General features: G+C 38.7%; 16 protein-coding genes across 18 annotated transcripts; 8 read left to right on the plus strand and 8 right to left on the minus strand.

The window, feature by feature from the left end:
- Window positions 1-187: 187 nt before the first annotated feature.
- On the plus strand, window positions 188-2,300 carry slc25a4 (solute carrier family 25 member 4). The gene is made up of 4 exons (XM_079219106.1): window positions 188-368; window positions 1,036-1,522; window positions 1,608-1,748; window positions 1,875-2,300. The coding sequence occupies exons 1-4, from the start codon at window positions 258-260 to the stop codon at window positions 2,030-2,032; spliced, it is 897 nt and encodes a 298-aa protein (XP_079075232.1). The 5' UTR covers window positions 188-257; the 3' UTR covers window positions 2,033-2,300.
- A 543-nt stretch (window positions 2,301-2,843) lies between these two features.
- On the minus strand, window positions 2,844-8,621 carry cfap97 (cilia and flagella associated protein 97; the record flags this gene model as incomplete). The annotated part of the gene is given in 5 exon segments (XM_079220042.1): window positions 2,844-3,520; window positions 3,523-3,546; window positions 4,456-4,618; window positions 6,935-7,215; window positions 7,673-8,621. Coding segments are annotated over 5 exon segments (1,506 nt in total). The 3' UTR covers window positions 2,844-3,431.
- Window positions 8,622-12,728: 4,107 nt separating this feature from the next.
- On the minus strand, window positions 12,729-17,656 carry ufsp2 (ufm1-specific peptidase 2). Its single transcript, XM_079219323.1, has 12 exons — window positions 17,593-17,656; window positions 17,350-17,440; window positions 16,294-16,477; window positions 16,132-16,198; window positions 15,174-15,328; window positions 14,844-15,036; window positions 14,489-14,635; window positions 14,206-14,370; window positions 13,994-14,118; window positions 13,820-13,896; window positions 13,374-13,498; window positions 12,729-13,270 (listed from the first exon to the last, which is right to left on the minus strand). Exons 1-12 carry the CDS (start codon window positions 17,593-17,595, stop codon window positions 13,184-13,186), a joined length of 1,419 nt encoding a protein of 472 aa, XP_079075449.1. The 5' UTR covers window positions 17,596-17,656; the 3' UTR covers window positions 12,729-13,183.
- A 4,133-nt stretch (window positions 17,657-21,789) lies between these two features.
- On the plus strand, window positions 21,790-28,951 carry gucy1a1 (guanylate cyclase 1 soluble subunit alpha 1; the record flags this gene model as incomplete). Its single annotated transcript, XM_079219992.1, has 8 exons — window positions 21,790-22,029; window positions 22,288-22,355; window positions 22,868-22,956; window positions 23,067-23,782; window positions 25,164-25,649; window positions 27,108-27,251; window positions 28,380-28,534; window positions 28,807-28,951. The coding sequence occupies 8 exons, from the start codon at window positions 21,790-21,792 to the stop codon at window positions 28,949-28,951; spliced, it is 2,043 nt and encodes a 680-aa protein (XP_079076118.1).
- A 4,280-nt stretch (window positions 28,952-33,231) lies between these two features.
- Window positions 33,232-42,984, plus strand: gucy1b1 (guanylate cyclase 1 soluble subunit beta 1; the record flags this gene model as incomplete). The annotated part of the gene is made up of 10 exons (XM_079219617.1): window positions 33,232-33,339; window positions 33,713-33,910; window positions 35,000-35,230; window positions 35,426-35,542; window positions 36,314-36,447; window positions 37,915-38,112; window positions 39,945-40,182; window positions 40,895-41,035; window positions 42,393-42,547; window positions 42,840-42,984. The coding sequence occupies exons 1-10, from the start codon at window positions 33,247-33,249 to the stop codon at window positions 42,982-42,984; spliced, it is 1,650 nt and encodes a 549-aa protein (XP_079075743.1). The 5' UTR covers window positions 33,232-33,246.
- A 3,946-nt stretch (window positions 42,985-46,930) lies between these two features.
- Window positions 46,931-48,376, plus strand: fabp2 (fatty acid binding protein 2, intestinal; the record flags this gene model as incomplete). Its single annotated transcript, XM_079219538.1, has 4 exons — window positions 46,931-46,997; window positions 47,427-47,599; window positions 47,922-48,029; window positions 48,296-48,376. 4 exons carry the CDS (start codon window positions 46,931-46,933, stop codon window positions 48,344-48,346), a joined length of 399 nt encoding a protein of 132 aa, XP_079075664.1. The 3' UTR covers window positions 48,347-48,376.
- A 3,910-nt stretch (window positions 48,377-52,286) lies between these two features.
- usp53b (ubiquitin specific peptidase 53b) lies at window positions 52,287-65,680 on the minus strand (the record flags this gene model as incomplete). Its single annotated transcript, XM_079219110.1, has 15 exons — window positions 65,522-65,680; window positions 65,085-65,177; window positions 64,737-64,871; window positions 64,263-64,376; window positions 64,007-64,089; window positions 63,117-63,222; window positions 61,354-61,500; window positions 60,875-61,024; window positions 60,620-60,788; window positions 57,878-58,000; window positions 57,032-57,758; window positions 55,518-55,579; window positions 53,762-53,840; window positions 52,842-53,647; window positions 52,287-52,363 (listed from the first exon to the last, which is right to left on the minus strand). The coding sequence occupies exons 1-15, from the start codon at window positions 65,663-65,665 to the stop codon at window positions 52,287-52,289; spliced, it is 3,015 nt and encodes a 1,004-aa protein (XP_079075236.1). The 5' UTR covers window positions 65,666-65,680.
- Window positions 65,681-70,329: 4,649 nt separating this feature from the next.
- myoz2b (myozenin 2b) lies at window positions 70,330-74,782 on the minus strand. Of its 2 annotated transcripts, none has more exons than XM_079219389.1 (5): window positions 74,696-74,782; window positions 72,633-72,799; window positions 72,166-72,259; window positions 71,298-71,460; window positions 70,330-71,209 (listed from the first exon to the last, which is right to left on the minus strand). In XM_079219389.1, the coding sequence occupies exons 2-5, from the start codon at window positions 72,789-72,791 to the stop codon at window positions 70,987-70,989; spliced, it is 639 nt and encodes a 212-aa protein (XP_079075515.1). In that variant the 5' UTR covers window positions 72,792-72,799; window positions 74,696-74,782; the 3' UTR covers window positions 70,330-70,986. The 2 variants fall into 2 exon arrangements, with proteins under 2 accessions (XP_079075515.1, XP_079075514.1); XM_079219388.1 differs by lacking the exon at window positions 74,696-74,782 and adding an exon at window positions 73,790-73,838.
- A 1,927-nt stretch (window positions 74,783-76,709) lies between these two features.
- synpo2b (synaptopodin 2b) lies at window positions 76,710-83,873 on the minus strand (the record flags this gene model as incomplete). The annotated part of the gene is made up of 3 exons (XM_079219993.1): window positions 76,710-77,255; window positions 80,379-82,438; window positions 83,213-83,873. The coding sequence occupies 3 exons, from the start codon at window positions 83,871-83,873 to the stop codon at window positions 76,710-76,712; spliced, it is 3,267 nt and encodes a 1,088-aa protein (XP_079076119.1).
- A 6,128-nt stretch (window positions 83,874-90,001) lies between these two features.
- b3galt9 (beta-1,3-galactosyltransferase 9) lies at window positions 90,002-91,674 on the minus strand (the record flags this gene model as incomplete). The annotated part of the gene is made up of 2 exons (XM_079219994.1): window positions 90,002-91,568; window positions 91,669-91,674. 2 exons carry the CDS (start codon window positions 91,672-91,674, stop codon window positions 90,480-90,482), a joined length of 1,095 nt encoding a protein of 364 aa, XP_079076120.1. The 3' UTR covers window positions 90,002-90,479.
- Window positions 91,675-92,307: 633 nt separating this feature from the next.
- On the plus strand, window positions 92,308-96,637 carry psmd5 (proteasome 26S subunit, non-ATPase 5; the record flags this gene model as incomplete). Its single annotated transcript, XM_079219830.1, has 10 exons — window positions 92,308-92,480; window positions 93,474-93,618; window positions 93,685-93,798; window positions 93,879-94,007; window positions 94,270-94,379; window positions 94,505-94,647; window positions 94,728-94,919; window positions 95,073-95,182; window positions 95,279-95,419; window positions 95,561-96,637. 10 exons carry the CDS (start codon window positions 92,308-92,310, stop codon window positions 95,816-95,818), a joined length of 1,515 nt encoding a protein of 504 aa, XP_079075956.1. The 3' UTR covers window positions 95,819-96,637.
- A 2,424-nt stretch (window positions 96,638-99,061) lies between these two features.
- LOC306738167 (solute carrier family 22 member 7-like) lies at window positions 99,062-102,871 on the plus strand (the record flags this gene model as incomplete). Its single annotated transcript, XM_079219995.1, has 9 exons — window positions 99,062-99,442; window positions 99,924-100,027; window positions 100,508-100,662; window positions 100,799-100,967; window positions 101,055-101,178; window positions 101,275-101,384; window positions 102,083-102,297; window positions 102,384-102,492; window positions 102,607-102,871. 9 exons carry the CDS (start codon window positions 99,062-99,064, stop codon window positions 102,869-102,871), a joined length of 1,632 nt encoding a protein of 543 aa, XP_079076121.1.
- A 1,819-nt stretch (window positions 102,872-104,690) lies between these two features.
- On the plus strand, window positions 104,691-108,262 carry LOC306737892 (solute carrier family 22 member 7-like; the record flags this gene model as incomplete). The annotated part of the gene is made up of 9 exons (XM_079219697.1): window positions 104,691-105,071; window positions 105,204-105,307; window positions 105,412-105,566; window positions 105,685-105,853; window positions 106,398-106,521; window positions 106,701-106,810; window positions 106,973-107,187; window positions 107,675-107,783; window positions 108,061-108,262. The coding sequence occupies 9 exons, from the start codon at window positions 104,691-104,693 to the stop codon at window positions 108,260-108,262; spliced, it is 1,569 nt and encodes a 522-aa protein (XP_079075823.1).
- A 1,274-nt stretch (window positions 108,263-109,536) lies between these two features.
- On the minus strand, window positions 109,537-118,165 carry LOC306738402 (ATP-dependent RNA helicase DHX15; the record flags this gene model as incomplete). Of its 2 annotated transcripts, none has more annotated exons than XM_079220249.1 (14): window positions 109,537-109,983; window positions 110,715-110,884; window positions 111,039-111,229; window positions 113,018-113,140; window positions 114,120-114,311; window positions 114,406-114,514; window positions 114,672-114,821; window positions 115,000-115,086; window positions 115,253-115,420; window positions 115,514-115,732; window positions 116,273-116,432; window positions 116,532-116,725; window positions 116,858-117,188; window positions 118,070-118,165. In XM_079220249.1, the coding sequence occupies 14 exons, from the start codon at window positions 118,132-118,134 to the stop codon at window positions 109,866-109,868; spliced, it is 2,277 nt and encodes a 758-aa protein (XP_079076375.1). In that variant the 3' UTR covers window positions 109,537-109,865. The 2 variants fall into 2 exon arrangements, with proteins under 2 accessions (XP_079076375.1, XP_079076376.1); XM_079220250.1 differs by having other exon boundaries at window positions 116,858-117,185; window positions 118,070-118,134.
- A 1,624-nt stretch (window positions 118,166-119,789) lies between these two features.
- On the plus strand, window positions 119,790-121,928 carry LOC306737593 (extracellular superoxide dismutase [Cu-Zn]-like). The gene is made up of 2 exons (XM_079219336.1): window positions 119,790-119,978; window positions 120,991-121,928. The coding sequence occupies exons 1-2, from the start codon at window positions 119,956-119,958 to the stop codon at window positions 121,619-121,621; spliced, it is 654 nt and encodes a 217-aa protein (XP_079075462.1). The 5' UTR covers window positions 119,790-119,955; the 3' UTR covers window positions 121,622-121,928.
- A 275-nt stretch (window positions 121,929-122,203) lies between these two features.
- On the minus strand, window positions 122,204-128,191 carry LOC306737726 (coiled-coil domain-containing protein 149-like). The gene is made up of 11 exons (XM_079219499.1): window positions 128,117-128,191; window positions 127,946-127,984; window positions 127,281-127,388; window positions 126,662-126,778; window positions 125,862-126,034; window positions 125,627-125,699; window positions 125,390-125,474; window positions 125,085-125,232; window positions 124,892-124,968; window positions 124,503-124,568; window positions 122,204-124,407 (listed from the first exon to the last, which is right to left on the minus strand). The coding sequence occupies exons 1-11, from the start codon at window positions 128,174-128,176 to the stop codon at window positions 123,854-123,856; spliced, it is 1,500 nt and encodes a 499-aa protein (XP_079075625.1). The 5' UTR covers window positions 128,177-128,191; the 3' UTR covers window positions 122,204-123,853.
- Between the last annotated feature and the right edge of the window lie 955 nt (window positions 128,192-129,146).

A 129,146-nucleotide genomic window follows, 5' to 3' on the forward strand; every position in this document is an offset into this window, starting at 1 on the left:
GTAATTTAAACCGGCATGGCCTGGTCCTGACTCCAGGAACATGGCGCACGTCTTGAACTCCAACCTCGGATATTTATTCAGCCTCGTTTATCTGTTGGACAAAACGCAAACCATCACTGAAATGTCTCGCGATACATGGCGCCGATATATTAGGACAAACGGGAGGTCTCGCCCACTCTGATGGGCGTTGGATTTCCTTGAGGACCTCGTTGAAGTTTGGATCAGGAGTCTCAAATCTGCACAAGAAAGATCCAACCATGTCGGACGCGGTGGTTAGTTTCATGAAGGACTTTTTGGCCGGTGGCATTGCCGCTGCCATCTCCAAAACAGCTGTCGCTCCCATTGAGAGAGTAAAGCTGTTGCTGCAGGTAACATAATGGAACCACCTGATGCCAAAAGCATGGCCATTATTTTGTGCGTAAAGTGTGCGTAAATGTTGGGTTACTGACAAACCAAACGTTAAAATGTAAATCTGGAATAGATTTTGGTAGAACAAATGCCTCGCTGTGCACTGTGTAAGTTCTTATATATGTGTAAAGTCAAGGAGAACGTGGGAGGTCCCGGCCCCATGTGGAGATGGTTTTACGCACTGGACTTTGCAATTTTGCTGCTATGATGGCGGCGGCGACAAGGCCTCCTAATATGTGACAATAAAATGTCCATAATGCTAGTTTGTGAGCTAATTGTACGTTTATTAAGCTAATTATTACTCCAATATAGCAGACGACCACAGTCATATTCAGCGAAATTGAATTGCTAAATTTAACCTAAACTATGTAATCTAATACATAGCTGATTCTCAAGTGACAGGAGTGTGCATGTAACTAAGGCCTACAACTACGCACAGTTATGCCTGGCCGACAAAGATAATGTAGATACAAAAAGTTAATCAAATGTAAACACAAAATAATATATTCTGTTTTAATATAAAATGATGGATGACAAAGTTGTGCAGCATTTTACAAGATACTTAACCACAGTTTGAGGAACTTTTACGTGTCTTTTTTAATGTGCTTTTATTGTCTTTACTTGTAGGTCCAGCATGCCAGCAAACAGATCACCACAGATATGCAGTACAAGGGAATCATGGACTGTGTGAGAAGGATCCCAAAGGAACAGGGCTTTATTTCCTTTTGGAGAGGCAACCTGGCCAACGTGATCCGTTACTTCCCCACCCAAGCCCTCAACTTCGCCTTCAAAGATAAGTACAAGATGGTCTTCCTCGGTGGTGTGGATCAAAAAACACAATTCTGGCGATACTTCGCTGGTAATCTCGCATCCGGCGGTGCTGCTGGGGCGACTTCGCTCTGCTTCGTCTACCCTCTCGACTTCGCCAGAACAAGACTCGCTGCCGACATCGGCAAGGGTGCAGCTGGGAGAGAGTTCAGCGGTCTTGGAAACTGCCTCACCACGATCTACAAAGCCGATGGCCTCAAGGGTCTTTATACCGGATTCAACGTGTCAGTGCAGGGTATTATCATCTACAGAGCGGCCTACTTCGGATGCTTCGACACGGCTAAAGGTGCGCACAACTGGCCGATCTTAACATGTTTTTAAAGTATGTTTATTTTGTGTCAAACGGGTGACTTAACTCCTCCCTCATGCAGGTATGCTGCCAGATCCCAAGAACACGCACATCGTCATCACCTGGATGATCGCCCAGACTGTCACCGCTGCAGCTGGTATTATCTCATACCCCTTCGACACCGTCAGACGTCGTATGATGATGCAGTCTGGACGCAAACAAGGTGAGCGTCACTCATGCTTGTGACATATAGTGATGCAATTGATGTTTTTTTTTTTTGCCCAATTACCCATTTTACACATGCATCCATGGGCGTAATGGTTCACTATCCATGTATTTGTGTCCACAGCTGACATCATGTACACGGGCACAATTGACTGCTGGAAGAAGATCATTAAGGACGAGGGTGGGAAAGCCTTCTTCAAGGGTGCCTGGTCCAACGTGATCAGAGGCATGGGTGGTGCCTTTGTGTTGGTGCTGTACGATGAGATCAAGAAGTACACATAAACTTTCTAATGTCCCAGTCCCCAAGGAAACCCATTCACCCCCTTTGTTTAAGTCTTAATTCTTGTGATGAAGTGATAACAGCTTGTGGTGAATTACAATGTGGGCATGTACTGTACAGGTCGCTACACTTGACCTACTACTCGTCATATGTCAGTCGGTTGGTAAAGCAGTTTCTGAGGGCCATGTATTGTTATGTTGTGACCACTCTGAGCCATGTATCCCACCTCACACATTATTTTATTAGGAATAAAGATGTATTGTTGCAATAGTCCAGTGTTTTTGATGAATCTGCAGTTAAATATGTCTTTTTCACTGCAGACCTAAGTCTTAACCTAAGTGTTTCAAAGTGAGCATGCACAATACCAGGACCATGAAACTGAAGCAGCTAAATGTAATACAGCCATCAATGATTTTATTATTTACATCTGCGCTGTGACATGTCAATAGACTAGAAAGCTATATTAACACAATGCAGTTAAAACACATTAATTAGGATTCTATCAAAATGATCCAGAATCCTTACATTGGAAAGTGGCATTCAGTCACAGCACCTTCATTTTCACTTGTGGTAAAATATTTTTCATACATGTGAATTAATACATTTTGCATCAACAGCTGTTCTGCTGACGAATATCAACTATAAAGCAGCTGAGAGGTTTGTGCAACAGCATTTTTGGTTTTGTATATTGTATGTCACAAGTACCACAACATCAGTATATACATGCACTCCCCTAACCAACAAACTATTGTTATAACCAACTGTGGCATATGTGCTCCATTGGTAGGAGGGAAGAGATTAGAAAAAGACGTTTTGTCCACCATTATGCTATTAAGCTTTTTCTAAAATAGCACACCTATCTGCTGGAACATGCAGTTTTATTTTATAAAGGAACAGAATATACGCAACACCAACATAATATTTTAAATATATATTTTTAATGGTTAAATACATAATTCTCTGGATCAACAAAAACAGTATAAATATGAGAAAAGGAGGCAAACATTTTAGATGCAATGGAAACATCAATCTCTGAAACAGTTAATTGTCATTTCAACACAGCTGTAAAAGTTTAAGAAAAATAAAGCTAGCATACTATCTTGAAGAGTCAGTAGCCTGAAGACACAGCTGAACTATTCAAATGAGTTACAATATCTCTGAGCTCAGATCACCATTTGCTTTATTTTAGCATAAAAGAATGGGGGAAGGTCCATCTTCTTTATGACAACATGACAATACAAATCACTGAATAGTTGGTTAAGTCAACTAAAAGTTGAATGAAACCATGCATGTAAAAAAAGATGCTTTAAGCTCAGTACCTTGGCAACGTTACCTTTTGTGATGAATGTAGACCAGTGATGTGTTTTATTGTAGATGAATTATCTGAAAATGGCAATGTTCTCAGCACCAGGCTGCACTGGGCTGTTCTTTTGACCTGGGTACAGGTGTTTTGCTGAAGTTAGTAGTGGAAACCGCTCTTGAGCTGTGGGGGTGGAACTGGCTGGCCTGGGACCTGCTGGTGTGAATGGCAGAGGGATATGTTCTGGTTACAGATTAACCGTTTTATCATAAAATCAGAAACCTAATGTACCTCTTGAGAAGAGAATGAGAAGAGAATTTATCACTTACATTTAATATTTGACCATGTCAACCATAACAAACAGGTACAGTACAGTTAATCACACTATTTATCAGAGCAAAAAGCAACTATCCACTGTTAGCTAATTATTTAAAGTTTGACTCTTTTAATCCAGCAATGACATATAGTTTAAACATTTTGACAAAATATAACTAGAACATATTCAGATCTTTAACCATGGCATGGGGAACATCTGTAAATCATTACATCATAACTGATGTAATGGGGGATTCTTACCAGTATCAGTCATCCAAAGCTGCCTTTTAATGTCTGAAATTCTTTTCTGTTCATTGAATCTCTGCAGCCATCTGAAGGCAGCAGCTCAGACATGTGGGCTAAATCTGCAGCCTTCAATTTGAGAGGAGCAGCGCAGCGGAGTGGGACATGCTGATCTTCTTTGTTTACTTTAAATTAAGTCAACACATGCAAACAACAGCAGGCTTCTACAAAATAACTACATACAGCTGGTAGCTGCTCTTGTGGGATCTAAACACTCAGGAGCACAGGTGCTTTTATTGTGTGCAGCTACCTCACTAGTTGATTTGTCTTAAAGTGATAACCCAAATCCCCTGGCCCCTGAGGTATAGTCGGACCTTTGAAATACGTAAGTGGTCGGAGAGGTGGTCTTATATGAACAAGAAGGCACATCCTTGTTATTTAAACAGTCTTCTCATCTGTTTGGCTTGTATGAGCAGGTACTCAATCACCATGTTGTTATACTCTCTAGGTTACACAACACATTTTGCACACAGCAAAAGCTGGAAGATCCAGACCCACGGTACCTACCTGAGGGCGTCTTGCTACTAGACCTCTCTGATTTTGTGGGGGACATACAGACGGGGTATGAAGGAGCTCCTACGAATCCGATGTGTCGCTGGTAGTCCTTCAGTTGTTCTGAACGGTTTAGGCCAGGTGTTGGTTTGACCGACTCCAGCCTCTTCAAGAAAGCCTGAAAGTAACACAATAACATGTTTTACCTAGTGCCGGTAAGTAATGATTCAAAATATTCTATGGTCTATAAATGCTAATTGTCTTGGCAAAAAATTATAATAAATTAATAAAATAAAATCAGGTTGAACATGAATGTTCAGGATATCTGTCAGGTTCAACTTGGAAAGATGTGGGCATGTGTGGCTACCTTTATGAGACATAAAACCTCAAAATGCAGAAGGAGTTTTATGTGAATTAAAAAGCTTTTTTTTTAACATTTCAGTCATTGAGCCATTTACTGCATGCTGATCACATTTGTTCTGGCTTTTAAGCCACAACATACCAAACAACATAATACATTTATAAAGAGTGCATATCTTTCATAAAAATAAAAAAAACTGAACACTGAACAAATGAGTCAGATCCCAATCAAATTATGTAAATAGAAAAATATCTGGTACTTCACAACAAACACAACCAAACCGCATGAGGCAAAACAGTGAAGGCAAGTTGCTGAATGTCATACATGCAGTCACACTCCCACATGCATGCTGTGCAGAAATCCCTCAGTGAGTAAAAACTCCTCATGAAGCTATGCAGCAAAGAGACTTTCCCCAAGTCCACCAGAGGTCATACAAAGGCTCTGAGTGCAATCAGACTGGTCACCTACTGCATTTCCAATGTATACGTCATTTTAGAATATATGATTTTAGAGATAATTTAAAGAAATTATGTGTAATTGACCAATCTTGAAAGACATCAAACTAGTTCTACTTGTGCAGGACCAACCGGGTGGCTTACATGTGTGATGTGTGGGGTGAATACACTGATCACATGGCAGATTCAGTTACTTCCCACTAAGAATAGAGAAGGTGAAAAGTACTCCTAACAACGTAGAGAGATGGATGAAAGAGGAGAGAACAGTATGTCCTAAAAATGAGTGGAAACCATTCCCTGAAAAAAATCAGTGTTAATGTAGTAGCTCTAATCAGCAATAGTGACGTGTAAAAATATCAGTGAAGACCATAATACAAGTTTTTCCTATTTCCTTTTCAGAGGAGAGAATAATGATCTGCCTGGCTGCCAATTAGTACAAGTATAAATGTACTGAAACATTTGTAAACACTGCTTTTTGTTTGCTTCTATCACAAAGTGGTCAAGCAGAGTAAATATAAGGGGTGGGAGGCCAAAGCTGCAGAGGCTGAACTGTCTTATAATATTACTCAATGGCGCTGCTAGCCTGCCACCTGCTGCCATCTGTCCAAGTCCATCAGTGTCTGCTTTCAGGGGAACCCAAACCAACTTACTAGTATCCTTAAATAAATGTAAAGTATAGTAAAGTATAAAGTGATATAGCTGCAGAAACCCCCAATGTTAAAAGTTGCAAAAAAAGTGTATCTTTATTTAAACTACTTAACTTGCATATTTTCCTAGAAAAATGTTTTTTGTCTGCTTCTACAATTGCTGATTAAAACAAAGTACAAGGACACAGTAATAATAACTCAATTGGAATCAAGTCGGCTAAAACCATCGTTTCCAGTCTTTCCTGAAAAAGTTGATAAATATATATATTAATAAAAGTTGATATATACAGTGGGTACGGAAAGTATTCAGACCCCTTTAAACGTTTCACTCTTTTTGCAAATTTATTAAAAAAGAAAAACTGAAATATCACATGGTCATACGTATTCAGACCCTTCCACTTTCTACATGTCTGTTTTTTTCTGTCAAGATGGGGTGCTGAGTGTACATTAATGAGAAATAAAATGAACTTTTTTGGATGCTTTAATTTAATTTTTCAAAATGGCAAAGAGTATATTCTCAGTGACAGAAGATTACCAATAGATGAGCAAATAACGGTATAAGCTTTGCATTTCAGTAGCAGTATTGATTGACGTAGTTACACTAATTAGAAATCGGAATGTCTTTCTAGAGTCACAGAAGCACCAGTACAACTGAGGCTTAATTCATTACTTTAGATGTTTGTTTTTTTAAATGGTGCCAATTTAAAATCTACCAAAACAGATTTGTTTTAAGGTTAATTGGCAATGTGCCTTTGCTAATAGGTCAATGTAGAGACAGACGCAGGAATAAATGCCATGTGACAAAGGTATTAGCTGAAGGATTGACTTGGACAGATGGTACTGTACTGTTTGGGAACAACAGTCACTTAGACACTCCGTTTGTGTGCGTGAGATAAATATAAATAATACAAAGCTAAAGCGAAAGAATCACAAACTGAACAATGCGTCTTGAAAAGCCATAAGAAAAGAAAAACTGAAATTTTGTTTTTATATTAAATTGAGTATCAATCCACAGAGGAGGAAAAGCTCACAAGGTTGTCCTTCTCGATGCGTCGCTGTTCCCGCTGCCTGTTGAGTGCGCTGTGAGAGAGGCGAATATGAGGCAACTTGCTGGACATATGGGTTTTCTTCCTCGTTGTACTTCCTGGTCTGGGCCCTGGAGATTGGCGCGAAAGCTCACGAAGAAGACGCTGGTTCTCACGATCTATGCGTCGGACCTCATCATTGGTGAACGAGTAGTTTTTCCTGTTTCTTTCTCCAGTACAGCAGGAAACCAGTTTACCTCCAAGCCGACTCTCTGAACTGAGGGAGCCTGATTGGTGAAAAGGACATTTATTACAACTTCTTTATCTGCCAGGGGAGTTATTGTGTTTTATGCCATGTTGAAATGCTTTTGTTTGTTTCGAAATGATTGGTTTATGGTGTATTACTAAAACATGTCAAAAACTAATGTACAAACATTTTTAAAAAAGTCATATTTCTATCTATAACTTGTAATGCCCTCACATTGTATCCCAACTACAGTATATAGCCTTATATGAATTCAACTAACAGAATTCAGGTAAAATAGCATTTACTTAAAAACAGGCAGGTTTAACGTCTCTTGAAGAGAAAAGGCTTTGTTGTGCAATTTAGGTGAGATAAAAGATAAAGTCCATGTCATGTTTTATTGCTCATTGTATGATGATGTTTTAGGAGTTTTTCTGGACGGGTGATTTCAAAGAGCATAGAAAGCCGAAGTGACAGACAAGGAAGGCAGTTTTACTCACACTCATCTACATCCTGATCCGAGTCTTCATCCTGATGCATGTCACTAAGGCCACTGGAGGGCACACTCTCCTGCTGCTGCTGCTGGTCTTTACGGCCTCCCTCTTTAGCCTCTGTGTGGTTCAGGTCCAATGACCGGAGAGGGCTGATATCAGGAGAGGAGAGGGGGCTCACATCTATCACTGTATCCTCTGACTCCTCTGTATGGCCGATGTGCACGTCCCGAGATCCTGCTGAGCCTGCGCGGGTCCTTCTCATTCCAGGGGATAAAGGAGGCTTGTTGGACCTGGGAAGGGTGGGGGAATCTATACCATTTCTCCCATTTCTGCTGCTAAAGGAACTCTCTGAGTCTGCGTCTACGCTGCTCTCAGTTGAAGTGGAGGATGGACTGCTGGTACGCCAATTTCTTATCTGTTTTTTAGAAGATTGTTTATTTCCCCCTTTCAAGTCTGAGTGCTTTGATGGCAATGCTTCTTCTTCACACTCATTTGGTCTCTGGCTGTACACATCCTTACAATTTACCTCCCTGCCTTCATCCAATACCACAATAAACGTTTCATTGTGGCTTTTAGACTGTGAATTAGAGTCTGCATCACCATCACTGCTAATATGGATGGCTTTATCTGATGTACAGGCAACAGATGATATGCTGGACGTCCTACTCTCTTCTTCCTTTACTTGAGAGGTGTTCTCTTTCCTTTCTGCTCTGCTACTACTGTTGTCGTCAACTAGCTTCAGGTATTGTTTTTTTGTCTCATCAGTCCTGGGAGACGAACCACCTTTAGTTTTTTCTGTCTGTTTTGCATGTAGCCTCTCAGGGGCTGGTGGGTTTTCCTTTTCAGCCTTCAAGCCTTTCTCTATCTTTTCCCCTCCATCTCTGCTGCTATCATCACAGTCACTGTCGAAAAAGGAATGATCCACTTCCCCTTCTAGTTCACTGGGGTTGAACATGGCAGACAAGACACTGCACCTATAAAGTAGTTTAAGATTGAGATGTTAGAGTCGAGTTAAAGTAAAAGAACCGTGACTCTGGTTTTTCATGTTTCAACCAATTAAATACAATTTACGATGTTTAAAACCAAGCTGCTGTGTTTTAGAGATTGGGTGATGTTATGTACCACTACACTGAATCCATTGAGTTCCACACAACATGAACATCTATTTTTATTTGTTTACCATATTTCTATTGTAAATTATATTTTCATTAATTATGTCTCGCGTTATCGCACCGTGGTTTTTGTTATGCACCTTTCACCAAGTCAAATTCCTTAAAAACATTTCTGATTCTGAAACCAGAAACTTATAAAACGTGCTTAAATTGTGTAATGTTAATCCATTCAGAGTGGAAATCAAGTCTGTCCTAATTTTTGTGACGATTGTCGTTGTGAGGCATCAGTTTAGACTTTTCAAGCTGCACTCACTGACCTGCATCGACACACAACAACATTAGGCTCGTTCGAGATGAGCCAGTTCTGCGCAGAATCGATCGGCGGCGATCGGCGCGCAATGCTTGCCGGTTAGATTTGTGTCCGACTTGCTCCCGACTTGCTCTGACGTCATGCACACGTGGTCAACGATACTCTCACGAGACTAAGTCGCCGTCGATTTCAGAGTCAGCCGCCGCAGTTGCTTTCCAACGACTGCGTGGCCCAGTGCATGATGGGAAACGCCTGGCTGTCGCCACATCAGAAAGCTGATTGGCTCTTAGATCTGACAGCAAACACCACGTGTTGTAGAAAATTCTTATTTTATGTGTAGTTGTAATACTTAACGCTGGATTATTGACTATTAGTCTCATGTTTGATCTAAAAACATTTATTGTGTTGTTGTTAATACAAAATCGTATTTATACAACACACATCAAAACTACTAATAATGTATTTCACAGGCAGACATCAAAATACCAAAGGATGCAGCTACACACTATTTTTTACATAAATATATATTTATAAACACATATAATAAATCCAAACGTGATCTGTAAACTACAAGTAAACAAAAGTTCGGAACTAACAGGAAGTACTTTTTTCTGTGACTTCCTGCGTATACACAGCTGACAGCTGACAACTGTCCGACTTGACTGCAGTTTTTTGTCAACGCTGCGGCCGCCTGCTCTCGTCTGAATTCCAGGCGAGGCGCAGCTCTAACGAACGAGCCTAATATAAGACTGGCAGAAATTAATCCAACTTTGATGCAGATGTTCTCTGTAATAGACTAGCCGGTTTCAAGAATTCAGAAGATATCCAATACAAACCAAATGTACATATATCTAAAAATGTAACGTCTGTTGATGATTAGTGTGACAATCCCATTTAGATTGAGATATGGACAAACAATCTATGGTAAAGGTACTGTTAGTAAAGACACGTTTCACCGTGTAAGACTGGTAGACTGGCGTTACAGATCACTGTATGCCAAAACCACCAGACACAGGAACAGCTTCTTTCCACTGGCAGTCAATCTGATGAACGATTAATCAGACACCTCCATCTGCACTACTGGCACTACTCTGTTGTCTTTAATTGTCTTTTTGTCTCCGTTGTCTTTTCATATTTATCTTGTTTATTGTATATCATATGTACGATGAGAGCTACGTGAAACCGGAGTCAAATTCCATGTATGTGTACATGACCAATAACGCTGATTCTGATTAAGGCTGAGCATGTTTTAAACATTGAACACATACTTTCAACGTGACAACGTTCGGTTTACTAGAGTATGCTAGTGTGTTAGCCTAAGCTAGCCAACTGTACCTGAAAGGCAACGAAATCTTACCTGGCGAAGGGTCGTCCGTCAAAACATGGCCCACGTTACAGTTACATTTACGTCGAGAAGACGCGTAATTGAACCGCAAAGCTGCACTTACCAACAATCCTCCTCAGCGGGAAGCAGGCGAGAGTCCAACGTGGTGACGGTGCCTGGTAACTACGCAACGTCACTTCCTGGCAACGGTTACCCTCGCGCAGAGCTCTCAAGCAGAGCCGTTTAAAGAGAGAGTCGCGTGAACGGAAGTTCTAAAGGGTTGTTCGTCACGTGAGTCAATGAAGGCTTCAGGTAGTTCCAGGAACTACTAAATTAATTCTTCACCTTTAATGTTCATATAGAGCAGTGGTTCTCAAATGTGGGTACTAGTACCCGAGGGGGTACTTGAGATTTTAAAAAAAGCATATATAAAAAAAATTGCTTAAATTCAAAAATCCTTTAAAAATAATTATTTAATAAATATTCAATAATGTAAGTGTACGTTCTTTAAACTGAATTGTATATATGCTATATTAAATCAGACACTGATGGCACAGCGCTGTGTATTACATTGTTTTTTCAACCAGAAATGCTTTGCGCAGGGGGTACATCACTGAAAAAAGGTTGAGAACAACTGATATAGAGCATACAGTATTTAGTTACATAAATTGTGGTGTGGTTTTTCTTTTTAAAGTAAAATTTGCTAATATTTCAGGATTAGTAATTGTGACAGTGACCTGCCTTGTTGACATATTTTAGGCTAAAGTAGCCGTGTTTGAAAGGAACAGTGTGAGATTTAATGGTGAGGTTAAATTCCCTTTCCAAGCATGTACAATTCCTATACTGTAGTAGCAGTAGTCTTGTGGATTAACTGTCTTATATATTGTACGTATTAATATTAGATTTTTTAAATATATATTATAAATGTCTATTTTATAATTATGTTTCTTTACTTTGGCAGCACTTGCCTTTTCTATTTCCATGCTCTTTTTGTTATGCACCAAAAAAAAAGAGACAAAATCCTTGTATGTGAAAAGTCTACTTTGCAATACACCTTATTCTCAATACAATTCAGAAAATGGTTAGTTTTCTGAACTATATAGTAGACTACAACTAAGTGAATTTAGTTAATGTGTTCAATTTTGACACATTTTTGTGTGACATCAGTATATTGACCAAATCTGGTTACTGAGCAGCTTGTCATCAGCGCCAAATACACAGTACATAATCTTACAGATAATTCAAATGAAAAGAAATCACATTGCAGTACTTTGTCTTTTTCAGCTAAAGGTTTAAACAACTTAAACACCTCAATAATTAGAATTGATAGAGGACTAGACAAGAGGCTATTTAGTTTTTCCTTTGGGATCTATTATGCCAAAGTAACTGCTCCCCCTAGTGCATACCCATTAACAAGAAAGGGGATTATCTGAAGGCGCGTCCCCTGACATTATAATTTGTCACGGGTTTTCTCTTAATAACATTGTTAGATCTAGAAGTGACACACACTAATGAAATGCCAACGTCCTAGGACAATAGGTCTTGGGTGAATCTATCGTATAAACCTGTGTCTGGTCACTGTCATAGAATTTACATGCCTATGCAGGATTGGTAGAGATGGGGATTGAGTGGGGGTTATTCTGTGGCAGTCCCATAGCTACACAATCAGCCCATGGAGATGAAATCACAAAGAGTGACAATACATTTCTGGAAAATGAACTTTCCCATCTCATCTCAACAGACTTTAGAAAATTCTACATTTTATTATGCCGAGTGAGAAGAGAAAAGCTTCCATTTGACTCTGACAACTGACTGGTTGTCAAAACTCAATTACAAGTGATCGTTTTCTATTAATCTGCTGTGTCAGACAGGCTGCATTCAGGAACAAACACAAATAGTTCTCAAGGCTCCTGGGGGTCCTTTAAATGTTTCCAGGGCCTACACAGCGAAATGAGGATGGAATTATAATTTATTCACCAGCTAATCTCAATTTATAAAAAATAAATCAAAGAATGTCTGTAAGAAATTACAGACATTTTTCCAATGTATGTTTGATGCTTGTGTTATTTGGTCGTCTGTAATAGGGCTGCAATTAATTATTATGTCATTGCCGGAAATATGTCAAAAAATAGTGAATCAGCCCATGATAATTTCCCAAAGCCAAAGCCAATGTGACCAAATTTGTTTCATTCAACCAACAGTCTAAAACTCAAAGACATTCCATTTACGACACCGTATCCAATCCTTATATTTTGTGAAGATAGAATAAGGAAATAATTGGCATTTTCACTTGAAAAATGACAAAAACCCTTTCTTTTTATTTGATCGGCTGATTTTAGTTCAAGTCTGTAAATACAATTGGTTAAGGAATTAAGCAAAATTGAGGACAAAATATACTGTACAGTATTTAATATAAATTATTTGTAAGATCATCCATTTGTCTCCTGGCAACACAGCAATAATACAACTCTGTTGACCATTATATTACTGAATGAAATGAGCCATTTTAGTATACATATTTCACCAGACTTTGTATTATTAAATAATGGTAATAAACATAATTGCTGACATGATATGATACATTTCTTTTTTCAATACCAAATGACAACCATTTCTTGTTGTGCCTTTGTTGCTAAGACAATGATTTATGTAGCACTTGACCAAAATTGTAAAAGTAAATTACAAGAAATTTGACATCATTACTGAAATTACTCAAATTTGCGAATGCTTTACCAATGTCAGATGATGTCTATCTGAAAGGTTGTAAGAGCTCAGATGACCTTTGGCCTCTGAGGAAGACACAGATTATAATATGCAATTTGATCCCAAAAATCCGGTCCTTTCCAGCCACACCAGCCCTGGGAAAGATAACATTCATATCACATTCAACAAAGCGCAGGACGTGAAAATGTGTACTTTACAAAGAGAAATACAGCCAGTGGGGATGATTGTAACAGTTACCTTGTCTGTAATAACCTGCAGGTCCTCTGCTCCTGTGTAATGTGGATCTAGGATGAGATAGCGGATTTGCCCGCTGGTCTCACTCCATGCCACACCTAGAATAGTGTGAGCTAAAACTCCCCCCCCTGCAACACAGAAAGAAGTAACATGAAAAGATAGCTTGTATTCTTAGGAAAAAAACCTTACCAATGTGTTTGTGCTAAGGAATCAAGATGTGCATCTCTTTGTTTGATTTAGATACAATTACTACTTTTTTTCCGAACCAGATATAAATTACATGTTGCTATAGTTTATGTATTGTTTTTGTTTGTCTGAAGATGATGTACTCTGGGAAAGTATGTTTCCACATTTTTGGTTTTAAAGTTTGGTAAAGCTGTTACAGTTGAATTAAATGCTTGAAGCATAGTTTAGGAACCGTTCCGAAACCCTTCAGACAGGCAGCTTACCAATCATGATGGGAGTCCCTTCAGTAAGGAAGTGGTTGGCCAGTTCTCTGCCTTTGGATGCCAGCTCAGAACCTTGACTAAAGAGAATAAGGATTTAACATCAGATACATCCCACAGATATGTACATACAGTACATCATCACAAGTTGCTATCCATAGGCATCTTACAACACACCTTACAAACATGATCTTGGACGTGACCCCAAGCAGCTGGTTCAGAACCGCCTGAACCTCAATGGATCCGATCCACTGGCGTGATCCAAAAAAGGATGCCTGTTTGTCTCCAACATCCACTAAAGCCTGGAAAGGTGAGAGCCCATTGAAAAGGGGCCATTTGGACATTTCCATGGTATTGTTATAGTCATATATACTGGACCACTACTGTACCTGTTGGATCTCTTTGTGAGTAGGCACGGCCTGCTCTACGTAGCCTTGCTGCTGGAACCAGGAGCAGATGGTCTGGAGGGAGCGATAAGCACAGCCCCAGCCATTGTCATCCATATGATCCTGCATGTAGTGGTGATAGCTGTACATCCCCTGGACCAAGTATACCTTGAGAAAAGACACACAGAAGACAAGATTGAGATTCCATGCAGAGTATACGTCTCAATATCCATCTTCAAAAGAGGAGATTGAGTGTGACAGACTTTAATCTGGTGATAAGACGCACCTTTCCATTGTCCAGCGTGGGATGTGTGAGGACCAGATGAGGGTTTCGAATGTAACCATCTTTGTAGGGCTCATTGGGAAAGTGGTAAGCATTGGCTCTTCTAAAATAGGGCCAATCATCTGGTAGCTCAAACTGTTGATGCAGTTCCTACTTAGACAGCGTTTGTGTCCAATAAATTGAAAAAAAAAGAAATAAAATCAGGAGTTAAGCAAAGACAATTACATGCTTTAATTACGGCAGTGTTTCATGCAAGTACAATGAGTTGGATCCACAGCCTGAACCTGAGGATTCCTCTCTGTGCTCCATGTTGCCTTTTTATTTGGGAATTTAAAGACTCTCAGTTAGTGAGTCTTACCTTACGTTGTGTCTCCAGTTGGCTGTCAGGCACTCCTGCAGGGTAAACCACGGTCACTAGCCCTTTTGGCTCTGGAAGGAGGAAGTGGAGGGGTTCAGGTACTAGCAGTGTGGTCCCATTGATGTGTTCCAAGGTCACTTTTTCCATCTCACACAGCTGATGAGTTAGCGCCTCCAACAGGCGCTCAAAGGCACTGCAAGGCCAGAAGAAAAAACTAAATATTCATGGTAGCAGCTGGTGATGGTGAGTTCAAGTTTACACACACTGATGCAATGAGGTTTCAGAGCTTGGTTAGTAATATAAAACATTTTTAAAAAAGGTAAGCCATACTCTTTGATCGTTTCATTGAAGGTGGTACGGACGACACAGTCCACAGGAAAAGTTGTAGACAGGAAGTGGGATTTCTGGACTGTTCTGCTGAGGATCGGGGCTAAAAGGGGGCCCGTCTTTGTTGCCTCCATCATCAGACGAAGGTTAATGACACTCTGAATGACAAAGGTGAATTTACATTCAAGCTCAGGCACCATAAAGTCAATAAGGCAAAGGTGAAAATGCCTAGGTTTAGAGCTTAAACAATTGACAGATAATTAACCTGCAACTATTTATATAATTAATTAATTGTTTATGCCATTGAATTATCAAAAAAAGCTAAAATAATAACCGGTTCTAGCTTCACACATACGAGTGTTTACAGTTTTTCCTTTGGCTTTTGTGATAGTAATCTGAATATATGGGAGTTTGAGACTGTTGGTCAGACAAAACAAGACATCACCTTTTGCATTTGAGAAACTGCACCCTGATGGAGGCCACAAGTGGGAAAACCGCATAGACTATACAATTCATCTGCAGTGTAGACTAACAATGTCAGGCAGGCGCTGAACATTATTCTTTGATTGTACTTCACACAAAGACTGCTATCCCTGTCCATAGATAGTTGGAGCAAAACCATGCAGGGCTCATAATCCAAAGTGTGATGCACACAAACCATCCTCTGCTATGTTACATTTTCACAAATAAACTGAATATCTTTGCATTTTGAACTATTGGTCAAATAAAAGAAGACATGTGAAGGCCTCAACTTTAGCTCTAGGAAACTGAAAAGGGTGTTTTTCAATTTTTCAGACACTTTACAAAACAAGCTATTAGTCAATTGACCGAGACAATTATCAGAAGAATTAATTATGAAAATAAATGCTCCAGTCATGCTAAGATGTTAAAGCAGATACCCAATGGTTCATATGGGGACTACTATTGATACAAAACACATCTTAACACAAGTTGTACATACTGCTGCTGAACTTTTTTTGCTTTTCTTTTTTGCAGATCTCTTGCCAGCAGCCTCTTGTTCATCTGACCTGAAATAAATAAAAACATTAATTTGAATTCAGACAAAGAAACAAAAAGTTGAGGATTTCAACAAAAAATTATATATTTTAAAAAGTGAACTTACTGAATCCATTGATGTATATCTTCACATGGTGTGTTTGGAGTTATTTCTTCTGGTGTTGCGTAAACACCTCTGTTTGGCCAAATAATAACAGGACTGTCACAGACTGTGAGAACACATGATTCAGATTTCACCTGAGATTTAAGCGTCTCGAATGTTCTTGAGATGACTTTGTGCATGAGCCGTGCTAGAAGAAGACAGACAGACAATACCAATCCATTACTACATTGTATTGTACTATTCTTTCTGCCATATGTATTCTTCATGCATTTGATCTTGTAGTCAATGTTAAAACAACTAGTGCACATATTGTATGCGACACTGTACTTTATGAATGTTTATTAATCTTGATCTAATTAGCATAACTTGAATATTACGCATTTTACTTTGGTTTACTGTTTCATACTTGTTTCTTTAGTGGGGACATATTTTTACATAAAATGACCACTGGTGAACAGTCACCGAGGACACCGAAGCCCTTGATTTTGTTTAAGTTTCCATTCTACAATGCACATAGTAGGGTTTTTTATCTTGACTCAGAAATTGTTCAATTTGGTTAGTTAAAAATATCAAAAAGGTAGCCATTTAAGAAAACTATGAAAATAAAAATAATTAAATTTCCAATTCCAGAATTGTTTTATTCCTAGCATTATCAGAAAGGCTTTGAAACAGCATTAAGACAATTGTGCAGGGAAATCAAATGAGCATTAAACTAGCAGCATTTGTATATTTCACTTCTTTTGGTGTCCAATCAAAATGTATTCAGGGATTGCACTGAAGGATTTATGGCTGTTGGACTCAGTTATAACTAAAATCATGGCTATGGCCCTGCAGGTAGTTTTAGGAAAGTTACATGTTGGGGTTGTAGAGGCTTTCCTTGATGTATACTATAGCGTTAGATGTATCTCATTTAGGTAGAGAAATGATAAGACACAGAAGGAAGGCACTATAGGGACTGAAATCATGCTAGTACGACTTAAACTGCTCCACATTAAGCCGTGTGGTATCCAACTTGAATATACAAATATATCGCAGCAGAAGAAATGTCTCTGAACATACCATCTGTGCTGTCCAAGTGACATTTGAACTCCAGCGGCCCTCTGACACGAAGGATGGTCCCTGTGTCGGAGGTCTGTGAGTCCGCAACAACCTGAGGTGACACAAGTAAATAAGCTGAGAGAGAACCTAGCGTTGTTTATTACGTTAATGGAGACAACAAGGAGGCGAGGAGCCGATGTCATCTGTAAGTAATCTGGTAAAACATAAAGCTGAACAGAACAAATATAATGTATCTGAACTTACCATCGTAAAGTCGATCACTAAGCTAGCTGCTGTTTTCTACGCTGTGGAGGCTGACATGTCTGTTGCAACGTGTCTCAGGCTGCTGCATTCTATTGGACCATACTGGCCCCACCCATTGATGTTGCATTCAGGGTGACTCGTAATTAATACTTTTACTGGAGAACCACTGGGGGGCCATCCTCTTCTTAGTAGAGATGCATTGTTTTTGCTCCCCATTCTGTGCTTTTTTAACTAAATCGGGTGTCATGGTAGTTTAAACTTCAAATTGAACTAAGAAACATTTGCAATGCTTTGTTAAAATTTGCATGAACAGATAATTATGAAAAAAAGGTGTTGTGATAAAATACTATGTTTCCATATAAACCGAATGCACATACTGAATACACTTAAGGCCTGTGGAACATAACACATTATGTGAGCAAACAACAGAGAGACAATTCTTTATAGGTATGGCACAATGTGGAGCACTTGAAAGTTGGAATCGGTTAAACCTACATTTGGTGCACATATATGTTAATACTTAATACTAATATTAATAATGTATCATCATAATAATGAAAACTATTCCATTGACGCGGTCGCTTCAAAAATTCTCCAGACAATCATACTACTCACTGCGAATGAGTGCTCTATATAATTTCCTCTGGTGATCCTATTTGTGCATGTGTATCTCAATGCTGGTTCTATTCTGGAATGAGTGAGGCATACTATATCTGATTATTCCAGCATCAATGCCTGTGTCACCCGACTTGAAAACATGCATCAACATTCTTATATTTTTATTCTATTCTTAAGCTATTTATATGGATTTAAAATATACTTTGTTTAATACAACGATACATAATGCAAGCACAGTGCAAAGAGTAACAAGTAGCATAACATACATAAAACCCTGTTTCTTAGTGCATTGCCTGCCTCAGGCTATAACATGGCAGCCATGCGTGCTCGGCCAGGCAGTGTGAACGGACACTGGGTCAGAGATGCTGCAGCTCTTACGTATGTCCAAGTGGAAGCCTTCCAACTACTATGCTTGCAGCAAACCTCGCCTCCAAAACACATTGACCTTAACAACTGAAAAATAAAATCATCATGAAAGGCTGCACTTATACCTGGACAAATACTAGAACATAATGAACTGCTTTTCACCAAACAAACGACAGCTATGAGCATATAAATCAGGGATCAACTTTATGGATATCTGTAGATGAAAGGACCCGAAACGTATTCCCATTACAGCCCTGTTACACTTGTTCAATATGTTAACTTTTTTTTTTCTTTATTACAAAAACAAATATAGCACATGCCCTGAAGCTGAGTTGAAAATGAGGTCAGTGTTAGGTCAGTCATGTTTTGTTCTGATGTTGCTTTTGTAGCTCCTGTATAAAATCATTAGTGGTTTGTTAGGAGAACAGGGAGCTCAAACAGCCCATCTCATACAAGCATTTAAAATCAATCTTCTGAATGTAGCAGATTGTCAGTCAAATTTAAATAAACACACTTAACAAGTTCAGTGCACATGACTTGTTTGTATGAGCACTTATGAGCATACAGACAAATTGCCAAGTAGTACGTTCGTTTTAAAAATATTTTTGGAAATGACCGTTATTTTAAAAATGTGGAGAAGAAAACAGGAGTTTGTCTTATGTGCTCATTAGTTTGGTGGACCAGTTTTGACCCATAGCGCCCAAAAAGGTCAACTGTTAAATCTGCCAAAGTGCAAATATGGAACATTACCAAAGGTTTAGTGCAAGTATCTATTCAAGTGCTTTATGTGCATGACTGTTGCAATCTGCCTGAATAAAGTTGTTTTTCTTGTTAAACTAAGTGCAGCTTAAATATATACATTTTAACTGTCTGAACTCATGGCTGTTGAGTTCCAGTAGATTTATTGTGCTGGGCTTGATTTGTGATGAGATTAGCTATCTCTCTCTCTCTCTGCTTATCATAAGCAAAGCATTAGGATCTTTGAACAGTGTGTGCAGGGACTGAATATGGCAGGCACCATGGAAACTCAAATTACAAAAGCACATGCATCATATGGAAATAAGCAATGTTTAATGTTTATTCCAATAAAAACTAAAAACTAGAGAAAGAGAGTGAGAGAGAAAGAGAGAGAGAACGCAAAAAAAGTAATAAAAAAAGTGTTCATTAACAAAAATAACAATGTTACTTGTACTTCATACATGACTGCTGTTGGTGTTTGATTACTTAAAATTAAGCTATGAATTAAATTAGTTATTATTAGATGTAACAATGTCATATTTAGATATTTGGGATTTACATAAGCCTTGTATTTACAAAGTTTTATAAAACATACAATAGATACGTGAAAAATGATGTATACAAAACTTGAAATTGAAAACGTCATGCAGCTAAATTTAGTTATTGGGACAGATGTGTCTGTTTGCCTACCACAGTCCTAAAGCTTCTATTCCGACTTTGATGACCACAACGACCTCATAATTTAAAATAATGAACCATTAAAGTGTCACTGATAAAATAACTTGCACATCTCAAAGTAGGTGGTTCAATGAATTGCATTGAGAGTGGCCACCCTGGAGCCTAATAAAAGGATTCCCCTATCTCTAACCTATAAACGTTGTGTTGTCTTGTGGTTGAAACGTCCTGCTTGTTGTACGATTGCCAATCTAAGCAGCATGCTCATCCAGAGTTATCCTGCAAGAAATGAGAAAACTCCCAAATGACAAAGCTGTTCATTATTTAAACACTGAAATGAATTTATTATGTTAGACTGAAAATGCTCTTTTCAGACCAAACAAGGCCAACAACGTGCTCTGGTCTCATCACGGCCAATGAAATCTATTTTTGACATGAGCTTTATAAATGATCTTGAAATATGTAGTCTATAATCATCACTGAACCATTTCCTTAACGCTCTCAAATAAAACAAATCAGCTTCATGTCTGAGTTAAACTCACACAATGTTTTCTGTGACATATAATTACCAAAACAGACATGTTTGTGAGGGAAATGGCTTTATTGAAAAGAGTTTTTGCTTTTCCCACATGTGCAGTACTCTCCATGACCTGTAAACAGATTTTGATGGGTACAATTGGTGGAGTTTCCCTTTCAGGAAAAATTCCCCCTAAAATTATTTGGTTCTGCCTTTATGGTCTTATACAATTGTAAACGTATATCTTTGGGTTTAACAAGACGACGTCCCCCTAGGCTCTTCAATGAAGTATTCATTGTATAAATGAATTGACAATGAATTGGTTAGTTGCAGCCCTACAAAATAACAATAATGTTATCAGTGATGATGCAGACGTGTTGTGTTTTAAGAAGCAATCAAAAAGCCGTGCCTTACCTCATTAGAGAAGCCAAAAGAGACAGACTGAAGGAGCTAGTCCTGTTTTGGGGATTGTACAATATACAGTCTCCTCTCGGAGAAAACCTTGTGGACCTGTTGTTTGAGCTTCAATAAAAGCACTAAGCGGTGGGGGACCTTGCTATTTATAATCTTAAACACCAGGCAGTCGTCAATTTAAAGGTATTCACATGGGAAATACAGCAGTTAATTTGTTGTGTGTGTGTGTGTGTGTGTGTGTGTGTGTGTGTGTGTGTGTGTGTGTGTGTGTGTGTGTGTGTGTGTGAGAAGCCATATACTATATTATTTAAATGATCAGATAAAATCGTTTAAAATACAGACAGTTCTGTAGAAATGTGGGGAAAACAATATCATAAAGTCTACAAACAAACCAATGAGCAGCACAGGTACACACACACTAGAAGTCCCATGTGAATATAATGATTGTTCGTTGACCAGTTTGCTATGATAGGTACCATTCAATAGGCCAATCTAAATGAAAAAAAGTAGTCCAATGCATGAGAGGAGTCGCCTAGAAATAAGTTCTCATTGCTGATAGGTTGTTCAGCGACACCAGCCCCATGTGCGCATGGATTGGCCTACTGCTCTTTTTTCTCCAGTTGCTCATTGGCTTTTGGCAATGATAGTTCCTTGCCATCGTTTGCCCGTGCAGATTTCAATGAATATTGTATGTGGTCTCTGGCTTTGGTGCTGATCATTTGAATCAGCGGGTCGTTCGGAGAAAGGTATCTTGGATGAGCACACCAGATGATGGAATTTCTCCCAGAGACCGCAGCTGCTCGACCAGCACTGTCTCCCTCCGAAATTAGATAAGAACTGCAGAGCCAGGAGATTATAAAGCAGGAGAGATGTTCTGCGCGAAGCTGAAAGAGCTGACGATATCTGGAGAGTGTCCATTCTCCAGCAGCGCCAAAAATAATGAGCTCGGAGACTTTGAGGAGCGCTCAACTGACGCCGCGGATTTATTGCCTATTTCTAAGGACTTGCACGGGAAAATAGGTGAGAATCTACCTCAACCGAAGACAAGCAGAGGCAAAGTTAACCTGCATACACTTGGGGAGAGCATCCGAAAATTGGCATGTCCCGAGGTGAGTTTAATTTATTGATATTCACATCATGCAATAACTACAGTATGTTTCACATATATTTCTGAAAAAAAGAGAAAACAGCTTGACTGCAGGTGTGTGTTTGTCGCATGTCTGCCCCGACGCGCAGACATCATTATTGAGATAAAGATATTCCTGCTTTTAAAAAGAATATTTTTTGTGGGCGTTCCTGCGTTTCAAGCTGCTGTTCAGTCTTTGCCAGGCGATGACCTTTAACTAGCTGAACACTTTGTCATACAGTTTCAAAAGCTGCACACTGCCCTCCAACGAATGATGAAACTATCAGATCAAACCAGGGACTCTGAAAGGTAAAGTGTGTTTTAAATACATATGCCACCATCATAACTACACGCCTCTTAGACTGCTTTAATTACTCCTGCTGCAGATATCTTGCATAACAGAAAGGTGAGACTGCATTATTTGGCCTTCTGTTTACATTAATATCCCTTATAAATGTGTTTTGACTGACAATAAGGTGTAATGCATGCTGCTATAGCTGGAGGTAGTCCCTTAAAGATCTGCTGAAAAACACAGTAAACTCATTGCAGATTCTCATATATGACAGTAAACAGAATATCTTTGTGTGCTGGTCTGTTGGTTAGACAAATAATTAATTGAAAGACTTAAGCTTTCGTTAAAAAACAGCCTTTTGTTTTAGATTTTTCAAGACAAAACAAAGCGTTGGTTAATTGCGAAAATGTTTGATAGATTATCTGATAATGAAAATGATAGGTAGTTGGCACTCTAGTCAGATATTTTGAACAAAACTATGGTCCACTGAGTAATGTATGCGTCTGACTTTGATATTTGTGTTTCGCAGTCCAATAATTTGTTGTACAGACCATCACAGTTGCACTGATGAGCCGGAACATTTAGTGGAAATGATGAACATGTACTCAATCAAAACAGGTAATGTGAAGTGCAAATATCTAAAGTGCAAATAATTAAATATGCCATTTGTATTTTACAATATTTGTGGGCTTCACATAGTCACCTGTTTCCTTTCATCTGTCCGACAGAAATCCAGATGGAAGCTTTGAAAGTTGCTCTTGGCGAGGAGCTCTTCAACATGTGTTATGAGGAGGACGGACACATTTTGAGGGTGGTGGGGGGAGCTCTCCACGACTTCCTCAACAGCTTCAATGTCTTGTTGAAACAGAGCAGCACGCCGCCCAACCCGGACAGAGAGGATTGTGTAAACCAACCTTCGGTACTGTGCTTAGACAAGGATGCAGGTCTGCTTACTGTCTATTTCTTCAACCCCCGCCCGACCACTGAGCTCTTCTTCCCTGGAGTCATCAAAGCTGCTGCCCGCCTGCTGTATCACACCACTGTGGATGTGTTGATGGACCCCGGTGGGGCTAAAGACTGCATCTTGCAGTCCAGCCCGCAGCCCAGTCTTCTTTACACCGTTGTGGTAAAGGATGCTAAAAGTCTGAGCCCCAGTCCGCTGCGGGCTACCTCAGCTGGGACCCTTCCTACCTCTCTGTTCTCTACCATCTTCCCTTTCCATCTGATCCTGGACCAGGACTTGGTTCTAGTACAAATAGGACACGGGCTCAGGAAGAGACTGCTCAGGAAGGATGGACTGAGGAGGTCCTCTACCTTCCAAGAACAATTTTCTATTGTTTCTCCCCAGATCAAATGTAGCTTTCAAGGTATTCTGACCATGCTAAACACACAGTTCATCATTCGGATCAAGCATGGAGTCGCCATCGCAGATAAAACAGGGAAGGTATGTCAACATGTCTGGGAGATATAACTTGAAAAGTGACGTCACTGACTAATGAGGTGGAAAATGTCCTCTGGTCACTGTCTTGATAGTAAAAATAGAGAGCAAAAATGATGCTATTTATAAGCAGCAGAGCTTATTAGTGTTGTACTCGGGTGCACTTGGCCTGAGGTAGAGATCAACATTATACCCCCAACGGAGATCAGAAGCAAATGTCAAACCATTTCATCCATCAAAGGCACAGCCATGCTCATGCTATTTATGTGAGGGTGCACAGCAATTGGTCATCATGATGAGAAAAAATATATATCAGTGAGTAAACATGGCAGTAGTATAATAACATTCACCCAGTGATGCTGCTTACTATAACACTCCCAGCACTAGTTTTACTATAGCCAAAGAGTGCATTTAAAACAGGTAAATATCAGTAATGGTCTCAGTCTCTTGCATCTGGGTTGAATGATGTATTATTATATATATATATATATATATATATATATATATATATATATATATATATATATATATATATATATATATATATATATATTATTTATATTTATATTTATATATATATATATATATATATATATATATATATATATATATATATATATATATATATATATATATATATATATTATAACTGTCCAGTATTCACAAACATGACTTACTGACTGAAATGCACGTTCAACAATAATTATGTGACACATTTAAAAATGTGCTAAAAGTTAAGGTAAAAAAATATTGCTGCTCTTTTGCAGTCGTGGTGAAGTAAATGTAATAACTAGCACAAAGGGGGTGCCAGAATAATACAAAAAGAGGAAAGGTAGGAAATATTTGCCTCAAAATACTCTTTGGTTTTAATACTGAATCCTTTAATACTTCCAGTTACTACATGAGGAATTAGTAGGTTTGTAATTGCTCATGTATTATTTATCATTAAAGTCAGTACTAAACACTGATGATGATGTCACAATGTTTGCCAAGGTAATCATTTTAGTTTAGCTATTGGCATGCCAATGTTAAAGTTAGCTGTAGACAGTTGATGTTAATGGGCATTAATTTCCAAAGTACTGGAGAAATTGAACTTTGGTGCTCGATGAAAGGTCAGGAGATCGCCATGGTTCACAAAGAAAAGTCTGCACCAAATCCCCAAAAAGTTGTTGAGACATTTCACTTCAAACCACAAATTGAATGACAATCCTTCCAATAGCTTTTGTCCAATATTTCGACCGGGACTAGTAACTAATTGACTGAGGTTAAATGGGATTTATTTTGGTCCACTGGAACATAAATAACATTTGTAAATTGTTTATTGTTGTGACTGACGGCCGGTGAAAAAAATTAACATTACTCATCATTTGATTTGATTTCGTTTCAGCTCATGGACCTCAAAGGTCAGATGATCTATGTTCCAGAGTCCAACGTCATCTTGTTCTTGGGCTCACCGTGTGTGGACAAGCTGGAGGAGCTAACGGGCCGCGGCCTCTACCTGTCAGACATCCCTATTCATAACGCACTGCGCGATGTAGTGCTGGTGGGTGAACAGGCCAAAGCCCAGGATGGTTTGAAGAAGCGTCTGGGGAAGGCCAAGGCCGCCTTGGAGCACGCTCACCAGGCACTGGAAGAGGAGAAGAAGAAGACAGTTGACCTCCTCTTCTCCATCTTCCCCGGAACTGTGGCACAGCAGCTGTGGCAGGGCCAGACGGTGCAGGCCAAGAAGTTTGACCGAGTCACGATGCTCTTCTCTGACATTGTAGGCTTCACTGCCGTTTGCTCACGCTGTACCCCGATGCAAGTGATAACCATGCTCAGCGAGTTGTACACCAGGTTTGACCACGAGTGTGGAGAGCTTGATGTTTATAAGGTAGGTTACTAGAAATACTGCTGAGCATTATTTTGATTTGTGAGAGCTGATGACAAAGTTAACCATTAACCTATGCTTTTTTCTTTTTATCTAGTGCAACTGCTGTGTCGAGAATATATGAGACATTTCAGAAGTAGCTGACAATACATTTTTGCCACAAAATGTTAAAATGTAATTTAGGCTTTAGTAACAAAAGCCTTTAATAACAAGGCTTAGGCAACAAGCACCATCAACTAGTGAAAATTCTTGGCATTATGTCAATCTATGATGTTTCTTATGGCGTAAATGACGTGGGAAAATACTAAGTCACATTTAACATCCCAGTATATGTTTTAATTCAATCTAAGAAGTGAAAATACTTTTAGGCAATTTACCACATTAAATTTAATGTATATATGTGTACAACCTATTAGTTTCTTCTAAATGTTTTGCCAAATAATTTTTTTTATCGAATTTTTTAGATGCCTTATTGCCAGTGCATTTAAAGAAATCACATTTCAGATTTTATTCATTATATTCTTTGTAAATGTGTCCGCCCTAAATGTTTCTCTAATGCCGTCTCTGCACTGCCAGGTACAGTGTGTAATTGTGGTGGGGAATAAAAAACAAGATCTTCTGATTTTGTGATATTTATGTTCTCACAGATTTTGACCTAAAAATCATCAGAATCAGCCTCAAAACTGAAATTACTAGAAGCATTATAAAGGACAAAACCTCAGTGGGGTCCAATCGCTATGGCCCTGTCTCCAGCTCATTCAAAACACACAAACTGGCTTTTAATGTAACCTTAGCTGGCACAAAAACCTATAGAAAAACGTTAATTCAAAAACTACAGTAGCTCACATATTTAAAAAAGGATGAACTTTTCTGTCTTTTGACAAATAAATAATTTTGTAAATATCAGGCAAGTTAAATAATTTGCATTCACATTAAAAACATTTTAATACAAAATAATACACTATTCCTCAACAGGTTAAAAAAACAGACTGAGACTAAAGCTCAACCAACTACTCTGGTGTCTGCCAAAGGCTGCTAATCTACAGGGAGGTTGGATAATGTAATCACGGTGTCATGGAAGCATAACAGAAAGAGCAGCACGTTTGACAAATATCTCGTAAAACGCTAGGAAGTCAGAGGTTCCTTCAGGACCCTGTTTCCACTCCACATGTATTAGCCTAAAAATAGTCTCCCTCTGTATCTGTCACTAGCTGTTTAGTGCTCTCCGGTCAAGATTTACAGGGATAAAGAACAAGAAGAAGAAGACAAAAACCCTTTTGGACTTTTTAATATAACCAGGGATCAAGTACTATTATAATTTAAGTTTTATTACTCTTCAGTTTTGAGCCCTTTGTCTTCTGCTGCACGTGAAGAGACTTTGATGAATGTCTTCTTCACATTTGTGATTTTGCTCAAGGTTTATTGTCTTAATAAGTTTTAATGATCATCTACTGTATGCAGGTGGAGACCATTGGTGATGCGTACTGTGTAGCTGGTGGTCTCCACAAGGAGAGCGAGACTCATGCTGTCCAAATTGCACTGATGGCCTTAAAGATGATGGAGCTTTCAAACGGAGTTATGACGCCAACTGGAGAAGCAATACTGGTATGGGTCAAGAATTGATTAACAAAATACTCATTTATCAACTTTATGTAACTTCTAACAAGTCTTTCCCTTATTTAGATTAGATTAGATATTCCTTTATTAGTCCCGCAATGGGGACATTTGCAGGATTACAACAGCAAACGGGTAAAGTGCACACAAGAGACATAGTCAAATTAAAATAAAAAGTAATATAAATAAACAGTAAAACAGTAATACAAATAAAAACAGTAAAGAATGTACAATAACAATATTATATATGCTCTAAGAAAAAAATAAAAGCCTTCAATTTTAAAATGAATTATCCATACTCCAACTGAGTAGTTGCTCTCAGTGAACATGTTTTCAAGTCTTATAATGATCTTCTATAGAATTTAACATACCATTAACCAAAAGGCAAATTACATGAAATTGTTTTGTAAAAACATCATTACATTCAATAAAAATGTGTTTGCACACAAGCCCACCAACTGTTGATGAGCATAATAGCGTGAAAGGTCCCGTACTTGTATAGCGCTTTTCTCGTCTTCCGACCACTCAAAGAGCTTTAACACTACATGACATCATTCACCCATTCATACACTGATGAGAGGAGCTACCATGCAAGGTGCCACATCAGATTATCAACCATTCATACACTGTAGGGACAGCTACAGGAGCAATTTAGGGTTAAGTGTCTTGCTCAAGGACACATCGACATGGGCTAGCGGAGCCGGGGATCGAACCACCAATCCTCTGATTGAAGGACGACCCTGCTCACCACTGAGCCACAGTCGCCCCATGTGTGTTGTCATGTCACATGATACGAACAAATCCGACGCCCACTCATAAAAAGCATAACTCTGTAGCTCTACTCGTGGTCAGAAACTCTGCAGGGTACCTTTTAAAAAGGAGTACATTTGTGATTAAGGAAGGTGGATTTTACTTGTCATGGAAAAGTAAAAATCTCCAGTAGAAAAGTATGTGCAGATGCCTGAAGAAATAGAGGATCTGTATTTGTGCCAGTGCCAAAACTAAAGTCATATATTGTTAAAACATGGAGTGGAAGGCTTCCATACACTCCAACAGCACTATTGATGAACAAGACAAGCAGAAGCCTAAATAAATGCTAAATGATGCATTTTTCCTCAGATGCGTATTGGCCTCCACACTGGTTCTGTACTGGCTGGTGTAGTTGGGGTGAGGATGCCTCGCTATTGCCTTTTCGGAAACAATGTCACATTGGCCAACAAGTTTGAATCCAGCAGCCTGCCGAGTAAAATCAACATCAGTCCGACAACCCACAGGTGAAGTAACACAGTCAATCCAGGTTACAAAAAGTTTATTTGACTGAAAGACACAAAAAACAAGCAAATGTCAGAATTTAATGAGCCAGTTCTGTATGATATTGTATGCTTCCAGAAGTGGTTGTCGCAGAGATAAAAAAAAACAAAAAAACTACAACATTGCTTTGGACAGGAATTTTAACTTTTGGAACAGCACTGGGTTTCCTCTTGTGTCACATAATTTGCCACATTGTTTTTAGAGTCATGTTTTATTTGTGTGCTCTTTGTCCCAGATTGCTAAAGGATCGGCCAGAGTTTGTCTTTGTCCCCAGGAGGAGACAGGAGCTTCCGGCCAACTTCCCAGAAGACATTCCTGGTGTTTGTTACTTTTTAGAGGCACCCTTCAAAACTGACTCTGAAAGGAAGTCAAGCTCATAGAGAGCCCAAAAACATTAGATATGACGAACACAGTGCAACCAGCGTGTATATTTTGGTTGAGATTGTTTAGATATTGATGATATTGTCAAGCCTGTAAGTCAAACTATTGCAGCTGCTTAACTACAGACATGTCAGTTTGCTGTCAAACATGAGTCTTGTCTGTACAATTACCCATTTGTACAGTTGTAGCACAGAGAAATACCCACTTCCTTCATTTTTCTTCCAGAATGAGTCATCTCTGCATATAGATATGATGTAAAAAAGTGTATTTCTTCTACTGTTCTGTCAATTTTAACTTTTAAGAGATACAACATACATAAAACATGTGCTAAATGTAGCCAAAAAGGGCATAATATTTTTCATGACAAGTCAGTAGATGCTTCTGGTTTGTTGCAAAGAATTAAATATGTTGTCTTGTTTAATATGATATAGAAATACATTTTGTATGTTGATCCTCAAAGTGATGTTGCCAAACAAATTGGTTTATTTGATCAAGATTGTTTTCTGTAAATATCTTACTGGTCCATTCACACCTGTCCAGTACTGCTGAAAGCACCTTTGAACGTTTGTACGGCAGAAGAAATCAAGATTAAAACTCAGATGACTTTGTTTTATTTCAGTGGAAAATTTAAGGACAAATAATTTGGAAAACCTGAAGCAAATGATAAAGTTATTCAAAGATTTAGGACACGCCCAGACTTCTTAAACTGAGATTCACTCCTCTAATCAAATGATGTGATGCAAAACAGATTTAGGTGCCTTATGAACTATACAGGCGGGATCACAGATGTTTCATGTTAGTTCTACCTGCTTTTTATTTTTTTAGATATGGTTCAATATGAATTTACATGTCAATTTATTCCACAAAATTGGGGCTCAAACTCCGTATATATTTGTAATAACATGTAACTGAGACTTCCATTTATTAGACATAGTATTATTCAAAGATAGTGTTTTCCTAATACAAGTAGAATACATGTATGTTTTACTTTTTCCCTACTGTACACATGTTTATACTGTATTCCATTGGCTTCATAGCACCTTTCCTATCTGGCGAGAACACTACACAACCAGAATACAATGAATGTTCTACTATCCCTCATAATTATGTGCTTTAATAATTATTGTAATGTAATCAAAGCACAATAAATATTGACATGAACATACCTAAGTGACTCTTCAGTGTTTCAAATATCATAATATGTAACAACAGATTTGCAATGTTAATTTACGCTATTGACAAAAAACCTTGTTATACAACATGCAATGACAGAAACTATTTATTCAAGTCAGGTATATTTTTAATTACAATTTCACTGCTGCTTACATTTCAGAGCAAAATGCAGCTTTACTGTAGTTCGTAGTTTATTTTGAGATTAAGGTTTTGCAATACAAAACCTGCAACAATATTAAAATGTTATTTAGATGTTAAAGCATCAATAAAAGTAATGCAATAATAAAATAAGACTTAGCATTCCATGTGTACTTTTACGTTTAAAATACATATAGCTAATAATACATCATTACATTGTGGTATTGCTCCTGTTACTGAGTGACTAAAGTCCTCCTTTCAAATGATATATTTGAAGAATGTTTGCCATACAACTTTTTAGAAAATTATCAAACATATGTATGTGTCACAGTAATCATTAGTTGTGAGGTCCATTGCGTCAAACATGATGATGTTAAAATATCAGAAACTATGTAGCTGCTTGTGGAGATTGCAGGTTCACCAGCATCAGTTGGACAACGCAGCTGTGTTCTCATTGGTCCAGGATATCTTACGTAAGACCTGTTCTGATCTGCTATTGGACAGACTCCCTGTCAGTTACCAGCTGAGGGAAAGAAGGGGTAATGGACGCAGACTCACTCAGCATCTGTACCAAGCCGTAAAGGTTGAGCCATATTCAACGGATTTTGCTTAAAAATAAGGAAAAAGAAGACCGGCTGTCATCATGGTATGTTTATTTGGATTGTGTACTATGTTTGAATGCTGGTAAAATAGTCTGTCGCACCACGGGGTATGTTTGCGTTTGACATTTCCTGTAAGGAGACTGCGATGTCGCTAATCATCATTTCTCAGATTATAGTGAACTGTGCATAATAACAGTTAAACAGAATAAGCATATAATTTAAGCGTTGTCTACAGTTTACAAATGTATATATTTATATCTAGGTTTCATGAAAACTGTTTCCACGACATAATATTGACGTTGCTCGTGTTTTTTCAAATCTAAATTTACAGTATGGTTTTGTGAATCACGCCTTGGAGCTCCTGGTTTTAAGGAATTACGGTCCGGAAGTGTGGGAAGATATCAAGTGAGTTTGTGGATCTCGTGTTTACTATTCGGCCCTGATGGTATCGTAGGTTACACTGTGGCCAACCAGACATCAACAAGGACACAAGACAGGGCTATTGTACAGTCAGCTCAACAACAGCTGGGATAGATATGTGCTTTTACTGTAATGATTAACCTTCATCCTCTGCAGACTCATTTTACATTGTGTCCCAAAGAAACCTCACTTTTAGACAAACAACTAAAAACATTTGTTTGATGAAAAGTTGTATTACAACTATGTGTTTCTGCATTCAACATATTACTAAGTAAAACACATGCAAATATGATCAACACAATGTAAAAAGTAAAATATTATTTTGTTCTGTCATTATTGAGAATCAATTGTATTATTGTTATACTTGTGGGTAGTTTAATGGTACTATGCTTTATATGGAAACTAAATATTGATCTGCAAAGCAACTGGCTTTCAATTAAATGCAGTGAAGTAAAAAGTACAATTGTTTCTTCTGTAATGTGCAGTAGAAAGTACAAAGCAAAATGTACTCACTCAAGTACAGTACAAATACCTTGTGTCGGGGCCGCAGCCAAGGTTTTATAAATACTGAGGTCATAAGTCTGAGTCCCACCATCCCCCAGAGCAAATATAACCAGGAACCTAAAATTAATTTAGAATTTTTTACGTTTGATTTTCAATCGCTAAGAAAAACAGCACATTTTTTAATTGGTGTATTCAGCCTAGGGAGTAGGATAATTTTGATCAACCCATAACAGGTAATCCTTAAATTGATCTGAAAAATATAAATCCCCAAATTAGGACACAGTGGACAGGGACTCCAATAGGGACTCAGAATACCAATAATACACTTTTGGTGGGGGAACATATGTAAATATATAAATAAAGTAAACTTCCTGCCAACCGATATAGCTTTTAGGAGAATGTGGTACACCCCATTCCGACACGTATCCGTAGGATCAATGTTTTCCACGATGACGTTAACATCATTTTTTCAACATGTTGAAGTGTTTGACTCTAACTGCCCTGGACATGACCCTGTCCAAAAAATAGTCGAACAAATAAAAAAAGACACAGCAGCTGCCTTATGTAAATGTTTTCAAAGTGGTCATTCTTCAGCCATCAAAAAAACTCAAACTAAAGCTCTCTCATCATCTTTTGTTATCTTTGCAAATGTGACGCATTGTTATTTAATGCTCAATTCATCATGTTTGGTCTTTTTTCAGACATTTGGTGATCTGAATCATTTCAAAATGAATTATTATTTTCTTTACAAAAGCTTTCAAGGCTTGGTATGTTTTTTTAGCTGTTACAGATTCTGATAAAATGGCGGCTGCTGCTCGGGCCTATAAATCCTTTCTGTTTTCTCAGCTAAACAGGATAATCAGAACCTCATTAAGTTTTCTGACAATAAAAAAAAGGGTTGTCGAATGTATAAATAGAGCTTAGAGCTGTGCTTTTTGCAAATGACCTACAGTAGATAAAAACCTGTTTGTACTTGTTCAACAGTGTAGGTTTAAAACCACTTCAAAGCAATATGGAAACCTTTTCTTATTATAAATTAAGACAGAGCACATTGTCTGGCCACAAATAAGACAAATAAGTTGTTATTTTATTATTCCTGTTTATAGAAGTTGTAAAAAAACAATAGAAAACCAATTCAAAACAGGCAAAGCCATTGGTTGCCTACACTTACTTTTTATTTCTGCTGTGACATTTGCTCATAATTGGTGGCTTCACTTTGTTTTCAGGAAGGAGGCTCAGCTCGATATTGAGGGCCAGTTCCTTGTTAGAATCATATATGAAGACGGCAAAACATACGACCTTGTTGCTGCTGCAAGTAAAGTTCTCAGTAAGTGACGGCATGCTTTTTTTCAGTTATTGGAATAAAGATTTCTCTACATAAGAATTTGTATCAAAAGCTAAGATACTGATGAGATCCCATCTGTATTTCAGAGATCGATGCAGGAGACATCTTGCAGATGTTTGGGAAGATGTTTTTTGAATTTTGCCAAGAATCGGGATATGACACCATCTTGCGAGTGTTAGGATCAAATGTTCGTGAATTCCTGCAGGTAGGCTCGCTCCTCTTTGGATGTTGGAGATCTGGGTATTGATATTAACCAACATTGTTTGCAAAATTGCAATGTTTAAAGGGATACTCTACACTTGAACGGCAGTTTATTCACTACAAGGTGTACTGTCATCCAGTGAAAACTGTTGAATAAATAATGTTTCTCACAGAAAGCTTCCGTTAATAACTGGGCCATGTCATTTGAAAGATGTGGACATTTAGAGGGCAGGCAGGGTCTAATGAAAGATGTTATTGTTTTGTATTATGGAAATTGTAGGAGCCTGCCTTTTTGACCTATACTTACCTCAGTCATGTTTTCATTGTCGGTGTTGTGCTTGAATGTTGCATATGTCATCTTTTATCTGTATTTTCAGAACTTGGATGCTTTACATGACCACTTGGGTACCATTTATCCTGGGATGAGGGCTCCCTCGTTCCGCTGCACCGATGCGGAGAAGGGGAACAATCTGATTCTTCACTACTACTCGGAGAGAGAAGGCCTGCAAGACATTGTGATTGGCATCATTAAAACTGTCGCTCAACAAATCCATGGGACAGAGATCGAGATGAAGGTCTAGTTTACTGTTTTTGTTCCTTTTTTGGTGCAGCTTTAATGCCTCATTCTACTTTTGATGATGAATGACGATGATTTTACATTTTTCTGTGTTCCTCTTCTAATATATGGTTCAATATTCAGTGAAGCCTTTTAGTCTCTGTAATGTTTTGTGTCAGGATATGCATTTGTGTCTCAGAATATAATAGAAGACACAATTATGTGAAGATTAAATAATAGTTCCAAAAAAAGAAAAAAGAAAGTTCCAAAACTCCCGAACGGGAACAGTGCGGCGCTTTGACAACTGCAGTTCAGCAGCAAGTTTTTGGCTAATGTCTGTGAGTCGGAGGATATTTTTAGATCTAAGTTATAGAGTGTCTTGCTTAGGAGTCTTTCAGTGAGTTTTTTCTACTTCAGTTCTTTTTTTTACTTAGTCAAACTGTGGATGAATTTAAATTGGCTGTTGACTCCAAAGGAGAGATTTATATTTTTGATCTTGGCTTATTTACTCAATGCTAATCAGATTTTGTCTAAAACTAGGAGAACGAACTCTGTACCATAAACTGCCATTTTTTTGTTATTGTACACCCACAATAACTACTACAATAACTTCTGTACCAATAACTGTCGCCTGTTGTTCTCAGGATGTCCGCTGTTCTTTGGCTGGAGTTCTCTCTTCATTTTAAAAAGGGAGCAACATTTTCTCCCAAAACTAATCATATTGTACAGACAGGATCCTATTTTTCAGCCATTGTGTGTGTAATCCAAGAACAGAAAATGGCAGACGCTCCAAATGTGACACCCAATTTCTGGAAATATTAGCCACTGTTGCTGTGGCAACAGGGTGCAGAGACAGCAGCTTGACGTCAGCAAGCCTTATGCCCATAAACCGAGTGAATAATGTCATTTTACACTGCCATGATTCTATAATAATAGACCCAATGTCATCATTAATGTAATAATAATAAAAATAATGGAGCCGATATTTCGAGTGTGAAATTAAAAACATTTTATTGCTGTAATCATGTGCCACAACAATATAGTCAAGTTTAATTCATATTTTAACAACCTACATTTTCGATCTGTTATTTAACTTCATCCGATGCAGATGATCCAACCGAAAAGCAAGGAGTGCGATCACATCAAGTTTCTGATTGAGGAGAAGGACTCAGAGGAAGAGGCTTTCTACGAGGACCTCGATGGCTTTGAGGAGAATGGCACGCAGGAGACCCGGATCAGTCCGTACACGTTTTGCAAGGCCTTCCCGTTCCACCTGATGTTCGACAAAGATCTGATGCTCACACAGTGTGGGAACGCCATTTATCGAGTCCTGCCTCAGGTGTGGATTATGTAAAAGTCTGTTTTACATGCACCAGACACTGTTTCATGAAGCCAGCTCTTGATTATGTTTTAGTTCAACTTGTATTTGTCTCAGACTCAGTTTTGAATGCCCAGAATGCAGCATTATTAATGATATAGTAAAAGCAAGAACATTGTAATCTAATTTTAAATATGTATATATTTTATTCCCCAGCTCCAGCCTGGCACCTGTAACCTGCCATCAGTTTTTTCTTTGGTCCGCCCTCACATTGACTTCAGCTTTCATGGCATTCTTTCCCACATCAACACCGTCTTCGTTCTGCGCAGCAAGGTAGACATGCCATTTAATTTAGTTTTTTTTGTCACGGAGATGTTGGCACAATCACATCAATACTTTTCTCATAAGAGCATACTTTTAAGCACTATGTTCAAAACAGGGTTTGACTGTACATGGCATAATGTGTTAATAGTCCTATATATTCATATTCATGAGCTCTCTGATATTTTTAGCATCTGTATAAGATTTTGACTATGGATTATATTGTTTACATGCAGAGATTTCTGAGCATATAAACAACTGATCAATTAAAAGAACTGACATGTAGCATTTTATATGGCAGTTTATGCATTAAGCAAGGAGCGCAAAGGTGTCAATGTCCTGAAAAAGAGAAGTAGACTTTTACTCAGCATGCAAGATAGATATGTCTATGTATGTATGTAAGAAACTGAGAAACAACGGAAAGGTGAAGTTATTTTTATTTTTTTACTATTGAGAACAGATTTCAGATAGAAATCAAAATGAATCTGCATGTGTGTTAAAATAATTGCTACCAGGCCTTGAAAAAGCATTAAAGCAGATTGTTCACCGTGAATATACTAGTCTCAACGCGCTTGCACCTCTGGGATACTAAAAAGTAGATTTCTTTATACACAAAATCTGAAATTCTACTTTCAAATGATGGATGATGCGTGTGACACTTTAGGCAAAAGAAACAACATATATTTAAAAATAAAGAGTGCGCTGAACTGGTGCCCAGTTTTGAAGCCGATTTAGAGAAGAACATGTAATGCAATATTCATAAGTGTGATGTAATCCTGACAGGAGGGCTTGCTGAATGTGGAGACTGTAGAGAACGAGGATGAGCTAACGGGGGTGGAGATCAGCTGTCTGAGATTGAAAGGACAGATGATTTACTTGCCAGAAGCGGAGAACATCCTTTTCCTTTGCTCACCCAGGTAAACCCACAGTCTGTCCTGACAGAAGCACAGGATGAACACACACACAGAATGAATTATCTTTGACCCTCTGAAGGGAAACACACCAGTTTCTGGCAAAGATTACTTTCCTGAAATTCTAAATTTTATTGAAATTCTGAATTCTTGTCAGTTAATTTATTTTGATGAAAGCCATTGCTGTTCTATGCATTATATATAAATAATATCCCACAATATACATACATTAGAATTGTAGATACAATTGAGAAGTTGTTATAATTTGTTGGTAACCCAAAATGTGTTGGTCCTTCTCAGTACTATTTATTCCCTACTGCTCACAAACGTAAAATATCTGGGCACTTTAGCTTTTAGTAAATCTTTCTTAAATAGAAGTAAACTGTGTATTTGCATATCAATATGTAACAGCAAGTATTAATGACAGGAAGGTAGTTTATGTGTGATTTACCTTAAATAAACTATCGTGCCCATGCTCACCTTAATAAAGGGGTGTGTCACCCAGTGCAATGGTGTGCCTCATTAAGATCCTAAATGGTTACTCTAGCAATTTAGGATTCAATGAAGTTGGACTTTAGATAAGTATGGGTCAAACTCCAGATCCCAATGTTGTGCAATCTTTCTTATACTTTCATTATAAGATATTAAAAAAGCTGTCTGCACAGGGTAAGTAGTACTAAACATGTGCCTACTGTAGAGAGATGCCACTGCATTAATGGTGACTCGTTTACTTATGGTATTTCCCCAGATTCGTGTATATCGCGCTTTAGCTTTACTAATAATACTGTGGGATGGATTCATTCTTGGTTTTGTTTGTTGACAATAAGTCCTTTAAAAAACAGTATATTCTTTTTTAGTATTTATAATATTCTATCCGTGTAAAATGTTCTAATTGCAGTAATGATTGCAAAAAAAATATTTATGAAATACGAGAAAAATGCCAATTGAAATGTTTGTTTTGTTTGTAATTCCAATATGTACTTAATCTCATATGGGCAATACAATTACATATGTAATGCAGTTACACAATCAAACAATCTAGTTATGTGTTTTGCTATCATAAACATGTATAGGGGACATAACAAAACAGAACAAAAAAACAGCAACAAAAACGTGTGAGCTGGTAATTGCATTCGTTCTTCTGTTGTGACCTCCATTAGCCTCTGTGGCCCTTGTATAACCAATCACACATTTCAAAGTTCAGGAGATCTTGTCCTCACAGATCAAAGACACTTTGCAGAGGACAAGATCAGTGTTTTCATGAAAAGGTTTTTGCCTGACAGGAAATAACAGGACCAGAAACATAAGCACATACTTATTCACCCGAGTGTCTGACCTCACCCTTACAACAGAAACATTTATCTGGAGACAGTAGTCTTAGCCTTGAAAGGACGACCGTGGTCTCACAGAAAAAAAGGCATATAGAATAACAAATGAGTACTTAATGGTGTTCTCCTTTCTGCAATTCTCTAGTGTTATGAACCTGGATGATCTCACACGAAGGGGGCTTTACCTGAGCGACATCCCGCTACATGACGCCACTCGTGACCTGGTGCTGCTTGGGGAGCAGTTTCGGGAGGAGTACAAGCTGACCCAGGAGCTGGAGATCTTGACAGATCGTCTGCAGCACACACTCAGGGCCCTGGAGGATGAGAAGAAAAAGACAGACAGGTTAGACTATATTTGGTGTAAATTGCAGCCAACTTCAGCAATGTAAGAATTGAAAATATACTTGAATAGTTTTACAACACTGAAACTATGTTATTTATAGAACCGCTCGTGTGGTATGTCAAAAGTGAGTCAGTGGTTCCTAACCTTTGTTTGGCAAGTTGATCTGTGAACCCTCATTAAAGAGAGCAGTTCAAGCAAATAATTACTTCTTATGTTCTCAAATAGAATATTTCCCAATCAGGACTGTAACAGGGGTAAGTGGACTACCAGGTACTGAGATTAACACTATGGATGTGTAGTCAGGCACAAGGAAGAGTCCATTATTTTATTATGGACATGAACAGGTGGTACGACAGGTGAGGCTGGTACAATCAATTATGGTTTACTCTAAACAGAAAATATGTACCATGCATGTATTATCGACAAACACTTCAACACATGGGGAGGAAGTATCTGCTATAGTTGACAATCATTACACAATGTATAATCATTCTACCTTATCATACATAACTAAAGCATCAAGGTACAGCAAACAAATGTACCAAGAGCATGGAATCTCACTCAAACAATTATTACCAGTAGACAGTCCAGGTAAAGCAAAGAGGCCGCACCTGAACTCAATCCCATATATAGGCTCTGATCAAGCCAGGCTCCTCCCACTTCCTTCTCCTCCTCAGACAATTTATACTGTATTGTGATCCCCTTTAGTGTAATTGTATATTAGTCATAATGTTTATTATGTGTAATTGTACAGTATACATAAGCTCTGTCATTATCTGTAGGTTGTGATTTAACTTCAAACTCACGACAATAACAGTTTCCTCTGTTGGAAAAATAGGCGGCATAGATTGTTCATGAGTCTTTAGTAAGATAAAGGAGTAGTGTCTTCAAGTACTCCCTTTTAAGGACGGACTTGAGACAAGAAACACTGAAGATACCGCAGGGCACTAACAGGTGTCACTCCCGTACAGTTATGTTCAGGCTACATGACAGTAGGACCACCTAGAGTCAGAATCTATTGTTATACCCAAAGTTGATGCTTGCCTTTGCTACTCTTCAGTCCCTGTTATGGTGGAGACAGTTGGGTTCGGCTTTCAGAAAAGGGTCCGTCATAGTAATATGGCACAGCAGTGTGTGACAGCTGGAGAGGAGCACGGAGGTGAAGCATGGTCTTTATTAAGACCGCTGCCGAAGCCCTATCTTCTTATAGGAATGGACCTCTTGGATCTCTACATTATTATTCTCACCATTCTCCTGTCTCCATGTGCCTTGGGACTCAACCATTGATTAGAATTCATGGCTCCTCTCTAAATATTTAACAGGGCTGCTGCTGCAATGTCTCTGCCTTTTTAAAAGCTTTAAAACAGTGTTTCCTGATAATGAAAACATACATTTATACCGTTTTTCCTGCTGTTCAGGTGTGTACCAAACTAAGAGAAAAACACGCCTTTGTATGTGGATCCCTATGTGGATATTAATAAAGATGATACAGATGAGTATCTATAGTCTCGTCTCTTGGGTAAATATAATATATATTTCCATCTATGGATTTTTGTGCGGTGACCGTTATCTGTTCTGTATGTATCATGTGTCTTCAAATTATGACGCATCATGGAAGGTATTCGGTTTTTAAACAGGCAGCCATGATCTAAGCAGTTACCATAGAAACACCACCCTCCCATCTGAGTGCAGCTTGAATAGCGAAATGACCAAAAGGTGGTGGGTGAGCAAATGAAAAGATGATCCAAAAGGATGGACTTCAGTCTGGTAGCCCAAGCCCTACCACTCTGCTGCCCAACTTGAAATGTTCATTTCTCTTCCTCCCTTTCTAGATTGCTCTATTCCGTTCTGCCGCCGTCTGTTGCCAACGAGCTGCGACACAAGCGGCCTGTCCCAGCCAAACGCTACGACAACTTGACTATCCTCTTTAGTGGCATTGTGGGATTCAATGCCTTCTGCAGCAAGCACGCCTCGGCTGAGGGAGCCATCAAGATAGTCAACCTGCTCAATGATGTTTACACACGTTTTGACATCTTGACAGACTCTCGGAACAACCCTTATGTATACAAGGTTGGAAGCAAGAATTTTACCGTGACAGTATATCATGCATGTGTGTACATTTCTCTCAGTAAAAAGAGATGGACCTATGTAGCAAAGTGACAATGATCAAAGTGTACAAAAAAGCTACGAAGTCTACAAACTAAAATTGAGAATATGAGGGCTTTTAACTGTTTAAGTGAAGCACACCGACCCTATTGGTGAATAATGTTATGCAATTATGCACATACAAGTCAGCAAGAGTATTTATATAAGTTGACTTGAATATTTCACCATAAGAAGAGTAGTACTAACTTCTAAACACAGCGTCGTTTTACAGCAGGACTGTGCCATTTTATAGGCCTCATGCAGCAGATTTACACTCCAGGCTTTCAGACAAGAATGCACTTTAAGAAGTCAAACAGACCTCGGCACTTCCAGGGGATCGGCTTCAGGCACTGGGTCACCAAAAGAAGTAATATTTACTCTACAAGCTGAATTGCTAGGTGGTCCGAGGGTTTTAGCAGGGCTCAAAGAGGCCCCGAATGTCTTAAAGCTGATGTAAGTGTTTAAGTGTTTATTTCAGGGTGTTTAAGTTTATTTCTAGCTGCACAGTGCATAACAAAAAACATTTGTAGCACAGTGAGAACAGATTATTTTACATAAACCAAAAGTAATTACAAAAGCTAAAATTGGTTATGATCAAATTCACATGAAGAATTACAAAATGTTTGTCTTTATACAGGTGGAAACCGTTGGTGATAAGTACATGACGGTGAGTGGCCTACCAGAGCCGTGCACACACCACGCCAAGTCCATCTGCCATCTCGCTCTGGATATGTTGGAGATCGCTGGACAAGTCAAAGTGGATGATCAACCAGTACAGGTGTGTTAAAATGTTGCTATAATGCTATATATTTATTAAAAGTCTGTATGATAAACTGCCAAACTCTAAATACTGTTGTTTGTATGTTTACACAAAGCTACACTGAGCACACACCAAATGAGATTTATAGTATCTATATTTCTATAATTCTTTTACATTATCCAAATAACATGGTAAACTGACATCATTTTTGTCCACAGAAATCTCACAATACATTTTTAGATTGGCAGATGGTTTGTGTGTGTGCACACGAGTGCCAATTAGCAATATTTATTTATTTAATTGTATACTGTATGACTGTTTTCCTTCACACGTTTATTTATTTAGCAGTTTGTTTTTAGCAATACGTCTGTTATTTTGGCACACATAAGGCATTTGGGAGCGTAGCTTTCTAGTATTACTGAAAATTCAGACATTAAAATACAGTGTCAGATCTGACGATATACTGCTAACTGGCATTCAACCTAATATGACCAACACTTTATACGCAAGGATATTTTGATTGATTTTAGCACAATTGTATCTGTGCAGGTTTTGTCCACGCTGAAGTAACGCACGGACAAAAGTTGGATAAAAAACAGCAGACTTTTGTTTAACTGGCTGTTGGAGATTGTTATTGTATCAATGACTGTTGAGACTTGACTTGAAAATCATGTCTTGTTAACAAAAGGCTGTTTATTTTGGGCCATGGCACTGGCAGAAGAGGAGTCCGGTTTAGCAGTAGAAACAGACTCAAATCATCTCACAATCCTGAGTCTAAAAATAGATTCTCATCTGTCTCAGACACTCTCAGCGTGTTCACGCTCTGAAGACAACAAGCACCGAAGTGCCTGCAAGTTCAAGTGTAAATATTAGTCTGTGGATTGGCTGGGGCTACTTTTGGATTCGCAAACCTAAAAAATATATTTCTAATTTTGTTCTTGGAGTGATTCCTGGCAAAGTTAACCATGTATATCCACCCACCAAATGTTGCAGCTTTTCAGTCGCTAGCTTTGAGAATGTGTGCCAACAAACTAAGAAGCATTCCGCTGGATAGTTGCTTGCATTTGTTTTCTCCTTCTCTGTCTGTGGTGCACAACTCATTCTCCTCTTTGATATTAATTATATTGACACAGGTTTATTCAAATGTTAGGCTTTTCAAATGTTTCATGCTCACAGTCTTGAAGATACATCTAGTGTGTCATGTGCTGCTTTAAGTAATGAATTAAACGCAGATAACTAACGATCAGTGCTCTGTGTATGCTATAATAAATATTTAAGCATGTTGCCAGTCTATCTATGGCATATTTATTTACTTTGGTTATATTACAGCTGACATGGTGGACGTCTCCCTTTTCCATTCTCCTTTCTTTTCCAGATTACTATTGGGATCCACACGGGAGAAGTGGTGACTGGGGTGATTGGCCAGAGGATGCCCAGATTTTGCCTTTTTGGAAACACGGTCAACCTCACAAGTCGTACAGAAACTACTGGCGAAAAGGGAAAAATAAATGTCTCAGAATATACGTACCGGTAAGTAGAAGTACAATTGTATATTGTCATTTGTTTTTTCATTAATGTGAAGTCTAATTTGGATTCATTCACTGGCTGCAGACTTGGTTAAACAGTATTTTAAGTAATTTGTAAAGAAAATAGATGCCATTAGCATTAGACATGAAGGACAAGTTGTAATCAATTTGAAACATAAACCAGTAGTTCTGTGAATTTGATGTTCTTTGTCGACTCAAGGCGTTAGTAAAAATAAGATAACAGAACCCCACCGAACCATACAGTGATTTATGATGGTGTTGACGTTGTATTCCAGGTGTTTGCAGTCTGCGGAGAACGCTGACCCTCAGTTTAATTTGGAGTATCGGGGGCCCGTCACCATGAAAGGAAAGAAGGAACCGATGAAGGTGTGGTTTCTGTCGAGGAAGCCCACAGAGACCCAGTCCACCACAGTTAGTTAAAGCTTCACAGTTCAGATGCAACACTCAAACACCATGACTTTCATCTACCAGAAGCTTCAGTAAATGTATTTAGAAATTACACACATTCTGAGGCAGAGATGAGATGGATCAGTTAAAATAAAAAAATATAATGTATCCACAGACGTACACACACACACATATACATATATATATATATATATATATATATATATATATATATATATATATATATATATATATATATATATATAATATGATGAGCCTGTACCGTTGCTTTCCCAGCTTGTTTCTGCTTGACCATGATCTGTTGTGACCTCACTCTATTTTTTTAGTGTAGACACAGTAGTAAAGTGTTTTATAAATAGTAGAGGTTAGTGATATTCAAGTTTGATACATTTTTGGATTAGATACTCTCTCACATTGTAATTGTCCATACAAAATCAAATTTGATAAGCAAAACATTTTCCATCAATCTTAAATATTTTTAGTCATATACTGTATTTGTTCTGTAATGAAAATGTATTGTCGTCCCTCTATCAGCCCAAATAATTGTAATACAAAAAATATACTTTAGCTTGATATCATGTTTGTGTCAAAACATTGCTGTCACTATTTGAGGGACACATTTTCATTGGCTTGCAGAGTTTTACACTGAACATGGCATCAAAACCATTTACAGTAAATAAAAATGTAGATAGTGTAGCTGTTGTATTTGTATAGATTTATACCACCAAGTTCTTTGGCGCAAAAGCTACTGTGATAAGTAGAGTTTATTTTTTATTTCTTTAAAAGTCACACATTATACATGTTGAGCCGTTACCGTATCATCAGGTTATCTCGCTGATAATTAACAATATATAAACTACTTCATTTGATATACTGATTGCACCTCTGCTTTTATGAAATAAATTGTAATTTCAGTTTGACTAAACGTTGTTGAGATATTCTTAATGAGATGTATATTCATAATTAACATTGTGTTATTTGGTATTTATTCTTTTATTGTCTAAAGAACTAGTAACTACGTACATTTTATTATCGGTGAAACTAAGTTCAACTTTGTGCTGTATATGTTGGATACATTTCGCATTAGTAAATGTAACACGCTTTTTTCACCTTATTTTTCTAAAGTCATCATTGTTTAACTTCACATAATGTCCTTGTGATGAATTTTCTCCAACATGTAGCTTCCTGTGTATCAAACAGGTGCTGCTTGTCCTATATGAGAGCATTTCTGTGCTTGTAAGACATGGTTGTTTCTGCTGGGAGGTAACTAATAAAACAGTCTTGAGAAGTGTTGGTTACTTGATATTACCTTTGTACATCACAAGCTTTGCTGTCAACCTACTTATTGTGGCTCTTATCAAGACTACATTTGCAGATTAACAGAGAAAGTAATGCATTGTCTTTACTTTCACTGAAGACAGTGGTTACACAGCAGAGAAGTCAGTGCAAGTTGCTAAAAATAATATACAGCAGATTCTTTGGAAAGAGCTCCCACTGGTGGCTCGTCAGAAGATTATAATCCTGGAGACAACATCCATAGTCTTCACCATGACACTGCACTTCTGACACCTGCTGCTGTTATTTCACAAAGTTTTTCACTTTTGTGCATAGCATATATATATATATATATATATATATATATATATATATATATATATATATATATATATATATATATATATATATATATATATATATATATATATATATATATAGGGTTACCACAGAGTGGGTGCAATCTTGTATTAGTTAGGTTTGCGAGGTGACATACTAGTTTAAGCTTTGACCATTGGTGCTTTAAAAATATTTACAAATTGAGATCTTCATGAATAAAAATATGTAATGTGGGTATAAAGACCAAATGGGTAAAACCAAATAATAGAACAGTAGTCAATTCTGTGTAAAGCCAGAAAATCACTTGCACTGCAATGCGGCTTTTAACGATAGACAATAACTCGTCTCATCAACCATATCAATATAAGATTAATATAGTACATCGTTTTTTAAGTACTGTGCATCCTAATATGTCTTATTTAAAGAATGATTATTGAGCACACCAGTTTAAATATACATTGAATCATTAGACTGAAATATGGAAAGGGTCACTCAATGAGGATGAACCCCAACTTTTCTCCTTCCTTCAACTTTTATATCTATTTTTGTTTGTTTGCCCTTTAGTCTCTTTTAACTGCTAATTAAGGTTTTAAAGACACATATTTACTCTGTAGCTCAGAAGTTAGAGAGACAACCAGAAGTAAAAGAAGAGGGAATGGCCGCACGTTTAATGTGTATTTGATGGTCTGTTTTGATGTTTTTTTTCCCCTCTTGAGGCCCACAAACCAATGCTGCAACATCTTATAATACTGCAAGGGGTGGGCCAAACTGCATTATTTATTATTAACCTTTAGTCATCCAGGCATGTTTTGTTCGGCTCTCCTTTTCAGGAAAGCCGTGTTCATACTCAGAGTTAAAGTTAGCATGTTTTTGTCTGAGGACCCTGAGGCTGGGCAGGTCAGAATAATAAAAAATCAACTCTTTAACCTGGAGCCTAGCCAGGAAAAGCTGTAAAAGTATATTACAATACAATTCTAGGTTCACCCACAATCTGATAATGTCCACAGAGCTCAAGGGTCTCTCAGGGTTGGTAATGAATAAGCATCCTGATGTATCCCGCCTCTTCTCACTTCCTTGCCCAAAAACCTTAATGCTTGGATCAATGCGACAAAGAAGCCTTCAAAGTTAAAATATAGTTTTAAAATGTTGGATCCACAGAGTGCAACAGGGCCAGTCTATTATGTTGCAATGTTACAGCAGATACTACAACTAGGATAAAGTATTGTGGGATATAAGTGTGTTAAAGATAAGCTTCAACGTGTCTTAATCAAGGAAGCTCACCTTAATTTCATCACTGCAGTAGAAAGGTCTTTTGTTTGATAAGAGGAAGATTAATTGAGGCGGAAGATCAGGCAAAGGTCTCATGGTAAAATGAAAAGTAGCTGAGATAAGAAAATAAATTGACATGCTGTGCATGTTTTATTCATTTATTTGGGAAACTTCTTTATGAAATACTTGCTGCTTTATTTGCTGTAATTTGCTGTAATTTGTTGACAGTCAAGTTAGTTTGTAGTCAGGAAATTGTGTTGACATCATTCTGTTGTCAAGATAGACCTTACATACATGATACAGAATATCTCCAAACTCAAAAACACAAACAGCCTATGAAAATAATTTTTTCATCTGCATAAGCATTTTGTTTACCCAGAATAACTATACAAACATAATATCCAGTTTGAGTTTAGTGTAACGACATGCATGAGTGTGTTTATTAACTTAAAATATCAAAGGTCACGTTTATCAAAAATCAAAGGTGTCATTGGAGACATATTAACAACTACAACGTTTTGTATGAGGCAATTTCATCAAGTGCAACAATATATTTGCTGAGTGATAAGAGGTTTGACAAAATGACATCGGAGACAGTCACATTTAATGTGGTGGAAGCATTGTATACACGTATGCTTCAACAGGTTTGTTTAGTTATTTTTCTTTTCTGGTCCGCTTCAGGGGCCAAGTTAAATAAAACTCATATTTTAGTTGTATTTGCTGCATGCTTAGTTACTTCGTTTCTGCACCGAATTCATGGTGAAGTTACTGTAAGTTGTGACCAATGCCCTTTACAAACAGAGATACAGGTGAAACAGAATGTGCCAATCATTCTATTATTCAAAAGGTAGACCATATGGTAAGATTTATTGGGTATGGTGCAGTTCAGTTAAGGACCATTGCCCAATCAGCTGCGGGCTGTGGATATTGCCTTGAGAGAGTATGAGCTTTAAACGGCCACATCAGCATTGAGATTAGATGACGAGATAAGAGGGAGCGTAGTTTAAAAGGAGCGGCAGACTCTGAGTAAGACACTCCTCACTGCAGAGTTGTCCAGCTCACCCTCACAGCCACCATGACCTTCAACGGCAACTGGAAAATTGATCGCAATGATAACTATGAGAAATTCATGGAAAAAATGGGTGAGTGATTTTAAAACTGAATTGATAAAATGCTGAAAATGGAAGAGCATGTTTTTTAAATATATGGAATATGGTTGAAAAATCCCAGTGTCTCATTACCATGTCTACTCTCTGTGTAATAAGATGACAACCATATAATCAAGATCTGACAAAATGTAAGTTAGGAAGCAAACTGAGAATCATGCAGTTTTATTATTCGATCAAATTCATTCATTCAGCTTTTTTATGTTTGCAGTCAAGTTATTAGTTAAAATAGTATGTTTTTAAATGCTTACATAAAAACACTGACTGAACCTGCTTTTGATTTTCTTTTGTACAAATTCACAACATGAAGGAACTAAATGTGCTTGGTAAGTGATACAATCCGGACAAAAACTTCCTCTGCTTGTTCAGAGCCGATCGAACATATTCCACTGTGTCTCTTGATAGGAATTAACATGGTGAAGAGGAAACTGGCCGCTCACGACAACCTCAAGATCCAAATTGCACAGACTGGAGACAAGTTTAATATCAAGGAGAGCAGCAATTTCCGCAACCTGGATCTAGACTTCACCCTGGGTGTTACCTTTGAGTACAGCCTTGCAGATGGAACAGAACTATCAGTAAGTAAACGTGTCATTGAGGGGACGTGCCTTTTCTCATCATTACACTTTCCAATAAGTAAAAAAAATATTTTTACAAATATTTGAATTTGATCCAACGATCTACATTTTGTATCGTGTTGTGTAATTGTTTAGTTCCTAATACTTTAATATGAGCTGGGTGTTTTAGCCACTTTAGAATTAATTTGTGAGCTAAAGGCTTTTATTTTGATAACCCTTGTGCTCAGTTGATTTTACTTCACTACCACAAACAGTCAAAGTCACAAAACTGTAAACCTTCTGTAAACTTAGCTATGAATAAGTTTCATATTTTACCTCGCAGGGCTCTTGGATCATGGAGGGAGACGTGATGAAGGGGATCTTCAATAGGAAGGACAACGGAAAGACACTGACAACAACCAGAATCATCGAAGGAGATGAACTTGTACAGGTAGAGTGACCATGCTAATTGGGGCACGACACATCTTTACAGATATAGGTCATTTTATATTCTGTGACATGATTTAAATACACATAAGCCAGTCAAAATATCATACCATATAGCAATTTGCATATGTCAATACGTTATGGATAAGGATCTCAAACACATAATTTCATTATTAGTCTGAGTAAGCCCGCTTGAAAATGTTCTGCCAGGTGCAGAAAACTGTGAAGTTATATATAATAACCATATCTGACATGACCTTTCATCAACAGAGCTACAACTATGAAGGTGTGGATGCAAAGAGGATTTTCAAGAGGGCTTAGTCCAAACTGATCAGCAAAACCTTAAAGTGGAATGTTTGAATGAAGATTACATACAGTATTGTGTTGAATTATCAACAATGTATACCAACATAACCTGTAAAAAGTGGACTAGCCTACTTGTGACACCCATAAAATATATGAAACCAATTTGAATTGCACTGGATTTTCATACCTTCAGTAATAAAACCATACTGTCACTGCCTGTTTACTGTGTTTCTCTCTCTTTTATTCTTATCGAAATGATCATTTTCAGTGAGAATCTGTGGAGGTTTTTAAAGTCTTGAAAGTGAGCTACACCTGGTACTAGGGTTTTTCTCACATCACAACAATGAACTTGTAATGTGAATGTGAATGTAAAAAATTGCATGTGAAAACACGATATTTGTCTCCTTCTGGTGGAGGAATTGTGGTACTGCACTCATTCGCCAAATAGACCAATGGGTTATAGTTTTATTTGAATAAGAACACGTTGAGATCGGATTTACTGAGTAAAAAAGACAACGATAATATTTGTATTTAGATATAAATAATACATGTAAATATAACTAAATTAGTTTTCTAATTATCTGAGAACATTACAAATAAGGCACAGATAAATGTACCCACATGACCAATTTGGAGATTCCACCTTTACATGCCTCGACTGAAACCTCTCCAACTTTGCTCTGCTTCTCTTTATTAGCATTGGTCTGTGAATATGGAAAGTTCAGTTATTGTGATATGGCTTGCTAGAGATTTTGGGCTGCACCTGCATCATCCAAAGGGGATATTCACTCTGTACAGTTTTGTTCAGTGGATATGAAATCTTTCATTTATGTCGAGTTCCATCTTCATATATTCTGAATCTGTCATTTTCAAGCAGGGGCCGGAGCCAGAGGCCTATAGGGTTAAAAAAACAAAAAAACATTTGCAGTGAAAGGACTAATTTGAGAGTGATACAATAATTTAAACTTTATTCAACAATAAATAAAAATAAATATATATTATCTACAAAAATATAAAGTGTAGACAGATTTTATATGTTTTTTTATATTCATCTGTACTTACACAAGTCATGAAACATTCACTGAAGCACCAAGAACTCAATTCAACAGTAATGTCAGGCCAAATCCGCACCACACACAGAGGTATGACAATAGGATTCAGGGATGCATACAGTTCCAACACATCAGGCCATATCAGCCCGTAACTTATCAGATAAAATCAGTGATGTAATGGGGAAAGTTCTCCTTTGTTCTTAGGTGCTTATGCAATACAGTGTAAGTAGGTTCTGTCCCCGAATATTTAGCACAAGATCAAATAAATGGATTGATGATATGCCAACTGGCATGCATACACATTTAATAACCCAACAAAATCTTTCCGTTATTCTAAATAAGGCTCTTCCAATCTGGGAAGGAAAATGCACTTACCACTGACTGTACAAGCAAATATTTTCCCATGCTCTGTCTCTGAATATTAAACTATAAAAGTCAAACTTTTGCCAAGTGCAGCTGAATGTAGACTGAACAGGGACTTTGTTGCTGTTGTTGGAACTTCCAAGTCCAAAAGGGATTTTCGTAATATCGTACCTGGCACAAATCCATTCCCCATAACTCCAACATACACACACAGTACAATGGCGCGAGTCAGAGGAGTGTCATCAGATATGTCACTATTTGCATTGCATATTTAAAAAGTTTTGTATGACATCCTCCATCCCTAATATGTATCGCTTTCGTTCCCCAAATGTGGTTTTACTCACAAATAACATGTCCCACTGAAAAATGTCAAGGCACTCTTGATACAACTGAAGACACAAAGTTCAGAATGTAAATTACAACCTGTGTGAAAACAATTCATATTTTTACAGATGAAGAAAAAAGTAAATAACAGGATACATACTTTAAATTAATTAGTCACATAAAAAGCACAAAAAAACACACAGGTGAGACAACATTTAGTTCAATATGGTTAATACACTCCAACTGAATTTCATCTAACCCAGTAGTTTAGAGATGTCTTTATCCTGTGAATATATTAGATATCTTAAAATAACAGTAAAATTAGTGATTTTAATTACAACATCTCAATATTGTGTAAACGCATCCTTATATGATGTTATTTGAATGATTAGACTGCTCAAGTAAAGTGAATTTAAACAGTGTCAATAAATAAACCATGTCAAACGCAAGTGGATACTCAACTCACAAGTTTAGGTAGGATTTCACACACACACACACACACACACACACACACACATGCACAACACACAAACACAGAAGATTAGGTGACTGTGTGCGGTTTAACTAGTTGAGAAATACCTGGATGAAGGTTATTGTGGGTAGACAGCAATATGCATAAATGGCTGTATGTTTAGGAAAAGACTTGGCAATCTTGTGACCACAAAAGAAAATTTGTATGAATATTCCAAAATTGAACATCACTGATGTTCCTGTGATTTCTGGAAAGTCGGCTGTACAGAACACAAAGCCTTAAAAATGCCACAATCTGATTTAAAAGTTATCTTAAAGTATTTCTTCGTGAAGGCATTGTATGTCTTGTTTTCCAGTGTATTGTTTGCATCATATGTTTATATTTATAATGGATGCATAACCAAAATGTGGCAAGAGAAGAGGAGAACGTTCATATCAATGTTAAAAAGCTTCCAAATTAACTGTATATTTCTACTTAATAATTCATTTTGTTACAATTAATTAAAATCCAATAAAATTATTGTTGGACTCAAAGTCCAGTACTATCATGCTCATGCGTATGCTGTACACAAAGCTAGTAATATTTTGTAAAGGCCACATGCAGGTTTGAGAACATTAGTCTTACAAACAAAAATAATTCTTGTGTTATATGGTCAGATAGGCATATTATATATTATATTGGCATTGTTATGCAAATACCTGCAAATACAGACCTATTTAAATCAGTCTACTTTTAAAGGAAGACTGAAAAAATACTATTTGACATCACTGTGAATTACAAAAAAAGATCACAAGACCCAACACAATCCAGGGGAGAATACACATGGTGACATGGTTGTAGAGTATATAACGACCTAATAACATGAAGGCTGCCCCAAGTACAGGACATCAGTCACCACATTGAAGTATTTGTAGACAGCCAGAAACTGAACACAGTCATGCTAAATCACATTTTGAGATAGATCTTTCCATATCAATGAACAATGGCAGATTTTTACAACCAAATAAGTTGACAAGTTCCGGGCAGCCCCCAGTCATTCATTAACACAGACATGTTGTAGAATAACTGATAAATGATAACAGTTTAAAGAAAACAGAAACCAAAGTGTTGCAATGTTCCCTGGTGTCCTAAAGCCCTCAATGTGCAAACAGTTTGAAGCTGCCCAGATAATACTCATTTGACTATTGTAGATAAGTAAACAACCATACACCTGCTGCTTTTAATTTGTTGTGTAGAATGACATCATATTCTGTTATAGTATCTTAAATATATCTGTTCACGCCAACAAGCTGTGATTTGCCTTCACACTTCCTTCTTTTGTGTCTCATGCCTTACTTTAAATATATTGGTATATCTTCCATTCTGCAGCACTTCTGCGGGAATACTGCACAAATAACAAAAAATAAACATTAAAACTTGACATAAAGTGATTAAAAAGAATAATAAACACTCAAGAACCCTTTGTGCAAACTGAAATCAGTCCAGATTTTGGTTAAAACTAAATCTTCTTGCAGCAATACTGCGGGGCAATGGAAGACAGAACAGTATGCGTATTGGTTGATAATCTGTCAAAAGATACGCAACAGCATTGAGAAATAGGTTTTAGTTATGTGACAAGCTTGCATAAATAAATTCCACTCGATTTGGAGATTCTTCAAGACGTGTTTCCATTCTGTAAACTCTTTGGCATCCAGTTAATACTGACCACTGTCCTTCCATGTAAACAAACCGTACCAAGTAACACTCATAAAAAACCACGTTCATCCAGTCCTTTGGCTGTCACTGGGTTCCATTTTGCAGTGGGTTTATTGCTATTATGGCCTGTAAAGAAAAAAAACCTTGTTTAAATTATATTTTAGGATGTATGTGTACATTTAAACCACTACAAAGAAAAAACTGAAAATTGTCATTTTGTCTTTTCCAATAAATGTCAGCTAGGAGTGGGCAAACAACCTCCTGTGTATTATTTTATATTGTGGTTTGTCTTCATAATTAATTGAGAAACTGTAAATAAACAGAAAGGAATTACATCGAGGTACTTCATTACATTGATGCAGAAATGATCCAAAAATACAACAGACCTGCTGATTGATTTACATCATTGTCCTCAATGGCATGGAAACCAGAAAGTAAATGAATAGCGGCTACAGCTACATTTATATACGTATATATATATATATATATATATATATATATATATATATATATATATATATATATATACGTATATCTCTGTATATACAGTGTGTTGTCAGAATGGTCAGCCCTACATTCAGGTTTGCATATTAGAGAGGCTTACTTGTTTCAGGTCTGGTTTTTGGCACATCTTGTGAGTATGTGTCAGTGGGGAGTGTGTGGCTGGTATCTCTGCGCTCAGCCACAACCGCTGTCCGCGGCACCGTGGCTGAGAGGACAAGAGGCCTCTGATTGTGGTACTTGAGGCGGTATGTTTCCGTCATGCAGTTATCCACAGTGAAGTATGTTGTCAGAGAAACCTCTTGGGCGGGCGCTGCCTGTTCCACTCTGCATCCAGTCAGTCTTTCCTCACTTTCACATGATGATGGGGTACTCCTCTCTGGGTCCGAGCCCGACTTGGAACTTGCATCTGAGAAGGTTCTGAGGCCTGGAATGTCAGGCCTCCTGTGAGGACTAACATAGGACGTGGACGAAAGACGAGGACTCGATGGAAAGGGTTCTTGAAGCATCCTCGGACGAAACACCGCGTGGCTCGTTTCCCCCTGGTGAGGGGAGAGCCGCTGGGTCGGCCGGGTGTGAGGCGACCCTGTTGTGCCGAGCGGACGCTGATTGCTCAGTTGGGGCGGTTCTGCAGTCACATTACTGGGAGGGTGGTATGGCAGCGTTATATGAGGACACTGGGGTTCAGAGGCGCCAGTGTTTTCTCTGTCCTCGGGCTCCGAGAGAGCAAGATCATCGGAGCTGTTCCATTCAGAGCTGCTGGTTTTTGTAATGTGCCTCAGAGCTGTGCTCTCTCCTGCGTGCCCTCTGCAGCTGGTCTGCTCACTCGGCCTGTTGTCTGAACCGGTGGACTCCCTCTCTGAGGATACTGCTTTTCTGGAGGTGCTGGAAGTGTACTTTGATTTCCGTCTACAAGAAGGAATGATGGAAATTACAATTTGATATGAATGGAAATCTAATTTATGAGTCCTTATAGGTTCATAATAGAACACGTTATGAATAGTTTTAAATGAAGGGCACTACCTCGCACTTGGACTGCACTTTAGATGTGAATGTGAAACTTGGTCATGGTTCTTTCCCTGAGGTTTGGGTTGATGTTTACCTATGACATAAAAACAAAGGTGATCAAAACATAATGACAGAGGAAGAAGAAGAAAAAAAATAGCCGTATAGCTTACTTCCTTTTAAAGTAACTACAATATTTACACACTGTAATAAGTGCAAGAGGTAATGTAGTTTTATCTTCCGACCTTTCTTCCTCTTTAGAGTTAAATGTATCACAACAAAATAAGGACACAGAAATCTTCTAAACTATGTCCGAAAATAAAAATCCCAAGAATACAACAAATGAGAAGACGGTTGGCAGAACAAAACAGCAAGAAGATTAGAGACAAGTGGAACTAAAATAGATGTGAGTGCAATGAGTGAGACTCATGACTTGCTTTCTCAGAATTTAGAGATTGAATTTAGAACCCTGAGAATTAAGTCATAATCTGCTAAATCATAGATTTTAGACTTTAATCACTTAATTCAGATTTTCTTTTCTGAGATTCCCTCCTCTCTATCTCCTTCTGCTGACATGGATGGTGGTTACCTGGATCGTAGTCCATGCCTACTACTCATTATATGAATACGTTTTGTCATATTCATTGAATGTGTTGTAACTCTGTTATGTTGTTCATTCTGTACACATGACATCTATTGCTTCTGTCCATCCGGGGAGAGGGATCCTCCTATGTTGCTCTCCCGAAGGTTTCTTCCTTTTTTCTCTGTGAAAGTTTTTTTTCAATTTTTTGGGGTTGTTTTTCCTGATCAGATGTGAGGTCCTAGGACATTGATGACGTATGTGTACAGATTGTAAAGCTCTCAGAGGCAAATTTGGAATTTGTGATTTTGGGCTATACAAAATAAACTGAATTGAATTAAATATGAACTAGGCATATATGCACACACGTAGAATAAAACAAAATGAATCAAAAGTAGAGACCAAGTCGAGACAAAATCATCTACACGTCTTACAATGAAACTGATGTTCTCTCTGGACACCAGGTGGCAGCAGAAGAGTATTAATCACACGAGACTTTCTCACAGCTGGATGAACCAGCCAGCACGCTCACTCAGCGTGGTGCTGAATTCCTTCCCTTTAAAAATAGATGTGTCATTTTTTTTTTTTTGCTGTTGCCCCGGAGAGGCCCATGCAAGGATAAAAGCTTTAGCTGTCTGTTGGAAACACTGGCTCTAGATGCACATAGCCTCAATAAAGTATCCAGTGCAGCACACTCAAAGTACTGCATTAAACAAAAAGATATTTATGACAATGCCGCCAGCTACGCCCAGCTGTGCTATCTGAATGAGCTTTGTGGGATTATCATCAGATTAATGCCTGCGCAGGGCCGACTGGGTTAAGAGGTGAAGAAGCCAGTCCGAGCTCAGAAATCCATCTTCAATTATTCTCACATTACCAGCTCACTTCATCTGTTACTAACAGAAATCAAAAGTAAGAAATAACCTTTCTTCCTCTCTTTGAAATGAAGTAATGTAAGGTGTGCATAAATACCAATCACATTCTGCACTGACAGAAAACTTGTATATCTTGTCTTTACGAATGTGATCTACTGTACGACTCATAATTCTTAATTTCCCTGTAAATATTTGTCTAAGTATTGCAGACAAGACACAACCTACGCTGACATGTTTATGTTCTTTCTCATCATGTTTTGATTTTAACCTCATGTTACTTTGGTTGGTGGTCTCTCATCCTATACTTCTTAGAACTTACCATTGTGTGGAGGTGAGGACGTTATACTTGATTTGGCATCGCCTCCCTTTTGGTGCAGCTGACTAAAAAATATAACACAAAACAATGTCCATACAAGTTCTCAAGCAGTAAGCAAAGGAAACAAAAAACAAACTTTCATGGCCACCAAATATTGCAAAGCACCAAGGAGAAAACGCTGGCCGAGTCCGTTCAGGTGCAACTTGATTTTAATGTCAAAATTGTTTTTTATTACAAATACGATTATTATTATATTTATCTTTTTGTAAAGCATTCTGTGTCATTTGATACTGATTCAGTTTGCATTTGGTGACAGTAAAGCCTTTAAAATTTAGATTATTTCAAACCCTATTTAAACAGTAGTTCCTGGTACTTCCTCTTACACTTTACATTAAGTGTATTTTCTCCTGATAAATGCATCAATTCATTATTACAATATCCTTCAGTTAAAGTAAATTACACCATGGATACAAAAGAGTTATATTTAGATGTTTCAATGAAGTTTAAGCTTTCTTCGTGCTGCACTGCTCTTATATATAGCACAAGTTATTTAAAAGGTATTGTTGTGTGTCCTTTAGCGGTTCAGTTTTAGCCTTGTTTCCAAGGAAATCAAAAGTATTTCTGAGTTATGATTCAGATACAGTAGCGTCATCATGATTTTCAAAATAACAAAGTAGTGGAAGAATGTACTAAAGAAAGTGAAGAAATGGTGGGAAAGCATGTGGTCTGTCAATATGAATTGCTTGTTTCATTATTTCCTTGTGGTGGAGCCTAATAAATTAATGAGAAAATATAGTTATGTGAAGTTAAGACTGCTGCTAATAAAACAAGATTTTCTTCCACTAATTAAAGGGTTTCAAATTTCCATAAATATATCCTGTTAAGGGATAGGTTCCTATTTTTTTAAGTTATTCTTAAAACAATAGTGTGGTGCCCATATGAACACTGAAACAGGTTGTGCGTCCTTCAATCATTCTTCCTGATCTTACTGACCATTCAAATATTTCTTCCTCATGTACTTTCTATGCAGAAATGTATTGCATGTGTATCATTAGGGCTGGCAATAATTTAATATGATAAGTTATTGTCTTACAATAGAGTCATATCGTGATGAAATCATACATCGAAATATCATGATGCACAATAACATTTTCTAAATTGATAATCACAAGCATATACTAAATCAAATGTATCCAATTTTGCAGTAAAGTTCTTGAGAAAAAGTATACTTTTCCTCTGTGAAGTATGTAATTCACAAAACCATGTGGTTATTTCATATATTTAGTGATTGAATTACCTTAAATAAGCCTCGTTGAATTTTGCTTTGATTGATACACCAACTTCTCCACCTTGGGCAAGCATTAAATGTTTCAAGATTGTTGTTTTGAAGATATCCAGTTAAATACTTATTTACAGCAACAACTAAGTGATTAATTTACCTTGTAATGGTCCAACTTCTTGAATGTGTAACCTCTATGAGTCCTTTTAAAAACTGTCCTTTGAACAATGTTTCTTACCTTTGCAGCGGTGCCTCTGGTGTTGATCGCTGGTCTTTGACAACAAAGCCATCGACGCCAGGTGAGTCAGGGTTGGTGGAGCCACTACTGAGTCTATCGCTGCTTTCATAGCCAGACTCTGTCCTTTGGATGGTCCAGGTATCACTTCGCAGCAGTGTCTTTGGCCCCCCCTTAAGTCTGCTGCCCCTCTGCTGGTTGGCCCTGCTCTCTGACTCTACAGAGCTGTGGCTCTCAGTTTCATGCCGCTGCTCGTCCTCATAAATCGTCATTAAACACTTCTGCTTCCTATCTTCTCTGGTTCGTACGTAGTGCCGCTCGCGGTCTCGGCTTTGTTCAGTGTGGACTCTTTCTTGTGATGAAGGCTTACTGTGCCGGGGGCTGTCGTGCTGCTGTTGACGACGCTGCTCCAGTTCGTTCAGAACGCTGTCCACGTTCAACACCTCCCGAATGGGTCTCCAGGTGGACTTAGATTTATTGCGGCTTCCTTCATTTCCACTTTTTCCCCATTGCTCCAGGCAGCTATCCTGATCAGGGTGACTTGGTGAGGTGTTGTTCCTACAGCTGTGCCCACCACCCTGCGTACTGAGGGACTGCCCACGTGGCTCCTGAGATCCTCTGCTTGGATGGTTTGATGACTTCTCAGTGCGTGGATAGGTTTTTAATTTTTGGTCCACAGCAGTCCTCGGTCCATTCTCTGGAGGAGATGAAGATCTTGCATGTGCCATTTCTAGAGAGAAGACACATATTATCGATCGACATGCTCTGACGTACGTTATTGTTCTACACTGGCTTGCCCCTGGTTGCCTTTTGCCACTCTGTTATCAGTCTGTTATCACAATGCTCTACCTTTGTGTTGTGATGGGTCCGTTTTCCGATGCCCTCGATCCTTTTTTGATGTTTCACTTGGCCTCTGCAAATTCTCCATTAAGGGTTCCTGGAATTTGTTAGGACTGCTAAGGGGAAGTTTCACTGAGGAAAAGAAATATTGAAATGGCAGATGAATGGTTGCTCATGGATGTTTTTTAACTTTTGATTCATTTTGGGCTCTTTTGGGAAACTTTTTCTGATTCTGACATTAGTGAAGCAAATAGTAAATAATTGCTATTTGGCCCTAAATTCCCTTTACCTGCATAACACATCATGGGGTATGAACGTCCAATTAGGGTGTGACGCAACCATTTATGTAAGTACATTTTAACGAGTACAACATGATATATGAGGTTTATGTGATAACCCTGCATCATGTGCAAGGCTCAGACAAATCCACACTGTGTTGAGTATTTTTGCTTGAGGTAACAAGGTCTACCCAGCCAAGTTACTACATTCATTACAAATCACACATTTCATTTGCAAGGTGGCACCTTGAGTCTTTGCTACAAATGAGGAAAGAGACAAAACCACACAAATAAATCTTACTAAAGAACAGATGCTTGTGCATCATTAGCAATATTAAAATACATTACTGCTGCGATATTTGCCAGCCCCGTGGTGTGTTTCTTTGCCTCTGTAGTAAGAAGGTCACTGTGAGAAACAAGTAATGCTGTGAACTGCTTCGAAATCTGCTTCCAAATCAGCACATTCACCCAACAGCAGTCTTTCACAATCATATCTTAACTCTTCCTTTCTGCATGTTTGCACTGTTTCCTTCTTAATCGTTGTGTTTTTTTTTCTACTAACACTTTACTTGAAGAAAATACTCCATATTATTGTGAGGATCCACAGTAAAACACAATATAACGTAAGAGTATCAGAAAATCCTCTCTGAAACATGAGGTTAAAGAGCAAAGCATAATGCTGTGTGCATGTGCATAGCTGCTGGATGTTACAGCAGCGGTGAGTAACAGCAGTGAGTAAGCTGTAGTATTATAGATGTGCAGATTTGTTCATGAAGCCTAATGCTGACATTTGGGTAGTTCCACTGAAAAAGGATAGATTTAGACGGAGTACTCCTTCCATAACGGCCAAGTAATTAATCTGTTCACACGTCATCATATTGCCTAAAGTTATACAGGGACTCCCAAGCGTAGTAATGCAAGTACAGTGTAACGCTGCAGGGTAGTTGTCTACGTTAGTTGTAGTTGAAAGAGTGGATGAGATGAACTCCTACCACTATGTAGAGCAGGGCAAATTAACAGCAATCATCAGTTGACCTCAATACAAACCAATTCTATAAAAGTGACAACTTAAAAAAATTATGCATTGAAAACATCAGTTTTCTTTTTTTTTTAACTGAGCTATTTCTCACTCTCAAACAAAACAACAATCACTTACGCTTATTTTCATAAAAACAAGAATCAAGTCCCATGCCAGTCAAAGGGTCTGGGCTCCACACTAAAGCAAAATAATCCATCCAAACGGACAATGCGCCATTCAGAAAAAAAAATAGCAGATAAATAAATGGAGGCAAACATGGGAAATGTCCAAAGGAGGAGTGATAACTGTGGAGCAGGAACAGGGCTGTGCTTGGCCACAGGAGCAGGGATTAGGGAGGGAGGCGTGGGTGGTAATCTGCGTGCAATAGAGACATCATCCTCATGTCAAGTTCAAGCCAGCACACAGGGCAGGACAATCTCTCTGCCTACGGTTTAACAGCATTCTCTCTCTGCATCCTGATGCAAACCTTAACTGTAAATTGCAGAGTGAAATGATTGTTCCCATGGGTGCTGTCTATTTGATGTTTAATTTGGCTAAGTGATACATTCATAAAAAATGTTCAGACGCTTTAATAGACTGGCATTTATGGAAATTAAATTATTAGATATGATCCACATCATGAACTGTTATTAATCGTCAATACTAAATAAACTGATGTCTGGCGGCAACTACCCTCTGTTATTTAGAAAAGGAATAATTGTATAAATATCAGTGGAAAGTTTAGTGAGATAACCCATATTATCTATGTATACAGCAATAAAAAACATAGCAACTTCAGAATGTGTATATGAATATAAGGCATATGTGCACCTTGTACAGTTACATTCATTTTATTTGGTATATAATCTGAACAATGACTAGGATATCAGCTGCCTGATGTTACCTTACCATAATGTGTGTTACATTGAGACTCTGAAACACCCTTTACTGCATGTGATCACCTTGGAGTAATCTGGACCACGTAATTATTATAATTCTGTTATGGGAGCGTTTTCTGTTACATGTTTGCTGCCTTATCTCAGATTTGTAATTTATTAATTAATTTCGTGAAAAACTGAGTAATTGACTCTTTGATTGTAATACACATAGTCCAAAGCTTTCAGAAAAGCAGTAGTGAGGGGTACATTTAATTAATTTTGGCAACTGACTGTGGTCTAAGTAGGATTATCCGTGACGAGGTTTGTGTTCAGCAATGCATGACGAGGTGTCCTAAAATACAAAAATAATAAATGAATGAGCCAAAGTGGATTTTGAGTGGATTATTGCACTTCTAACATTCCAACTCACCAAAGTTAGTATATATATATTAAAGGTTTGTGAAGCCACTATATCTAAATAATGCTGTGTTTTTTTTTTATGTCTAAATACACACATTTTAACTGTCTGTCTTAAGTGAAAAGGTTAGATTTGCTGATAACTGGAGGATTGTCTTACCTGTCACGTCCCCATTAATTTGGGTTTTGTACCGAGGACACATGGTGGTTTGTCTCGGTGCGTCTTCATTAGAGACTGGAGATCCCTCAGGATTGGTGTAAAATAAAAGAAGTGGCTGGAAATGTCCCCTGACACATTTAGAGGCAACATCTTTCCATTTGGATCCAATCTTGGGGTAAAAAGGAGAGTGTGATAAAAGAGCATGTGACACACAGTAACAGGGATGAAGCAGATTAATAGCACAGAGATCCGAACCTCCTTTACAGTAGCATCATCGAAAAACATCCATTTTGAAGATTTGGTGTGATAGGCAAAGGCTGAGTAGTGTTTACTCGAAAAACAGATCATCCCCACCAGATGAAGCTCACTGCGTTTCGCATTTTCATCTGTGACACGATTGAAAAGCTGAAATAGAGCAAATTGAGACAAGTTTGATCTCCACATGTTGCTCTTTGGCAGATGCTAAATCCTATGAGAATAACGTCTATGTGTCTGTTTTTGATACTTTGTTGAAATGTTATTGTTTTTTAAACACGCTGATCATCATCCTTACTGGTTTATGGAGAGAAAAAAAATCAAACAAAAGCTGACAGCTGTGATTGTTGTAATTTTGTACATGAGTAAATGCCAATTTTAGCGCAAAGAAAAGGACCAAAATCTAAATGTATAAAATATCTATATAATGTCTATAGATAAGTGATTTGTCATTTCATGATGTTTGCTTCAGCTCTTACCCCACACAGGTTCAAACGTGGGCCAAGTGACCGAATGACATCGTCCGTGAGATCAGACTGCTCAGCATCCCATACAAATCCAATAGTGACAATCTCTGGGCAGTTCATGAGCACACGGCGGATCTTGATACTTTGACCGCAGTTGCTCTGCAAAATATGAAGAAAAACAAATGAAGTTCCATAATAATATCAACGCATAAACAAGAAAAATATGAAGTCCTAAATGTACTTTGCAATTTAATAGTACAAGAACTGTCTGAGCATTTTATTTAAAGGGACTGAATATCTGAAATGAAGGAGCACAGTAATAGAACATGAGACAAAGAGCAAGAGTTGAAAGGTGCTTTATACAAGATTGGAAGCATTTCTATTGCCTGTCAACGGCTCACGTCGTCAATATGGCGACGTCTGAGCCGGCGGCTCGTAGCTAACGGTGCTAACAGCCCAACAGTATAGTAATGCAAAATTGCTGGCAGAACTAACGGTGTTTACCTGAGGGGGAACTGGAGGGTGAGTGCTACACTTTCACAATGACTCTGTTGTTATCAGTTGTAACTGCTGTACGAGCTAATCAGTGTGGCACGTTCACATCCACAAACATGAAATAAAAGCACGCCGTCGGCCTGACTTTGTCAGCTCGGATAACAACACACACAGAGGGAGAACAACTTCATTCTCTGCTCAAGTCTAAAGACGTTACTCCACCATATATTTACATAACAAATAGGGGTGTGCTGCTATATTAGTGCTCTGATGTATTGCACATTAAATAATTGAATTTTCCTGTTTCTTGACATACAACAGCTTGGCACAATTCATTCAAAATTGCCAGGTTTTGTAATTATGAATACAAGCGTGCAGACTTTTGGATGTGTTGCCGAAAAGTTTGTTGGCTAACAAGATACAAAAAATATTTCAATAATGCTACACACAACAAAAATTAAAAACAAAGATGCAGGAAAAAAAAAACAAGACAGACACTAGTCAACCACACACAAGACATCTAAAATGTGCAGCAAGAAAAAGTGAAATTGATCTTTGTTTTTCAAATATCAGCAATAAATACATTATCAAATGTCCCCAAATGTCAGAGTAATAGGTTGTGGCTTTGTCCCTTTATCTCTCTTTAACACACACACACACACACACACACACACACACACACACACACACACGCACACACATACACACGCACACACACACACAGAAAAAAATGAAATAAAACTTGTGAGTTATCACTTAAAAATGTCATAATAAAGATTATTGCGAGATGGGGAAAGCGCCAGACAGTCCGTATTATCTGCACGCCAGTATCACTAAGTCAGTACTGGAGCTCGCATTTTCTGGAAGAATCATGGGTTAAGGGAACAGAGCACTCAGCTTCACCCAACTGATGCACACTGAAGAGGAGGACAGCAGTAGCAAATACAGATGAGAGAACAGTGGATATACCCCCTTACTGCTATTTATATCCTAACACTAGTCTGGTACCGTCTCCTTCTGGCCGTTTCAAGTGCAGAGTAGGAGCAGAAAGCACAGCATGTACTCTCCATAACTGCAAGAATCATCTTTGTGTCCATGATATAGTAACAAATACTAACTCTTCAGCAGAATGGCTAAATTATTCATTAATGGCTGACAAATCAGTATTTACTTTAATTATGGTTTTATTCAGGGAAATCTATTGAGCCACGACCTAAAGATGTTGGATTTGTGAAGAAAAACATCACAATAGAAATGAACAATGACAATAAGTGACCTACCGGGCAGCTTCGTTGGTCACCTGTGTTGTTTGCTGCCTGCAACAATTCTCCAAACATGTCTGATCTGACCCGCTCGTTCTTCCCCAACATGCGATCAACCTGTTGGCTGAGCATAAAAACAGAAACCGTATCAATAGTTGGTCCCAATATGATTATTTTTTTATGTATTTTCTAATTATTACATTTTTTTAAATTATCATAGTTATCACTTAGTGGGTATATTTCATCACCACAACCTTTCTGTATCTGGGACAGACAGAAACCGTGTTCTTGTAATCAATGTGAAATGTTTTAAATTGGGACTTAATTAGGTACACAAATACAATTTGATGCAATCCAATACAACAGATCTACCGCAAATTATATGAAATAGCATTCAATGTAATTAATGTGAAAGCATGGCTATATAAAATATATATTACATGAAACATGAAAGATGTTACTTTCTTCACAATGACTGTTGATACCAGTGAATCCAAGCATAGTTATTTTCTGCAGCGTGCAGATTTGCCTTGTTTATCTAATCCTTGCTTTGACGGGACTCAAGGGAACATGCATGCAGAAAGGGAGTTCAGGAGGAATTTTGCACTTTTTACAAAAAGGAGAAAATAAACTTTACATTTTAACTTAAATTATAAAAACACAATACCATACAATTATTTGGAACAGGAAGCCATAGAGTGTAGATATGTTGATAATAATACACACTAGGTGTTTTAGGTGTGACTGCTAAAGGACAGGAAGGAAATTGATCTAAGATGCTTAAAATTGCAATCAAATAATTTTCTAGTAATCTTATTTAATACTTTGACATTTAAATCAGGATTAGCACTCTGGCCTGATTTTGGTATCCCATTTTTTAAAGCCATGGCAGTAAATCAAGCACTCACCATAAAGCTGTGGTTGAGACATAATGTACGAATTCTGTAAATGGGTGTGGGTCTGAAGATGCACCACAGCAGCGACACACAAACTGCAAAAGAAAAACTGTGTTATTTTACAGATTGCATATTAGGAAAAAAGAGAGAGTCTTACTTAACTTTTGTATTATTATACTTAGTTATTGTCCCTATGCTCCCATCAATAAACATCTCATTATTACGGCTTTCTTAGCAGATACAATGAAAGTAAAAAAAACATAGTTACCTGCTCATAAAGCGTCATTGCAAACTTCTGATGGGTGATGCAGGATTTGGATGAACATGCGTCCGTCGCAGTGTCTGAAACTATGTGTAAGTGAATTCGCTCAAGGATGTTCTCCTAATATATCAGAAATAAGAGCAGATATAGAGCAAATAGTGAATATATGGAAACACACATGCTACACAGCACTATTGAAGTGTTTCCTTACACACTATGAACTGATCAGTCAAACCTTCTCAAACATGTTTGTGAAACACTTAAAATATCTATTGTAGATATTGACGTTTTTTTCTTCTGCTGTGTAGTCAGACTGAACTACTGAGGTTGATCAACTAAAAGCAAGAGACTTTACTTCTTTCTACCTTCAGTGTCCCAGAGAAGGAAGCGCCATACTATTATCTAACACATAGTTACAGTGGAAAGGTCTTTCACTGAATGCTACTTTGAATAAAATCCAAAGGCACATCATCAACGTACAAAGCACTCAGCAGCATCATCCATCAGGCCAAGTTGGAAGCGTTGCTCATCCTTAAAGGTTTCAGCGAGGGCGTTACGCAGGCTGTCGGAGGGGAGCACGCGCTCTCTGCTCTGCTGAAACTGGCTGAAGATGCTCTGGAAAAGACCAAATGAGTTGCTGTCATGCAAATGAATGAATGAATGAGCATTTTAATCAGGAAATTAAAATTCACAAACAATTGTTTTACTGTTACAGACAATATAAGATGTTGTCTTCACCACTATCACCTAGTAATGACAGGTGAAATTACAAATATTCAGCCATATTAAAAAATAATGCAAGGTTTAGCCCAAAGTGCAGAAACAAACCTTCAAAGCACAGAAGATGCAGGCATCACCAAGACAGAAGTGACCCGAGAGCTGCCTCAGACTTCTCCTGAAGATGTCCAGCTGCCAAAGCACCTGTTACGATTTAACGGCAGAAAAAAAAAACATTAAAATGCAGACACACAGAAACCCAGTTCAAAAATTTCAGAAGCTCAAATTAAAGAAGATTTGAATTAAATGATGTTGCCAAACCCAATAAACGTTGACATCCAACTGAGCAGCTTTTCTCAGCTTTCAGTATTTTTTTTATTTATTCAGCTTTACAGTTTGGTGTTTTAAAACTAAGTCAAGAGTGCGGATAATTTATTGTTTTCTCTGTTTAAGGTTTGAAAGAGTTTTGTCATTATTTCAGTGGAGTGAAGCAATTGAATTGAAGTAATCTTTCAGTAATTTCGAGCTGGTAGAAAATGTTTTTTCACCTGAACAGCGCTGTTTAGGAAGCAGCTATTTTGTCCGGGCTCATTCAGCAGGCCTTTGGTGAGCGCGAGAGACAGCATGCTCCCAGGCTGGTAGGATTTCTTCAGGCCTCCACCAGGTTTTTTGAACATCTTCACCCATGACATGGAGTTAGAGCCTGCAGCTGATAAAAATAAATCCTCTGATTCGGACATTTATCTTTTTATGAGGTCACTCTCTTAGTAAAAAGCTAATAACACTCCATGGGTAACCTTAAAATCATCATATGAAATGATACTATATATTGTGGATTTTACCTACTAAAAACATACAAACATATTAAATTCCTGTAATCTTCAGTGCATTTTAATTTAATATCTACACTAGTATACAATGATTTAAAATGTGATTATAATCGCATGGCACTATGGAGGCATACTAGGCAACACTGGATGACAATTCGGTTCATTTTGGACACAGCTTTCATTACATCATTAATCCAAATGCCTGATGGTTGGTTGCCAGATGAATAATCTAGATCATGTCATCTACCTTCTCCAGAGATGGGGGGAGACTTGCTGCGGCTGGACATGCTGGGAGGTTGGAGGTGGTGCACTGGTCTGGGCATGGGCTCCGTCCATTTCATCCCCACGCCCCTCCGGAGCGGTTAGTTGAGAGCATTGTCAGGATCAGCCACAGAGCAACCTCAGCCATGTGCTACTGGACATTGAAAGGCAACAGGACAATATCTAAAGACAGGTGGGAAGGGTGAGGGAAACCATTAATATGCTAAAACAGTCCAAAGTGCAGAATAGCCAATTAATGCTTAAAATGTAGTTGCAGAAGTTGTTTCCTGCATTGCTTTGCTAACACTGAGACCTGAACTTTGAGATGTATGTCACCTCTAAATTCTGCAGACTTCCCGATCTGCATCGTGACCACACCAGCTGATGCAAGGACATGACAACATTTCAATATAAGTGCACCTGCTTATCAAGAAAAGACTAAACAAAACTCATAACCTATCGACATTCAGGTACCTTTAGGTCTGCTTTTTTGTACTTGATCATCCCATTGCTTCATCACTGATAGACTGATTCCAGAAAACCAATTTTTTTCTTCTTCTTAATTAACCTCTCTATTTAAAAATAGAGAAGTAGAATAACAGAACAAGAATACAAGGGACAACATTACAGTTAATTAAAATAGTGCAATTCATGTTTTAGATAAATGTATTATTACTATATTAAAATAAAGCCTACAATGGTGCTGTAATGCTTTAATTCAAATTTGCAAGGATAGTGTACAATTTGACTTTGCTTTGGAACACTTTATTTTCTTGAGGATAATGTTCCATTATAATAAACAGCTCCTATAGGGAACTAAAAATCAACAAAAATAGAAGTTGCTTTATTTTAAACTGAATTAAATGAAGCGTTATGCTACAATCTTTAACATGAATGTAAACAAGAGGCTCACTCCAACACCACAATATTAAAACACAGACTGAAGCCTGTTATCACTGTCGTCAAGGTCCCACATGAGTCAACGACTAAATTATGATTTGTTTTCTTCTTTATCCGGAGCTGCTCTGGTTTGTTGAAAGTCCCGCAAATGTATGTTAATCTTGTTTGTAAATGTACCTGAAATCTATATGATAAAAAAAGAAGACTGGTTGCTAAAAAAACCTTTTTCATAAACATTCCAACGTTTTCTCCACGTAAATTCATCTTTAAAGCCACTATTTGTTCACACGTGTGTTTCTGCACCAGCCTCGCTAACAACATGTGATGCTTGTATAAGGCCTATACGGTCTGACATAATGCCCGTTTTTGCAATGTAGTTCATAAAGAGGACATTAATCCCTCACCGAGCGGTATGTTGACCACTCTGAGCTTCCCTGGAGGGGAAAACAACGTAAAGCTCAGGTGAGCGCGTCCCCACAGAAGGAAACACGCTGCCAGCGCTGCAGCAGCTTCACGGTCAACTGTAAGTGGGAACAGCGCCCGGTCCGCGACAGTAGCATAAATATGCCGCAACTTGCATTCATGCATTGACAAAACAAGACCAAGTGCTCTGCCGACTCACCTTAAAGGGAAGCGGATACTTGCCTCCACTGGAAGCGCAGGGCGGTCCAGCTGTCAACACTCAAATCCAAACGCTTCCCTCCGAATCCTCTCGATAAAACTGGCTAGAAAACACTGCAGATATGGCCAGACGCATGTAAAGCACTATCTGTCATAGTGCAGCATTCCCAACCCCTCCGACACGCACACACGCGGCAGCTCGAGCTGCTGTTTGCAGCACACAGACCCGGGCAGGGCAGTGTTATTTCGGTTAAGGAATAATCGTCCCTTCTTTCTGTACCAACGGGGACAGTGATGGCCTGTGCATGTGCCAGAATGTCCGACGCGGATTAGTGATGTTTTGAGACTTGAGAGGTCAAACTCCGCCCCTAGTGTAGCCTCAAGTGCACTGCTGCTGTATTGCAATCTTCAATCCTTGCATGGCAAACTGTGCTGGCTGGCGGAAGGTCAGACTTCCAAGTTGTCATGATGATGATGAGAGAAGACATCACGTGACTGCACTGGTTTCATAATCATGCAGCACTGTGGGGACTAAACCCTGCCTGTATTTATTTCTTTATTTGGAAAATGCGCTCACTTAAATGTCAAACAACAGAACAGAATACTGTTTTGTGTCATAATTTGAAGTGAAATACTAAAAGTGCTTAATATGCCATTATTACCAAAACGAGCGACAGTGGAGACAGATGTTGCCCTGCTTTAATCCTCTTGTGTATCTTTGTCACACAGGGACATATCACACATTACATGAAGCAATAATTTCCCTCAAATAGTGATATGAATATTCTAACTCTATAATTTCTGTCTCTGCGATTGCCGTGCTGATGTAAACAGGGCATGGATCATAAAACAGGTGGAGGGCCTGAGCAGATTTTAAGTAGAGACAATTTAAGCCACAATCAGCAAAAATGACATTCAGGGATTTTCCACATACGTTTTAGTGGTCTGCAACTGTCTATGGTGTTTGGCTGAATAGCTTCATTATACAGTACACCACAAAACTAAAAATATGTATATATATTTATACGTAATATACGTGTGATCTGAGGACTCAGTGAATCTGAGGACTAAAAAAAAAAAACATTACCCTCCTCATGCTAATGCCGAGTGTTCATCATCTGCTGCTTCTCTCACTTGCTTCAAATACATTGTGCACAGTGAATCATTCAGTGTGTGTGTGTGTGTGTGTGTGTGTGTGTGTGTGTGTGTGTGTGTGTGTGTGTGTGTGCGTGTGTGTGTGTGTGTGTGTGTGTGTGTGTGTGTGTGTGTGTGTGTGCGTGTGTGCGTGTGTGTGTGTGTGTGTGTGTGTGTGTGTGTGTGTGTGTGTGTGTGTGAAAAATAGTGTAATTAAATCTTTTTGAGTTGTTATACTGAGAAGATTTTGAGTCCAAGAATGAAATCTGGTAATATTAAACAGTGATAAATCAGTATATCAGTGATACAGCTGTGACTGCAACACGTTCACAGTTTACTATTATTTTCATACAGGTCCTGAAATATACAACGCGTCATATTGGACTAATATATGGGAAAAGTGTGGATCATGTGCAGTATTTGGGGAGATACAGTCTGACTGTATATAGCTTTTCTCTGATCCTATCTTGGCTCCAGCAATAGCACTGAAACCTCCCTTGAGACACATGAAGTGTTTTTGGTATTATTTATTTTAAGCTTCATATTACACCCTCTGAATGTTGCACAGCTGAGCTCTGTTCAGATGAGCTGTCAAACTCGACTGTTCTTGGTTTATTTTTGGAGTTTTTTTGTATCTGTTTTGTTCTTTCTTTTTTTCAGTTTCCAGAGTGTAATAGTTCAGCTAAAAGTGACTTAAATAGACTCCCAGCAACTATAAATCAGTGGCTAAAAAGACAATTAGAGTTCATACAGTAGTTTTAATTCCGTTAGTGCTATTATTATAATCAGGTTTTTAGACTTTTATCACATAAAAACGTCTAAATAAAGCAGGATTTACATGTTGGGGTCTTTCAAATCCTGACCCCGATAACACATACCATTGCTGTGATACCAGTTAAAACATATGGTAAAACTCAGTGAACAACCTTGTCAAACTTGTCAACTTTCTCACAGTTAAGTCTCAAAACAACATATTTTTGGGAGTGAGAAAAATTTAAAAAAATCAAAAGCTCCCGTATTAATTAATTTAAACTACAAATGGAAACATCTTATGACCGCACATCTGACCCACAAAACATTCTGTGTGAATAGAAATGCAAGGTACTTGGATTGCTGTGGTTAGTCATTGATTCAGAGACTTCATTCCTTTTTAACAGATCTACAGGAAAATCTTCCATCATAATAGTCTCTCCTGTAACTCCCCCTCTCTGAGTTTGTAAATTGTATGTGCAGTTACATTCAGAAGAATAAAAACAATGCAAATATATATAATATAGAGCATGTACGAGAAGGCAATACACTTAAACTGTAGAATTAAAATCAGTTTTCAGCTCAGTTCTTTAGAAACACCAAAATATCACTCACAGACATTCAGTGTGTTTTACATTCACAAGTATTGCTTAGGTTGAGATGCTGTAACGTTACACATTTGTAGTATATCTGTGACAAGAAACAATACAGAACAAACATTTACATTTTCTCTCACTCCAAACAAGGCAGGCCAGACTATATCCATCTTGTACAATTATTAAATGTATTTGTGTATGAGTCCATTCATTTAATGTATCGGTTCCATCGCAGGCCAAGGTCCAGATTCCTCAGTCTTCCTAGATTGACGTGACTCTGTTATGTCTTCAAGATAAAATGTTTCTTATCTCCAATGCAATTTTTTTTCTTTTTTTTTTAGCAGCAGTAAACAATACATCAGAGCTATTAAACAGACATTTCATTATTGTTTTATTTCTATAGATTCAATTGATTTTTTTTATTGAATTTTAGATTAATTTAAATTATCATATATAAATAAATAGAAATAAACATGCTATACTAATTTGTGTATTTGTTTGGAATAGAATTCTTTACAATAGATATAAATGCAATACTGCTTACTCATTACAATAACTAAATATAACTCACTGCATGTTCCAATTGTGTGCCTTCAATAAATGTGTTGCATCCTTTATTTACATTACATATTCATCAATTCAACTGAACATTTATAACATTTACAGTTTTGTTGTCCGTATCCGTGGAAACTCTTCTTGAGTTATGCTATTTACATGATCTTTTTTTAATACAGTTTAAGTGTACACCAAACTCACTAGTCAACAAATGCATGAAACATTTTCTGTCCACTGAATGGGACTAATCCAAAATATTGCTAAGTAATGGTGACTATGCTATGAATAGGGTGTTTTGCCTTCATCAGAGAAGGGCCAAATAATACTGCTGACATCATGGGGCCAGACTACATACAGTTAGACCACCTACAGGTCATCAGACTCGGGGACGTTGATCTCCAGGGTGACAGTGGGTATGATCAGATGGGTGCCCTCAGTTATCCACCCTTGGGCCGTCCTATTAAAGGTGGGTCGCTTCACTCCCGGATCCTGCAGCTCTAGGTACCTGGGCGGGTTCAGGTCCAACTCGGGGAGCTTGAATGTGATTCCTCTGGGAGCTTTGTCAAAGCCACCAAAAGGAGTGGCAACCCTGTAATTGACATCACGTGTGAATGGTTCCTCATTGTTGTGCTGCTGGACTAATTTACTAAAATGTGCTCAGACTGTAGTTTTCTCACCGGTTAAAGCTTTTGTACTCAGGAAGGTCTGCTCGTGGGTCAGGTCCTGCCGTTATCAGTTTGAGGGTTTCGGCGAGGTCGGGGTTATTGAGGATTGCCTGATCCCACGGGGAGTGGTAGGATTTGGGCATATCTGTGGCTGTTACCTTCTCTGCAGTCATGTCTGTGAAGGAGCAAACAAAAACAGAGAGACACCATGAGATTGTTGCAACATTGCAGCAGAATGATCTGATGGTTTTGTTTGCAGTTTACGGGTTAATGTTGAGCTGCTTTCTTCAGCCTCGTTGCTGAGATGCTAACGTTTTAGAATGGATTTTGAATAGAGGCTGTGCTTAGGGAACACTTATGGGCAGACTGAGTTGTACGTCATTGAGATCTGAGGCCTTAAAATAGCACATAGTTGAAGTGTGCACTCATAATATAATGTGTCAATGTGGGATGAGGGCATTTTAATAAGCACTGCACTCTGTAGGCTTATTAAAATATAATACAATATAATAAATGCATTTAAAGTTGCTCAGGTTGTAATATGAATCATGGTATCAAACAACTTAACTTAAGCTAATGCCATTAAACAAGACCAGCAGTTATGACTGTATGATACAAGTTGTCATTATCATGACATCATTACATAATCAGTCACTGTGCAGTATATGGAGTATATCTTTTTTTTACAGTTTGATAGAGGAAGAAATAGGCGTTAGGAATGATTTCCAAAGGCCAAATCTAATGTTTATGTTTGCATATTTATTTTTTTACATTATAATTAAGATTGTTTTTTTCTTTTTATGTTTAAATCTTGACTAACGTTGTAACAATTAATGCTCTATATTGGGTTCAACATAAACATACTGAAGAGCATAATTACCTGAAATAGTGATTACTGGATTAGCAGTATTTCCATCGGCTGATGCATTCACTTTAATTTCCACATTGTGTGTATTCTGAGTTAAAATATCGTTCTGCAAAACACAATTAAACAGTTCAGTTCATGTATTGGTTATCAATGGAGCAACACAACATAAAGTTGGCTCATCTACAGCTGCTCTTGTCTTCCATGCACTCAGATACACACGCACACACACTTACACACAGAAACACATCAACAGGCACTGATAAAGAAGGGAGCAGCTCTCAGAAGATTTGGCAGGACGATGTCCTGTATAGTAAAAGGCACTTCATCCATGCTTTGTAAGACTTTTTTTCAAGAGCACATTTCCTGATATATTTTGCTTTCATTTAACACATTTTCATGCAGACGGCACTAATGCCATAACTCCAGACTCCATTCAAACATATGAGAAGTGGCTGAATAACAAACACAAGTTGACTTACATTCAGCTGTGTGTTTGCCTCATTTTGTATACTTTCAAATGTATATTTGTCAGATCTCCTCTGGCGCATTTTGAAAAGCCGGGAACCTCTGTTGGAAAGCAATGACAACTCCTCCAACATAATGTCTTTAGGAGTGCTGTGCTTCTTTCCGAGATCCATTATGTCCCCTGTTGAGAAAAAAATGACATACATAAAGATGAAGATAAAGAGGAAGAAAACAACCTGCATAATGTTCAGATTTAGTAGACAAGCATATATCAATAAATCAGCGTATTAATTGCTGTGTATTACATAATGGTGAGCGAACAATATTTTCAAAAACTGAAACACAGACTTGTACAAACATGCACCATTCAGTTAAGGTGCATTTTCTAAAGAGGATAACCAGGCAACATTATGTGATATTATTAGGTTGCCAATTTCCAGGCAAATGTGGGCAACTGCCTCAGGGGTTATTGTATGGCAATCAAATTAGCATGATAATGGCACATTTGTTTGGCAATACCCACGACAAAAGCACAATTTAAACTGAAATGGTGAATGCCTTTATTCTAATCCCTAAACTCTTTTGTCATGTGTCAAAAAAAATCTTGTTTTAATCTGTAAATATACTTACAGACATATGCTTAAATAAATTGCATTTAACCTAATTATCACAAACTAACTTGGGAAGGGGCTGATTTTAGATTTTAGAGCTGGAACATGGTGGAGACACAATATAAATACACCCTGATATCATTTTCAGATTTGGGGGAGGGGTCCATATATGACATAAAAGATGTCACAAATTTCAATATTTTCCATTTTGTAAGCCCTGTCATGGAAAATTAGTTATCATTGTACTTGAGAATTTGTTTTGGATGGATATGATGCTTCCTCGTCCACCACAACAATCGGTATGTACCCCAGCTGTCACAAAGCTTCACTTATCCAAATGGCCACACACAGTTGTCCCTCACTTCTTCCCTCCCCTCTCCAGAAATAGACTTTTGAACAGGACAACGACAAAGGATTAATTGCCATAGGTAGTAAATCATGCCATTATCTTATTTATGGCAAATGCTGGAGTGTAGCCCTGACAGTTTTAACCCAGATCACAATAGATATTATCTTGCAGCAGTGTGTTTGTCCGCTGATCCTCAGCTCTAACATCCTACCATTGGTACCGTGGACCTCTCGGCAAATAGCTGCTGCACACTTCTTTCTCTCTCCAGTTGGCATTGTACAGAATTGTGACATTGTGGCTTTGGCAAGTTTGGCAGAGTTCAGGAGTACTGGGAACACATACAGGACACAGGATGTAGTTGTTCTGCCCGAGTCACAAAGTGTTATGTTTTTTAGTCTATAAATGTCTATAAAGTAGACTTCCCATTTGCTGTCAGCATATTTTGGAATTTCATGAGGATTTATAAGGAACATTATACTATTATAGTCATGTTCTACTAATCTCTCTGTCGGGGATAGATTTAATAGATTACAATGTATTGCATAATCACAAAGCCCCATTGTACTTGCATAGGTACTACACACATAATTCTTAAATCTGGCCTCATCACTGGACCGATATTTTAGTTTGTGAGCAAATGTTAGTGGCATCTCTCTTTAAAGTGGTCACAACATGAATCACCTGCGTAAAGGTCAAGGGTGACTATTAGTTATACATTTGTATGTGTGGCTGGACACAGTAACTGCAGTACAAAACATTCAACTTAATATCCAAAATAACTTTCTTACATTTGCAATGCCCGGTCCAATCACATAATTTTAGCTTTGCTATGTCGCCAAATGTAGAACATAATGCTACATGGTACAATACCAAATATTACATGTTAAGTAGTCAATTCTCCCCATCTACTGAATTTGCAGCTCTCAGAGAGCAAAGCAATATAATTCTACAGATAGAAAATATAACTGATAGTTTGTCAAATGTCGTGTTTCCATAACTTCTATAATTCATAGAAAATCAAAGCCAAATTGATTTAATCTCAAAACTTTTCTAACGTAACTTCTATATAATTTGAATAAATATTCACAAAGTACACCCTGACGACGCTTGTCCGTACCTGTGATGGTATCCCTAGGGTGCAACCTGTATCCTTGAAGGAGAGACACGGAGGCTCAGGGGTCAACCTACAGTAGGTAGTTTGATCTTCCCTGATCTTCACACTCACAAACACTAAAGCTAAACTGTGACTGTGTCTCTGTGTCTGTTGTGAATGGAATGCAGCTTACATCAATAGGCTAAATTTAACCTGCCAAACACTCAAAACCACTCTCAAACACCATGGGGCAAGGATAGCTACCAGAGAGAGAGAGAGAGAGAGAGAGAGAGAGAGAAAGAGAGAAAGAGAGAGAGAGAGAGAGAGAGAGAGAGAGAGAGAGAGAGGAGAGGATGGACAACATACATATGCCCACTGATGTTCTTTGAGGCGAGGACTCCACTCCAGAGACGCATTTCCTTCCTTGAGTTGAATCTTCAAAGTCAGAATGTTCCCATGGGTGGATGTAACCTCTGAGGCTCTGAAGGTCATTAAATCTGGACACAGCTGCTACTTGTTTACGACTCTCTTCCAACTGTGTTTTGTTTCTGTCATTATGTGTAATTACTGTGTAACGATATAGAGACCAGTGGAGCGGTCAGTGTGGTCTCCTCCGAGATGGTGATCGGCCAAAAATATTTTTATAAAGGAGCATCAAGGTCATTTCCCTGACAGCTGAACCTGTTGCTATACTTCAGACATACTGGGTATTTCATCTTTAAATCATTAAGAAAATATACTGTTGAGTTATGAAAGACGTTCTTGACGTAACCTTTGTAATGGAGGTTGCTGTACATTTTTCAACCAGTAACTGCATGTGTTATTTTATAACTACTTTTTAAATGATATCACAATGTTGATTATGGCACAAAACATAATAACACTTTAAAGACTGAGATTTTTTTTATTTATTTTTTTTATTTTGTGTTGAAAAGGTGCAAACACATTTTCTTCAAGAAAATCATCAAACACATGGTGAAATTAACAAGAAACACGACTACATCATTCATATTGAAACCCTAAAGCTCAATGGTAGAATATGTTTTTCTGTTTACATTTTAACACCACACAGTGTGGATCAAAGGTGATACGTCATTTATGTAGGCATGCGACATTTAGTCCTCTTGACTTGAAAACACATTTGATAGATTCAAAAAAGCTTAAGTCCATTTTAAAATATCAAATAGCTCATCAGTTCGAATACAATTAATGTTAAGATGCAACTCTTATTGCAGGTTTTCCTAAACATTCAATGTAGCTTCCTTGAAGCAGAGCTAGTGTGTGTCATTTAGCGGTCGCTAGAAAGTGCTGCAGATGATTAGAAATAGTTACTCTTTAATATATTTGCTATCACCACTGCAATAGTAGTGAGAGAAAAGACGAGATGAGTAACACCGTAATCGTTATCGCTATATAGAAGTGATCACAAAGTCACAGTGAGTGTTTAACACACAACCAGAGTGCTTATTTCTCACTAAATATGTATAACCAATAATGTAAAAATGAGCAACACCAAACTACATTAATAAAAGCAATCTATCAAACATTTCTTCCATCTACTACTACACATTCACTTTAGCTCTCATAACACTTTTCTAACACTTTTTTGGTTCACTTCTGTCCTCGATCAGTCTGAAACAAACTGATACAACATACTAACAGAAAAATAACCAATTATCCACGATTGAAAAATCTCCCCTTGATTCTCTGCACGGTATTATCTCATCAGCAACACAACACAATAGCTGTGGCAAGTCGTTGTGCTCTTCAAACCAAGTGACCACTCGTACCACGAAGATATTAACTTGTATCACTCCCATAAGCAACTTTAAACAAAAACATAGTAAATTGTGTAAAATATCTCAGACCTACTGGAGAAGCTTGAACCAGTTTTCATGACAACAGAACAAACATATTGCATCTCTTTCAGCCAAATTGACTTTTTTTGTGTTTCATGTCCAATATATGTTTTACCATAATTCATGTATGTCGCTTTAAAAGTATACTTCCCTTCATTGGATGTATGTCTGACCTCATCTTAGTGGTATGAACTCTTCTGGACTGCGCTAGGCATTGGGGAGTACTTTGTTGGACCGGAGCCTTGTCTCATGTATCCAATACTGGCCCCGCTGACAGACCTCAGAGGCTGAGCAGGTCTGAAGGGAGGCCCATAGAAGGCCGGTCTCTCAGGTGAAAATGTCCTGCTCATGAGCGGTGCCTGAAAAGCTGGGGCCGCATGATAATGACCCATGCTGACAGGTGCAGGATCAAGAGAAACCCTGCGCTTCCATTCTTCTGGAGGCTCTGGCAGAGATCTACGGTGCCCTGCAGCTTTGACATTAGAGGCAACAGATGACGAGAGGCTCTGAAACACAAAGGCATCATCCACTGAACCAATTATGCTTCTGGATGCCGCCTCCCACGGTGACAGTGGCTTGCAGACTTTTTCTTGAAAGGACATTTGCCTCTGTGTTGGCAAAAATGACGAATGGATTCCAGGTGTGCTCGCAGGTGACAGAAGTCTGGGAGAAGGCATCAAATTCAGTCGTTTGGGGAGGCTCAAGGAGCGACTTCTTCCAAAGCCCTGAAAAGAAAATCACATATCAGTGGACTGGTGTGATTGCAGCATTGCAGGCTTTGCTGCCACCCACTGGATTAATGTAAGCCAATACATTTGTAGTTTATTTCTTTGAATTAAATTACTAAATGTTTTACTTAACAAAGGGGCACAAACAAATTAATGATAAAATAACAGTTTCATAGAAAAATTGTACATTAGTGATCAAAGTCAAGGAACGTACACTTTTTGTCACATTTATTCCCATTATGTCCCTTTTTGCTGTCTTATTTTGCATCTTAAGAACCTCTTCTACTTTTTCTCCATTGGTGGTTTTATTATGAAAAGGCACTTTGGATTTCGGCTACACACACCTGACAAAATCTTTCAACAGTGTAAATAAACCCTTTCACAATTGCTTGTCTAAATTAACTTAAATATTTCAGATATGTAGACCAACTAGAGGATAAAGATTAAAGAACTTACCTGCTGTTGGTTCAATAAACTTGAAAGACGTACAGTGGCAATATTACTACTATCACATAGATAAAAGATAATGAATATTTGTTTGGAACTATATCTGTGCCCCCTCTTTGATTCATCTGCTTAGAGAGGAAATCCACTCTAAAATACAACTCATATGTTAGGTTTATTTTGTATGTTTTCATTAGGTGTCACTACACCAATTTTATAATATTTTTTTTTAAAGGCCCAGGATACCCAGGAATAGTTTAATTGAGAGAGAGAGAGAGAGAGAGAGAGAGGGAGAGAGAGAGAGAGAGAGAGAGAGAGAGAGAGAGGGCGATACCAATCAAAGATAGTCTTTACAGGCCTGCACAGCTCTGACAAGACCTCTTGTGAGCCAAAGGGAACAAAGTCACCTGTGTGGGTTTACCACGCATGTCCAGGGCCTTTAACATACCCATTTCTGTTGTCCTATAAGTCGTATCCTGTACTGCAACCTATACTTTCTCAAATCTTACCATTGTTTGATTCATCAATATTCAGGGTCACTTAATGACAACATCTTGTACACCTCATTATTAGCTCATCTAGCAGCCTTTAGCAGCAGAGGTATTTTACAAACGTCTACCAACCAAATAGCCACAGTCCCGTTCGTGATTGGTTGTTGTTTGGTTGTTGTTTGAATCAGCTAAAGGAAAAAATATTCAGGACGTGAGTAGCTTAACGTTAGCATTAACATTAGCCACTATTGACAGCTAGTGGTCAGAGCTAATATGGGCTAATATGGGTCTGACTATGACTCCTCCTCTGAGAAACCATTTTTGATATTGCTGTTTATTCATTCAATATTGTTTTTATGTCTCACACAAGCAGAAGTAATTATTCTTATAAATGCAGGTAACACACTTTTTACTGTGACAGTACACACTTACTCAATAAGTTGTTAGAATAGCTAAATGTAAATCCTGCTTTAGGGTGGATTTCTCTTAGTGATCTTGGACGTCCAATTAAAGTGTGCATAACATCTTTTGAGGGCCGAGATCATGGTTCCAAACCTTTCACATTTAAAATTAAAGGTGGACTGGTGGAAAAGCTGTGAAAACAAACAAGCATAACGATCCAGAAACAGAAAGTCATACTGATCAGTGACAGTGTTAAGCTTCAGCAATTTACCATCTTATATTATGAAGAGCAAACGGTCTTGAAAATAGTCAATAAAGTAATGAATCTTAAAACTGATATTGCTGAAGGTTCAGTGAATATGAGTAAATTCTGTGTGAAAGCGTGAGGCAGTGAAAAAGATGAAGGAGTCACTCAGAAAAAGTAGTGATACAGTAGTTCAGGGAAAAGAAGCTCATGACACACACACACACAGGAAGTTCACAAGTAGAGCGAAAGAGAATTTAATAGCACAATTGTGCTGAGAAGAAGTGCAAATATGTTTGAAAGACAGATATATAAACACAAACAAGACAATTGTTTTCATTTTTTTCATTTTGAGTTGCTCCTGGCAATGAGAATAAATCTCTAGATCGCAAATCTCTGTGATAAATCATGTTTGACAGGATGAGGATACAGAATGTCTGATGATTTTACTGAAAAAATACATCCACATAAAAAGCATTTAAAGTCATCAGGGTTAATAATCACAACTAAAGTTAATGCTTTTAGCTGTTGTGATGCCATTGATGTTTGGAATGAGACTGAAGGAATTGCAAATTGGATGCATTCAAAAAGAGTGCATTGACAGTTTCTCCCCAGACACGTTAAATGATCCAAAATATTCAGTAAATATAATCGGGAGTTATTGTTTACTCAGATGGCATGAAAAGTAGTTTTTAATTAGTGTCATAAACAAATGTATTAATAAATATTATTGCTGTGTTGCTTTTTGGGGTATTAGACATAAGTGCATATAATCTTTACAAAAGAAAAACAAAGAAAGAAAGAAAAGCTCAAAGAGACATCAGTAGAACATCTCTGCACACAATATTGCACATGTAATAGCACTTCCTGAGAATCACTCAACATTATCTAGTCTCACATTTCGTTTTTCAAGCACGCATGCACCTCCCAAGTTTGAGGAAGATGATATAATATACTAAATTATTAATTTTTGTATTTATTATATTTTATATTCTATTGATTTACATTATTATACTAGCTTTGCTGTATATTCAACATGTTTCCTGACATTGCCTGCTAAATATATCCTTATAGATGCATGCTGTCAATTATTTTGGACGTGACATACATTTAGACTGTCTGTCATGTCCATCTATAAAGTAAGACATTTATAATGATAACGCGTTACACATGTTCTATCGTCTCAACGGTGACTACACCAAAGCATGACCATATACAGTATTGGAGCTACTGAAGCGCAGCAACAGGTCTCCACTGTTTACTTGTCACCACTGGCTTCTTGGCAGAAAACTTTGGGCGAGGTGCCATTTGACGTGCGCCTCTAGCAATAAGAGATGCAGGAGAAAAAGCTGAAGCAATGCTTTCACCAATAGATGAATGCTGGGAGGATGCGCTTGCAGGTCGGGCACTTGGTGCTTGCTTGTTGGCTATGTGATGGGCTGTAGGTGTGATAGTGTGCTTTTCATTCAAGCGCTTATCGGTTGCAAGAGGCTCAACTGATCTTGTGCTTTGGCGGGCAGAATAATTTTGGGAACTTACCAATGCAGGAGACTTAGGAGGAACTTCTGTCTTGCTTTGAACAAGCTCAGAGGTGTTATAAGGAGAATGAGAAGGAGCAGATCTATGTTTAAGGCTTTTGGTAGCCTCAAACTTTGAGGCTGGAGTTGGTTTAAAGCTAGGGCTTTTAGCCTCAGGTACTGCCTCATACTTAAATAGTGAAGAGTCCAATTGATAAGGCTGATGTTTCATAATATCTAAGGGGTTGAGGTGCTTTGGGGCTGCTTTTGGTTTCTCTTTGCTCTTAGGCTTGATTTTGGGGCTTGTGGAAGGGGGTTGCTTGGCTGCTGATGGAGGATAGAAAGGAGCAAGAATGGGATTGTATGATGATGAAGGTGGGGCACGAACGATGGAAGAATATCTCCAGTAGTTAGGGAGTGATGGGGTTGGGGAGGGGTCTCTTGTTTTGTTAGCGTGCACCGTTTCAGCATCGACAATGAACTTCTCCATACGGGACTGTCTTTTGGCAAACAACTCAGCACCTTTTCCCGCCATAGTTGGACCATCACCAGCCCGATTAGTACCTCTGTCTGAGACTCGACCCCTTGGAGAAGCCTGTGATGCTTTTGAAGCATGGCCGTTTGACTTCCCTGCTTGAGGGGGGCAAGAGGCAACTGAGTTTGGAGTAGTTTCTAACTTATTCCTTGAGGGTGAGGGTGGGTGATGTGGGCTGTATGTAGGACGGTGGGCCTGCATACTCACTGGGGATTGTGATGGCTGCTGACTCCAGCTATTTGTTGTTGGCTGAAGATGAAGCTGAGAAGAGGAGTTGACAGGAGCCCAGGCATTGGCAGGTGTTTGAAGTGTTGCTGGAGTTTGATCTGGTGCCCAATGGTTGGCCATCTGTTGAGTTTGAGCCCAATCTTGCTGCTGTGTGTATTGCTGACTATGAGACCCCACATGACTGTGAGCGGGTTGTGAAACTGGGCTCCTTGGTTGAATATAGGGCTCACCAGAGGGGCTCCTACTCATCCAAGGTGGACAAGCTGGGTTGATGGTAGGTTTTGGAGCAACTGGAGGGGGATTCTTGAGTTTTATTGTTCTGGGTTGCATGAAGTTACAAGCTTCAGCACCTAGACTAAAAAAGTCTTCCTCTGACTCAATAAAAGATCTCCTATCTCCTTTGTTTTGAAGGTGATTACCTGATCTTTGCGCCTGCATGATTGACTGTTTATTAGTGACTCTCCTTCTAGACTCTGGAAGGATGCCAGTCTTTATTGCTGGCATAGATATTCGCTCATCTCTTGAGGCTATGATCTCTCCAGTGGGGGACCAAATTTCCGGGTTAGTGTTAATTGGCACAGGTACTCTGAATCTCGGTTCCTGCTTCTTTGTCACTGGAACGACGCCACCAGGCATGACAGAACCAGTTGTGCTGACGGGAAATCCTGGGAAAGGCTTCGCAGTTCTGTTTGGTACCAACAGTTTTGGCACGTTGGATAGGTGGTTCATCTGTTGAATACTTTCTTGGTATTCTTCATGCTGCCTACGATTTGCATCCATGTAGTTGGCCTGATCAGTATGCACGTACATTTCCTCAGTGTCATAAATATTTTGTGCTTCTGAACATTCGGGTTCTCGTAATATCTCCACAGGTAATCCTTTATTCCTCAGGTCTTCACGCTCTGACACAATTTCATCCATGCGTTTGCGGCGTTGGGCAAACATCATAACACCCTTGCCTTTTGTATCTGGTAGTGCTTCCATTTCTCTACCACTTCCCCAATTCAGACTTAAATGGTGCTGCTGCTGATAAACAGAATACTCCTCTTCTAAATCAGATTCACTTGTTCCCACAAAGGTATAACCAGCTGATCTGACTTCAGTTTCCTCTTCTATTAGGTCTTCGCTGTCAAGCTCTTTCTCCCCAGTCCCATAACTCACAAGTGTATACTTCTTGACCCTCTGGCGGCGTTTTTTAAACAGCAAGGCTCCCTTATTTTGAGGGTTGCGTGCATCCGTTAGAAGCCTAGCGATACGCTTACATTTGGACTTGGTCTCCTTGACGTGTCTTTCTGATTGGCTATCGTTGTGACTGAGCCCTGAGGCAAAGGAGAGAGAGGGACAGTGAGAAGAAAAGGGAGGTGAGGAAGATGTAAACATAAACTTCATTTTTATATTTTGTCAGTCAGTGGACATTTAAGAAGTTACAGTATTTAATTGATTAATGCTCAAGTAAAATAAAAGGACTAATGCTTAATATTTGGGGATTTTGAAGTAAGCACACAAACATAGAGGTAAGAAAAATCCTAAAATTACCCCTCCGGAAACCAGCACACTAATAAAAGCATCATATTCGCTTACAGCTACCTTAGGGGTCCACGAGGCAAGAAAAATGAGGAGCTCACTTTCCATTGCCGTCAAGTCTTACGATTGGAAAAGGGATCGGGTGACAGGCCCGGGGTGACACATGCTGGTGTCTGTCAAATTTGCTTCTGCCAGGCTCATCATATGGTCATATTTTATTCTTAACCCGCTGTGACTTTTAAAGCCATGGGAATTCTCCCTGTAAGTACACCTCAAATAGACCCACGTTACAGCGTGAAAATAACCAGCACCCATAGGGCTTTGCACAATATGAAATTAAGTCATCAAATAACACCAACAATAATTACAGGCAGGTAATAATGACACGTAATTTAAGATCATTATCAAAAGTTAATTTATGCCTCTGAACAAGCAAACACAAAGTAATCTACTTATTAATAAGTCATACATTATTTAAATTGAGAAGAAGAAAACATTTAGAATATGCTGTACAGTTTGCACTACTAGCTTCATGTGTCTACAAGTGAGGGTAGAAGACAGATACTTACGTGTGGACCTTGCCCTCTGCCTGTCCGGTCTGCAGAGATCTGTGTCAGACTCCGAGTTCCACTTCTCTGCCTGCTCAGCAGCCTTGTCTGAAATTCCAAAGAAGAGAGAAGCAGGAGGTGCTTCACTACTCCCTCCTTCCTCTGAAGATTCAACCCTCCTGTTCACAGTCCCTGGGGCCTGCCTACTACTGGCTCCCAGGACCTGCTCTGGGGTCAGGGTCAAGGCCAGGGTCATGTCAGCTGCACGGCCAAGAGAAGAGGAAGAAGACTGCGAATGCGGCCGTGATGTTTGGCTGGCATGAGGCTCGAAGTCGGGGCCCTCTGGGTGTGGGGACAGTGATGTTGGTGAGGGTTGGATTTGAGGAGACTCTGTAACGGACTCTCCTGATTCACTAAGGTAGATGTCATCCTCTTCTTGGTATGAAAGCTCCTCTTCACTTCCGCAAAGTTCAGGCAGGGACTGTTGCTCACCTGCAGATTCCCAGTCTTGTGACTGAAGGCGTGCTGAGGCCTCGAGATCAGACTTCAGGATGTGATCAGGTAGAGGGTCTAAAGGGTACTCATCATCACTGGCATCATCACACGGTTCCCCAGAACCATCTGAACCTGACCAAGGGACCAAGTTATCATTGTTGTCTGGGTCTTCAGCTTCTGGTTCCATCTCTAGTTTGGTTTCACAATGTCCTGAGTATCAGCAATAACACCTTCATTAAGACAAAAACAAACAAGACAAGGAGCCTTTTGAAAATATTTTCATATTTTAGCACACTTTCAATTTTACATATCTTCTATAAAATACCCATGAATTTGCACCTGGACTGAATGGAAGTACTTGCTTTAAGGATTTGCTAAAGTCAATGTTGAGGGTTTTATATAAATATTCAAATTCTAACAATTATGACCATAAAGTCCTTTTGATTTCCTGTTCAGATAAAGAGATGTCAGCATTAGTATACTTTTTAATATTTCAAACTATCATGTAGTTGTCCGAATTATTCCTATCCCCAATAGGAAGTGCAGCTTTTCTTTGGCAGTTACATCGGGGCTGCCATCGCTCTATATGGAATGGTATGTAATATCAAGGGGGAAACTGCATTCACATCCAAGAGGATAAGCAAAACAATTGGGAGGCTGTTTTCCGAACTCCTGTTTATACAGCGAGGTTTCTTCCCTTCCACTGCTCTTATCTATACAAGCACTGCAATCAGCATCTCCATTTAAGAACTAAATCTGAGAGACTATTTGTTTTATACATAGTAGAAATACTAGGCCTCCTACTCACTCAATTCAAGTCAGTGTTTTGTTTTGTTTCTCAAGTTAAATCATACCAACAGTTAATCTATCAAATAGGCATTCAGAGATATTCCAAACAATATTCTGGTAATTAGTTATTGTATCAAAATCAATGGTAGAAAATGATTCACTAGATTAAATTACTCAGTGCAAAACAGTTGCTGTCAAACATTTTAGCCAAAACTGACATTAAATTCAGAAGTTTTGCTGCTTACACCACTTTCAGGTTAGTATATGGATATTACCAGAAATATTTTCTTCATAACCTAATATGAAACTGTAAAATTCACAATTGACATCATGCTTTTCATGTTAATGCCTACACGATGATAATATACAGACCAGGGTTCAAAACAAAGAATGTTTCAGCAGTCTGCTCCCAGATCAAAAACTGTAGAGAATCTAAAACATGAAGGCTTTACTGCAAACACAAGTCCTTTATTTCCCAAACATAGATCCTGACATGGAACAGAAGGTGGCGCCATAGCACTGTGGACAATGACGTGAATAGATTCACCTCCTGATCATCAGATTAAAACTAAACACGCCTTTTTTGTTTTACACACATATTTCATCTTTTCATAGTATTTATAATATACCAAATGTCAGCTGTTCAAAAAAGTCAGAGGCTATAATGCACAAGTGCATCAATTATTCAGTGTCAGAGTAACTTTGTGGAGATTGAGACTGTTTGCTGTATATGACTGCTGTGGAGACACCATTGTCCTTCCTTCAACAGATACCAGCGACAGTTCCAAACACTCAACCTTAACAGCTAAAGCAACACTTTTTTTAAATTCAATAAAGTGGCACAATGCTCCAAAATGCTCAATAACTTTCTTTCTACGCAGTTGCAGACACACACATCCAATTGAATCAATAAGCTAATTTGTTGAGCCAAAAACGGAAAGGTACTCAGAAAATAAATAGGCCCAAAGTCTTACCAGAAAAAGAGAAAAAATGTAATCAATAGCACTAGCGTCTAAAGGCATGAGAATTTCCTATACTTGATGCAAAGTCACAAAACACAAGTGTGGGCGATTACAAGCTGATGGTTTGTTATTATTAGATCCTTAGTAAAAGTTGTAGAGGTTTGTCCTGAAGGTGGTGCGAGAGGGAACAGAATTTAAAACCAAAAGGGTGTTCCCCATGCAGCATGGAGGTCTTGAAGTTTAATATCAATCCGCCTACTGCAAGACTATGAGTTGATATTTCGGCCTGAGAGTTGCTCTTCACAGAAAAGTGCATGCAATGTCCAAAATAATGCTTGACATTTCACACCAATTTTTTTTTTCTACAAGAGAACATTGGCGGCCTCATGGTAGCATTAGAGGTCAAGTCAAGGTCAACATGAGGATCCATCCACGGTGGACCAGAAATATCCATAACTGTCACATCAATTGGAAGAAGAGTTTTCTGGAACAAAGCACTAGGAAAGTGGTGAGACAGCAGAATCAGTTATCTGTGATTTCACACTTCAGAACATCTGTATTTCACAAATGTTTACCTGTTCAAATGAGTCAATGTCTTTGGTTTACACACTTAGAGAAGCACTAAGTCCACTGACAGATCATCTTGACTGTTTACATGCCTTTTTAATAGCGTGCATGTCCTTTTTAATGTTGTCCAAAGTTTTGATTTGATTTGTAATCAAATGAAAGCTTCATTTCAGTTTATTGATCATGCTCTGTTCTGTGTCGGAATAAAACAATTCATTTATCAATATAAGAGTACAAAAGAGTGTAATTGTTTCATAAAGCCAATCATTGCCACTCACAAATTACACATACAGTTCATGCACACATTTTTTATTTGCAGCATAAGGCATGGCTTTGTAACTGGATTGAAGGTTGTTAAAGGCTCAGGTAAATTGCATTAGCCATAAGTTTTCTTTCATCTATCCTGTTATCAAGAGGCCCTATGCCACATGCATCTCCAGGATTATTAAAAGACAAGGACTCTTGGACACTTTGTCTTCTGTCAAAGCTTCTCTTCACACTTGGTTCCACTTCGTTTTAACACTCAACCATCACCAAGCCTTACTTTGGTGCTAAAGGAGTTTCTGTTCCCTAGTATGGCAGTAACTTCAGCATGTTGACTCTTTGCCATGGAAACAGGGAGTCAGCATCCTTGACTAACGACTGAACTCTTGGTCTGGGGGATGACCCCTGCGAGGATTGAGCTTTAGCAGATTACATGTTTCCACACAATTAGACTGCCTTGCTCCAACCGCTAATGAGAAACATGCACCTGTTAAACAGCCACAAAAATCTTTTTAGTACTCCCATCAGGGTCTTTACAATATAACAACAATCAAGTGCATGTACAGCTTCGATCAATATTCACTAACATAGATGTTGCAATCAGTAAGTACACAAAAACTGACTCAATTATATTGAAACATGATACAAATTGATGCAGTAGTGATTAGAGAGCTGTATCTTACTGTTAGATAGTTTTGCGTACAGCAGAGAGCGATAGAATCTCAATGAAACGAATAAAACAGAACAGATATGACAATACATTTAGACTGGTCCTCTATTAAGACAAATAGGTGTCAATCAAAGACAAATGCAGGCAGACTATGAGATAATATCACTAAATTAAATTCTCAACAGTAGGCTTAATGAAAAATAAATATGGCTTATGGTACAAGAAAGACGCTATCAAAAGATCGAAGGTGGATCAAGGAATTACTCGTGAAACATCATCCATTACTCACATTAATCATCCCTGAAGCAGCTGTAAAAGACCAAACGTTTGTCCAAAAAACAAAAAGCCTCATCAGTCGACATCCAGCTTGGTCGACTTCACATCCTGCATGTCCGCAGAATCGAGAATCTGAGCACTTGTTGTGGAGTGCAGATGTTCAGGTTCAGGTCCTGCCACCTTGCTCATTGTGTAGCCTTGCTCATTCATGTATGCTGCCGTATTTAAAGAGAGAGAAGAAAAGGTATTCCTTCCCCCAACCCCTTCAGACACAGCTCAGTCAGCATCGTCCTTCTGCAGCACGTCAACAATGAACTTGTCTCAGAAAGAAGAAAAAAAGTGCCTTTGCTTTTTATCAGTGCAGATGTTAGGCTTTTAATAATACTTTTGCTGATTAACTACTGAAAGAAATACAGATACATTTACAAACTGCCATATGTAAAATGAACACAGACGTACTGCATGTTGCTCTTCAACCACTACAGTTACATGTTGCATCAATGAGCATATGTCCCGAGCAGTCCATTAGGTTATGAAATAGGGCTGCACATTAAAAAGCTGCTGTACATAAAATAGACGAGGTAAGACTGTTGTTCTTTGACAGGATGCCCATACATGGAACTAAGTCTGAGTTTGAAACCGTGATTTGCAGAAGTAAAATGGGAATGGAGAAACTACTCTACAGCTGCAGTACAGACAATAATAGTGACATTCAGTCATTATTTCCAGTCAGATTAAAATTGATAGTCCACTTGTGTAATTATTTAATAGTTGTTTTGTTTTTCTTGCAACAAAGTACTATATCAAGATATATAAATGTTTTGTTTATTTCCTTCACGGTTAATGCTTCCATGCATTTGTTTTTAATGACCTTATGACCCTGTTTTGGAGTTGATGATAGTCCCACAATATAAAAGTGTGTCGCAAATCTGAATGGTTGCATTGCTATCGAGTGCTTGTATTTGTGTATTCAGCACATTCAAGTGTTGCTTTTGTTTACATACAAACTCAAATTTAAATCAGGGCGGCCAAAAAATTTATTGTGTCATTAATATTTGTTCTATGTAATGTCAAAAAATTGTGGGAAATGCTGATGATAATTTCAGAAATTAAGCTTTTAACATAGAAGTGAAGTATTTAAGCAATAAGTCACGAGAGACAATGTTTACAAGGATGTTATCACAGCTCCGTTGTTAGGCACAAGACTCAACGCACAGCTTGCTGTCTAGTAGGCCTGCTATTATTGCACGTAGATCGTCATCTGTCATAAGGCTCAAACTTAATAATATTTCGCTGTGGCAGTCGAAGTTGACATCCATCAAACTGATAACACAGGGTGACTGAGTTTCACAATCTAGCATCCAGTAGGCCTCTAACTGCATTTAGCAATGTTACACACTATTGCCATCCTAACTTGATAATAGTAGAGATCTTTTCAACTGAGCAAAATACGAAACCAGTCATGGCAATTACCTCTAATGATAATCACTCTTGATTCTTATCCAGGAGTTTTGGTTGACTGTGGTGAGAGATCCGGTTTCGGGTCATCTCATGAAGGTATATAAGAGCCTCAGGTAGATAGTTACGAGGTTACTTCACATTAAACGCCATCCAGTGGTGAAAACTATTTGAATCAAAGACTAAATCATTGTATTTGCCAGGTTGGAAAATTAAGAAAATATTTTTCACCTAATAATGACCAAATTGTTTCATGACTCTCTTGTGCATCACTTTTTATTTTAAAGTTAATTCTGATTTGTCATGAGACATTTAGAATGTAATTAATTATTGCAAACACTGAATTGGAGAAAAGAAATACGTAAGAAATAATCATAAACAGCCCACGAGGCACCATTCGAATCAATCGTCACCACATTGCCGTAGCTTAACAGTAAATTACTGTACCACTTCCACATGATACCCATGATGATATGCAAATTACAGTAATTAACTGTTAAACTGTTTTATATTTATGTATATTTATTGGACATCCTGTGGTATTTAAGAGTACAATTACAGTAACAATGACTAGCAGTGTAGATGCCACAAATCATATTGTACCACAGCACTTTGTCCTTGTTTTAAAGTCTCTACACTAAATGTCCACCCACATAATAGTTAGACCTCATCCCAGGACAGTGTTGCATATACAGAATGGGCATGTGCTTAATCTCCTTGACTCCCCTGCTTGTTATAAAGCATGTGTAATGGACACTTAATTAAGCAATACGGTATGAGAGGCAGTACGGTATTGTCAATAATGTACAGTTCAAGGTTGTTGTTCGGCAAACCCTTAAACAGTACATTATTGTAGATACAGTACTGCCTTGAATACCTTATTGCTTTTATAATACAGTTACCTGCAACATTATAAATAGTAAATAAATAGTAAGCTGCCTTTCAGCACAAAATAGTTGTAGCCACCAAACGTTGTGTATCGCATTTCAGCGATAGAGAAAAAAAAAGAATAGTCACCGTATGTGTGGCTGTTGCCAGGCAAGAATACAAACAGCATTGGGAGCATCACGTTTGTTAGCCTAGCACCCTAGCTAGATCTCGCACCATCTCATTCATTCACATTGCTGTGGGATGAATGGCTGAGTGGCATTCATTATGAATGCCACTCAGCCACAGATGTAAAGAAGCACAGGCATTACTAATTACATCGACTGCTTCGTTCCATCCAGGTGTTCTAGTAATGACAGTGTGACAGTGGACAAGACATATTCAACTTTAGTTTCACTTCACATTCTCTGGTGATGTCCATCCCATCTGCATTGGCTCTGTTAGTTAGACAATGGACAATGTCATACACTTGGAAGAATACCACATCTGAATGTTATTTACTTCAACAATCTGATGCAAAATCCACTCAAAGAAAGAAAGAAAGAAAGAAAGAAAAAATAACTCAACCTGGCTTACAATGCTACTATTTTAAGTAAGATTTGCCCAACTCTTTTAGTTACATAAATCTGGCTGTTTTATGTTTAATGTTGCTATATTATGTGCCAGGTTGAATGTTTCCTTTACTACTATAGGATCGTAGTCACAGTATAGATAATTTAACACAGATGTATCTATCAACAATACTGACAGGCAAAAGTAAGTACCGTCACACAAGTTTCACAAAGACAACCAAATAATGTGCACTCTTTCGTTTTTTCTTTCAACCTCACTTCTTGTCAGCCTCTAGTCTATTTCCCTCACAAGCACACACATTATCTAATCACACACACACTCTACTAAATTAACTGAGCAATTCAGCTTAGCCCTTGGAGTTGAAAAAGGACAGTTTATCCAGGTACGTGAGAGTCTTGCAGACCAACAGGCCAGAGTAGGTCTGTAACAGTGAGCACGTTCCACCCATCTGCCCCAGGTCTGCCCACACTCTTTCTAGTTCATGGCTTTCCATCACTGCTGAGCTGAACAGATGGCGGTAACAGCAGGCGTTGTAGCGGATATGCTTCTCTCCTGAGAACCTGGAGCTGTGGGTTGGTGCTACACCAGCCTTCTGAGCACAAAGGCCCACAAACACATCAGCTGGCACAGGTGCACGGACTGCTGCAGACGCCACATATACTTTTCGAACCACATCCTGAGATAGAACGTATGCCGTCCCGTCACAATATTCAGGCAGGTACTTATCAGGGTAGAGCGCTGGGGGCAGGTAACCAAGACTGGTGGGGTCCCGGTCAGGGGAGTCTCTCTGGATCACCCTACCTAAATAAAAGTCCTCAGGGTGCCTGTGCAGCCCTAGTAGGTAGCCTCCGATGGCAGGAAGGTTCACAAACACAGAGTCCTTGGTCAGCAGAACAAAGCGTGCCACGGGACAGAAGGCGATCACCCAGCGGAGTGCCAACACTGTCCTTTCTGTTGGGCCTCGGAGGGATGAGTCAGCCACAGCATGACCCTGGACCATGTCCCCATGGCGGTCAGACTCTATCATGAGAGTCTTTTGTGCAGCGAAAGTCTCAGTTGATCCTAGGAAGAACAGTATCCGCACTGGGAAGCCTTGGATGAGTGTTTGGTTGGCCCATGTCTTCCTGACTGCATCTCTTTGGGTGATATTAGCTGTGGAGCTGAAGACCAGAGTGAGGAGAAAGAGGTCAGAGTTTCTGCAGGCATTAGGGTTAGTCAGTGGGTAGTCCCGGAAAATGTTCTCCCTGGCGTTGCTCAGATCTAGTTTCCTTGCTCTCTCCCTTACATCAACAACTATGCCATCAGTGTAGACCCCGGGCGTGGGCTGCAGGAGATACTCCTCGACAAAGTCTGCCCCAAACAGCAGGGCATGGAAGAGGAGGACGTTGAAAAGGAGGAAACACCACTGGTGGGTTCGGAGCTTGCACAGAGAGCACTAGAGCATGAGAAAGAAAAAGACAGAGTATTAATCACCATAAAAGTAGCCAATTGAATTTGCATTATAATGTATAAGCTGCAAATAATTAATACTGTACCTGCATGACACCTGCCTTCACAGCCTTGTTGTTTCTTGTTTGCTATTAGCTGCCTGTGACCAGAGGACGTGTCGGTTCAACAACACTATAGCTGACCGACAGAGTTTCCACTTTCATGAAACTCTAGCAGCATGTAACCCTGCACCCTTACCCCAAGGCACATGCTTCATCAAGAGTTTCCTGCATCATGCTTCCAACATTACTGATACAGAGAAGAAACAGTTTGGACATACCACAAGGACATAAAGGACACCCCATACCATCTTTTAAGTGTGTAAAAAAGTGTGTTAAACTCTGATTTAGGGTGAAAAAATTCAAACGCAGATGAATGTGAAAAGAACTGAGTATAATGCTACTTTTACAAGAGCCCATACTACACACTTTTGTAATTAGGGACAGTTTATTAATTTAACGAAATGTATTTTGCAGCAATGTACCCCATTCAAGTTAAGGTTAAAGGTCATGCTCAAGTTCGAAATTAAGTTATCTATATGTTATCTCTTTAGTGCAAAATAGATCAAGCAATTCACAAGTGCAGTCTCCCACTCGGCCCAGCAGGTGGCGGTAATGCGCTATAACGTCGGATGTCCACCGCGTAAACTTCGAAGAAGATAACGAGTTCCATAAACATTGAAAACCATGGCGGCCTCCATCGAGAGTTTACTGGCAGAAATCGCCGCTATTGAAGATCCAATTGACGAGTTACAGAGTTTAAAAACCGCTTTATTATCGATACCGCTCAGCGCGTTGAGAGACTCAGTGAGCGGACAACGTTTCAATGTGATATTCTCTCTGCTGCAGTCAAATGAAAGGTATGTTTGACACAGTCTGTTCACACCGTTTAGCAAACTGCTGGGTGTTGACTGCTGAGTCACTCTCCTGGCAGTGTTGATTAGTAATGGCATTAACAGTTACTTGAACAATACGTCGATATACCGATAAGATAAGTTGGAGAGTTAACGTGAGCTGGCAAAGGTTGCATTTACGGGACTATAAAACTGACTGCCTGGTCAGTAAATCTGCCGGTCGGTTGGAAGCAGGTGTAAAGAAGTGCTCTCGCTGCTTCTGTCCGTATTTTCTCCGTCATTTTTCTCCTCCATGATGTTTCGAGAACTTGCCTCGCGTCGGGAAATGACCGACGTAATTATCTCTCACTAGAAATTATCACGATTTTGTGGTCAAACCCTTTTCATTCCTCATCTCATTTTAGGGAGGAAGTGACGTTGTGTTGTCGTTCGTTATGCTAATGTGGGGGATGCTAAGTGAGCTTGTTAGCTGTTACGTTTGAGCTAACGTTACTGTTAGCGAAGAGCTCCGTTGCAACTGTGAACACTCAAGCAATACACCTGCAAGTTAAGGAAACCAACGTCTGCGGGTCGTTACTGCGGACGTTACAATATCAAAGTTTACACGAACATGTTTGGTAACTGTCAAGCTTGAAATGACAACTAACGGTCGCGCAATTTAAATCTACCTGTTGTTTTTAAGTGCGCACTGATATGGAACGCTCTAAATGTTAACAGGCTGTACAGTACTTTATGGCTGAATAAACTACACCTCGTGACTCCCTCTCAACCAATCAGAATGCTTGATTTGATCTACCCGTATTATAATTCAAGTTATGTGTGCTGGAAGCAAAGGCAAGCAATAAAAACCTCTCGATGTCCAAATGCGTACAGATTTTCCTTTTCACAACAAATTCTCAACATTGATTTTGGTAATTGATACATTGTTTCTATCTCTTTGAAGCAAATGTGGAGAGTCACATCCATAAATAACGTTACTAATGTGAGCTGTGTTCACAGGGAGCAGGTCGAGCTCTGTGTGGAAATCCTTGAACGCATCTTATTGGCCCTGAGCCCTGTGTCTCTGGCACAGAACTACAGGGTGGAGCTGCAGGCGGGTCTGACCCATCCTAATGAAACTGTTAAGATACTGGCTCTGACCCAGGTAACACACACACACACTCTCAATTTAAACAATTGACCTTGCCAAGTTTTAAGTTTTTTCTGTCAGATTGGTAGAATGGTGGAGCACCCAGAGGCTGCCACTGAAATCCTGAACCACCATGACATTCTTGGAGCAGTGATTAACTGCATCGGAGAGGACAACATGGCCGTGGCGAAGCAGGTGATTATGCAAGCACTGAAATATCCTGCATAGCATTGTAATTAATCTACAGTGGGTGCAGTCACTGTTTTGTTTCTCAGGCCATCAAGTCCCTAGCCAAACTGAGTCACTCCAAGCCTGGGTTAGACATGTTGTTCCAGAGCGACCTGCTGAAAGTTATGAAGGATGTGATGGCCACAAGTGACATAGTCAGATACAGAATATACGAGGTACGTTCAACCATGTGTCACTTTGGGTTTCTTTGTGGCTAATGATGCAAAAGTGGCAGCTTTTTTTTGTGGGATACACAGTTGCTGCTCTTTTGAAAGTGTGAAATTGGTTGAAAAGATGCTATAATGATAACAAGAGATTTTGCGAGAATGTGAGCACTTGGATTCAGTTATATCAAAGTTTTGTCTGCAATGCGTAGTAATATCCACATGTAAAACAGCTCTCATATTGATTCTCTAATAAAGACTGTTCTGTTTGCAGCTGGTGGTGGAAATCTCGTCTGTATCTCCCATTTCTCTCGGTTACTGTGCCAACAGCAGCTTCATTTCTCAACTGCTTGGAGAGCTGACGGGAGAGGATTTATTGATCAGGTAATAAGATTAATTGTATAAATAATAACTTGGTATGTAGTTAATGTAAATTAAGAGATGCTATATTGTTATGCAAGTGTCTCCACTCTTCTATCACAATGTTAATCTGTTGTCTTTTTCACCAGAGCCACAGCCATTGAGATGGTGACCACTTTAGCCCACAGTCAGCATGGCCGGCAGTATTTGGCCCAGCAGGGTATAATGGACAAGCTTTCCAACATGATTAGGGGAGCAGAGACTGACGCCGTCTCCTCCCTCTACCTTCCCGGTGGGTCTCTTTTAGAAAATACAGAAATATTATGTTTAGGTGGCAATTCAGTTCTACAGTTTGAATAATACTCCTTTTAGGTTTGGTGAAGTTCTTTGGAAACCTGGCCCTGATGGACAGCCCACAGCAGGTTTGTGAAACCTACCCGGCCTTCCAGAACAAGGTGTTTGAGATGGCCCTTGACCCGGACCCTGCAATGACCGGTGTGGCTCTGGACACTTTAGGACTACTCGGATCCACTGTGGAGGGCAAACAGGTCCTTCAAAAAGCAGGTTAGCTTGTTATCTTTGTGATTTTTCCAAAGTTCTTCCAGCTTTTGTTTAATAAAAGCCAAAAGGTGACAAAGGAGCAATGGGCCCCTTACGACTGTAAATATTTCTTGTAATTAGATGTGTTGGGCTCTCTGATTCTCTTTGTGTCCTCAGGAGAAAAGTTCAAGGCCGTTTTGACACGAATGAGCAAGCTTGCCAGCTTTGGAGCTACAGAGCTCAGAGTGCGTAGCCTGGATGCGATATCACAACTTCTCACACTACAGGTATGTTAGTGCACACTTAAGGAAGATCCATTGCTATAACTTTTTTAAAGTCTGAAAAAGTTGAACAGTTTATGAATGTTTAATGTTGTACTGCAGCCAGAGGAGCAGACAGACGACCTCTTGGCCCTCACCGAGTCCTGGTTCCATCTTTTGTCAAACCAGCCCATGGACATGATCCGCAACATCAGCACTCAGCCGTTCCCAGAGCTGCACTGTGGGGCTGTGCGGATATTCACTGTGAGTCCTCTTTCCAACTACCTTAATTTTCTCTCTGTGTTAGTGAAAAAACAAACTGTAGATATTTTTTGTATGATACCATCCATATTGCTCTAGTAATATTTGTATCTTCATCCGTGGGCAACTGTGTGTGTTTTCTAGGCCATTGCCACTCAGCTGTGGGGTCAGAAGTTAATGATCAGCACTCCCAGTTTCATGGAGTTCGTTTTGGATCGATCAATGGGTCGGACAAAGGATGCCAAAGATGCTAAGTTTGAGCTGGTGGGGTCACTTGTTGGTTCATCAACAGCAGCAGAGGTACTGGGCAGCCAGTATTACATTCGTCTGAAGACTTATCTCAGAGAGGGACCATACTATGTTACAGCTGTGGCCACAGTCTGCACAGAAGGAGCAGATTGATTCAAATAAACTTCATGGGTCTAGTTGCTTAAGTAATGGCAAGGTGCTGGAATATTCTAGCCGTGGGATAACAAGCAAAACTCTGCTATAATTGTCTGATAATGTTCGAACAAATCGAGAAGTGGTACACGTTTTACTAAAACTCTGTGAGGTTTAACTGAAATTGACCAAAATGCTTATGAATGTTCAACAGTATACAACTTAACTGCATCAATAAACATTACATCTTAAAAAGGAGATTTAACTGACAAAGTATTTAGAAACAAATGAGTATTACTTGTTTAGCCTGAGCCTTAAGGTGCTCATTATTTAGGTTGCACACATTACTAGATGTATCAGGCTTGAGTAGATCAGTGGTTGTAAATGCATTTATCCTCCTGGATACCAGTGTGCATCACACTATCTCCACATATGACCAGAAGTCAGCAAGGTTCACGTGATATGTTTAGCGACTGAGTCTTTACCAATTACTTAAGCGCCAACTACAAGATGTAAACATGTTCCAGCAAATGTTTATCATCCAGGCATTTCTACAAATTCACATCATATACCACTCTCCAAATCTGTAAGACATTTGTCAAACATATTTTTGTTTACGAAATGGAATGATTTTTTTTGTATTAAAGAGGATGGAGTGTGACAAAAGATGTTTGTTTACTTCGAATGTTTGGCATAAAATGTTGGACATGAAAATGTGATTTGCCGTTTCAAACACCACACCTTGAACGGTTTTCACAACAGACTTTATGTAAGAAGTGGATGTTCTCATTGTGACCTCACCCGTTGGTTTGTGCACCGCCGGTCGCCACCTTGGATTACGTTGTTGCCGTGTTTTTTTTTTTTTTTGTTTTTTTTTCTGCATCCGATAAATGAAAGTTTACATATTTGGAATGCCGTGATGACACCGTATAAGGTTCTGGTAGTGGCTGCGACCTGTCAATCACAGTAAGCCCGCCCTAAAGCATACCCCGCTTTCTGGTCTAGTTTACTCTAAATACATAGTTTCCTAAAAGAACATCATGCTGTATTAAAGAAGACTTGAAACTAGCTTTTGAGACCATAAATCCATGTTTCCTGAGGTAATGAATTAAGTGAGAAATTGGGTCATTTTCTCATAGACTTCTATACAATCTATTATTTTTGGAACCGGAGGAGTCGCCTCTTGCTGGTCAGTAGAGAGAATGCAACGTTTAAGACACTTCCGCATTGGCTTCAGAACTGGAGGTTGTCTCGAAACAGCAAATCATTTTTTTTTGTGACGAACAAACTCAGTTCCATGTTTATTATTTGAACCCGAGTGGTTCTTTGGAAGCTACAGTATCCTGTGATGACAAACATATTTAACATTTTATCAGCATAAATCAGGATATATTACCTTTATCATTGCAAGGATTTTCCCAAGCATTTTCTTTTTTGAGAAAACTCACTTTGTTTGACTTTGTTACATTTCAATTGTTTTCAGTCTTATCATTTTCAGATGTTATTCCAACATGTGAGGTGATTTTTATTTTTGATGTATTCACACATACATTATTTATAAAGTTTGCGACAACGATCCAATAGCTATAGATAGTTTGGGTCTGACGGAGTTTGAGATTCAACTGTTACTCATCACCTCCACTAGAGAGCAGCAGTTCAGCTCACAATAATTTGGATGTCAGAGAAAGTCTAAAAAAATCCAGGTTGAGATTATGTTTAGTGGAAGAAGTGCTCACCTTAAATAGAAGTGTTTTACCACACATTTTAAGGTACAGAAGTATTATCAGTAATGCAACGTGCCACTTTGGACTCAATTAAAACCTTTAATATGGATCATCACTCCTTGAAGTGTTGATGGTTGGCCAAGTTTCTTCGATCTCAACACTCTCTGGGGCTCAGCCAGGGTGACCTTTTCCCCAGAATTGCTTTGTTTGGCCGGCCAGCCAGCACCAGGAAGAGTCCTGGGTGTTCCAAGCTTCTACCAAGAGTTATATCTTAGAAACCTTCAAAGCAACATGCTTTTTGTGAAGCCTTTCCCAGATCAGTGCCTCAAAACAATCATGTCTCTGAGCTCGGCAGGACATTCCTTTGCCCTCAAGGCTTCATTTCTGGTTTGATAAGAACCGTCCGCTGTGAGATCTTTTATAGACAGGTGTGTGTGCCTGTCCAATCAGGGGAATTCTTCACAGGTGGGCTCCAATAGAGATGTAGAAGCTACTACAATGTTAAATACTACTTACATTTAGTATACTTTTTTACTTCTACTAACTTTATATTTTAATAAGCCAATATATGTATTTGATGCATTTAGTTACTACTTACTTTTCAAACACTAACAATAATACAAAAATATAGTCAACAAATAAATGATGAGAAATTATTATAGTTTCAAATGAAACTTAATTCATCCCCGGACAAAATTATGCAATTTTGATTAGATATAATAATTGCATAAATGTAAATATATGCATATATTCACATGCAATATTATGTCTTTAATCTGATGACACTACCGCAGGATAATCTCAGCCACAGAGATTGACTCAATCCTACACATCCGTCACCTTAAACCTTAAACAACCTGTCACCCCAGTGAATCATATCACCTTCCCATGTCTCCTTTATACGTGCCCCAGTTTGCATCATCAAATAAACAGTATTTGATATTAACATATCCAGTCTTTTCTCGTGACATCTTATTTTCAGGGGCTGCACTGTGGTGTAGCAGCTCTCTCTCCTCAGATTGACCGACCCTTCTTTGAGGAGTTCACATGTTCCCCCTATGTTAGCATGGGTTTTCTTTGGCTTCTCCGGCTTCCTCCCACAGTCCAAAGACATGCAGCATGTTAATTGGTGACTCTAATGTGTAAGTGTAAGATGTACATTGTGCAGTGCCCTGTAATAGGCTGGCAACCTGTATAGGGTGTTGTTACCTGCCTTTGCCAAAAGTCAACTGATTGGCTCCAGGATCTTATTTTCAGTTATTCTTCTGCCACTTTAGTGTTCTGGAAGTCATTCGGCTTCTCTTCCTTCTCACATTTAATGATTTTCATCACCGCCATTCAGCGTTAGTGTCCAAAGAGTAAAAGCCATCTCATGTTGCAATTATTTTTTTAAACCTAGAGTGATTAATGCTCCAACACAGCTGAGCAAAATAATGATTTACGTGTTGCGAGTCAATGTATCTTGTTAAGCGTCTGCCACCTTCAGTCACCTCACTGACGGAACATTTAGCTTCCTGTCGACTGAAAGCACAGTAGCACGATGAAATTTGACCGCATTCTTTCAGAAATTGGCGGATTTGGAAAATTCCAAATCAAGCTAATCTTGATTCAGACCATCTCTCGTTTGGCTCTGCCATGTCACTTCCTGCTGAATAACTTCATGGCAGCTGTTCCCTCTCACCACTGCAACCTCATTGCTCCGGATGATGGAGGCATCTTTGGGAATTTAACTCGGGAACAGAAGCTGGCTGTTGGTGTGCCAGCAGAGCAGGATGGGACTCCGAGCTCCTGTCAGATATTTTCAATGCCCCAATATCAACATCTGTCAGGCTTGAACAGCAGTGAGGATGCAGTTACTGTTCAGTGTCAGAACGGATGGGTGTATGACAACAGCACATTTAAATCTACTTTGGTAACAGAGGTAAGTGTCTTCAATACACATGACAGTACTATTTAATGTTGTGTATGTTTTGATCAATATCATGCTCCCAATATTTATTGTAATCAAATGTTTGTTAGCATCCTTTGGGGTTTCTTTCTTTAAATAAAATGCAAAAAGGAAGACACATTTTGGTTTTGTGAAAGTGCAACTTCCATGATAGACGAACCGCAAAATGACTTATGACCAGCAACTGCTTGGACAGATTTGTGTGGCCAAGAACGCATCGCAACCTTGCAAGACAAAGTCACAACATTTTTAAATATGTGTAGTTGGCACCAAAATAAAGGTTGAGTTTGAAGATGGATGTGGTTCGAGTAAGGGCACCAGAAATAAGAGGGTAGGAGGTGGGGAAGGGGCCATTGGACCACTTTACACCCCTGGCCCGATTTGACATCGCAGCTGGTGTGATCCCATCGCAAGGTGAACTCTAGTTTAAATGCGTTCCATGCTTTCTTTGCAGTGGGATCTCGTGTGCAGCAGAAAATGGTTGAACAAGGCAACAGCCACCATTTTCTTCATTGGTGTTATGTGCGGAGCCCCGTTGTTTGGGTATCTCAGTGACAGGTAAGATTGTTAAAGAAAAATACACATTATGTCCTCTATATTCTTAAAACGTCACTGTATTTTGTGGCTGTAGAGAAACCTTCCAAAGTCTGAAAAATAAACCCTGGTGATTTAATCAGTGGTATCTCAGCATGCATAAGTTGTGTGTGTGTGTCTGTGTGTAAAAGACAATTATTATGGGAAGAAGAAGAAAATGGAAGCAGATGAAAATGTCAAAAAGTGTATGTTACATGCTTGACTTGTTTCAAACTGTAGTGCACATGTCCCTCTTAACAAACAGAGAGTAATATAGCCTTTATAAAAATTAAAGAGATACCAATGCAATAAGATAAACATGAATATGTCAAATAAACTGAAGTAATGCAATTTAAGACAAAGTGGATGTCCTATCTCATGAATTGAGAATACGATCTCTTATCGCTATCTCATTAGAGTTTTAAACACAATCGTTGCTTTTTAACCTTTTCTTTTCATGACCAGGTTTGGCCGACGTCCGCTGCTATTGGTGTCTTATTTTACCACCTTGGCGTTTGCAGTCATGAGTGCATTCTGCCCAACGTATGTGACATTTGTCATCATGAGGTTTTTTACAGGAATGTCACTCGCAGGAATAAGTATCATCTCTATTGCGCTAAGTAAGTAGGCTTAAAAAACAATAAGATAACGGAAATAGAATATGTTTAGTCTTTGTTCACATTTGGTTTTAGTTTTAAGAAGCTAAACGTGGAAACATTTCGATCTGACTTTTCATCTGTGCTGATATTCCTCCAGATGTTGAATGGTGTGGCATTGAACACCGGACCTTTTCTGGTGTAATCACAAGTCTGGATTGGACACTTGGAAACCTGCTTCTGGTTGGAATTGCATACAATGTAAATCATTGGAGGATGCTCATTGTGACAGTGAGCGCCCCCTTGATACTCTCCATCTTTACTTGGAGGTATTAAAGTTTCATATTTTACACTTTGCAGCATAAAAAGCTGAATCCTATCAGAAGACACTGAACTCACCACGCTTGTTGCTTCAGGTGGCTTCCAGAGTCTGCGAGATGGCTCCTGGCAAACGGGAAGGCAGACACTGCTCATTATTACTTAATGGAATGTGCAAAGATGAACAAAAGAACTAAGTTTATGAACACCATCACACAAACGGTACAGTTTAACGTTGGTTAACTGAAAATCTCACAGTGACGGAAGACTATGATCAAGTGCAAAAATGTTGCGAATAAACATTTTGCTTTTTAATAGGAATTACTGGAATATGCACAAGGTGAAACTGGAGAGAAGAAGCACACCATTGTAGATCTTTTCAAGACCCCAAATATTAGGAAAATTTCTATATTTGTAGGAATAGTTTGGTAAGTGGCAATTTCATGAGATGGGTTAAAGGAATAGTTTAATAGTAATACTTTTGGGAAATATGCTTGTTTGCTGTCTTTTTGAAGGTCAGTTGAGAAAATCGATACCAATTTTATGTTTGTGCATTAAGCACAGAGCTGGAGCACGGAGGTGATTAGCTTAGAGTAGTGTGAAGATATATGCCTACAAGCACCCTCTCACCTCGTCTTAATCCACAACTCTTACATTTATGTTTGTGAATGGATGACACAAACCAGATCAAACATTTTAGCAAGCTTTAGACGTGCTGGTACCTGGATTTTGAACATGAGGCAGAGCCAGGCTAGATGTGTCCGCAAGTTTCCAGCATTTATGCTAAATGTTGCTATTTATGGATAGGCTGTAGCCCTGTAATTGAATGATATCAATCATCGCATCTAACCCTCAGAGAGAAAGCAAATAAGCATGTTTCCCAAAATGTTGAACTATTTTTTAACATACTGAGGACATTAATCAAATGCTTGTAAATGTTGAATATTGATCATTATCACTCTGATTATAAAGATACCAAACTATTATAATGCAAAGTAATTGTGATGCTAAAATGACTGCTGTCTGTTTGCAATTAAACTGAAATCAGCCAGATTTTTTTACGACAGTCAAAGTCAAAATGATAATGTCAGGACAGAAAGTTTCAATGTTTTGTTCCATTTTCTAGGTGCGGAGTTGCATTTACATATTATGGGATATCTCTGAATATCACCGGATTTGGACTAAACCCATACCTCACACAAGTCATATTTGCATCCATCGAAATTCCATTGAAGATCTTTGTGTATTTCTTCCTGAATAAATTTGGTAGAAGGTTGGGTGAGATGGGAAGCCTGCTTTTAACTGGCCTCTTTCTCTTCATCAACATATTTGTTGCAAAAGGTTGTTTTAAGTTAAATCTCAGTTTAAAAACATTGCCAACATATCTTTGAATGTTCTTGATTAAATATCAAAACATCTTCTCTCAGATAAGTGGGCCATTCGCACTATTGTGGCAGTCCTTGGAAAATCCATGTCAGAAGCCTCATTCACAATCATCTTCCTCTACACAACTGAACTCTTTCCTACAGTCGTACGGTTAGTTAACAACAAATGTATTAAACCTTTTTTCCCCCACAGACACAGATCTTCTACTGCTGTGGCCACATGTAACTCCAGGTTTATATTAACCTTGGTGCTTTGCTATTTCAGACAGAATGGTTTAGGCTACACTTCGTTTCTGGCACGGCTGTCCGTCTCCATCTCTCCACTCATCATGCTATTGGAGGACAAATGGCATTACCTCCCTGCAGTCATTTATTGTTCGGTCGCAGTCGGATCCGGTTTATTGGCTGGGCTCCTGCCTGAAACCTCAAATGTCCGACTGCCACAGAGCATCGAGGATGTTGAGAAACCAAGGTATCAACGAAAGGAAGATTACATGCATTGTAATATTTATGCTACTGTAAATGATTAGCCACCTCACTGAACTTTCTAAAGAATAATCCAATCGACCCCATGAAGGCAAGTGAGTTATGGGTATTTCTAGTACATTTACAGTTTACACATCTAACAATCAATTGACAGGTTTGAATGATTTGCAGGTGTCAGAGTGTTGTCCATGTCTTTTCCTGAACTCAAATGACTTCATGATATAATGACTATTAATTAAGTTCTATCTACATTGCAGGAGACAATCCATGAGGAACAAGGAGATTCAATAGAAATCACATTCATTGATCAGTGATACTCAGCCTGTCCACAGTGTATTTGTAATGCAATTAAGTCTGAATAATACTGTGAAAATCCCAATAAATACAACCAATAATCTAACATATCCAAAAGGTGTATTGTCTCAATGATTTTCTGCACAGACGGAAGTCAAACAATATATGATGGGGAGGTGGAGTGGCGCGATATGAATCTACTAGAAGAGACCAGCTGATCAGAGCAGCTGATATCCTGATTGACAACTGCAAACAATGAAAGCAAAGAAATTAGTGTGTGTGAGAGGAGTGAATGGTAGACGTATAAGAGGCTTGTAGTTAGAATGCCAGTCCAAACTACTGACTCCTGAGATGTTCATCTCTACAATCTTGAAAACATGTTTCATCGGTTCAGTTCACTGATACATGATCACTCAACCTGAGAACAACACACTTTAAAAACGGAGGACAACTTGAACACAGCTGTTCATGGAACTGGTGTGACGATTCACTGACTCAAGGCAAGATTGTGTAATATTGCACAGTGGATCATTTCTTAACTTTCATTAACTTATAACTTTTTGTAATGTACCACAAAGTACAGTTGCTCTGGTTTACCATAGCTTCCTTGCTCACTGATGTGGAGCAGCAGTTTAACTTTTGAGCTGTTGCAGATACCGGCCTGTCTGTCAGTCTGTAATATTTTACCTTTGTTGGTTTGGAGTGGCCTGTTCGTACTATACGGCATCATCTTAAATCTCATTGGATTTGGTGTGAACATTTATCTCACACAGTTCAGCTACACTGTGATTGACCTTCCAGCAAAACCATTTCCACTTGTTCTGACCGGACTGTGTATTTTCTGCAACATGTTTTTCCCTCAAGGTAAATGACCAATGCTGAGACTAATATAGTGCAAAATAATAGATGATAACAACTGTAGAAAAACCTATACTTGGATTAGGAATAAGACATTTCCATTTTAGATTTCCTGAGTGAAAAGTAAATAAGTCAATAGTTGTCAAAAGTCAAATTCGCTAAACATAATAGCTGTAATTGTAATACAGTGTTGGGTATGTTGGGTTAAAATTTGTTAAAAAAACGCATACTATTTTCTCCCTGGTGGCTGTCGCTGCAGGGCTGTCAGCTTCTTTTCTTCCTGAGACACAACATATTTGCCTACCATAGACTATTGAGGATGTGGAGCACACTAGGTAATGCCATCATTTTGAATTAATCCAAACATTACACATGTTGTGATGTCTTACTGTACTACTGATTCATGGTTACTTTTTGTGTTGCAATGCAATACAAATGTGATATTTTTTATCTAATAAAGTTATGACTCTTTTCACCACATACTGAGATTCCTGCTTTTACTATTAACACAATCACAAACTTTGCTTCACACTCAGACAGAATGAACATAATGGTTCAGTGAGGTAACATATTAACCACTTTTCTCCGGGTTAGAGAAATGCCAAAGGTTGTCAAGTTGACTTTCTAATTCTTTTTGGTGCGAAGGCATGGGCGTATGAGTATTTTCTTCTCCTCTCAGTGTCAAAGGATTTTACACAGAGGGAGGCCACAATGAAGTTTGAGAATATTTTAGCTGACATTAATGGATTTGGAAGATTTCAGATAATGATCATTGGGATCAATTTTATTTGCCGCTTCACAATGCCCTGCCACTTTATGCTAAACAACTTTATAGCGGCTGTTCCTTCTCACCACTGCGACATCAGCTCTCTGGATGACGGAGGTTTTTTTAGGAATTTGTCCCAGGCCGAAAGGCTTACTGTAAGTATTCCAGTCAAGGAGGATGGGAGTCTGAACTCCTGTCAGATGTTTCCAGAGCCTCAATATCATCTGCTGCTCAACTCCTCCAACATGGCACATCTACTCACAGTGCCGTGCCAGAATGGATGGGTGTACGATAACACCACCTTCAAGTCTAGTCTGACCTCACAGGTGACCATCACTTCTTGCCATTTGTATTAAAAAAATCTGATAAAATAAAATGTACTTGTTCACCATCATGACCACATTTTAGGGAGCTGTCACTCATCTCATCAAGCCTCTTTATGTATGTGTTTGTAATAGTGGGACCTGGTGTGTGATAGAAGAGGGAAAAACAAAGCAACCGCTACCATCTTCTTTGTTGGGGTGATGTTTGGAGCCGTAACCTTTGGAAGTCTGAGTGACAGGTATCGCAGCTTGGCTCCTTGCCATTCAGCTTATTACTTTGATTATCAAAGTGTTTCAACCAATCGGTAAAATTAAAATTTGGAAACTGTCTGACTCTCCATAGGTTTGGCCGAAAGATCATGCTGCTGGTGTCGTATGTGTCGGGAATGCTCATGGCTGTCGCAAGTGCTTTTTCTACATCCTATGTGATGTTTGCAGTGCTGAGGTTTTTCACTGGGTTTTGCATTACCGGCATCCTCATTGTCTCAACAGTCCTTAGTAATAATATATTTAAATTACTGTTTCACACATTTTCTGTATCATGTTAAGTTCGCCTCAGAGGCCTAGGCTATTAAATGTAGGCATCCCTGCAATGTGAGGTGTTTGTTTTGTGCAGGTGTGGAGTGGGTGGACATCGAGCACAGAAAACTGGTTGGAGTCATCGACAGCTTTTCCTGGACATTTGGGAGCGCAGTTTTTGCAGCTATTGCTTATTTTGTGACTGATTGGCGGTGGCTGATTGTTAGCGTCACCTCACCTCTAACCTTGGCCATTATTACTTGGAGGTAGGACTCAATAGCTCAGATCTTTTAGTCAAACAGAAGTCCTCTAACATGAGCCCTAGGGGCCCAACATTTGCCCCGACAGTGTTTCAACTACCAAGGGCTCATCTTCCAAAAGTTTACCTCCGGTTTAAAATCAAAGATCAAGGTTAAATGCAAAATAAAGGGCAGCTACCATTCTAGGACGAAACGGTCTACACAGAGGAGATCAACACATTGTTCCTATATTTTTTTCATGTCTGTGTTATTAAAACAGTAAATTGTCACCACCATAATCTCTGCCTTTTATCAAGCCCAGATTCTGTTTGGGTGCAGGTTGTGGATATCATCGTATTTGGGGTTAATGATAAATTGAGTTGAACTTTTGCTGCACAGTAGCTTAGTTGTGGCTTAAGACTGCACATTTTAAAAGTAAAAACAAATCTGGGGATGTGGAGTTAGAAAAAGGTGAGGTAGCCAGACCTTTGTAGCCTGCTCCTCATCTCTGTAAACATGCAATGAATCAATACAACACATGAGATTAAACAATGTTTGCTTTAAACATTAGGTGGATGCCGGAGTCCGCAAGGTGGCTCATTGCCAATGGAAAGCTGGAGCAAGCTCAGATGTATTTGAAAAAATGTGCCAAGATGAACGGAACAGAGAAACTAATTGACACACTTAATACCGAGGTTGGCATATTCCAGATGACGGTTAAATCAAGAGAATGAACAAAAAGCAACAATAGTCTTGGGCCTGTAATCTTCCAGATTACAAGCAGTCAGAGATTTCTAATACACTATTATAGATGCTAATCCTTTACATTTTGACCACATGGTTTAAAGAATAATGCTGCTTTGCATTCTTTCAGACACTATCGACTATTGTTGTGACTGAGAAGAGAGATCGGCCTTATTCGTACTTCGATCTGGTACGAACACCCAACATGAGGAAACTGGCACTACGTACTGGGATAGTGTGGTCTGTATCCCCAATGCCATTGTGCTCAATGATTTCAGGTTGCAAAATGTCTTGTGTTTGGATAAAAAAATATTTGTTTTACATATTAAACGATCCAGGTGAATGATTCTGATTGTATCAAAATAAACTGGCAACTTTGGTGTCCACTCTCTCTTCCGTTAGGTTTTGCGTGGCAACTGCATTTTATGGTATCAGCTTCAATATCACAGGCTTTGGGCTCAATATCTACCTCACTCAGTTTACCTATGCTTCAATCGAGATCCCAGCCAAAGTGTTGGTTTACTATTCACTGGATAAGATAGGCAGGCGAAGCACTGAGATGGGAAGTCTGCTGATGGTTGGCGTCTGTCTTGGAATCAACATTTTCATACCTCAAGGTAAGCAGTCATTGATGTCAACAGACTTAGGGCCTTTTAATTTTAGGTTTACATTTTTAAATGTAACTATTTTAATAACAGATGTTAGTCATTTTACACAATAATATATATATATATATATATATATATATATATATATACATATATATGTATATATTTATATATATATATATATATATACATATATATGTATATATACATATATATATGTATATATATATATATATATATATACATATATATATGTATATATACATATATATGTATATATATATATATATATATATATATATATATACATATATATGTATATATATATATATATATATATATATATACATATATATATGTATATATACATATATATGTATATATATATATATATATATATATATATATATATATATATATATATATATATATATATATATGACTGCAACCACAAAAAGCCATCCCTCAATTACTGATATCTTAATATCGGTTTCAGATATGTCCACTGTCAGGACAGTGGTGGCAGTCATTGGAAAAGGGTTTTCTTCAGCATCCTTTGCAACTCTTGTGCTCTACAGTTCTGAGCTTTATCCCACTGTAATAAGGTAACTATATCAGTACTGCAGGACATTGATATGACATAAATATGCATTTTTGTCTACCTAAAAGTAATATTAATCAAGAATAAAACATTTATAACTGTGTTTATGAATTGCATACTAAAGAGTTACTAATGAGTGTGCATGTTGGAACAATGCTTTATAAATGATGAATTAAGTGTTTCCTCATGCTTTACTAATGCTAAATAGTGTGTAGTTATTATAAAGGGCTACCAAAGCATAATTTAGAGCCCTAAAGTGAGTGTCCTCTGTGTTGTTTTAGGCAGAATGGGATGGGTTACAACTCCTTCATGGCTCGAGTTGGTGTAGCTGTGGTTCCTTTGATTCTCTTACTGGATGAGGTGTGGAAGGACCTGCCCCAGGTCGTCCTGTGCTTTGTAGCTGTACTGGGGGGAATAGTGGCAAGAACGCTTCCAGAGACACGCAACCGGTGCCTACCAGAGACCATAGAGGATATTGAATAGCAGTGATAGTGATAGAGCCACTGGTGTCAGAGTATATTCAGTCAAGCTGTTATTTTAGTTTTTTTTTTAAAAGAAGAGATGTCCTACATACGACTTCATTTTCTGTTTATACTTGAAGTAGAATTTCCTTCAGTTTTTCTTAAATATTGCTTGGTTCGAAGTATATTTGGGAAGGTCTGTGCTCTATTAACACTTACATTAGTAACAGTAATATTGACAGGAAATGAACTAAAATAAATGACTTAAAGTGGTATAAGGCAGTACTTTCCATCCTTTTTTGGCTCATGTCTATTTATAACAAGGTTATGCCCCACAAGTTACTTACTGAGCAGTTAAGAATGTTTCCTTGTCAGATTGTTTCATTTGAAATGTTTTTTCTCAAAAATGCAAGATTTGAGAAAAATAAACAATTTTATCCGGCAGTAATGTGTTTTTTCTTTCCGTCTCGTTATTCATCTCTTAAGCCTTAAGTTTGTATCGTGTGTTATAAGAATGAAAAGCGCTTGGGATCTAATTCTGTTTCCTAAATACTTAAACCAGAATACATTTTAATTTTTATACATATACTATTTTTGTTGAACTGTATTAAAGAGGCTAAGAACTTTCAAAAAGCACAACAATATACGTAAAGGAGACATTATGCTTACTTCCAGGGTTCATGCTTCTATTTTGGGTTTCTACTAGAACATGTTTACATGCTTAAATGTTGCTTAACAAGTTCATTTGTATCATGCTGCATGAAACGCTCGGTTTTAGCACATTTCAATGGAATTGGAACAGCTTGGGCATGTTCACTTCCGTCAGCTGTTAATCACATACACTGCAACAGGAAATAAACTGTGACACATGAAGAAAGTTTACAAGTAATACTGTGAAATTATATTGTATAGTTGTGACACTAGCTGTACAGAAATCCTGACGGCTCGTTTAAAGGCAGTTTATGAATATAGGCCGATTGTATATCTCCGTGGATTCAGGGTTTCAAAACATTATCTATATTGCACTTAAACCTACTTTACAATAAATAAATGAAATGATATAAAAAATATGAGACTACTAAGATATTAAAGATACTGAAATTGTAGTATTGTGTAATAGTGGTGGTATTACCCCGTGTTTTGAATCATTATAGACCAGTCTGAAGAATTGTTTAAATGTTTATGTCATGCCAATTTTCACTACCAAATCAGGATCCCAACTAAATACTCCACTAGGGACGACACTACCTTTGCAATAACATGCGTTACCAATAAATATGTACACATAAATTAAATCAAAGCTCCTTTATTAAAGAAACAAAGCAAGCACACATCTTTTTTTATGACTCAGCAATCCCCTAAAGGAAAGTCAACCACATCTAAAGGACATGTCTCTGATACTCCTTTTGAAAATCTTTACAGCCAGGTCTACTATTTGCTGCTGATATTCCATCTGACAATACACTTAGTTACAGAATTAACATTGATGGGAAAAAGAAACAAAACAAAAAGCAAACAAAATATAAAAATCTAAATGTCCAATTTTAAACATTAAGATACAAATGATAGAGAAAGGTCTAAAACTAAAGTACCAAGTTGTTTCCAGGACACTTCTTGGCTATTGTTCAGTACTGGGAATACTCCTTGCTCTCTAGTTTGGCGACGATCCGCTCCAGCTGTCTTTTTGCCTCACATTGTGGGAAGTTACTCATTTCATAGTACTGGGGTGCAATCTTCACAAGCCTGTAACAGAAGAGAGCAGACCATGAATACATATGTCAGGGGATCATGTACACTCAAAGCCCAAGTCCGGCTACATGGTCAGAAAAATCGGTGAAATACGCAGGGGTTTACAATGGAAAATCCACAAAAGTTCAACTACTTGCAGTCTTAAACAGTAGTGAAATAAACTGTGGCTCACAATTACAAAACTTACCAAAGTCCGGCTAATTTAAGAGCATATTAGTCACTTACTTTGACATAACTGCAGCTATGAAGTCAAGCATGGATTTATTTATAGTGGGTATTTTGCTGGCAATAAGATTATAAATTAGTATCGCAAGAATTTACACAAATTGAGTCTCAATGGCAGAGCGGTGCTGTTACTGTAGGGCCCCGAGTTGAGCAAATAACCTAACGCTCCTGCTTGTTGACTCCAGGAAGGCAAAGAATAATTCAGTATCTCCAGCATCCAGCAGCAAAAGTGAACTTCAGTCAATGAGCTGCAGCTTGTAAAGAACATGCTGGACGCATGCTGGAGTTTATTAATATTGAATGTGTCACGTGTCAAATTTGCACAAAATTTGACAACGCACGTCCTCTAGTCCCCAGAAATATAACAGCAAAGTTTAAAGTGGATCGGATGAATGTTCTCGAGATAAGCATAGGACATACCACACATACAGACAAAGATTCCTTGCTTTACTAGTTAGATGAACCTGTATTACAAAAAGTCAACATTTTTGCACACATACCACTCTGGTTTGATGTCCGTGCACGTGCGGATGTAGTTTTTGGTGGTGAGGACAAATTCATTGTAGAGCACCCACTCAGGCTTGTGGTCCAGGACTGTAGATGGGTGCAGTTGGACCACTTGGTTGTCTTTTACTGTGAGGTAATGACCTGTGCGCTCCAAATGAGCCACCTGGAGGATACAAAAAAAAAAGATATTACTTAAATGTAGACTTCCACAGGCATAGAGACATTAGTCCACAAACATCAACAAGTTACCATCATGAATGATGTCTTTAGATCAGCTTACTAAAGAACTATTTAAACATTTGCTAATCTGCGTTTACCTGCATGAAGAAGCCGGTGCAGAGCGCTCTGCGGATGTTGGTGTAGTAATCTCTGCTGGTGAACTCTGTGCTACGGCGGGGCAGGTTGAAGCGGTCCATGATCCTAGATAGCTGCTGCCGCACGTTGTCAGCAGACATTAGCGAACGGTAGTTGACAAAATTGTCATAAGCCCACTGGTTAGCCTCGTGGTCTGGAAAAAGTATGAAAAGAATGCAGAATTTTGGTTAAAGAAGGCTCCCATGAATACACTAGTATTACACAATGGCCATTTGGAAAGAAGCCAATTGGTGAGCGTGTGAATGAAATGGTAGGCAACCACTGCTTCGTTTCACGCATGTGTCATAACAGCGTATATATCCACAGTCCTAGATCGTATGTTTTTACTTTTGGAATAACAAATACAGACTACTGCTACCTGCTGGTTTGAAGAGTTATTTCCTTTCCACATAGCTGAACATACGCGCTTGTTGGCAGTTATTTTTGCAGTGTGTTCAAGTGCAACGTTTTGCCCAAGACAGAGACTTAAGATTTAGGATTGTATTAAGATCCACATTAGCTGATGCAAAACATCATCTTTTCTTCCTGCGGTCCACACAAAACAACGCAACAGTCGGCCTTTGTTGCTGCTAGCTTGTTGATGTCGTTTTGGTGTGTCACGGCCTTAAGACGTGTATGTATGAGCATGATTTTGCGACATCACACTGGTTTGGAAAGTCCACGGTACAACTAAGACAAGTGTGATGTGGAAACCCTAAACCTCTAATGTATATCTATATGAGAATACAGACATCTGAAGCAAAAAAATATGTTACGTGCTTTTCACAATGGGAACAGTTAATGTATTTGCAGATCAAGACAAACATTCGCAACAGGCTGCGGAGCTCGATGAATGGGCCAGATGTTTCTAACTGTTAAAAAGCCCAAAAAATACACTGCATGACAAAGCCTGCACACTTTGCAGTTGTCATTAAAATAAATTAACACCATGTTTCCTTTAAGTCAGTATTTATCAGACTGGAGCATATTACAGGTGGGGCGCAAGAGGAAATGCTGATTTTAAATGTTTACCATACGCCGTTAATAGGTTACGCTTGCGCATGCGCGACTCACCGATTCTTGACATTTTGCCAAAAGCCGATCTTTATGAGATCTTTATAAGATCTCCGTGAGGTCGGCTTTTCTGCTGTTGCGTCTCTCATCAGAAAACAGATCTCAGCTCTTTATTGAGCGTGAATTGAGAGCGACCGTATCAAATCTCCCGTTTTAAAAAGATGTGTAGAGGAAAGCAGCTCATTGCAGCCACTAATACTGATCAAACTTGATGGCTCACATATCTGCACTCATTCTGTTTTGTTTTGCAAAAAAAATAGCTTATTTTTTTCCACAATAACCTAGTCACTAGTAGTATTGTGAGGTATTACTTTGTGGTATGTCCGTCTGTCCCCGCCTCCCCCCTCCCAAAACTGTAAACCTAGGGGAAACACTGAAACTAAATCCTGATTCTTTTTTAAGTCTCACCTCCTCATTTTTTTATTTATTTTTATTCTAAAAACTATAATTGACAGCAAGTTTTTTTCTAAAAACTAATTTTAACAGTTTCAAAGTCAGTGTAAACAGTCAAACTGTTTTAATCTTTTTGCTACAGTCAGTGGTTATTTTGCCTACAAATAAACTATGATATTTCTAATAAAAAAAAGAATCTCGGAATAGTCGTTTAATGTTTCATGCATGGGAATGAATAACAAGATACGTAGCTGATTAAGTTCTTACGGTTGTTCCTCCATGGCTTATTTTGGACTTTCAGTTGTCAGAAATTGTGAGCTTTATGTCTTCCTTTCTCACAATGGAGAATATATGACACTGGTCATTGCCAATCAGCTGAAAACCATCCGCTCGCTTCAATTGACAGCCGATCAGTCGGCGCATATCCAATATTTAAGCTGAAACATGTCTACATGGGATCTTTTAAACGGCTTACTTTGTTTGAAGGCGTGGTAAACGTTGAGCAGCGTCAAGTGGTCTCCGTCGATGTGAGCAAACCTCATCTTGGACTCGTCTGCTGCCTTCTTAGCCTCCGTGGGGCGGACAAAACACTGTGGGACTAAACAAGGTTGGTATGGGCCCCAACAAAGCCGCCCATATGGATGAGTCAAATATTCAGAGAAAAATGGAGCAAAGCCTATGATGCTAGGGCACTCGACACTGCGTTGGGACAGGGCAGGACCACAAGCTCTATCAAAGGGGGCTGCAGTCTTTTCTCATGGTCATTCCCAACTGTAATGGCTATTAGCTCGTAGAGAGGGGGTCATTTAACCACATCTGTAAAACAAGAGTTTTCACACAACTACAAAGTGTTAGGGACACCAGCAATGTTTTTACTTTTCAATATTCAGAAATTTTGCTTTTCAGTATTGAGAGATAAGCCATAGGCCTCTAAAAGAGCAGATCATTAGACATAACAATAGGTACAATTCACAATGCATTATTTAAATGAAAAGAAAATTCTGATTAACGCGATGAATATGAAAAACATTTAGTGGTGCCTGCCCTATCCACGTGCTTTGATGATAATACATGGGAAAAAACTGGATTATAGCCTTAAAAAATTAAGACCTCAAATTAAAAGTCAATAGAAAATTAAAGCAGAGCTTTAAAATGCTTGTCCAGAGTGAAAGGCAATTCCAACAAAGCGGAATTTGTGGATTAAAGAGGCTTTTTGATAACATAAGTGTTCATGTTGGCTCTGCATGGCTAAGAAAAAAAGGCACGCAGATTATGTTATTCAAACAATAGGGATTATTATCGGGATTACAATGTAATCTCGATAAATATTGTTTAGAAATAAATAAAAACTTTGGTCTGCACCTCACTGCGTGCATCAATCTCAAATTTGCCACTTTTCCAGTTGATGTTGCCAACTGCTTTAAACTGAAGAATTAAAATGTGAAAAAAGTCTATGTATGGATAACAGTCCTGCCACCACTTTTTTTGAAAACTACCAGTGAGTAGTATTGTGATTAAACCCAAGAGATTTGGCCTTGAGAAGGCAAGGAAGATGTCAGCCCAGTCCTGGGCATTACCTGACAGCATGGCAGTAATGGAAAGGATCTCATTCGAGCAGTTAAACTCGCAGCTCGCAATGACCATTTTAGCCAGCTGGGGGTCCAAAGGAAACTCTGCCATCATGGAGCCCAGCTCCGTCAGGTCCCCGTCATCATTGAGAGCTGCTAGGTAATTCAGCAGCTCAAGGGCCCTCATCAGTGTCTCAGGAGCTACAGAAAGGGAAGAGACCAATAGAAAAGTCAGAGATGTATGCCCAAGTGGAGATTGATAAAATGTTTTATCAACTAATGCAGACCAACTCACCTGGTGGATCCATGAAGTCAAAGTGCACAAGGTCATCAATACCCAACTTTTTCAGCTGGAGCACAACAGATCCCAAGTTGGATCGTAGAATCTCAGGGTATGTGTTATCCTGGAGTGGGGTTGTATACAATGTTGATAAACAACAAAAACTGTCACGAATGTGCAAAAGATGCATGTATTCATTCTTAAAACGAGCTGAACTAACTGACGTTTTTTTGTACCGCCAAATCTCAAAAAGGGAGGAGAAGTCTGTAACTGTCACTTACCTGCATCTCTGTTTTGTAGGCCTTCTCTGTGTAGAGGCGGAAACATTTCCCTGGACGTGTTCTGCCGGCTCGTCCTGCCCTCTGCTGGGCAGAAGCTTTACTGATGGCCGTGACGAGTAAAGACTCAACTCTGATACGAGGATTATAAACCTGGATACACATTTTAAGGCATATTAAAATAAAGTAGTTGACTGAGATGTCGAGGAACCACTAAACCCAAATAAAACATTCTGTGTCTGCCTTTGAGTATCATACAAAATGTTATGTTTCACCACATTACAAACAGGATTAAATGGACCAAAGATCCAGTGAGTTACACTAAGCCCACCTTTTGCTTGGCAAATCCAGGATCGATGACAAACACCACACCATCAATCGTCAGAGAGGTCTCTGCAATATTTGTCGAAACCACAACCTGTGGATGAAGCAAAAGGCTCTCAGATATCAATTATTAAATTCTGATAAGTAGGAACAAATGGACACATAATGCAAAGCCACCCATGGAGTAAAATGCATAAATGAATCTGGTGCGCTACCCCATTTTACATTTAAATGTATCTCTTCTATTAGTTAAAATGTACCTTTCTTCCTATTGCCCCATTAGGCTTTCTTGGAGGAGGCGGCTCAAAGATCCTTTGCTGCTGTGTTGGTGGCAGTGTGGAATACAGTGGAATGATTTTGATGTCTCCGACATCAGGTCCAAGGTCATCGACCTCACGCTTAATCCGTTTGCAGGCCTCATCAATTTCCTGAAGGAAAAATTTGATTCACCTCTGTGTGTTTAAAAAAAAGAGCAATGCGTGTATAAAAGACAATTAAAATGCAAGTGTCACAAGTCTTACCTCTTGACCAGTGAGAAAGAGAAGGCAGTCACCTTCTTCTTCCTCACACATATGAATCTGGATGACAGTCCGGATCGCTGCCTCAAGGTAATCTCGCTCTGGTTCAGGAGTGTAGAAAATCTCTACAGGGTGTGTACGCCCAGGGATAGTCAGGAGAGGACAGTTGTCAAAGTACACCTGGAACTTCCCAGCATCTAGCGTGGCACTCATGACGATCACCTGTGCATTATGGAAAAACGTTGCTGTAAATGTTGTTTTTACAACTTTTATTTGTTCCATTTTGACAACAACATGTCAGAGGCTAAAAGGTTAGATTAGTGCCATTAGCATTCTGTGTAAACTGTCCCACTGTCCCCAGACTGCATTCTATTTATTATACACCTTCTCTTTAACAGTGATCAAGTGTCTAAATCTAACAAATGGTAATGTGATTGAATTGGCACACTTGCTGATTAATTGAATGTGCCTTCCAAGGACTCGCATCCCAGTTCCCTTTGATTTTTCCATTCCATTACATCAGAAAGTGCCAGAGCTAGCTCTTTGTCTGGTACAGCCCTTTGATTAATTTTAGGAAAGGGAGTGTATAACAGAGATGTAAACACTTGGGAGGCTGGCGACCATTTTTTTTACCTGTGTTTTGCACAGAGATGCATCTTCTTATTGGCTTACCAATTTAGTAAAGCACCTTGGTATAGTAAAATCAGGCATGATTAAAGCAGGTAATTAATTAATTGCTGTTTTTTAAAAGTGAGCTAGTACCTTTAGATCGGGTCTTTGACGCACCACCTCCTTGAGTACTCCCATTAGGATATCTGTGGCCAGAGTTCGCTCGTGGGCCTCATCCAGAATGATCACACCATATCTTTCCAGCAATGGGTCATTCATAGCCTCTCTTAGTAACATACCATCTGTCATGTACCTAAAGAAATTACAGGCATGCTTTGTTAGATTGAGACGTTCTGGATCAAAACAACTCAAACTGGTTGCTTTGCGCTTACAAAAGACGTAAATCCCTTACTTGAGTATAGTCTTAGCAGAGCTGCAGTCCTCAAATCGAATAGAGTATCCGACTTCCTGTCCAAGCATGATGTCCATTTCGTCTGCCACTCTTTGAGCCACACTCATAGCCGCCACTCTCCTGGGCTGAGTACAAGCTACCGCACGCTTAGGCCCAGGCAAGCCCCTCACCATGTCCACACACCACTGTGGGATCTAAAGATTGAAAAGTTGCAATAAATTCAGGCTGAAATAAGTTGAGAGGAAATCACATGTTTAAGCAACACTGTGCCATCATACTGGTTATGCTGGTACATAAGGTACTGGCTGATTCATTTCATGTCAGACCTGTGTTGTCTTTCCAGAGCCAGTTTCTCCAACAAGGACAAAGCTCTGATGACTTGTGATGATATCGCTGAATTTTTCCTTGTACTCCCACACTGGAAGCTGTAACCTTTTCTTCAGAATCTCGTAGAAGCGTGGTGTGTGTGGCAGGTTGGTGAATGGGTTGATCTGCTGTTGCATAGCCAACTGCTTGATGGGTGCTAAGCATGGCAACGGTGCTGTGCTGATAGCCGGGCCACTAGAGGGCTTTGGGTCTCTGTCCCGGTCTCTGTCTCTATCTCGATCCCTGTCCCTGGAGCGGTCCTCACGGTCTCTGTCACGTTCCCGGTCTCTCCTGAAAACACCGGAACATGGTTTGTATGATTATAAATACTCCAAAGTAAAAGAAATAATTATGAAGCTACCTTGTGATTTCCCAACTATACTGCTGTCAAAATTGCAAAGGAAAAGTATCATTTTAGCTTTGTTTATATCACATGAGATGAACAGCAGAGATGGTAAACGTTTAACTCTGAAGTTGTTATAACACAATTCCAACAGTATGACAGCTTAACCCTTCAGAATAACGAATGACAGTATCTTTGAAGCGGTTGCCAATAACGTTGAACAGCATAACCTTCACATAACGTAGGTGTAACGTTACCGTACGTGAGGGAAATTGGTAAATGAGTGACTTGGACGAGCTACCTTTTAATAATAGAGGTTGGGCTCTGGGTAGGAAGAGACTAAGTTTCGATTAGCATATATGCTAACACATAAGAATATGGTTTGTTGGGAAGTCTTAAGGGGATAATTTACTACAGTAGATTACGTTATTAGTCCAAGAACCAAACCAGTTTGCTAACGTTACATCTATTTAAGACAGCTAAGGTTGTCAGCAACTCCTTAAGTGAGCATTTTAGCCACAAACACACACGTGCCTCAATGGTGATGGTAACGTTTGAGCGCTAGCGCCGTACTCATTAGCTCACCTCCATGAAGTTATTACACAATGCAGCAAGACACAGTGCATTTATAACCCTGTATCTGAAGAACATTCAGAGTGGCAAAGACCAGAGCTAAAATGAATACCAGCTGTGGATATATTGTATCGGTCCTCGTTGTAAACCACTGGTGGCTATTAGCCAAACCAACTAGACTCAGCTAATAGTTATCGTTAGCTAGCTCGTACATAACTGGTTAAAGCGGATACGTTAACCGTGGAGCTCCACGTACCCTTCAGACCTCTTCTTCGTGGAGGAGTAGTCATCGCCCAAATCCAGGCGATGTCTTTTGGACATCTTTGGGAAATGATTTGTTTATTTTGTAAATGTATTAACGCTGACACAATTCCAATGGGCAAACGGTAGGTATCTACCCAGGAGCTAACTTATTCTTCTTCTTCTTTAGGTTTCAACGGGCGCTGCATCTTCAGCGTCGCACTACTGCCACCTTCTGGAGACAGTTAACTCCTACAGTGTCCGGGATGTTATATTTACCTCATTGGTCCCGTTCTACTCATTCACGATATAAACCTCGTGTCCTGCGGGTCAAACTGTCCCGTCATTCTGACACTAGGACACCAGGATGAAGTGGAGATAGACGTGGCTCACAGTGAACCGAGGACAACGGGAGGATGTGGAGGTACACGTAGGTCAGAGTGACCCGATGACAACTGGATGTTGTGGGAATACACACATGGTCATTTTAACCCGAAGACAACAGGAAGGTTAAACTGGCCAAGCATCTTCCACCACACTCCAGTATGTTCTTTGCTGCTGCTCGTGATATCCCCAATATTTCATTGTCCTTTCTCTGTGATTCACATCTCCTGCAACAAACCAGTGCTCTATACGGTTTCTAGCATCAAACAATGAACACAAAAAACGGTTGGATGTTTCCCTATAATGTGAAGTGAACTGTTCAGATTACTGTGCCCTTTTCTTAACCAAGTAATAACTGTCTCCTTCTGTTTTAATTTCCTCCCCTAATTCTCACAATCCCAATTATATTTTAAATTGAATATAAACGTCTTCCTTGTCTCCTGATCCCAGTGCTGCTGCCACTCTTTGTTGCTTTCCTTCTACAAAGCCCTTTCCTTTTTTAACAGCTTGCTAATTTTCCCATCCATTAGTACAACCTCAGCACCTTGTTTCCTTATTCTTGCATGAATTGACATTATTTCAAAGGCTATATCCTGACGATTACTATGACAGAGCAACTGAAACACAACTGTTTATTCTCTCCATTCTAAAGTCATCAGGATGGCGTGCGGCTCAACAGTAAATGCACTTAAATTGGAATCCGTCTCTACCTCACATATAACCTGTTTGGCTTGTTATTGGATCCTTTGATCCATCTGTAAAAACCTGCACAATGTATTTATATTCCTCATACCCATAAAACTCACTTTACAGATCCATACTTTTATTTTTTCCTTAATTTTAAGTAGTTTCAAATCTACCACCAGAGTTTCTACCATTCGCACAGGAATTAAAGGCCATATTAAATTTAAGGAAAACTCCTTGTGTGTGTTTTACAGCAGCTGTGCAAATTACATTACCGCCACCTGCTGGTCTGGATGTTGACAGGCATTTTCATGGATTATCAACTGGACAAAATGATCAACTGGAGCCGCAAAGCACCAGGTTTATGTCCGTCAAATAGATTACGATGAATTAATTAAAAACGCGTGGTTAATTTACATCATACATATTACAAAAATATCTCATCAAAATCCTAAAGGTTCTCTGAAGGTTGATTACTTTTTTTTTAAAAATTTCAACTAAAATGTTCTTACGCTCCCTAAAATTTCTCTTTACGCGTTGTTTCCCTTCTGGGAATCCACAGGATCTCACAGATGTATTGCATTACTTAAGGAGGAGGAGTTTCTGAGTAGGCGTCCTTTACTGCATTATAACTGCATGCTTTAAGGCTTTATTAAACAGTCAACACATGCATGCGTTTTAAATAACCAACTGGCCATTGCTCTACCTTCAGCGAGCAACGCCTATTGATACGGTTATACAAGACTTTTATAATCGTTTTCATCTTTACTCGCCAGACAGACAGCTCATCAACAGTGACGGCTGTAAAGTTGTAATTACCGCCGCGGTTTGTTTATGCTGACCATGCCTCGACTCGGGTAAGTGGACTTTGCTCACAAAGCAGTAACGTCTCGTGTTGATCGTTTAATTAACTTAATCTGTAGAGTAAACTACTGCGACGTGTTTGTCTAGTGATAGGAACACAGTGTCCGCGTCTTTTAGCGTTTCCTTTTCATAGTTTATAGGCTGCAATCAATATTATATTGTGTGCAGCTGTGTTGATTACAGACATGCAATTGCGCAACAGGGGAAGTTGATAAGTAAAACAGTATACTGTAAAAAATAATAATTGACGAACTGGATATAATTTGTGCTACTTAATGAGTTTAGGCTAATTGAGGGAAATGGGGCCTACTTTTTTACTAAACAACATTTACAGTCGAAGAAAGTAACTGAGGGCATGTAGGGCTTCATGTTATTGTAACGCGCACATTCTTCCGTATACTTTACTTATAATAATACCTTTCTTTGCTGCGTCACTACATATAGGGCAATCTTCTTGGTCAACTAGCACTCGTATGATTTAGTTGACTATTGATCAACGGATCTGTAAAACTAATTATATCGCACAAAAGCAGCACTCATAATCTTAACAGAAATGTTCTCTTAAGTTTCTTGGAAAAAAGTCCTTCTGCATGAAACAGTCTTATTGACTAAAGAAATCAACCAAAAAGACCGATAAATTGACTAGACTACTAAAAGGGGGTGCAGTGCAGTTAATATTAAGATTTTCAGAATATTTATAGATTAAAGCACTCTGCTAGAAAGTAGCTAAAATGAGCTCCACCATCCATCAGCAATGTTACAATACTTCTTACATCTTAGAGAAATCCTTATCTTTCAATTATTTATTTATATATATTGACTCTGACTTTCTTATTATGTAATGCAGAAGTTTTATCTGGAACAAAGTATTTTTTTTATTATGTGTTACTACCAGTTTTACTTGAACATGCATATTATGTAAATACAGCCTGTGTGTACTTCATGGCTGTTTTCATGCAGAAAGTATACATATGAGGCATTCCTAATGATTTTGATATCTTTCAGGTCCATCTTTATATTGGGATCAGCACTGTTGGTTCAACTGGCAGGCTGTCAACAGTGTGTATCAGCTGACACTTTGGCTCCACCAGAGGTCTGTCAGTACAATGGTACTTTGTATGCAGCCTGCAAAATGAGACCCAGCACTTCACTACCTGATGGTCTGCCCAAAGTGTACGGTGAGGTGCTGTTGAAGCAAGATTATCCTCAGGGAAAACTCAATGTCCTTCTTTGGTTCAATGGCTTCCCCACAGAGGGGGATCCAGAGCCCAGAGCGGTGCACATCCATCAGTACGGAGACCTGAGCCATGGGTGTGACTCCACTGGCGGCCACTACAATCCAAATGGTGTAAGTCACCCCAATCACCCTGGAGACTTTGGTAATTTTGAGCCAGAGGAAGGAAAAATACATACAATGATAGAATCTGAGGCAACGATGTTTAATGAGCTGTCTGTGATTGGAAGAGCAGTGGTGGTCCATGAAAAGATGGATGACTTGGGGCGCGGTGGAGACGATGGAAGCCTGCTGCATGGAAACGCAGGCCGGAGGCTCGGCTGCTGCATCATTGGGATTTCCCCCCCCAAATCCTGGAATCTGCGCTATAAACTGTATACCAGGCGGCTGAGGAGAAATTAGTTTTACAGGAATGGGATATACTGTCGGTCAAATTACAAATTTGGACTGTATTCATTAATTCATTGTCTGATAAAATAAAATAAAAAAAATCATTAATCTCAAATAAAGCATCTTAACTGAACTTTGACTGACTGGCACACAACTTGGTACAGCCATTAATAAGGATGAATCCCACAGACTTTGGTTGTCCTCTGACATCGCCTCTCATTGGTTTAGCTTTACAGCGTGCGATTAGCTATAAGTTTCACAGAGGCGGGTTGGTTTATAGATGGTACTCTAGCGTCTCTCCCGCTTACGGCACTTGACAACACCACTCCACCCTCTCGTAGCTCAGTGAGGTAGCCTCCCTTAAAAGGAGTTGTTTTTCAGTTTTATGTGGTACCTGGTAAGGCACCCATTTTGCTGAAATACCTGATAAGTGATAAAAACTAACTGTGACTTTCTGGTATGTTACGAATACACATTATCATAAGGCTCACTACACCTTTATTATTCACATCCTTCTTAAGTTATGTAATTTACACATAGACATTCTTTATTTACAAGTGTAAGTCATAGTAAACTATTACAATTCTACAAGTACTTTTTTAGTGCTTACTAGCCAATGTTAGCATGCTAACATGCTAAACTAAGATGGTGAACATGGTAAACATACAACTCCTGCATTTGTATGTTAGCATTGTCTTTGTAAACATGCAAGCATGTTAACCTTTTAGCTTAAGGAACCTGCTTTACATCTTCGTATTCAAGCTTACCCTTCAGGGCTCATCTTAGAGTCTATATTTAATACATGTTTTCCAGCAACAAACCAGTAGTCGAAAACCATTTATTTTTCAGAAATAATTCCATTTTGTACACATTTTTTTAAACATTTAACACTTAGGGCTCTATATAATTTCTAGTCGGTGAGCTAATGTTTCATCACAAAAAACAGGACAAAGACATCAGTGCTGGTAATCTAGATGTTGTGACTTAAAAAAAGATGTTTGATCAATGCCACCTGACAAATCTTTGTATGTCATCAAATATTTGCTTTAAATAAGTTCATCAAGGAGATAAATAAGAGCATGTGTTAAAAAAATAAAATGCAATTATCTTTAATCAATATCAAGTACATCGTCATGCAGCATTTTATATAGCTTTGATAATATTGTGTTGATTCAAAATAAAGTGTGTAAGGGTGTTTAGCAAAAAAGCCAAATGTGTCACATTGTCAAATTTAAGACAATAATAAGAAACTAAATAGTTGGAAATAGGTGTATTATATTTGATGAAACTAAATAAAGCTGCTGCTTAACTTGAACATTGTTCACAACAGCTGGATGTCTATTTGTTGACGTAGTGATCAATAAGATTCGGTAGATTTTTTTCAACGTCTGCAGAGGTAGAATGATAAAGGATAATTTATTTATAAGCAACACCACGTCTTTCTATTCATAGTCAACAACACTTTGTCTCTCTTCACCGTAAGTACATTTCTGTGTAAAACTTGAATCAGAGTCTTACTCTAGACTCAACAGTAGAAATATTAAACAAATTACATTCACCTGCAATATTGAGTTCAAATGTTTTGCTACTTTTTTCACCATTAATCAGTTTCTCCCACCTCCATCTTTGATACATACAGAATGTAAAGCTTCAAACTTTGTGGTAAAAGTGTGGGAAGAACCCCTTTCCTGTTTCGACTGCACAAAATACAGACCTCGATCCCGTCCAACACCTTTTGGATTAACTGGACTGTGAGCCAGGCTTTGTTGCCCAACCTCACTAATGTGCTTCTGTCTGAGCGGGAGCAAATCTCTGCGGAACATTTTGTGCAAAAACAATTCCATTAGAGTGCTATAGCAGCACATGTCTGTTCAACAATCACATTTGGGAGTTAGGTTTGGACATTCTTCGAGCACAAATTAAATAATCAGTTCCTGACAGTTGACGCTCCAATTTAGTTTTAGGTTCGTCAGGAGTCATTCTTACCACTGTGACAAAGCAATCATGTAGTGTCCCAATAATTGGTTTAGATTTTTCTTGGATTTACAGTAAATATCAGATGTCAGCATCCATTATCAACACGGCATCTGTCAATCATAACTTAATAGCGCCACTTTCTCTATTTTGTTTTCACTATTCATAAAAATAAATAAAGTAGCATCCTAATACAATACGTCATTGATTTTTCCCGATGCTCATGGATGCAACATGTGAGCGGCTCATGGAAGACTTATCATTTCCCGACTAACACAAAACAGCTGTCCCATCTGGAAGCTCCGTCTCCTGGTTTGACTGCACGTTCTCCTGCTCTTCAGAGCTTGTGGCGGCAGCAGGGTATATTGTGCTATTTCTGCTTGCCTCTGTTAGAATAAACTCCGTCTCTACAGTTGCCACCTCTTCAGTGCATTCATCCGACTGTTCCTCTCCTCCCCCTGTGGGGTCAGAGTCCTCTAGAGTTTGCTCCATGTGGCACAGGTCTGACGGATGTTGTGTAGGGGAGGAATCACTCGTACACTCCTCTTCATTTGACTGGTGACTCGTTAGATCCGTTCTGACCTGTGATTGGCCGCTGTCATGACACTCTTCACGGTCTGGTGTTTCTGACTGAGGGCAAACTAGCTCTTCCTCAGCTGACTGGTACGAGATGTTCGGCTGGCGCATCCCCTCGCTGGATGGTGACAGCGTCTCCTCAAGAAGCTCCTCTTGATCACCTGACTCAGCTGGCGGCCCACTCTCCTGGACTGGGACTCCTGTGGAGCTCTGCTGATCGACGACTATTTTTTCGGACCCTTCATCAGCTGTAAGAACAGAAGATTTTAGAAATAAAATCTCACCAACACACAGAACGATAGATTGCATAGACTGAGAAGTATAAGTCACATTAAATATTCACCTTCCTGTCCAGGAGACTCCGTAAACTCCGCCTGCTGCGTATTCAGGATGATAGTGTTTTTCCCTCCTATTGGGGACATTATTCAAAGTAAGCTTTTATAACAGTGGTAGAAATTCAAGCATCTGTGCGTCACTACTTAAAACCGTTGGATTGGATAGAAGTAATAGAGAGATATGAGAAGAAATTAAAGAAGTTTAAAGGTTAAAAAGTAGTTGGAGGAAGTGAGAGGAACATACTTCCATACATTCCCAGAGACACATTATAAGTCAGGCCTCCAGGGAGCAAGAAGCAAAAGGACAGAAGAGAGGACAAGGAATGTAAATTATTGTAAACAGTAAGTAGAATACAAGCTTCAATGAAACGCAGTCTATTACGATAATTATGTTTACCTGGCAGGCTCCATAATCCAGACATCTCTAACATTTTTAGCTTCTTCTCCAGCTCTGCTACACGGTTTCCAAGAATCCTGACAATAAAAGGCACAAAAGCAATTACATTTGAATGTTTTGTCTGGCATCCAAGTTATTGACATATACAACTCAGAGTGTATACAGAGAGAGAATGAAGGTTTAGATAAAGTACTTGTTGATTTGCCGTTGGTGCTGAATCACCATGTTCTTCTCATGGATGGTTTCCAGCAGAGCTGTGGCGAGGGACTTGAGGTCGGAAATGGACTGAGGAGTCACCGGTAAACTGCAGCTGTTTTCTTCAGACAGTAACAATTCCTTCACTGCAAATAGATTGTTGGTCCAAATGTAAATCGCAGACACAACGTGCTTTCATCAATTTTTTCCCACCTGTTAATGTTTACATGACATGTTTGTGAACATACTCACTTCATTATGTTCAGTATGTATGTTTAAAAAAAAGAAGAAGATCCTTCTGACCTTGTTTAGCAGAGAGCACCCCAGTCAGTGCACTACTGTTGGGTTTCCCACAGATTTTAGAGGTTTTCCTACAGTCCAGGGCACTCTAAAATCAGTGAAAAGCAATACTGAGCAGGAGAGGTTTGTGCTTCTTTCAAATTTCCAAAAGTTTAAGGGAACAATTAAAAATATTGAAAAGATCATTCTAGAAGTAAAATATTGAAGAAACAAGAATGCAAAAAAAAAACATGTAGTTACCTTGTACTTCACCAGGTTTGTTTTGAGTAGGTTGATTTCTTCTTGAAGTTGACAGAACCGTTCATGCAAATACCTAAAATATTATAGAGATCACATGTTCATCATTAAACCTCATCAGTTCTATCATCAACTGCTTTCAACAGCATGCTAGACTTGTGCAAAAGGTTGTTTCATTGACTGTGGACTAATTGCTGCTCTATTTCAGTGAAGCACCAATAAAATATCTTGAACAAACCTGTTCTCCATGCAGAGTGCATCTATGTCTAAAATGCGTATCTCATCATTGCCTAAGATTTGGTTCATTTCCACATTTAGTCGATGAGCCTTCTGCTGGAACACGTCCCGCTCTGCTCGCACGTCCTGAAGCTCATCCGTGAGCGACTTCACGCTGTGCTCTAAAACCTCGTTCTACAGCGACACAAAACACAGAGATTATGATTTAACAAATATTCTCCCCTGATATGGGTAAAGCATGTTTTCTGGTTATCTAATAAATTATTATAAATAACCCAATGGTTTTGTATACTCTTGTGTGAATTAAATACAATAAATGAAAATTATATTTTCTAATATAATTAAGACCTTTAGTGTAAATATAACAAGATGTTCTGTGAAATATAAGTTATTTGTATTAGTTTGTATCAATTTCAACAGCATAATTGTGTATCACGATCTCTCTATATATGATTTCATCACATTATAATTCCAAAGAGCAGTGACGCCACACCCCTAAGGCTGAGCCCAGTCACCCTACGAGGGAAGCTTATTAACATTAACGATTACTGACTCTCTTTGTTTAGTTTAGGTATTCTTAATATAAATGTGCCTATTTATTACTTGTAACTCGTCTGGTCTCCATTCATGTGGCACTGCGAGCCGGGTTGTAACACTGGTAAATCGAGAGCTTTTCTTTCGGGCACAGCCATTAATTAATTAATTTGACAGGATGTTGTTAAATATCAATGCTGTTGTTAAATATCAATGCTGTCATCGACAAGCCCACAACAGAAAGTCACCTAAATAAGATGCTCTCACCTGCTCTCCAGCTCTTTCTAATTGTTTGACCAGATCCTCTCGTTCATGAGCAGGAAAGTGTCGAGCGCCGACCTCCTCGTCTCCCAGCCTCTGTTTGGTGATGGTCATTCGTAGAAGCTGTTGGGACAGAGAGACCACAGTTTTACTCTATGTGTAACTTCCACTTTATTTCTTTTGATTAACTAATTGCTTTGCATTCAAATGAACTTAATCGCTACTAACTTAAATCGGATAACAGTATGGAACAGTCTCCCTGACCACCTGAGGGAAACACAGACACTGGACTCTTTTAAGACTGGCCTATAAACCTTTTTAATTCAGGAAGACGTTTTAGACTTTGTGTTAAATCACTGTCAGCTATTTATTTTGTACTATATTTTTTATTAACTATGTTTTTCTTTTATTTTTTTACTACAGTATATATTGGCTCTGTGGCACTCTGAGATTATTTTGAAAGAAAAGTGCATTACAAATTAAATGCATTGTTATTCATTACTAAAATAAATACATTCATAAACCGTAAACAATGGAGATATATTCCCAACACTTAAAAATAAAAACATGATATACCAATTTAATTTGACTGAATATTTCGGTATAGTTCAGTATGTCATGGTACCTTGTTGTCACCTTGAGCTTCCACCAGTCGTTGTTTGAGCTCTTTCACCTCCTCAGAAAGTACACTGCTTTTTTCTCTGGAGTCTCTCAGTAGCTGGGCTAAATTTACCTGAAGACATAAACGTGAGGTCACATGAGCTATATCACACAGGGTTAATTCAGCTGTGACACAAATGTTTCACAATTTATATTTAACTCTTTACAGAGCAAGAATTTAACGTAAATATTCCCTCATTGTGTAACTACAGGGCAGCAGTGGGTAAGAGCAGCCCAGTCGCCCTGCTAAATGTGTCCTCCTTGTCCAAATAACATTGTTGGGTTGTTATAAAGACTGAAAGCAATCAGGGATCAATTAAAAACTGTTGGTTTGTATTATCTAAATATGTACAAAGCATGGTTGCTCCACCAAGAGACAGCTGGGTAGAATGCTGTGATCCTTTTACCATTTAAATATTTTAGCATACAATTTAGAGACCAGCCTCATCCATAAAGACGAGGACACTGTGTGCATATAACTGAATTCCACCTACTTCTAACCATCTGGAGCTAACTATCTTGTGTAAAGCAACAAAATGCAAGCTTGATGAGCCACTTCTAACAGTTATTTACCACATTATGCATTTTTGTTGGACAGTGATGGATGATCTGCAGGATAAACTTGCTTACTTGATTCCTTTTCTCAGGAGGCAGAGAGGGATCTCCATCCTATTAGTTATAAAAACAGAAAGATCTGTCATTCATTGCATCATCGCTAAAATTCAATAGTGGATGATGACAATTTCTATTCTCCATTTTCTGCATGTAAAAACGCTTTACAACTGCACTAGTTCAGCTTACAATGAGTTCCCTGTACTTCTTCTTGAGTCCTTGGTGTCGCTCACGCAGCTGGTTGGCCATCAGTTTGTACTGATCCCTCTCCTGCTGGCAGCTGTCCAGCTCTTTAGACAGAATCAGAAGAGCTTCTTTTTTACTCTCCAATTTACGCTTACAAATGAGAAACTACGGAGAGAGAAAAAAGTTGAAGGGATTATATACCAGAATTTGTAAGAATACTGCCTAGCTAGGGAGAAACATATTTTTTTATTTTAACTGTTATTAATGAAGCATCGTGGCCAATATGGAACAATTTATATCACAATAACAATTGTCCTACCAACTGCCAAGGTAGGACAATCCCATTTGTATGTCTGCAAATTGTGTTTATTTTCATTATCAATTAATCTGTGAGTTATATTTTGTATTAATTGCCTATTGAATGTTGGAAATTAGGGATACATATATACACAATATACAAGAACACAAAGATATTCATATAAAAAAAGCTGCAGTTTTTCACATTTGAGAAGCTAAAACATGCCTCATATTTGACATTTTTGCTTGATATATTCATCAGAATGATAAATCAATTATCAGGACTCATGTCAATACATTTTCTGTAGATTGACGAATCGAATAATCATTTGAGTCCCATACTTGGCAAAGTGGTATTTTAGAATCATCCTGGTAGAAAATATGGCTTATAATTTGTAAAACAGCATTGTGTATCATGCTTCCCAATATTGGTCACAATACACATTAATATTTGTATTCTAAAATCACAGATCTCTGTAAAAGATGGACATGAAAGTGAGTATAAAGTCAACGTGAGCTGTCATCTCAATGTATTGATTAAGACAGGTTATCTGAAACCAGTGAGAAGTCAATACGCCAGCAGTCTGGCACATATTGTTTTACTGCACACCTCATCATCTTTGGGCTCTGCAGGTAAAAGGAAGGAGGAAAAAAACATCTACTTCCTTATCTACAAGCTGAAAGAAACCAAAGCAGCTGACATGTAATCCTCTTTCCTGTTTAATCTAAAAATCCT

This window comes from Taurulus bubalis (genome assembly GCF_910589615.1).
Source record: "Taurulus bubalis genome assembly, chromosome: 6".
NCBI classification, from domain to species: domain Eukaryota; kingdom Metazoa; phylum Chordata; class Actinopteri; order Perciformes; family Cottidae; genus Taurulus; species Taurulus bubalis.

Bases quoted from the DNA above. Each gene is read 5' to 3' on its own strand.
- LOC306737593 (XM_079219336.1), top strand. From the start codon at position 119,956: ATGCTGACCATGCCTCGACTCGG. The intron at 119,979-120,990 runs GTAAGTGGACTT...GATATCTTTCAG, and splicing joins CTGACCATGCCTCGACTCGG to GTCCATCTTTATATTGGGAT.
- LOC306737726 (XM_079219499.1), bottom strand. From the start codon at position 128,176: ATGGCCAACCAGCTGCGTGAGCGACACCAAGGACTCAAGAAGAAGTAC. The intron at 127,389-127,945 runs GTAAGCAAGTTT...TTATGTCTTCAG, and splicing joins CTCCTGAGAAAAGGAATCAA to GTAAATTTAGCCCAGCTACT. The intron at 126,035-126,661 runs GTGAGAGCATCT...GTGTCGCTGTAG, and splicing joins TAGAAAGAGCTGGAGAGCAG to AACGAGGTTTTAGAGCACAG.
- ufsp2 (XM_079219323.1), bottom strand. The intron at 16,478-17,349 runs GTATGTTCAGAG...GTCTTCTTCTAG, and splicing joins TCACTTGGACAGCACAGATG to CACGGCTCATGCACAAAGTC. The intron at 13,499-13,819 runs GTAAGCTGCCTG...TCTGTGTTGCAG, and splicing joins AGGGACTCCCATCATGATTG to GGGGGGGAGTTTTAGCTCAC.
- slc25a4 (XM_079219106.1), top strand. From the start codon at position 258: ATGTCGGACGCGGTGGTTAGTTTCATGAAGGACTTTTTGGCCGGTGGC. The intron at 1,523-1,607 runs GTGCGCACAACT...TCCCTCATGCAG, and splicing joins ATGCTTCGACACGGCTAAAG to GTATGCTGCCAGATCCCAAG. The intron at 1,749-1,874 runs GTGAGCGTCACT...TTGTGTCCACAG, and splicing joins GCAGTCTGGACGCAAACAAG to CTGACATCATGTACACGGGC.
- myoz2b (XM_079219389.1), bottom strand. From the start codon at position 72,791: ATGGATCTCGGAAAGAAGCACAGCACTCCTAAAGACATTATGTTGGAG. The intron at 71,461-72,165 runs GTAATTATGCTC...GCTCCTTCACAG, and splicing joins TCCAGTAATCACTATTTCAG to ACATGACTGCAGAGAAGGTA. The intron at 71,210-71,297 runs GTGAGAAAACTA...TGTCAATTACAG, and splicing joins GAGTACAAAAGCTTTAACCG to GGTTGCCACTCCTTTTGGTG.